The sequence below is a fragment of the Peromyscus leucopus genome, chromosome 1 (genome assembly GCF_004664715.2).
Source record: "Peromyscus leucopus breed LL Stock chromosome 1, UCI_PerLeu_2.1, whole genome shotgun sequence".
NCBI lineage: Eukaryota > Metazoa > Chordata > Mammalia > Rodentia > Cricetidae > Peromyscus > Peromyscus leucopus.
The window spans coordinates 15,141,590-15,249,773 of record NC_051063.1 but is presented as its reverse complement, the minus strand read 5'-3'; the positions used below and the strand labels follow the sequence as shown (position 1 = coordinate 15,249,773).

Here is a 108,184-nt window from a genome sequence, read left to right as displayed (position 1 = left end):
TGGATTAATTACTTTTCTTAATATTTTGACAGCTCCTTGAGGGAGTTCTTTACCAGTTTTCTTTGTATGTGTGTGTGTATGTGTGTGTAGGGGGGGATATTTATAATTTTTTATTGAAAATATTTTTCATGCAATATATTTTGATTTTGATTTCCCTTTCCTCAACCCCTCCCACCACCACACCGCCCCGCCCACCTTTGCATCTACCCGATTCCATGTCATCTTTCTTTCTCAGAATTATTTTAAAAATCAGGGTCTCACCACATAGTCCTAGCTGGCCTGGAACTCACTATGTAGACAAGTCTGAACTCACAGAGATTTGCCTGTGTCTGCCTCCTGAGTGTTGGGATTAAATTAAAAATGTGTGCACCACCATATCCAGCCATAAGAGTGTTCTCATATAAACGTCACACTAACTACCATATCACAAAGCAATTCAATGTCAGATGTATTCTTTACCAATTTTCAAGCCAGCTTTAACTTCTCATTGGAGTCCTGTGGGACAGGATGACCCACAACATCTTTATATAGGCAGGAGCTAAGCCTGATGCACATTTACGACCTACACCCCCAGCTTCTTTTCAGATTTTAATACAGGGAGTTAAAAACAAAACAAAGAAAAGTCAATGCTATCACACCTATTTAACAATGCCTCAGAGACTGACTAGGGTCTCACTTTGGTTCCTTCTTAGTGTGTCTGAAATATACCATTACCTGGCAATGAGAAATGGGGGGAAATTGCTCCAAATGTTTCCCGAGAAAACTATTCTTGCTTTCAATGGAGCAAGTCTTGAGTGAAGCAGAGAATAATGAGGTAGAGCTGGGACCTGCAGTGACTGTGTATGGCTCCCCCTGGCCAACGCAATGTGTTACGCACCTTGATCCCTCAGACCTCCAGGAAGATTGGCATCCTGCTAGTTCCAGACCAAGTCAGAACATGTTAGTGTTGAATCATATATATGAGTCATTGAGGAAAAAAAAATTATTGGAGGAGTCCTACACAGCTTACACTGTCTGTGGCAGTGTATTCTCCACATGGCATGTTATGGCCTGTCTCATATAGATGTGGTCACATTAGGGCCCCAGAGCATTCATGAGAACTCATATTGCTCCTTTATCTCACAATCCATTCTAGAGATGCCTCAAACTGCTGGGCATTTGGTTGATCAAGAGGAATGAAATGCCTCTGGAGACTCCTTCTCTGCTAGTAAAATCTGTATGATGAACCAAATATTTGTCAGAGGATTTCCTAGTAAGTAAGAAAGCCAGGCGAGGGGGCGAGGGGGGGGCATAACAGAAAGAACGGAATGTTTACAGGTGAAGGTTACACCAGACTGGGGCCAGGCCTCTCATCTGTCCACAAGAAGGGATAGGGTGAATTTTTACTCTAGAACATTTCTCCTCTGAAAATTTGCTGTTCTGTTTGACATGACTAGGTTGGATAAGCACTGAAGTACTTCCCCTGGCATCTACACACCCATCACACCACCACCACCACCGCCATACCACCACCACCACCACCACCACCACCGCCACACCACCACCACCGGACACTGAACAGACACCGAAGAGCAAACATAGCCCAGAGTCATGAAATGCCTTTACTCTCACTTAGCATTTCCAGGAGGAAGTGATCATCTTTCTGAAATATGATGCCAAGTGACTTTCCCTTATTCATTGTGAAGAAATAGAGGTGATGTTAAGGTAAGCCACAGATAACGGGAAGAAAAAGGTATGGAAGGGGAGGAGAGTTCCAAGCAGACAGGCTTTGATGTTATTTCATGATTTCATGCCTTATTTGTATGGAAAAAAAGCTTATTTATTTATTTATTTATTTATTTATTTATTTATTTATTTATTTATGAGACAGGCTCCTGCTATATAGTCCAGGCTGACCTTGAACTTGCAATCCTCCTGCCTCTGCCTCCAAGTGCTGGGATTATAAGTGTATCCCACCACAGTGGGCTCGCTGTGAAGTTTTTTTGTTTCTGTGTTTCTTACAACATAGATACTGTCAGCAAGGCTAAACGCATCTAATACTTATAACTTGGTGCAATTAAGTGAATTGCTTTTTTTAAGTGAGATCTAATACTTGATTTACTGAAGCTGATCATGAGAATGTTACACAAGAAGCCCGCACAACTGGTTAGAGACAGAGGCACACTGAGCTCGCTCTCCTAAGGTCTCCTGAGTCTCTCTGCAGGTAACTCTTCTGTCATCTTGTTGACATTTGTTGACATTTACCGAATAATAAGAAAGTGCTCTGGTTTGGAAGAGAGAGGACCAAGAGGACCTGTGTTGAGACTGAGATTTCATTAAGTACAAATGAACCCACAGTGAACCCCGAGAACAAGCCCATCGGTACAGAAAGGACCACATTGCAAATCTCCATGTCTGCAATCTTCATAGATTTGGCTGGCAGCTTCCAGGCTGGCCTCGTTTTGGTTTGCCATTTCAACCATGTTGACTTTAAACACTTGGTTTTAGCATCTTTAGTACATGAGAGAAAAACAGGATGGAAAAGAAGGCTGGGAGACTCTGGTTAACGTATACCTTTGGGAAATTAGTGATTTCATTCCATATTTATGGAGCTGCAAATGAGATATACAGCATGTCTAGCCCAGAGGACTCAGAGATGAATATGGTCTGTACTTTCAAGAACTCGTAGTCCAATAGAGGAGGCTTTAATCATGCAGTCACAGTACTGAATACTCCAGTGCATGATCCAACCATGTTTAAAGTGCAGGGATGATGTAGAAAGGGGAGTATAATCCTACTGGACTAGCAAGAAAACTTTGACAGAAAAGGTGTTTTATGAGCTAGAGGAATCAGACAGCATGAATATAAAGAAAAAAGAAAGTACAGAAGGGGCTGGAGAAACGGCTCAGTTAAAAGTGCTTGCTGCTCTTGCAGTGGACCTGAGTTTAGTTCTCAGCACCCAAAGCAGGCAGCTCGCCACAGCTCATAACTATAGCCCTGAGCCCCCCCCACCCTTGTCTCGCCCCTGAAAGCATCTGTGTGCACATGGACTTACATACACAGGCATTTTTAAAAATGAAGGAAGGGCTGGGTGGCGGTGGATCCCAGCACTTGGGAGGCAAAGCCAGGTGGATATCTGTGAGTTCACAACCAGCCTGGTGTACACAGTGAGATCCAGGACAGGCACCAAAACTACACAGAGAAACCCTGTCTCGAAAACAAACAGACAAACAAACAAACAAAAATAAAGATGTACAGGCTGTTACTACAGAGAGCCTCATCTAGACAAGCATTTTTCTAAAACCATCTCCTCCCATTGATTCCCTTCATGATATTCATGATATCCATTTATTCACCCAAAGATGTATTACCATTTATTGAGTACCTACTGTGTGCTGCTCTGAGTGGTGAAAGGTAAGTCAGAGTATATGCTTATCTGGAGGCAGTCACAGCATACTGCAGCCGCTCCCAAACGGAGTGGCAGCTCAGAATCATCTGAAGAACTAAAAGGTGACAGTGCCAGACACCAAATCACAAAACCATTCTGCCCAGGCAAGGCTGGGGCTGATAAGAGACGACTTGTATAACGAAACAAGAATATGTTAGTGGATGCTTAGGGATGGCCTTGTGTGATAGATGTCACTGAAGTGCCTTGGAAATAACAAGGCAGGAGCCAGGAGCACGAGGAAGGTTTTCGAGTGAGGTGCATTGTCTGAGTTGAGTGGAGAAGGTTAACTACAGAGTCTTAGCTAGACAGATACTACAGGGTTAGACATAGTCCAGTCTCTTATCTAAAAGAGGCCGGGCAAACGCATTTCTGATATTTCTACCTGCAATCTCCCTCACCTCCTACCCTGTCCACAAGCATCCCCTTAGTATTCACAATACCCTGACCCTTGGTGTCACCAGGCTGATCTTACTGTTCCCATCCAGTCACTTGGAGTTTATAGGTGTCTTCCCACTTGTAGAAGTGGCCTTCCTCTATCCCTGCAACAAAACATACTTGTCCTTGGAGGTTTATCTACAGTCTCATCCTTTAAGGCAAAGGTCAGAGAACTCTATGTCTGCAAGCCAATTCTGACCACCACATATTTAAAAACCAAGGCTTACTAGAACATGGCCATGCCCATTCATTTAAGCATTACCTATGGTTGCATTCAAAGCCAAGATGAGTAGTTTCAGAGATGCCGTGGCCTCCAAAGCTGTGTGTCCCCGAGATAGTGGTATTTAACCCGATGTGCCCCAGTTTTCTCAGCAGTCACATGGTAATCATTTGCAGCATGTCTTAAAATGACTGAGAAAGTCCATTGTGTTTGGAAGATGCTGTGGTGTGCTAGCCTGATTATTCTTATTTCCCCAGTTAAAAGATAATGCTTATCTGTCAGTCTTTTGCCACGTTGGGAGAGAGTGTCACTGAAGTTCATGATTTTTCCTGAGTTGTTCCACTAATGACTGAGTACCTTGGGGGTGTGTAAATATTTGGCTCCCTAGCCCTCAATACAGATCGCTTCTGAAGAGCCCTCTTCGGCATCTTGGCTCCCTATGGTTATGGCAACCCAGGCTTTCCCTGAATCTCTTCCTCACCCCTGTCTCCAACAAGAGTAAATTCCAAGAACACTCAATAATAAGAATCCTGGATACCAAGCTCCTTCTCAGGGGCAAGCCCAGTAATCCTACTTGTGACAACAGGCACCAGGCTTAATCCGTGAGTGCAGACACTGAGTGGCACCTCAGAACTAATAGGTGGACCAGGGCTAGCCCAGGCAGCTGTACAATTGTTAAGGTTGTCACCATTGTTGACCTGGAATGCATGTCCATGGAAGGAAATCAGCAGGTCAGACATTTGAGAAAAGGTTGCTATACAAATCACAAGGACAGAGCAACAGGCTAGCTGCTCTTCTGTTCCACAGATGCCCTGGGAAAAGTGTGCAGAGCTCTCTCCTCTATAACACACCAGTTTCCCAACCACCAAGTCAAGAAATGGCAGTTAAATAATAAAAATAACTCTTCCAAAAATATACTGAGACTGGTAAAAGAGGAAAAAGAATTCTATTCCCTTTTGTCCTGTTTCCAGACTAGGTAATGGGGACTATGCCTAGGGCTGGATTCCAAGGGAAGCAACCAAGGTGAGTGAAAGATAAATTTGGATAAGAGAATGCCAAAATGAGAGTACTTTCCCATGACACAGGATATAATAATGCCCTGACGGTAACTTGAAAGAGGTCTGAGCATGCTCTTATAAGCGTGGAAAGAGGTCTGAGCATGCTCTTATAAGCACGGAAAAAGGTGTGCGCACACTAAGTGAGGTGGAAATAATGGGTAGTTGACAGGTAGCACTGCAATAGACTTTTCCCATTTTGACAGTGACTGGCAAGTGTGGGATTCTTACCCTGCACTTGCTGTTGTATCACTCTGAAGATTTCTAGGCCAGTCAAGTGAAAACTGCCATAGGATCCAGAAACACAGAGAGATTCCAATCCCGCTGAGAGTGTCCTGGTGTTCTGGACCCTCAGTAGTAACAGTTCTTAGTTACCTCATCTTTCACTACCCCAACTCCAACAGCAACAATATCCCTGTACCTGACTGAAGTGTCCAGAGCTTGCCTTCACTTCTGAGGCCTGGTAATGCTGAGTGAGGTCTGCACCTGACCAGGCAACCAGGCCCATCGTCAGCAAGAACAACGGGCATGTAGCAGGACAAACACGAGGCAAATGAGCGTCTCATGCTGATCACCAACTTCAAGAGAACTATGGCTCTCTGATAACAAGAAGCAGTTTTTTGCCTAGCAAGCAATCAGTGAGCTTCCTGTTCCTGGCCCGGTCTGTATTATGTATTGATTTCTAGGTTCCAGCATTGCGACTACGCCATTGCACAAATTCCCATTCCAAAGATCAGCAGAAAGATCCTGACATGATGTGGACTTCTCTTATCTGTGTGAACTAGTGCTTGGGATTATCTGAAAATGCTTGTTCTTAAGCTGAGTGACCTCAGGCCATGGAACAATGATCCTCCAATCGTTTGCTCATTTAAACTCCAAAGTAGTCCTTCATCCCGATTTCTCCCTGGCAGAATAGATGTTCACTGTAGTTACGGCAGTAGGAGAACCAGGAAAGCACCCCCATTACATTGAATGGCTTCCTATCAATATCGTAAAGGATGCTAGAGATTCCACATTAATAAAACATGCTGTAACTGTGTGAATGGGTCCAAAGTAGTTGCTTTGTGAATGTGGGGCTGCTTTACTGCAAGGTTCAGGGTATGTGTACCAGGGTCTGCTGTGAGGACTGAGGTGACTTTACAATCCTATTCTAAGAGGATTTGTGCCCTCACAGGAGTGTGCTAACATTAGATTTCAATGTTCAGTAATCATTCATAACAGGCTAGCTACCATGGCTGACCCTGTTGGCAGTTGTTAAACCTAAATGTATAATTCTGAAGACTCTAGAGAAATGCCCTTAGCTGTTGCTAGGTTAGGGTAGGTACACACACTTATTCTAGAGCAGTGGCTCTCAACCTTCCTAATGCTGTGACTCTTTAATACAGTTCCAGATGTTGGGGTGACTCCCAACCATAAAATAATTTTTGTTACTTTTTCATAACTATAATTTTGCTACTGTTATGGATCATAATGTAAATATTTTGGAGGTTTTTTTTTTTTTTTTTTTTTTTTAGAGATTTTGGAGATTTTGCCTAAGGGGTTGAGATGAACAGGTTGAGAATTGCTGATTTAGAACATCATGGAGGAGAGACGGTATGGAGCAAAGCTGCTCACTTCATGGAAATTGAGAAGTGGGGGGGGGAGAGGGAGGAGAAGGAAAGAGAGAAAGAGAGGGAGGAAGAGAGAAAAGGAGAAAGAGAGAGATTTTCCTCAAAGATATTCCCCCAGTGACTCCCAGTCAGTTCTGAGCCCATCAGTGGACTAGCATCCCTCAATGAATACCCTCATGATCCAATGATATCTCATTAGCCTCACCAACTGGGATCAAGCCTTCAGCAAACCAGTCTTTTGGTGGTATACTTCATATCTCTTCCATGACATCTGGAACCACTCAAACTCACCTTATATTCCACAAGTCACTCATATCCAAACTGGTACAAATTGGAACACGGTTTTGAAATGCAACTTTTAGCTCAGTGTAAGATACAAAGCAAAATTAAAACTAACAAATTAAATGACCATCACCTAAAGAACAGAGTTCTCTGCCCTGGAAAGCTGATAGCAGACCATTTTCCAAGAATATGCTAAAAAGAACCACAATAGTCGAGGGATGGAGTCTAATTTAAAATCCTTTATAACTCGTTGATCATTTTCAGCTCCATCATTCTGTAAGATGGCATGGTCCTTCTCATAGCTCAAAGATCACTAAACCATTCCTAGCCGGCAACTGAGCATTATCTCCTTGACAAGGCTTTCTCAGTATTAACAAATGGACAACTACTCCTGGCAGGGCTGTCCTTCACCTCAGAGCATTCTTAGCAGCATCACCGGCCTCTGTCCACCAGATGCTAATCACAATTCCCACTTGTGACAATCAAAAGTATTTCCAGACCCTGCCAAGTGTCCTCTGGGGAGCAGATTCACTCTCAATTGGAGCCACTGCTTCAGATCTATCTCTGTCTATGCAACCACTCTCTTAAGATAAAACTTAATAAGGAATTTATTAAATATTTATATTGTAAGCATTACAAACTCATCACAGTACTTGGCGGTGGGTGGGTGGTGTCTTAAAAAACATCTATTGTGTATCTACAGCATGCCAAGTACTGCATTAAGTTCTGTGGTCAAAGGAGGAAAGGCCACACAACTGTGGTGGATGCCAAGATGAGGGTGAGGGATGGCAGAGGGGATGGGTCAAATCTCGCACACAGTTCCTCTTAGCTCCCCATGTGCCGTCCATTTTCAGCTTTGTTTTGGGAGCCTTTGAGGTGTGAAAGCTGTGACTTTTTTTAATTCCCAATGTCTAGCAGAATGGCCAGAACACAGAAAAGTGTTCGCTGATGGAATCTGTGAGAAGGTAAATGATTGAGAAACGATGGCAAGTGGGATAATATGAGGGAAAAGCTGAATCTACATAATGACATTTTCATTGCATCTTGCTCTACCTTCCTATGAATTTCACAGTATATGGCTTCTATAGGCATACTCCCTCATGCTGACACATCTAAGTATATCTAGACCTGCTGTTCTTCCATGAAGCCCTTTACCTTATGGTTATCAGGGAAAAATTCCATGATCAGAAATGATCAAAGTCAAGGATTCTGATGTGGTTCATTCAAATCAAGCATTTTGGAGTAACTACTCAGTTAAATGCAGATTTACTCGATTTTATAGGTAGTTTGAGTTTGAATATAGTGAGAAAAAGAGGTAAAGATTGATGATAAATGTAAATTGACATTTTTCTACTATATGTTTCAGGGCATTGAATATTCCTCTACAGATATATGACGCTAGGGAATAATGCTGTTCCCAGAAGACATGGGTTATAAAATCCCAGGGCTGGGCACATGTCCCTCCCTATGAGTTTTTAATCAGGGATATCCCAGAGGCACCCAAAACAATATGAACTGTTGTATTTGCCCTTGGTTGTCTGTGATAACTAGATGGTAAGACACTGTTACTGAAGACATCACACACTTTGATTGCAGGACACAGAGAAATCGATCTTGAATCTGCCAGAAAACTCTCTCCCCTCTGGCTAGCTTTCATAGTGCTGGAAGGTGCTACTCAGGCTCCTGGGGGAGAAAATACAGTAATCCAGGGATGGACCCTGCTTGCTATAAAACCAATATTGCAGGCAAGATGTGCCCACTGGCACAACAGCGGTGAATCTCAGCTGTTCGCTTGATTGGATGAGGAGAAAATTTGTGCCTGGTACTCTACACACCATCAAAACCTAAGACAGTCATGAGCCCTAGGGGAGAAACCATTGATGCTCCTTTTCTAGATGGTCATGCTGTCAAACTGCCTGAAATGTTAGTGTTTATATCTGTGAACTCATGCTGTTCCCAATCTTGGTTACAGAAGTCTCTTACTACAGAGACTCATGACTGTCCAAAGTGCTCAGAATAAACACGACTTGGAGTGATCGCCATAGATGGGTCATCTACACCACCTGTTCCCCCCAGGAACACCAGGAAAGATGGGGTGGAAAGGATGTAAAAGCCAAAGGAGGGGAGGAAGGCTATGAAATGCCATCCTCCAAACGTGACATGACTGTCCCACACATGAATTCACAGCAACTGTGCTTACCTGGAAAAAGTCAAACTAGTTAAACATTCCAGGAAAGGAAAACAAAGTTATGAGTGAGATGTGAAAGGGGATCATAGGAGCACTTGGAGGAAGGGTGTGGGGATGGCTATGATCAAGGTACATTACATACATGTATGAAATTTTCAAAGAATGAATAAAAAGAGAACAAAAACAACAGTAACAGCACAAAGCAAAATGGAGAAAAAGGAAATAATCACATTACCATTTCTGTACACAGACAGTACTCTAACTCACCAAAAGGAAGCCCATGGCAAAATGAAGGAAAAGTTCCTCACATCACAGAAATGTCAGGCCTACATCTAAGCCACTGTGTATAACCCTCTTATCCAAATCCCTGTATTCATGCCTCAGATACAAAGGCAGGAAGCGTCTAAAGGTCCTTTAGGAGTCATTACACTCAGTACTTTTGACTCTTCTCTGGGGACTCCCTCATAATCAGTTTTATGTCTTACACAAAAACGCAGCACATTGCATATACTTTCTAGACAGAAAATTCGATTTGTTGAGGGATAAAAAGCAAGTCTTGTAATTATTTTGTGTACTTCAAGTATTCTATTAGACTTTATCAACATTTATGCTCATTTGACTTGTGATTGTGTGCAGTTAAGCCAACAACTTATGTTGTTAAGGACATCTGCACTCATCATACCCTAATAAATATTTGCTGGTTTTGGCACCCAGCATCTATCTTCAGAATATAGTATCCTTGTTTGTCTGGGGTAACACTCCCTTCTTGCTTTCAGCTCCTATACTTCAGTCCCTGGCACCCCAACCACAACTGATAACTGAGACATGTAATGAGGCCACAGTATCACCATCCACATTGCCCTGCTGATAGAAGATTATTTTATTATTTTAGACTGAGTATGCAGTCCAATTGAGGCAAGTAGTGTGATGGCTAAAATAAAGATACAAGCAGAAACATACACACACACATACATACTCACATACCCATATGCACACATATACATAAACACACATGTACACATACACATGCAAGTATGCACACACACATGTACACATAAACACACACGCAGTACCTTGGAACTTTCAGAGGTCAATTGTTTCATTTATTTCCCTTTAACTTGAATTGGACAGGATATAAAGTCTGGTGCTGAGGCTGCCATTTTGAATTTATGAGGAAAACAGAGGTCTGGAAAGGGTAATGTTGTGGAGGAGAAATGGGAAGAGAGGGAGCAAGAAAAGAGAAACAAAGGAAGAGGCACATGGACAGGGAGAGGGCGACAAGGACAGAGAGACAGACAGGGACAGAGTGAAAGATGGATGCAGAGTTGCAGATATGGATTGGAGCTGCGCCAGGATGGGGTGGCCAGCATGCAGTGTGATTGTGCATGCATTGGCTATAAGCCGGCGTGGCGGGTTCCCGTCTCCAAGTGGCCTGCAGAGTTTGGGCTCATTTTCTGAGACTTTCGGTTCATATCTGCCCCCAGTCACAATGACACATTCCTACTTCCCCAGAGTATTTCCCAGGAGTATTATGTGCGCTGTGGCTATTTAAATGTTCCAGAGGGAAAATGAACCCCTGATTTGGAGTTTCAGCTGAGCTAAAATCGCGTTAATTCACCTACAATTTACTGAGCCTTTTCCCTATTATGCCTCACTCCACATTTCTGAAAACACACACTGAAATTAAAAAAGGCAACAACTAAAATTTCCTTTCAGAAATGTTTTCTTTCCATTAAAGTTAGATTATTATAATTAACAACTTTTAAGTATAATGTGAAAGAGTCATCTATAAATGACATTAAAAATCAGACCTGTAAAAATATCCCAAGAAGTCTTGAAATTCCAAGTTAGTTTGATTTAATTTTTTAGAAAGTAATAGTGTGACAATTCCTCAGATTTTTCTTTAACAAAACCGTCATGTGATTGGTTGGTCTTTACGGTTTTTTGTTGTTGTTGTTAATTTCCTACCTTCCTATGCATAGGGGGCACTGAATCACAGCTTCTATTGTGACAGCAGTGTGTCTGGCTTCCTGCTAGGATGGAGGCCAAGTTCAACGTGGTTTCTATGAATGTGAAGTTCAGGTGCATGCAGAAGCAACTCAGCATGTTGACCATCCCGGCTTGTTAGCTGGCTGAGCATCTTTCACTTCAGAATGACTGGTGTCTTGACTTGGTTGATGTATGTGCTTGAGCTGGTTAATGAAGTCTAACTGACCTCTCTCCACTGTCTCAAAACTTAGCACCAAGAAGCATTTGTGTCATCGTGAAGAGTTTAGTTGTCAATGTGACACAGTGGAAGTGGATACATTCTTCTATTTTACGGCAGGAAGATTCACAACTAGTCTCCCAAAATGTGAGAATCCATGCTAGTGTCTTCCCTAACCTACTTCAGTCTTTATGGAACTAGTGTCCAGAATGCTGAGGAGGTTTATCGCATAGATTCTATCTTATCTATTTTATATTACCTTCTTTGATAGACAACATGCTCTTGTGCTGTGGGATGTTCTGTATGTCCTGTGGGAGCCCGTTCTTGGGTTCCTCGTGGCTTTACCCAGCAGGTCCGCATAGAGGATGATTAGGACCATGGGCCTGAGTGCAGGTGTCTGAAATGGTCTGCACTTGGCTGTGCTGGGGGATGGTCTGTATGTCAAGTTGCTCTGATTGGTCAATAAATAAAACCTGATTGGCTGTGGCTAGGCAGGAAGTATAGGCGGGACTAACAGAGAGGAGAAATAAAAAAACAGAAAGGCAGGAGTCACTGCCTGGAGCCGCCACCAGGACAAGGAAGATGTAAAGTACCTGTAAGCTACAAGCCACGTGGCAAGGAATAGATTTATGGAAATGGATTAATTTAAGCTATAAGAACAGTTAGCAAGAAACCTGCCATGGCCATACAGTTTGTAAGCAATATAAGTCTCTGTGTTTACTTGGTTGGGTCTGAGCAGCTATGGGACTGGCAGGTGACAAAGATTTGTCCTGACTGTGGGCAAGGCAGGAAAACTCTAGCTACACTCTTGAAACATAATGTCTGAGCCAGAAAAAGGAGAATGAGGGTCCCAGAGATGGAAGAAGTATGTGGAGCCAGTGGCAATGTGTGACTTCCAGTCTTGTAAGTACAGACTCCACTCATCTAGCACATGGGATGACTTTCCCAAGTAGTACTGGCCAGTTGGAATGGGGATCTGAAGGTATTATTGATTGTTTGCCCCTTGTCAGTAGAAACAGCTCCTTATTGGAGCACAAACATGCACAAAGTGACCCAGAGCCATGACGTTTACCTCAAGCTTGCTGTCATACTGGGAAAGGCAAAAGCAGAGCTTTGCTGAGGGGTCTCCTGAGCCTCACCAAGAACGAGTTGGTCAGGAAAACTCTGTTTATTGAGTCCCGACAGCACTCGAGCCTGGAAAAATCCCCTCTACTTGGGGTGAAATAAGTTTGAATCACAACTCAATACTCTCATTGAGAAAATTCCTTTCCTTTGTAAAAATTCAGGCAAATGTAGCCATTTTTATAATTTCATTGCCCTTCTCCAAACTAGAGGTGGCTTTTCCTCTAGTCTACTTTCCTCTTTCATGAACTTAAACTGTGTTGTCTTATCTTTTCTGAGAAAGGGATGAGGGTGCTAACGCAGATGGGACAGCTGGGTGGTGAGACGGTGGGTGCTGTCTTTTATGCTCAACTCTTAAAAAAATACACACACTCCAATTTGACAAAAGTGACGAAGTGACTCCTCAAACATCAGACTTCTTTAAAATGGTAAAAAAGCACATGTCTACATTGTTATCAGTATGCCACTTCAGCTCTAAGTGCCTGCTATGGTCATTATGTTCACGTCATCTAGAATTTGGCATGGAGGCATTTCTGATATTACGCCATCCTCTAGTTGTGCTAGAGCAATGCTATGGTGACATGAAGAAAGTCACTCATTTTCCTTGTGGAGACGGCACAGAGAAGGAAGGCTAGTGGAAATTCCACATGGACAGGACAATATCAGGAACAAACAGGTTGTAGCCATATTACTTAGCAGCACTCAGGGGTAGGGAGGCCCCATAAAGGCTCCCTGAACAATATATTTAGGCATTTGTACCATTGTCTCGCAAAAATCAGCAAGGTGGAGATTGGACCACCCCTCTACTAGCAGTAACCAAGCACGTGAGATAGATCCTGGCACATCTACTGTCAGATACAGCAATGGGGGAGGGCTCAGGATAGGTAAACCTGCGCTCTTACTTCAAAACTGCAAAATCAAAAGCATTATGATTCGCTCCTCATCAAAGCTTCCCACTCAGAAGAATACAGTTTTAAAAGGAATCCATTTATCCCACCTCAAATTTTTTGGTGTATCTTTTTTTTTCCTCCTTTAAAACATAATGAGCTTGTCAGAGTTTCCATGGTGACCACAGGGTGCCATGGAAACTGATAGATTTAGCTACACTAAAAGAATAAATAAAATAGGCAGGCATTTACTTGACCGCGATGGCAACTCTCCTAGATAAGAGAAGAGATGCAGCTAACATTTGACCTGCTTGCTCTTCTCAATCTGCACCTCATGAAAACATGAATTCCTCTTCCTGGATGCTCCTACTGACCTGTGCTGACTGCAGTGCTGTGCTCAAGACTTAACTGTTCACACATTCGTTTCCCTTCCAGCTAGCTAGCTGTGTGTTACCAGTAACTGGTAGAAATGCAATACAGTGTGAAGCCTGGAGATGGTACAACATACCACAGTGACCAAGGGAACTTCGGCTGAACCTAATGTGCCATCCCACAGTTGACCACAGCAAGTCTGCGGGAGGAAACTGGGAGTTGTCTACGTAGGTCCATTCTGTGCTAACTGCAGAGCAACCCCCAGATTTCCCTGTAACATGTTCAAACATAACTGTCTTGATACTTCACAGGGTTGTTGTGAGACCCAAATGGGGTAGCAGAAGGCAAGCCTTTCTGAACAGTCAGGCTCTAGCTCCCAGGAGGGAGCTGCAGGGATAATCACACAGCCAGATGTCATATTCAATTACGCTTCGATCTAGCACTTTGCCTGTACAACTTAAAGGTTTAGAACACACTTAAACCAACTTTTGAAGATTTTAGGGGAACATCTGACTCCATGTAAACTAAGGAGGATTGTGATCTTGAGAAATGATGCATTTCAGTTTATGTGTTTGAAATTTTTCATTATGAAACGCTAAAAAAATGAATAAATGAAATCCAGGCGTGTCTTAAGTGGTAATGGTGATAAGTTGCTCACCATTAGCCTGAACTCATTGCTTTGCCTGTTAACATTTAGTCACCACAGCATGGGCAGCATAACCTTCTTCAGACATTCACATACTTAACCTTCTGAGCACTTCATATTGACCAGGCACCATTTAAAGGAAATCAATGGAAAGGAAAGAAGGGCAGAGATATGGTCCTTGTTTTCTGAAGATAGTGAGGAAAGAAAAGCAACATCCTAAAGGGACCACTTACCATCTGAGAGAGCAGAGGTACAGATGCCCTGGAGGAGAGGGGTCAGGTGCTTAACTCAGTGGAAGCATTTAGAAGTGGGGAGTCATGAGCCGTGATGTCAGCTGGGAAAGGGGTACAAAAAGCAGGGGAAATACGAACAGGGCAGATCCATGACCTGTGGGAGAGGGAAGAGAAATGATTCTGAAAATGTGACCAGTGGCTACTTCAGGAATGTTCCCTATCAATGCAGAGGACTTTTTTTTTTCCTGAATGGAAGTGAAATATGGGACTGTCTTAGTTAGGTTTCTATTGCTGTGATAAAACACCATGACAAAAAGCAATTTGGGGAGTAAAGGGTTTATTTCAGTTTATGGTTCCACATCACAGTCTGTTATCAAAGTCAGGGCAGGAGCCTGGAGTCAGGAACTTAAGTAGAAGTTATGGAAGGACACTGTTTACTGGCTTGCTCTTCATGGCTAGCTCAGTTTGCTTTCTTATACATTCCAAGTGTCCAGGGATGGCATCACCCATAGTGGGCTGGACCCTCCCACATCAATCTTTGATGGAAAAAAAAAAAACCAAATAGACTTTCCCACAAGCTAATCTGGTGAGGGCATTCTCTCAACTGAGGTTGCTGCTTCCCAAATGACTCTAGCCTATGTCAAATTAACATAAAAGCAGTCACCACAAGGGCTTGGACCCGGAGATACTAAGACTATGTTCTGAAGGCAAGTAGGATATGTTTGTACTCCTTTCTTCCCCCAAACCTCAGTATCCTGGAGACACCAGGATGAGATCCAAAGTCGCAGGGAGCCCCCAAGTCTGAGGGTGGAGAGTCAGAAATGAGTGGGAAGATCATGACTTCTGGGCTGGCTTTTGGGTTTCTGCATCCTGAGCCTGTGTGCCAACAACATGCCTGAGAATAGAATGGAACCATGCCCTGCTCAAGGAGCTAACACTTAACTCATCTTGTAGGATGATAACTCATGATACCTAGGGACCCATGCCATTCCTCTGTTTAAGATTCACTGTATATAAAGCCACCCAAAGTTTATTCATCCTATAAAGCACATGACAACGGCATGATGAGTATCAAAACAAAATGCTATGTTGATTCTATTATCTCAGCAGAATATTTTCCATTGTTCTGATGTTCCTCTCCAATTCTACATGCTCAGAGCCTTCCATGACTTGAATTACAGCACAGACAGCATTTTATAAACTTAGCATGGTAGTACAATTCATATGTGATTACATATTTACCTATTATGTTAACAACTGTATAATACATTGTATTTAGGCTGGTCTTGAGCTGAGGAGTTCAAAGGATCCTCCTCTCTGGGATTGCAGGCTTTTGTCCTTGTGCCCAGCTACAGTGTATATTACATGATAAGTTACAAATATAGTCTTAACTTTTGGAACTGAGGATTCTTTCACTGAAAAACTGATTAACTGTATCTGTTTTAGGGAACAAGTGCATGTGTTGGAAACATCAAACAAACCTTATTTCAAACTAAATCCAGACATTTTCTGCATCTTTCCTGCTGAGGTTTGTGTTTGCACCAGCTTAGGGTAAGGGAATGTTTCCAGTGTCCTAGATTTTGGGACCCAAGGAGGTCTGGTGGCTTTCAGAGTGAAGAGAAAGTAAGGGTGCCATAGCTGGAGTCCCCAAGAAGTAGGCATAAAAAGCGCGGCCTGGAGGGTTCTGAATTCTGAGTCTGCTGAAGTCCACCTTCAGAGGGGTTTGGTTTAGGTTCTGAAGAGGAGGTGTGGAGGCAGAGGAGGAAGAAGTGGATGGCCACATATCTGAGAGTTCAGCAGCTCTTGCTCCCAAACAGAGACACTTTTTGTTTAGCATATTTACAGCATAAGTCATTTTGGCAAGCATCATGTGTTTCATCTATGATTCCAAGAAAGGGAGGTTTCATCTAACAGAACCCCGGATCCCCTTTTCACTTCCTCATTAAATATCCAGGGTGAAAAAGTAAAGTACAGAATAGTCTTATCTGAAACATTTTCGGACAGCATCTGTCAATTCAGAAGTTACAAGTTTCTCAAAGCATAGACCTACTTTTACAGCCGGTGTTCAAATGGTTACAATGTGTTAGACAGTCTGAAACTTTTTTTTAACCTTAACCAAGTTACCTGTAGAATCATTTAATGTCTTCTAAAATGCCAGCCTTACAATATGTCTTATAATAACCATTTAACTGGCTGACTATAACATTTCTCTGTTCCTTAGTTTCACAATAGGGGCCTGCTTTTTTCAGATGCTCCCAGAAAGAAAGATCCTGGTACTGATTCCTTTTCCATCAACCCACACCATTCTTATTTCCTCTATATAGGCTCCAGTATAGGGCAATGGTGCATCCAAATCAGGAAGATGAGCAACTGAGCTTTTTCCTCTTGGAGGAACCCATACCCTGCCATCCATCTTACATGCTTCATACCCTAGGTAAAGGGGTTTTATAGTGGGAGCAGGTTCATGGGGGCCCAAGAAGCCCATGGTGACATTTCTGACCTAATTGTCCTTGTCAGCTCCACAGAGGAGGATATAGTTGTAACATCTTGTATCCAGAAATGAACAAGAAATTTCTCAGAATCTACCTGATTGGTACCACAGTCCTTGGGGCATAAGGAAGACTCTTCTGTGACTTTCCTTTTAGGCCACGACCCTGTCTTCAAGGTTTCCCCCAGGACCTGCATAAGCACAAAACTCCCCATCATGCAAGCAACTTCTCCTAAACGCGAAAGCAAAAGACTTTCACTTTTAGAGCAGTCGCAAACAAGGGCTCCTAAAAGTGAAAGCATGCAGGCGACTGAAGTTTCAGTCAAGTTTTCCCGGAATTTGTCAAGCAGCGTCCTCCGCCTCATGATTCGAGTGGTCCCTTGTGCCACGGCCTGCACCCCGAGTCATTGGCAGGTGACCAACCATCTCCATGTGCCTGGAACTGAGAGTTTTCTCAAATCTTAAGACTTCAGGGACTGAAACCAGGGAAGTTCAGTGTAAGTGGGGGTGGATTTGTAACTGTGACCTTAGTGGAGAGGAAGTGAAGGGACTGAATAAATAAATGAATAGTTTCTATGAAAGCCAGCATCATGTCATGGAAAGCTCACTTCGGTGGGAACCAGCTCAGGCACTGCAGGGAGGGCTCATCCTTTCTAAGGGAGTCAGAGTAGATACGTATCTTCACTGGTGTTCTGCTTACAGGAAGAGGAAAGTAAATCCATTCATTTAATAAATATGCAAGGAACACCAGCCATCATTCAAGCATTGGACAGTCCCTTTGTTCTGGCGTTTCTGTAATGTGCACCAGTACACACACATGTGGATGGTAGAAATGGAAATAAATTACCAGGCATGAGAAACCTCTTTTCAAGTTGTTGTTCAGGGAGTCCAGGAGACCTCATAAAAGCCAAAACAGTTTAGGCTATTGCATTGTTCCTGGCTGCCTCCCAGATCTGAAGTTAAGTGCCTGTTGCTAAAGACACTGCACTGTTTGGACACAGGAGCTGAAGGGATAAAGCTGGCTTGACCTGGAAGCCTTCTCTTTGAGGACTGCCTCTCATAGTACCAAAAGGTGCTGTGTAAGCTGTCAACTGAGAAACAGTCCTATCCAGCTGTGATGCCCACAAACTACAACAATGACCAGCATGACAAGATATACCCAAAGGTGCAAAAGTGGCACTTGTATTTTGGAGACAACCAACAGCTAGCTGTCTGATAGGACTGAAGGCCCACTCAATAGGAGGTAATTCAGGTTTGATCCTGTAAAGCTGGCCAAATATTGATTGCTGGGGAGGCCATGTACCCTAGAGGAGAAGCTACTATCACCACTTTCCTAAACCAGTAAAATTTTTAACTACGTTCTAAATACTTATCCTTATATCCACAGATACGCATAACTCTCACTTTTCATCAAAGAGGCTTCTTCTTGCAGCAGAGATCATTACAGAAATCAACAACTGACCATAATGCAGAGAATAATTGTGGAGTGTCCAGCCCCAACTAATATATCCACAACACAACTCTTGCATCAATGATTCAGGGAACATGAGGGAAAGGGGATGGAGAATTTTGTAAGAGCCAGAGGAGCGAGAGGTCTGCTTGAAGATCATGTCTTCTATATTGCAGGAAAGTTGCACCCAGGAGATTTCAGCAATATAGTAGCCTACGTCAGACCTGAACAACAACATCAGTTATTGGATGAGCAAGCTTGGATGGGGAACATATCAGAAGGCCTCTCCTCTAGATGAAGAGCTCCAGGCAATTAATGGGAGCTGAGAGGGAGAGTCAGTCTTTCCCAGGGATGAGCCTCTAATTAGTTATCTAGTACCAAGTAGTCACTCCTAAAAACATATACATATGAGCAAAACTAAATGGACTCATAAGGTGGAGGACACTGCTTTATACGTATATATACACATAGCAATAATATTAAAGAGAAAAGGGAAACAGAGAGGGCATGGGTAGATCTGGGAGGAGTTAAGAGGAAGAATGGGGTAGTGGGTAGATATGATTGAAGTACATTGCATGATATTCTCAAAGAAATAACTATATTAACATTAAAAAGAGATGGCGACAAGCAAATGAAAATAATATGAAATTCCTGAGGATGGATATGAAGATTAAAGTAGGAAAACCTTCCGGGTAGGAGGCAGCTATCTCTCTGGTAGGGACAGTCACTGCATGGAGCTATTATTTGAGGCAAAGTCATGATAAGACAGCTCCCCTTCAGGTTCACAGGAAGCCCATTGCTGTGGGGAGCAGCAGCGAGAACTTAGTATCCACACCCTCCAGGCAACCAAATATCCTGAGCCTGCAACCAAACTACAAGAGCCTGCTCCTGTCTGAGGAGGGAACCGGGACAGGCTTTCTAGTGACTTGCCCCAAGTCCTGTTTTCACGAAAGAGGAATTGAGGACCTCAGACTCACAGCCTTGCAGATGGTCTCTAGATTCCTATCCACGCACTTCAGCTCACAGCTGCTGTTTAGCCTGGGAACCTCGTTTTCTCCTCTTGTACAACTGAATAAATCAAACGAGTCATCTACCTTAGACGAGAAAAGTTAGCCTGGATATTGTATGTGGGTGGGTGCAAGGACTAAAATATTGACCCCAGTTGAAGAGAGGGACTTTGAGATCCAGATTAACTCTTGGTGGTAGGGTTCCCTGTAGGGTTCTGTAAGACAAGCTTCCAGAACCCCAGCAAAGAATGAACACATCCTGCATCCTGCAGACTCGGAAAAGGAAACTGGCCACAAGGTAGACCGCTCCAACCGACCTTGCACTTATCACCGCGTTTGTGCCAGTTCAGAACCTGGTGCTCAAGTTGAGGCTATGAATGGTCCTACGAGTGTAGAAGGCTCAGTGATGACTCTTAGGTGTGCCATGAAAGCGAGGTAGAGCAGCTTGATTTCGATAACTCAAGGAGTTAACACATCCAAAACCAACGCAGGGTGGGGAGGAAAACCACACCCCACGGGAGCGGGAGCCAACTCACAGGAGAAAAAATCCTATTGGCACCGAGGAGGCAGAGAGCCAGCCCCTGGGCGCGGCCTGCAGGGGGCAGGCGATCGCCCGGGGAAGCGGGGGCAGGACGAGGGCCCGAGCCCCAGCAGCTCCCGCTCGCTCCGCAGCTGCAGGGACCGCTCTGCGCCCGCCCGGTGCGCTCTCCTTGGCCGGTGGACTAGCGCTGCCCCGCCGCTGCCATGTGTGCGGCTCGGACGCCGCCGCTGGCGCACATCTTCAGAGGGACTTTCGTCCACTCCACCTGGACCTGCCCCATGGAGGTGCTTCGCGATCACCTCCTCGGCGTGAGCGACAGCGGCAAAGTGAGTGGACGCGGGGTTCTGCGCACCGCGGACAGGTGGAGGGACCCTGGCGCGATGCTGCGCATCCTGGGTTCTTCACTCCGGCACAGAGTGACCACCGTGGCTCTGGAGTTGAACTTGAGAGTTTGGCTCCTAGGGAATGTAGACAGCCTGGTCACTAGGTTCGTAGCCTGGCTAGGGTGGAATGACACCCCGGAAGCCAGGAGCGGTGGAGTACTCGCACCGCACTGTAGGAACCCTTAGAAAATGTGGTTGGATTTCTTGCCATAGAGCTGACAGAGTGGGGGTGGGAGGTATCATTGGATTAGTGTTGTTTACTGAATTCAGCAGGTAGAATAAGCAAAAACACCTGGTTTCATTCACAGGCTCGTTTATCAAACAATGCATTAACGCTACAGGCTACACACATTTAATGCTGGAGAGGATAGAACTGGAAAATTCTCTCTCTCTCTCTCTCTCTCTCTCTCTCTCTCTCTCTCTCTGTCTCTCTGTCTCTCTCTGTCTCTCTCTCTACACACACACACACACACACACACACACACACACACACACACATGCATCAAAACAATCGGTTTCATTTTAAAGTTCAAAATGCCTTCTATGATTATAGGTTTTATACCCTCCCAATTAGGTTTCCACAAGTGTTATATGATGTCTGATGCCTACTTCCTTGTTCATACAGATGGTAACTATGTACATTAGCAATGTCCTGGACAGTTTGGTACGTAAAGTCATTTCATTTGGGGGAAGAACGGGATATGTTTAACTGTTTCTCAAAGTATACCAGTTTGTGGTCTGCCAGGATGAAGACTGTAGGTGCCACTGAGTCACTGACAGTATTGAATTGTAACTTGTATTTGGGAATAACAAGATCTGATATTCTTAAAATTTTGTTAGCATTAATTTGTGTGTGTGTGTGTGTGTGTGTGTGTGTGTACATGTGCCAAATTGGCTGTCTCTTTCCTCCATGTGGAGTCCAGGGACTGAACTCAGGTTCTCAGGCTTGGTGGCATGCACCTTTACCTGCTAAGCCACCACACAGGCTCCCCAAACCTTGTTTTCTCATGGTACTTGATTTTGTTGTTGTTGTTACATTGAGAAGCATAATGTTGTGTTTCCAATGTGATGAAAGTCCCAGAGCTCACCTAATGGAGACTCCGATAAACCTGGGGACCTGCACATCCGCTCCACGTATAGGGCCATGACTCTCAATTTCAGTGAACTCCTACCTGGTATAAGCCTCAATAAACCAAATACAGGCTCTGGGAGACTGTGACAGGGAGGAGATGCTAGTTTGACCACAAGAGCTTTCGGTTAGCTTTCGTTTTGCAATTCACCTCCTATTTCCTCAGTTCTAATAGATGTGTAACTGATGTGATGAAGGTATGGGGACATGATGGAAATAAGGAGGAAAAGGGAGTAAGCTATCAGAAAATTAATCTTTCCTTGAGTTTATACAGAAGAATAAGTGTGTCCTGAACATGCAATTAGTGGTTGAGTCGGAGAATGTGCTTCTCTTGGAGCATGCTGAGGCTCTCAGTTTGCTCAGGGTGCCGTTCTCACATGAGACAAAATGAACTAGCAATCAGCCACAGAACAAAGCCAGTCAAGATTTCAGCTGAACCCCCCACCCCTTGCTGGTGGATTGTTAATTGTTGGTCTCTCTTCTGGGTGCAAGACAGTTACTTACCCCTTCCCTATCCTTAAAGGGCGAGGATGTGGTATATAGTTGAGCATTTGATTTCCCTCATGTTGAAGTAGGGAATGCCTCACATTTAAGGCTGCTAAGATAAACTGCTTACTTGTATACTTATTATTTAAGCATTCCAAGGTATATAAAAACTAGTATGTCCTTGAAGTGAGTAAGTTAATATTTGGGATCATCAGGCTCGGGAACCTTTGAGTTGTACTGAGCTCTAAAAGCTAATGTTAGGACACAGCTTGAGATGGATTGGGAGTCTCTAGAAGCCTTGTGAAAATACTGACTCCCAGACAGCATCCTCAGAGAACCCAAATGCATAGGCCTAGAGTCGGATTCGTACAGGCATCTCTGGAGACTTGGGTAAGGCAGTGGGTGAATCAAATTCTGAGTGATCCTGGTGGACCCACTGTGTGAAATGTCCAAAGCTCATCTTACTCCAGACCTAGGTCTGGGGCAACATCTCAGAGAAGGGACAGTTTTCCTTGTCTTCTTTTTCCTAGATCTAACCCAACAATGGTGACTGTGTTTAATTCATTCAAGTACAACACATTTAAAAAAAATGAGTTAATTTTTCAAAAAGGCAAAACAAAACAAAAAGCCCTCTGTAGCCAATATTTTGGTATTATTTAGAATTCAGGGTTAATTTTTACACTTAAGCAGCACGCAGCTTTTTAAAAATAAAAATTCCAAAATGTATAATTCATTTTCAAATGTTTCATTAATCTTGAAACACAGTGTGCTCAAATGTTATGATTACCCAGTTTTTCCCACATACGTAAGGGTCAAGTTGACTTTAAAGAATCAGCAAGATTGGAACTTTCAGTGTACACTTACAGAGAAACCAGAGTGAGGAAGTGTGCCCACATGGAGGTGGTGCCCTAGGTGTTAGAAGCAAATTCTCTGTGGAAATTAAGCCCTGGGTTCACCTGCTTTGAGACCATGAATGAGACATTAAACCTCTCCCAAGTCTCAGCTTCCTCCTTGTAGAATCAGGTTTGAATCAGATATAGAATGAGCTGATGTGTGACAATGTCTGCACTTAATTGATACTGATCTCGAACTGTGGTCATCTCGGCTCCTTCCTTTCCTCTGCCCCTAGTAAACCCTAAGCCTCTTGCTCAGAGTGGCTGTTTTGCCCCTCTCCCCGTGGTGACACTTGTGCAGCTAGGTGGTAGAGAAGAAAGCTGCAGCCTGGGGCAAGCCTTGTGGGGAGAGGCACAGTTGCTGGACCTCAGCTGTGCATTTTTGTGATTGTGTCAGCCATCATGCATCGTGACACATAAAGCTGTACCTGGGAAAGGTCCCAGGATCCTCAACTGCTAGGTCACTGGGCCATTATTGGCAACATTACTCCCACTACAGTGAAGAAGCTGATTAGAGAAATTGCACATCCGAGGATGTGATAGTTTAGCCAGATTTTGAAACACGGACCAAAGACCATGTTCTATTTCCCCCAACAGTCTGCTTCCCTAAGGAACAACCCCTGAATTTAAAGCTTACACTTTAGAGGGATGGCGCAGTGGTTACAAGCCTGGCTGCTCTTCTAGAGGGCTCAGATTTGATTCTCAACCCCACATGGCTGGTCCCAACCACCTGTTTCTCTAGTTCTAGGGGAACTGATGCCCTCTTCTGGCCTTCAAGGGCACCTACACCCATTGCACACATGCACATAAAAGCACACACAGATACACATACTATATATAATTTTAGCCAAGGTATCAAACTTGTGATAAATAAAAGTGTAATGAGTTTTGAATCAAAAGCTGACCTCATCACTGAAGATAAATGAATGAAGTATGAAAACAGCCTTAGTGAAGTCAATAATCTAGTGACATATCACACCTGCTGTGACTTGTCGGAACAGTCTGAGTATAGAGGAAGGTTTTCTCCAGTTGAACACATTGTGATATTTAAACAATGATCTGCAGGGTGAGTGGAAATCCATAGGCAGGTTGGATTTGGAGAAGATCAGAACCTTTTACATGGAGGAATGGCTGTGGAAAAAGTCCTCAGGTTAGAAAGGACGAAAGGCAAAGATAATTAGAAATCCAAAGCAGAGGAGAAGGATAACACAATGTAAGACAGGGCAGGATGGTAGAGGCCGTGTAGAGTTGGACTAGGATTCTTCAAGATAAAACATGCACTGGGGAAGGGGTGTGGCTATGCCAGGGAGTGAGGTTAGAGATAGCTACAGTGGTTTAGCAGTAGCAGAATGTTTCATGAACTCCTAAGACTGCCTCTGTTACCTACTCCTATGTGAATCTGGTCAACTCAACATTTCAACTTCTAGGTTTTCTTTCTTTCTTTCTTTCTTTCTTTCTTTCTTTCTTTCTTTCTTTCTTTCTTTCTTTCTTTTTTTTTTTGTTTTTTGAGACAGGGTTTCTCTGTGTAGCTTTGTGCCTTTCCTGGATCTCACTCTCTAGACCAGGCTGGCCTTGAACTCACAGAGATCCACCTGCTTCTGCCTCCCGAGTGCTGAGATTAAAGGCATTTGCCACCACTGCCCGGCAGGTTTTCTTATATATAAAATAATTCATGAGGTGGTGGGAAGTATTAAAATATTTTATAAGTGTAAACTATGTGGAATAATGCATGACAGAGCAGTTATCCAGGGTCAGTTTACACCAGCAGTTATCATCCAAGGAGGAGGAAGATGTGGACAGAATGAGTAGCTATTTGGGTCTAGTCAGCTGGATTGGATGATGGCTTGTGCATATAGTCTTATTTCTAACTTCTGGAGCCCAGAGTGGTGTCTATAAATGCATGTGAACCTCACATACCAGGTTACCAAGCATATGCACATGTGTATGAAAATCAGGAGGCAGCATCTACCCAGTCATGGAAGGATTGTTGAGCTGGATCTGAAAGAAAAGAGGATTTTTCTGAACATGCAGAGAAAGGGTCAGTAGCCCTGGCAAAGGTTTCTTCAGTTCCCCAGATTGGCAGGATGAGGAAATCCTACTTCATCTGAGACTGCTTTGCCATCTTGCTTTGATAGAGTTCTTGGTCTAAATAACAAATCCCTGGCTCTGAGTCATCCATTCTTCCTGCTTGGGAGGGTGAAGATCCACCTTCCTGCCAAGCTCACAAATCCAGAATATTGTCTTAGTCTTGAAGGGAGAAATTGGACTTAACTACCCCTTATGAGGCTGCTGGAATAGGAATATGGGTTTCATAAAATGATGCATTCATGCCCAAGCATCACAGGATTATCCTCTGATTTCTGTAGTCTTGAAAGCCATTTTCTTCATCTAAAATATTCACAGCAGGGCTTGTTTGCCCAAGTTCAAATCTACACCTACATAAAAATGTGGGCATGGCTGCATGTGCCTGTAACCCCAGCATTGGGGCTGGGGGTAGGGTAGAGACAGGCAGATCATAGGAGCTTGCTGACCAACCAGACTAACCCAGAGTGGACTTCCAGTTCAATGAGAGGACTTGCTTCAAACAATGCAATGGAAAGAGGTCAAGAAAGATACAACTTCTACTACAGATCACATCTAGAGCATGCTCCCACATACTTGGCCTGCAACACTTAATATAACACACATAGGTATGTACGAGTGTGCGTGCGCACACACAAACACACACACACACACACACACACACACACACACACACACATTCACACACAAAAAGTATTTGTGGCAAAAATTCAAGAGCCACGACTACTTAAGGTTTAACTAACACCTCCTGAATTTGATCAGCCTCTAATGTACTTGGCTTGTGGATACACCATGGTAGTAGCCAGCAAGGGAAAGTCTGTTAGCCTGGAATCGTGGTCCCCTTTTATGGATTCTTGGTCTCATTGATAAAAAAAAAATTTTTTAAATGGGTTCTGAAGGGAGTTCAAGGACCATTTTATTAGAGTTTGAGAGGAATGGAGTAGTCAAGCTGTAAATCCCAGCAGCTGCTGGGAGGTGAGGAAGGAGAGATAATGGTATCTTTTGAAGTAGGGTCCAAGAAAGCTGCAGACTCAGTAACGGAGATGAGCCAACAACTGTTTTGGAGGAGGGTGGGATGAGTGTCTCCAGTCAAACTGTGAGAACATCTTGTGTGTCAGGGCAAGTGTGCTTAGGATCTTGGCCTGTATCAAAAGGGATGGAAGGAGCAAGGGAAAGTTTATGCCCTTTGGTTAGAACCCAGAAAGTAGGCAAAGGGTGATCTGTGAGCAGCAGCATGGAGAAATGGGTTCTTGAAATGTGTAAGTACATTATCTGGTCAATTATTTCTCCAATTTCTTTAGTAGGTTGCTTGGCTCTTAAGGAAGTACATTATGTGCATGCCTTGGCAACTGGTTTGAGCCAATTTCCTAGATCCTATGGGCCTGTCCCACTACAGTAGGTCTTCAGGGTATGCCACCTTTTGTGAATGTCTCCTATGGAGGTCATTGTCAGATTCATTTGGGTTAATCTCTTAGAGGAGGAGATAGTCAAATGCAATGTTCTAAATTTGGGGCCAGTTTGGAATGTCAAGTCTTTACCCAGAGCTAGAGGTAGAATTCAGTTCTCCTTCTTTTGACCAATAGATAACAACTGTCTCTTAATTGGCCTTAGGAAATCCCTGGTAATTCCTCCCTCTCATATAGCATTTTAAATCTCAAGGAGGAGCCATTAGGATGCTTCTCTTAAAATTGATATTACCCAGAAAAGGGGCAATGAAGTCCAAAGCTGACTCTGGGCTAAGGGTCTATCCTTACTGGCCTCTAAGCCTGCTGATACCCATGTAGCTACCTAACAATCCTATTTCCAGTTATCAGGTCCTTATTTTCCTGGCTTTCTTGGTAGCTAAGGGCGGCTGCTGCTGATGTCCTGGTATATAGGAAGTGGACCCAGAAGTTTCCAGGATGTGGGAAGAGAAGCCCTTTCTTTCTTTAGATGCTTTCATGTGAGGAAGGATACCTGGAGATGTTGTTGCCACCATCTGGGACTATGACTGTGCTAGACTATTTCATCACTGTGACAAAATATCAGAGAAAGCCAACTAAAAGGGAAAGATATATTTGGTTCATGGCTCCAGAGGTTCAGTATATGGTTGGCTAACTTCATTGTCATTAGGTCCATGGTGAAGTATATTATGGTGGGAGGGGCATGAGTTAGGTAAGGCCAGAAGGCTAATCACCTAGTGGTTGCAGTGAAGCAGAGAGAGAGAGAGAGAGAGAGAGAGAGAGAGAGAGAGAGAGAGAGAGAGAGAGAGAGAGAGAGAGAGAGAGAGCGCTTCCCCCATGGTTAAATCTCCAGAAATCCCCCCACAGACACACTCAGAAGGCTCTGCTATCTTTGAAGAGTTAACTACTCTGAAACTCCCTACTTTCCACTTCCTTTGTGAGCTAGTGAAGTGTCTTCATTATGCGAACCTCTGGACACTTTATTCTTTACTGAGCTATACTCCTCAAAGAGTCATATTATTATCACAAGCAAAGGTCCAGACTGTCTTGGGAGGCAAGTGTTGGAAGGAAGGCAATATGAAGAAGCTAGAGGGTAGTTACTTTCTCAAGTCTCTGTTGTCCTGGGCTTAGGGACCCTAAGGTCCTTTACTGGGGTGTGGGGGAAAGGAGGTCCAACAAGGTTTGGGGAGGAACTAGTCATCTGGACTATGTGCCTTCTCCCAAACATCTTAGGTGACATCTACCTCCTGGGGTCAGCTCCCAAATCTGCTTCTCAGACAGCTAGACACAAGTTCTTTGTTTTAGAGAGTGAAACAGTGAACAATTTTTGTCAGAGAGATAAAGAAACAAAGAACTAAAGAAGGGAGGAATAATTGGCCTTTGAGATGGCTAAGTAGGTGATGGCATCTGCTGCCAAGGCTCACGACCTGAGTCCAATCCCTGGGACCCATACACTGCAAGGGAAGACTAGAATCCCCTACTTTGCTCTCTGACCTTCACATGTACAGTGTCATATGTGTGCATGGGCATACATGTGTACAGATACACACATGACAATGAACTAAAAGCATATTTTTTTAATGGAAAGGAATTTCAGGGCTCATTGGATATTCTGAAGTTTAGAGAGAGGTCATTCAGTAATTAAGATCTTAAGTCTCCAGGCATAGCCTCTCTATAGATTTAGAATAACAAGCAAGAGAGGGGAGATGTTAAAGGTTAACTTGAGGACAGAGTCTAAAGTACCCACTTCTAGAAAGTTCACATCTCTGGTATTTAGAATGCCAGTTACACTGGGGGCTGTTAAGTAATCCTGCTAAGGACACCTTCCTGAATAGGTGGCTCTGTGGCATTACTTTCAAAGGATTAACAGTTGCTTTCGCCACTGTCTTCTTCTGGCTCGCCCCAACATCAATGTCTTTTCAGGCATTCATACCCGGTCGTGACCAGCTATGTTTCCCAGGGCTGTTCATTCATATCCATTTCGACCACTGTTCTCCCAACTCTTCTTTGTCTCTTGACTAAAACATCAGAGTATCTTGTTTTTCTCCCTATTCTAGTGTTTCCTCCACATGACTGGCTGCTATTTTCTTGGATCATGGGTAGTTCTTCTGCAGCCATCTGTGGCTTACTATTTATTGATTGTAAGGTCCAAATGTCTTTGGAGGAATTCTAGACATGGAATTCTTTCTAATATTTTTCCATTGTCATCTCTCTGTAAAAGGGAATAGAATGAGTATGACTTGCTCACACCATGATGCATCCCTGAGCTGAGGATGATCAGATAAATTTCCCATGGTTCCCTAGCATACCATGTCCTTTTATGTCTCCATGTTTGGGGCATTGATCTCTCAGTCTGGAATAACCCTCCTTTTTTATATCCCATTTCCCCTCTACCTGGGTCAAATTGAAATCACATTCTTTTAAAGCTCAGCCTTGGTTTCTCCAAAGTTTCTCTGGCCATCACTTCCCAATGGATAAAAGTTTCTTCTTCAGCCCATACAATTTTGCATACACTTTAAATAGGTATTTTCTTAGTAATTAAGAGATACCTTCTAAAGCTAGACTGTGAATTCAACTCTTAGCTCTTTCATTTACCTGGAACAAATGTCCTTATATACCTAAGCCCCTACAACCAAGGGTTTATGTTTTGAAGTTTAATGCCCATTGTGAGATACTGAGAGGCAGATATTTGATGTGAAGATGAGGTTTAGAAGGTGGGGTCCTTGGTATGTGAATCAGATTAGAGTACAGGTCTCATTACAAAACTGGTGTCTTTGTAAGTAAGAGATAACATTAACACACACACACACACACACACACACACACACACACACACACAGTCTCACTCTGTGGTGCTCTGCACTACCTCAGGACTCTGTCAAGTGTGTTTTTTTAATAGCTTCCACATTCATGGTGATGCGGAACCAGCAGCAGAAATGGACTAAGCTGAAAGGTATGTCAGCTCTGCACTGAGCTGTTTGTCTCCCTTCTGCTTATGCTCAAGGTTCAACTCAAACACCATCACAAATCTTTTCATCATTTGTAAATTACTTCTTCCTCTGTTTGGTGGCCTTTATTGTCTGTTTTTCTGATAGAGAATTCATGTGAATTTGCTGTATCTGATTTGTGTACGTTCTAGTTCAAATTTTAAGTTTCTGTTCATGTTGCATCTGTAAAAAGCAGAAAGTATCTAATACTTCCTAGCAAACCCAGCCTTTTTCAAATAGTATAGGTGTTCAGTAAATATTTATTCAGTGTTCTGAAAAATTGTAGCAACCGTTACACAGTTTGTCTTCCTCTTGTACCTTAATAAGAACAACATCGGATGTAATTTAGTATGGTCTCAGAAGTGATTTTTATTGAACAAAATACAAATGTTCAGAAGCTGTGATGATGATTAAATCCATTCTGCTTTGGAAATGATGTTGTTTTTAAGAGGATTTTGTTTTATGGTGAAACATAAGAATTGAAGATTACTTTCTTTAATTCCACTACCTATAAATATATTAGACTTTCAACAGTTTCTTCTGCAGATATTGAGTGCCTGCTGTATGTATGCTACATGGTCGGGACACTAAATAACTGGGTTCTATGGCTAATGCCTCAGAAGCAGCACCTTCCAACCTCAGTGCACTACAGATTTTCCATGACAGCTCAGGCAAAAGCCTTACCCTTTCCTTTGATGAAAGTTAGACTTCAACTTCAATACCATCATTGGGGACCACGACAAGTAACATAAAGTCCAAAGAAATGCTGTGGCTTTCCCAGTGGGATACAGAAGGAAGCTGTTTGAATCCAAATCCGTTTCCTCTTCAGCATTCAGATCTCTCTGGGTCTGATTAAAAGTCCCCTGCAGGGCTGGGTTATGGCTTCACAGTTTCAGCACGTGCCTCCCAAGCCTGATGACCTGAGTTTGGATCCCCAGAACCCAGGAGAAGCATGAAGAAGTAGCACAAGCGTCTGTAATCCCAGCCAAGTCTCTGGGATTCATCTACCTAGAGATGGCAAGTCCCCACCAGGAGAATGGACATTGGGCTTGCTTCTCTACTGTAAACAGCAGAAAAACAAGAGGCCCTGTTCTCAAACAAGGCTGAAGACAAGGATACCTCAGGTCACCTGTCTTCTACAACCCCTCCCTGTATCATGACATGTGTGCACATACTCACTCATAAACATGAACACACACACACACACACACACACACTCACTCACTCACTCATAAACATGAACACACACACACACACACACACACACACACACACACACACACACTACCCTAGGTATATTTCAGCCACTGAAACATTAACCTTCTCTTTCAGCTCTGTCTCCTTGGTCCCATCCCTTTGAACTCCGGACAGAGAGATCCATCCTTTATTCTGCAGTGGTGTCTGAGACCTCTGACCTGTCATTCCCCTTCTGGTTCCTTCTCCTTGGAACTGCAATCCTTCTTTTTTAGTCTTTTCCTTCAGTATTGTTTCCTTTTGTTGTCAGTAAAGATACTCCTATTCATCAGTTCACAGACTTCATCAAATCTAAGTGACATCTGAATATATCAAAAACACGCACAGCCTTCTCATGGTCTTAGCCTCTCTAAGCCATGCAGAAATGATGGCCTTAGACCAATCTAACTGTGGCAGTCTTTATCATCAACTGTCTCTATTGAAAATCACCCAGGAGATACACCTTGAAGCATGCCCATGAGGAGGTTTCTGGAGAGGTTTAACTGAGTACAGAAGACCTATCCAGGGTGTGGGTAGCAATATCCCCCGGGCTGAGATCTTGAACTGAATAAAGGAGACAAAGACAAGAAGTATGTTCATTTCTCTCCTCTGCTTGACTGTGGGTACAGTGTGGCAGCTCCGTGCCCCTCTTGCCACTGTGAATTTCCATGTCCTCTGTTCTTCTTTCATTTCCACTGCTGTGGTGAAATACTGCGACACAAAGCAACTCAGGGAAGAAAGGGTTGTTTCGCAATTCCAGCTTATGGTCCATCACTGTGGAAAGTCAGAGCAGGGACTTGAAGCAGCCAGTCACATCCACAGTCAAGAGGAGAGAAGGATGTATACAGGCCCACACTCAGCTCACCTTCCCCGCTTTACAGTCCAGGACTCAAACCTAGGAAATGATACTGCCTCCAGTGGGCTGGGTCTTCCCATATCAGTTAGCTGTAATCCAGACAGGCTTCCACAGACATGCGCACAGGCCGACCTGACAATCTCTCACTGATACTCTTCTCAGTTGATTCTAGATTGTGTTAAGATGACAATTAAAACTAACCATCAAATCCTCAAACACATCCTTAAGTTCATTTCATCAGTTTGTTACAGCAACAAGTAAGTAACGAAAGCACTAACCACAATGCACGATTGGTTGAGAGAATGTGTATGTGTGTGTGTGTGTGTGTGTGTGTGTGTGTGTGTGTGTGTGTGTGTGTTCTTTATGGAAAAGTTGATAAGAAGTTTCTTAAATAGATGAATTGAGCTAGATTCAAAGTGGGTCAAAAGAGAGACTCAGATTCTTCTTGCTTTTAAAGCCCATTCATCTCTATTTCTCCTTTGTCCTCTGCTCCGGCCTGTGGTGATATATTGTGTTCCCCAATATATAGTGCTTCCTAATAAACTTATCTGGGGTCAGAGGACAGAACAGCCACTAGATAGACATAGAGGGCAGAAAATGGTGGCACACACACATTTAATCCTATCACTTGGAGATCCATCTGGATCTCTGTGAGTTCAAAGCCACACTGGAAACAGCCAGGCATGGTGACTCACTCCTTTAATCCCAGGAAGTGATAGCAGGAAGCAGAAAGTTATATAAGATGTGAGGACCAGGAACTAGAGCCTGGTTAAGCTTTCCAGCTGTGAGTAGCAGTTCAGCTGAGATCCATTTGAATGAAGACTCAGAGGCATCCAATCTGAGGAAACAGGATTAGCTGAGAAGTTGGCAAGGTAAGGTGGCTGTGGCTTGTTCTTCTTTTCTGATCTTTCAGCATTCACCCCAATACCTGGCCTCGGGTTTGTTTTGATTAAGACCCTTTAAGATTTGTGTTACACCTGTCTGCATAATTATTCCATTGTCCACAGGTGTGTTTTTCCTTGAAATGAATATTTTCATCAACTCTTCAAAGACTGGCATAAAATGACCATAACTTCTAGACTAATGCTGAACCCCATATAGAGCTCCTGCACCTGTGTCCTGCCCCTGGCTCGCTCTGGCCGCCATTTCACTGCTTTGATAGCTGATACTCATCATCGTTAGCTTCAGCTGTCAACTTGACAAACCTAGATCACCTGGAAAGAAAGAACTTCAACTGAAGAATTGCTCAGACTTGGCTGTAGGCACATCTTAAAGGCATTTTCTTGATTGCTGGTTGATGTGGGAGGGCCCAGGCCACTGTGGACAGTGCCATTCCTGGGCAATTCTTAGGGCTCTAAGAAAGGTAGCTAGGATAAGGGAAGCAAGCTGGTATAAGCAGGGTTCCTCCATGGCCTCTGCTTCATTTCTGCCTCCAGGTTCCTGCTTGAGTTCCTGCCCTGCCTTCTCTTGATGGACTGTGACATGTAAGCCAAATAAGCCCTTCCTTCTACTTGCCTTTGGTCATGTTATCACGGCAACAGGAAGCAAACTGGAAGTATACACTAGACGTGTACTGCTAAACCTAACTGAGTACTAATACTTCCACTTTTTAAACATCCCCCAGTGTTTAAGGGAATCAATTTGAGTTCCTATCCAATTGCAATTATTGGAAAATTAATGTCACTTGCTTTGGAACCTTGATTTCTTTTCTTTCCATGTGACAAAGATTTCTGGGGAATTTTATAATCCAATTATTCATTCATTCAGTCCTAGGAAGTGAAGGACTCTCCATGTCTAGGGTGCTGCTCTTATTTTAGGGCTGCATCTGTGAACAGGATAGAGCTGCTACTGCCAGGGAGCTTTTCTTCACTTTTGAACAAGGATCTTTCAGTCATTTGGTTCTAAATGAGGACAGCCCCTTTCTTCTAAGTCCATGGTAGTCACTGCTGCCCATGTTCCTCATGGTCATACACATTCTGTAGCCACAGCATATCCCCATACATGGTCATATTAATATCTAGCTTCCCTTCTAGAAAGTAGAGAGATATTTCATCCTTTCCTGGTATACTTAAGACATTAAAAACAAGAATGCAAGGTAAATTCTCAGTTGATGATTGACCACAATGGAAACTTTTATATTTAAGATAAGATTTAAGAAATAGATCAGTTATAATACTAGTATCGCATCTCTTATCTTGGGTAATTGTGCATTAAGTCACATGGTTAAAGACAATACATTCCATGCACACATTAGCTTCAAACATTGCATATAGTTTCTTGCTCATGACACTGGATGACAACTCACAGGTACAAACCAGACTGATGATGGTACAAATAATGTTAGCAGCAATAACATGTGCATGTTACCGAACACACATATTCTGGACTAGTGCTGAATGCTTTCCATGTGTATCTTAGGAGTCCCCATGACCACTGTCTGGGGAAGAAATGATGGTTTTCATCTTCTCTTAAAAAAGAAAAGACACAAGCTTAGAGTATTGACTTTACTTTTGTGATAACTGTCCAGTGACAGTAATTTGATTGATTTTTCTTTGTCTTGATATGGCCAAGCAATAGACTGACCTATGCTTCCTGTACTTAATTCCAACATAGATCCATCTATTCTGATATACTTTCTAAAATTGATCAATATGTATGAATACCCCTCAAAAGAGCTTTCTTCCTGTAGCTTTGACCTTATGTCCTACCTTCCAAAGACCTTTCCCCCTGTCCCCCTCTATCTCCAGTGGAAGCATTATTTAGTTACCTTAATCACATTCACTTACTAAGGTGAGAGGAGAAATTATATTAACTTTAACTTTTAATTAATATATTTTCCGAAACCCTTTTGATTGTTGAAGTCTCTGCTTGTGAAGTGTTACCTTACTCTGGAGATATAGTGCCTCATGCGTTATGATTCAGCCTCTTTCTCCATCAACACCTCCTGTGCCATCTTCTTTGTCTCCCACTGTCATCGCTGTAGAACCTGAAGCTGAGGCCACACTGCCCTTTCTCTTCTCTGCCCATTATTGGGTTTTAAAATATTTTGATAAACCTTCACCATCAAACTGTACATGGAAGCCCCAAGTATATCAATCTCAGTTTACTGGCAAGGTAATTCTAATGTAAAGTGAGTTCTTTAAAGCTTATGTATAGTGAAATATATGTTTTTAAGACTCAAAGTGCCCCAACAGCTTCCATGGAAAGAAAAAGCGTATTTGACCATACACTCATGCCACCCACCTCATTATATTTCATATATTCATATGTGTGTGTATATATGAAGTATGTGTGTGTGTGAGTGTGTGTGTGTGTGTATAAAACTTCTAGAAAGAAATATTAAAACAAAACCCAAATAACACTTTCTTTTGTAGTGTATGACTGGAAAGTTGGTCACATGGAGAGTAATTTTAAGTCTTTGTGTTGTCAAACTGTTTTATTTATTTTTGAACCCTTGTATTTTTACTTTAATCTTTGTGTTCTCTTGGTTTTTTAAATTATAGTAAAATATATGCAACATACATTTTAAAGAATGTTTAAAGTTTTGTTTTCTGTATTCAGAGCATTGGACATTTATCACTACCATCACTAGTATTTAGTTCTGTAATTGTTCACTCCCCCAGGAAAACTCATGACCTATTGAGCAGCTGCACCAAACTTACTTTCCTCATTCTCCAAGAGTCACTAATCTGCTTCCTTTATATTTGTATATGTGGGATTTTGTTAACAAATGAACATAAATAATTAATGACCTTTTGTGTACAGCTTTATTCACTTAGCATAGTTTCAAAGCTTATTGTGTCATGGCGTGTGTTAAAAACTCATTCCTTTTTATAGCTCAATACCATTTCATTGTTTGGTAATGCCACATTCAAAAAAATCTGTTCTTCAGCCAAGGGACATTTAGATTGTTTACACCCTTTGGCTACTGTTTCTATGAACATTTTATCCACACGTTCTGAAAATCAACTTGTATAATATTATTTTAAGGTGTGTTATATTTGTTTATGCTGTGGAACATTTGTTTAATGATGCAAAGATGTGTTGCATTCTTTTGTTGCATTTGTTCAATTCTGTGAAGCTGTGTTACTTTGCCTGTCTAAAACACATGATGATCTAATAAGGAGCTGAATGGCCAATAGTGAAGCAGGAGAAAGGATAGGTGGGGCTGGCAGGCAGAGAGAATAAATAGAAGGAGACATCAATCTGGGAGAAAGAAGAAAGAGGAGAGAACAAGGAGAGAAGGACATCAAGGGCCAGCTGCACAGCAAGCCATGGAGAAAGAAGTAATGAGAACTATACAGAAATAGAGGAAGATAAAAGCCCAGAGACAAAAGATAGATGGCGTAATTTAAAGTTAAGAAAAGCTGGCTAGAGACAAGCCAAGCTAAGGCTCAGCATTCATAAGTAAGAAAAGCCTCTGTGTATTTATTTGGGAGCTGGGGGGTGGGCCCCCCAAAAGAGCAAAAACAACCAACAACATTTTGGTGTTACCATCATAGGTTGTATTTCCATATAGGGCCTGAGAAAGCAGAAAAAGAAAAAGAAAAGAAAAAGGACATGGCTCCTTTAAGAGGTGCTGATGTTCAATTGGTAGCACTAAGTAAAATGGCAAGCTAAGTAAAAAAACAAAACAAAGCAAAAAACAAACAAACAAACAAAAAAAAAACAAACAAAAATGTTTGTGGCAATGCAGATACCGACTTCCATAGCTAGGAAGGTTTAATGCAGTTCTTGGTCACAAACCTCCTCCAGTTGGACCGTGAGCTTTAGGTCTGACTTTCCCAACCCCAAGAAGTATTCGGGGCCAGCTTCCAAAGCTGTGCAGAGGTCCTAGCCTCACTGCTTAGGAGATTTTTGCTCATGCAGAAAAAAAAATGCTGAAAGATATGCAATAAAAGAGGTCCAGACAGAATAACTCTGAAAAGGTTTCAGTGTTTTGCAATGTGCATAGGCTTAAGAAAGAAAAAGGGTATGGACAGTCATAGAAAGAAATAGTTCAAAAATAATAAACTCAAGCCGGGCAGTGGTGGCACATGCCTTTAATCCCAGCACTTGGGAGGAAGAACCAGGAGGATCTCTGTGAGTTCAAGGCCAGCCTGGTCTACAGAGCAAGATCCAGGACAGACACCAAAACTACACAGAGAAACCCTGTCTCAAAAAAAAAATGAAGTCTTTAAAGAGAGAAGTTAAATAATAAAAATGAATAAGCCATGTAGAGACAGGAAATATACAGGGAGTCTGAATCCTGTATGTTATTGTGTTGATTTTGAATATTTTAAAGGCTGACAAGCAAATGATAGCTGCTAAGAGACATGGGATTGTGAACTGGACTGTTAAGTTCAACCAATCTAGATATTTTAGAAATGCCTTAACTTTAAAAAAGAAGTAAAAAAAAATCTATTTATCAAATGGAAATAAAAAATGTTTTGGAGTTTTATTTCCACAGAAAACAAGAGGCTGTGGATCGTTCCAGGTTAATATGGATCAGGTTTGATCAAGGGAGACCTCCTGAACCTTGACAGGTGATATTTATCAACAAAGGTTATAGCTGGTCTTCCCAGAACTTGGCCATTATCTCAAATTTTCTCTCTGGGACTCTAAAGATGCTTCATCTGCAGACAGCAGGAAGCAATTTAGAGAAAATGATGTCCACATTCCCAAGAGTTGGGTTGTAGGAGGCTTTAGGTTATTTGATGGATCATGGATGTTTGTTATATTTAGGGGAATATAGAATAAAAAGACAACTATTAATCTCAGATATTTTGCATTGGCATGGATTTTGGAATATTGATACAAATTCAAAATTAATTTTGTTACACTGTATATATGTTTCTACTTTTGTTTGAGGTATTGTGCCTATACAGCTGATTTAAAAATGCAATGTATAAATAAGAAATGAGGTTAGTAGTTAATCTATAATAATCACACTTATAGTCACAATAGGTATGTTTTCTAAGTTCAATAGGTATATTTTAGATAAATAAATACTCTTCAAACACTTCAAAGACCACTAGATTATGGCATTTAAAATGTTTGGTTAACCTAAGGTTTTTCACGGCAATGAGACACATCTGCTCCTGGCAGCACCAATTTACTTCAGAGAAGATGATGGGCAATGAAGAAACTCCTAATGGAGTTTGCTTTCATTGTGGCAAGATTAGCCACTGGGCAAAGAAATGGCTCTTGCCTTTGACTGCTGACATTGTGCTGTGCAGACTGGATATGCATGATATACGGGAAAAAGACTGTCAAAATTTGTCAAAACAAGACAGGACAATCCTTTAAAATTCCTACTTCACTGAAGAGTCTGACAGATATTCTGCAGGACACACAGGAAAGGGACTGATGAACTTTGCCAATACTAGGCAGGACAGCCCTTCAAATTTCCTGCTTCACTGAAAAGTTTGCCAGATATTCTGGACCTGTAGGCTGAAGATGGATGCCCCAACATTGCAAAGGCTCTGGGTAACTGTCCAGGTAGCCAAATGTTTCTGTTGTTAGATAATATTACATCCTTCTTGGTCTTTGATAGAGTTGAAGACTAGATAGTTATAGTTGCAGTTTTCCTTAGATATGATAGAAAGTAAGTTAGGTATAAAATTTTGGATTCACTAAGATAAGATAAATAATGTATTATTTTCTCTGAATATGCTAACTACAAATGGACAGAATATTATAAATGTAATTCTTAAATGATAATTGTTATTGTATACAGTCTTACTATGTTAAAGTTAAAACCTTTTATTTTTGTTTAGATAAAAAGGGAAAAATGTATAATATTATTTTAAGGTGTGTTATATTGGTTTATGCTGTGGAACATTTGTTTAATGATGCAAAGATGTGTTGCATTCTTTTGCATTTATTTAACTCTGTGAAGCTGTGTTACTTTGCCTGTCTAAAACACATGATGATCTAATAAGGAGCTGAATGGCCAATAGTGAAGCAGGAGAAAGGATAGGTGGGGCTGGCAGGCAGAGAGAATAAATAGAAGGAGAAATCAATCTGGGAGAAAGAAGAAAGAGGAGAGAACAAGGAGAGAGGGACATCAAGGGCCAGCCACCCAGCTGCACAGCAAGCCATGGAGAAAGAAGTAATGAGAGCTATACAGAAATAGAGGAAGATAAAAGCCCAGAGGCAAAAGATAGATGAAATAATTTAAAGTTAAGAAAAGCTGGCTAGAAACAAGCCAAGCTAAGGCTGGGTATTTATAATTAAAATAGCCTCCTTGTGTGACTTATTTAGGAGCTGGGTGGTGGGCCCTCCAAAAGAGCAAAAACAACCAACAACATCAACTTGTTCTAGAAAACACTATGTCATGGTTCCCAGTTGCCTCACCATGGGATACATCTAGCTTTAGTAATTTCCCAGCCTTCCCTATGTTATGCCTTTGTCTCTTTGTTCATATCCCTTTACCTTCTGCCTACTGTAAAAATGCATCTTTAAGGAGTCAACTTGAGATGAGCCTAGTTATATACACCTGTAATCTCAGCAATCAGGACATGGAGGCAGGAGGATCAGGAAGAGTTCAAAACCAGCCTCAGTCTCAACTATATAGTGGATTTGAGACTAGCCTGGTCTACATAGGACCTTATTGCAAACAGCACAGCACAGCATCCACTAATGTAAGTGTCACTTCTGTAATGAAGTCCTTGCTGACAGCACTCCTGCCCTTCAGCTCACAGGCAAGCTGACCCCTGGCTTCTTGCATCTCCTCTTTCTGCTCAGAATCTTTTATGGCCTTTCTTTGACCTCAGGAATCTTCTCCATAGCCTAATCTCAAAGACAGGTCCTTAGCTTTGTCACTTTTGTGTAGACAGTACTTGAATCTGGTAGGCATTTAGATGAGTATATGTTGGATAAATGATGGTTAGAGGTTTTTTTTTTTGTTTTTTTGTTTTTTGTTTTTGCCATGGGTTAACCAGATCGGAAAAGTTGACTTTCGATATCAGTCAAATGTACAATGGCAAAAATATCTTCCAAATGACTTGAATGAGAATTCTGGGATTTTCCACTCTAGATACTCAATAATGGAATACTTAGCAAGGGGAGCTCTTGTTAGTCTCATGTCCTGTTACATAATTAAGACCCCAAGAAGAGTAGATTTTAATTAGACCCTGAAACCACACAATTCTCAGTGCTTTTGACTTGGCTTAAGTGAAAGGCACAATGTAAGTCACAAAGGCCTGCTTACTCCTTTAGTTTCACATTGTTGTGGAGGCTTTGATTCTCCATGAAAGGGCAATTTACTTGGAGTGCTGCTTGCAAATTGCTACTTAACAATTTCTGGTCCTGGAACATGGTACACCCTCTACAAATAGGAGCTCTTATTAGCCATCTCCTTTTCCTCACAGTATTTGACAGTGCTTTTGCAAAAAAAAAACAAAACCCAAAACTGGCATCCAATGAGTGCCTTGGAATGAAAGAATGGATAGAATGGACTGCAATTCTGAGTACAGAGTAGACGAGGAATAGTTACTAGTCTTAGCTGGTTGTGATCACCGTGCTGACCCTCAGGGAGTAGCATAGTTAGTGCCTTCTGCACAGCAAGGCGGGTATTTTTGTCCTGTACTATATAACCCAGTAACTGTTTTCTTTCTGCGCGTGGGGAGCAGGTGCATGTGAGGAGTGGATGCTTGAGAGCCTGGACTCCCCCCTTTTTAAAAAAAAAAACATGAAAGTTATTTTGAGTCTCTAGCTCAGTAGGTCCATTTATACTTTATGTTCCTGCAAAGCCCGTGGAGCCATTATGCTCCTACTTCTTGAAGGCTGACAACAGCTGATGAAAAGCCAGGAGGTTGGGATGATAGGAAAAAAATGACAAGCAAAAGAGACATGGTACTCTTTTTTTTCTTTTTTTCTTTTTCTCTTTCTTTCTTTCTCTCTCTCTCTCTTTCCCTCTCTCCCTCCCTCCCTCTCTCCCTCCCTCCCTCCCTTCCTTCTTTCCTTTCTTTCTTCATTTTTTTATGTACTCAGAATCAACAGTTGTGGTGGGTAGTGGTTTGAAGAAGAATGACTTCCATAGGCTATTAAATGATTAATCACCAGGGACTGGCACTCTTTAAAAAAGATTAGAAGGTATGGCCTCTTTGGAGGAGGTGTGTCACTGGAGGGTGAGCTTTGAGGGTTCAAAAGCCACACCAGGCTGAGGCTCTCTCTCTGCCCACAGATCAGGATGTAGCTCTCAGCTACTGCTCAGTGCCTGCCTGCATGCCTCCATGCTACCTACCATGGTGGTAATGTACTAAACCTCTGAAACTGTAAGCAAGCCCCCAATTAAATGCTTTCTTTTAAAACAGTTGCTGTGGTCATGGCGTCTCTTCAGAGCAATAGAACATTGACTAAGACAGTAGTCAAATGCATGTAGGCCAGTATATAACAGCTATCAAGGGAAAAGGTGCTGAATATTGTGTAGATTTAAGACCAGAGGTCTTAGCTTCTTTTGAGGCACTTCAAGGATATATTTAAGCTTTGCTTGAAGGTTATATAGATATTAATTGGAAAAAGAGAGATGGGAAAGGCCCAGGCAAAGACCCAGGGGGGAGAGGAACCAGGAACTTGTAATAAACCATAAAGAAACAGAAAGGCTAGAAATAAATGGGGCAGAAGAGATAAGGCAAGCTACATCAGTGTCCCAGTGCTTATCAAAGGACTTTGATGCAAATGTTGGTGCTGACACCATTCTGGGGTCACAGTACCTACCTTCCTGCCCTGGAGACTTCAAACACTCTGCAAATGTTTTATGGATCTTTTCATTTCAAGTGACACACATATGTTTAAACCACAGATTATAAATTTCTTTGACATAGTCCTAGTTCACACAATGTGTCCCAGTCTTCCTGTGCTGTGTAGGGAAATTTCTGTCCAAGGACACTTTAGAAATTAAGATGCTTCTTTTGGTACTAATTTGACTCCATGGAATATATGTACATATAAAATAATTTAAAAAAAAAAGAGGGCCTGAAGTTGGGAGGGAGTCCTGGTGGGGGGTCTTGGAGGGACAGTGGGTAGGGATATGATAAAAATACATCATATGCCTGCATAAAATTCTCAAAAAATAGATTAATATCTGTTTTAAAATGCTACTTTCCCCCCCATTTACAAATCTTTAACTTGAATGGATGCCACAGCATTGACAAACTTAAGTGTCAGAGTTTAGAGCTAGTTGAAGCCCTGAGTGGCTCAGCAGTTAAGAGCACTGGCTGCTCTTGCAGGGGACCAAGTTCCCAGCACCCATACGGAGCCTGATAGTGAACCACTGCCTGTAACTCCAGTTCCTGTGGCCCCACCACTGCCTTCTGCCCTCCACAGGTCCTCCGTGCATACGGTGCAAGGACATACATTCAGACAAAACACTTACAAACATCAAATTGTAAAAATCTTACTGCTGTACCTCAGAAATAGAATTCAGTATCTCTTTGTCACTCAAATGCTAGATACAGTCTGTTTGTTTCAAAAAAAAAAAAAAAAAACAAAAACCAAAAAAACAAAAAAACAGGATGCCAGTAGTGATGCTTCACTTCTTAGGGTCAAACTGGCATGCTTTTTCTACAGAATTGAGATTTTTTTCAAAGAATGAAATAAATAAAACTAAGTAAGATGATAGAATTAGATGTTTTCATTGCTCAGAATTGCAGAGCTGGGGGGATGTGGCTCAGGGCCAGAGGACTTGCCTAGCATGTGCCGAGCCCTATGTTCAGTCCTTAGCATTGAGAACAAACACCACATCAAAACAAAAACCTGTGGTTCCGGGAAGCTTTTGAAAATGAGAAGAGCCTCCCCAGCCTCTCCTCCTTCCCTCTCAAGTGATGACTGTACATGGAAAATGATTTAATCCGGTTGAGCAAAACAACATGTCAATGACTCATATTAAGGAGGAAATCACAACCTTTGGCTGCATGAATGGACGCCTCTACGATCGTTCTTACCCCCCCTCCACACACACACACCCGCCCCCATCTGTCCAAACAGTCAGTGGAAGGAGGAGGAACACAGGATTTGTGCTAGCTTTATGGCAATTGAAATCAGAATAAGGAAAAGTCTCTTGCAATCCAGACAGGATTGGGAGCTTTGGAAGGGGCATGTGGGTAGGCAGAGGGAGAGAGAGGACAAGAGGAGGAGGGACATAATGGGACATGCCAGGCAAGGTCAATGCTGTTGTACCCACTTACATTTTTTTTTCATATCTTTGAACTTCCCATATTTGGGTCCACACCCTCTGTGGACTTTCGCCAACCTGTGCGGATCTGTTTGCTGGACCTGGGATTGGAGGACCTGAAAGAATGGGGCGGGCTAATGCTGTAGACAAACGTCCTTCAGTTTTGGTGTGCTATTACACATGAATGAAACAAAGAAAGCTGCGATCCAAGGAAGGTTATTTGAGTTCAGAAAAACATGTAATTTATTTACTCCAGTAAGCACACACTAGATATGAAGAAAGCAGCCCTCTCCCAGAACCTTCTCAGGAAGTTTAAACACAATTGTCTGGCACATAGTACACTTGATATCTGGGAAAGCTTGAAAACGAGGCAGAAGGCCTTATCCAGATTCAGGGGACCGGGGACAGCACTCAGCATAGCCTTTCACCAGATTGGGTTTTAGAGCTGTGTTCTGACATCCAACAAGAATAGACATGTCTTATAAATTGAGTGTAAATGTTCAGCACGAGGCATGAAATCACATCCAAGACCAATCCAGAAAACAAAATTCACCTGAGGTAAAAGGCCATTGCCTTTTCTTCCTGGAGCCTCCCTCACAGTTCCCTGAGGCGTTGTTCACCATCGGTCATAGTTTGTTTTGACCGTGTTCTGACAACTCTCAATGTTCTCTCTCACCCCTCTCTATACTCACCTCACTCATCATCTCCCCAAAACACCCCACTGTCTTTTCTCAGAGCGTTCACATCTCACTCAGCCCAGGACGCCAATCAGAAGCACACAAAAGTGCCTCCATGCATTAGCCTCAATTTCAAATATTTATGAGAATTTCATTTCCTCAACCAGAAAGTTAACCTTCAAGATGATTTCTTGGACATTTACTTGAACTTTTAGCAATTTGATGGCCATGTGATGTAACTTAAATAATACCTGATGCCTCGATGTGCTGCTTTTCTGGGCATAGCAAAAACTGATCTAAGAGCATGCTAGTCCTCCATCTGTCCAGTCTTGGCATCTCTGCTCCCAGGCTCTCGATGTGATGATTTTGGTGTCACCCTGTCACACACAGGTGTGACTGTCCCATAGAACAACCTCACAGACAACCTACAGTTTTGTCTGACTGTGTGTGCTGGTCAATGTTCCATCCTTAGCTGTCGAGTTGAAGTGTCTTTGTGTGCCACCTCACCCTGACATATATGTGGTAACTCTCAAGAGGGTATTGAAAGGGCTGGAGAGATGACGGCTCAGTGGATCAGACCACTTGCTGCCAAACACTAGGCCGAGCTCAGGGAATCCTGCTGAGAGAAGGAGGAAGGATTGTAGGAGTCAGAGGGGTCAAGGACATCACAGGAAAACTCACAGAAGCAACTAGCCTGGCTCAGAGGAGCTCAGAGTCTGAACCAAGAACCAGGGAGCCTGCATGGGACTGACCTTGGCCCTCTAGCTATATGTGACATTTGTGTAGCTTGGCTTTCTTGCAGGACTCCTAACAATGGGAGCAGGGGCTGTCCCTAATGCTTTAGTTGGCTCTTGGGAACAGGTTCCTCCTACTGGGTATCCTTGCCCAGCCTTAATACAAGGGTGGTGCTTTAGTCTTACTGCAACTTGATATGCCATGCTTTGTTGACAGCCATGGGAGGCCTTATCCTTTCTGAATAGAAACAGAGGAGGAGTGGATGGGAAGAGGTGGAGGGCAGGGGAGGGAATAGGAGAGGAGGGAGGGGAAACTGCAGTCGGGATGAAATATAAATAAATGAATAAACATTTAAAAAATCACAACTTTATAAAAACAAAACAAAACAGGTCACAGTACCTACATCAGGCACTCACTGCTACCTGTAAACCCAGCTCTAAGGGATTAGATGCACTGCCTGGCTTCTGAGGGCGCGCGCGCGCGCGCGCGCACACACACACACACACACACACACTAAAGTTTAGAAAATGCAGTTGAAAAACCACTGAAGCTTAGCGTTTTAATGTAACATAGTATTTTTGGAGACAATTTGTGAATAAGAAATATGTACTCTTATAAAAGTAGTTTATTTTCACAGGTGTTGTTGCTGCTATGGTCTATGGATTCTGTGAGTACACATTGATCACACCATGTTTTACAGCTGGGTTGTATAATTTAGATATAGAATGTGCTCTGCAAATGTTTGTGGAATGGGTTAGAAAATGATTATTGCTAGTAATGGTAAATCATTGTGCAACCCCGTGTCCCTCAAAGACTGAATAGTACTGGATGGTAATGGAAGCTTTAGGAAAGGTCTAGTGAGTAAAAACTCAGATCATACCTTGAAGGAGATATTGTTACCCCCGTCCTTTCATCCTTTCTTCTCTTTCTCTTTGCTTCTTGGTCACTATGAAGTGAGCATGGCTTCTCTACCACACACTCAGACCCACAATGCACTGCACCTTCCTTATAAGCTGATTATCCTGGGTATTTTGTCACAGCGATAGAAGGCTGGTGAATACAGTTACTGTATGCCAGGCACGAATCCAAAATTTAATTTATTATCTTGTTGACGGGTCCTGGTATGCTAAATATTATTTATATCCATTTTTTTTAGATGAAGAAACAGTTACTGATAGCTTGAATTCCTTATTGAAGGTACTTTCAGTCTAACAGCCTGATTCTACAGGCTATTTATAGCTGTTCTGCTATGGGAAAAATTTAACATTGTACTGGTACTTACATGTTTGGAGGTGCGTGATAGTCTTAGGATATAGTCACCAGTCCTTGTACACTTTCATTGTCTTTTGGCTTAGTGTCTTGCCATGACAAACTTCCAAGGCATTATGTCAATATGTCAGTGAACTTTCTGAAGAATTATGGGACCCTTCAAAGGTCATTGATTTTCTGAAAAAAAAATCAAATTTCTAATTATTCACAATGGCACTGTTCATGTTGTTACATGTTAGAGCCATCTGCCCATCATCTATCTATTTACTTTGTCTTTGTAGTGGTGCTGAGGGACAAACCCAGGATCTCATACCTGCTAGATAACAACTCTAGTCACACCCCGAGCCCCTGTTAGAACATTAGAGTTAGTTGAGGTGGGCTTAAGATTTTGGAAGTGTAGGAGAGTCAATTAGAAGTTATATGTGGCCAGGACTTTCACATAGGGGAAGAATTTGCAAGGCCAGGATCTGGGCGTGTTCTGCATTTCGTTTCTTAGCTGCAGGAGTTGAACTAAGGAGATCATTTAATAAAGCCTACAAAGTGTGGATGTTGTGACACCCAGCACCAAGCCTAGTTTAGAACCATCATGAAGAGAACATAAGCAAGGAGACAGTATCATGTCACATGAAATATTTCTTATTGGAATATACTGGTCAGAAAAAAAAGCGATTTTAAAAAAAAAAAAAGTTTGTATTCCAGACCTGAGGACAGGTAAGAGTTCCTTGTATCTGAATTTTCAGGAGGAAATGGTCTCTGTTATTTTTTTTTTAAATATTCAGAATAAAATAAAATCTATTCTTGGGTCTGGAGAGATGCTTCAATGGGTTTAATTCCTAGCACCCACATGGCAGTTCACAGCCATCTGTAAAGCCAGTCTCAGGGCTCTGGTGCCCTCTTCTGGCCTCCTGAGACTACTACATGCACTATGATGCACAGATATACATGCAGGCAAAACACCCCTCATAAAATTTTAAAAATCTATTCTTTTATAAATGGAGTCATAATTTTACTTAATTTGGCTATTCTGAGGATGTGCTCCCCAGATAGCCAGCATCATTTCTTCTTATGTTGCTGTCGACTTCATAAGCAGGATCCATAAATCAAATTGGAATGAGTTTCCTCAAGCGACTTAGATAAAGACTGTCTGCTAACCACAGGCATAAAGCCTTTGGAGTTCTACTGAGTGGAAACAAATGGGACCACATTTAGCCTTTCTGCCATCTCTTAGCTCCTCAGATGCATTTGCCAGATAAAAGTAAGCTAATATAAAATGATTTTTCCAGAGGAACTGGGAATGGCTTTGTGATTAACGTGACCGGCACCCACAGATTCAAGGCTTGGCTGCAATTGGTGGCCCTGTTGGGAGTTGGTGGAACCTTCTGGAGGTCGGGCCTGGTGTCGAAAGCTAGGTCACTGAGGGCTGACTCTTGAAGAGGACACTGGAACTCTGCCACACAGTTGTTTCCCCAGCCAGCATTCCCAACTGTCCTAGTTAGGGTCACTCTTACTGTGAAGAAACAGCATGGCCAAAGAACTTGGGAAGGAGAGGGTTTATTCAGCTTACACTTCCACATCACGGTTCATCATTGAAGGAGTCAGGACTACAGTAGAATATTATTTTAAGCTGTGTTTCTTTTGTTTATGTTGCATTTGTTTAACTCTGTGAAGCTGTGTTACAGTGCCTGTCTAAAACACCTGATGGTTTAATAAAGAACTGATCGGCCAATAAATAGCAAGGCAGAAGGAAGGATAGGTGGGGCTGGCTGGCAGGCAGAGAGAATATATAGAAGGACAAAACTGTGAGGAGGGATCTGAGATCTAGAAGTAGCCAGAGAAGGAGGAGGACTCTATGGGCCAGCCACCCAGCTACACAGAAAGCCATGGAATAAGAGCAAGATTTACAGAAGTAAGAAAATGGGAAAAGCCCAGAGGCAAAAGGTAGATGGGATAAATTATGAAAAACTGGCTAGAAACTAAGCCAAGCTAAGGCCGGGCAATCATAAGTAAGAATAAGACCCCATGTGTGATTTATTTGGGACCTGGGTGGAGGGCCCCCCAAAAAGAGTTTTAAAAAAAAACCCAACAACACAGGACAGGAACCCAAACAGGGCAGGAACTGATGCAGAGGCTATGGAGGAGTGCTGCTCACTGGTTTACTCTTCATGGCTTGCTCAGCCTGCTTTCTGATAGGACCCAGGACCACCCATGGACTGGTCTCCCCCCATCAATCACTAATCAAGAAAATGCCCTATAGGCTTGCCTATAGCCAGATCTTATGAAGACATTTTTCTCAGTTGATGCTCCCTCCTCTCTGATGACTCTAGCCTGTGCCAAGTTGACATAAAACTAGCCAGCACACTGGCCCTGATGGAAAGCCTTTGCCATAGTCCCAAAAGTTATGGAGCTAGTGACTACAGGAACTCCACAGACAGGAAGGACCCTTGTACCAGAACTCTGGGAGGGAGTGTCCTTTGTTAGTCTGTACAGCTGTGTCCCAGTGACCAAGCAGGTTGAAAAGAGAAAAATGACAAACAGGTGGGACAATAAGACGCATTTTCATTTTAATATTGAGGAATAGACATCAAAGATCATTTTTTGGTATCTGCAAGAAAAATGTATTGGGTATGACTAGTGAATGCTGTTGTGTGTGAACATGCACGTACTAAGTGCTGAACTCCCGATTAGCTTGGAGATCTTGGGATGGGACATTTATACACAGTGACTTTGGAGGTAGAGTGCTGGTTGGCGGAGGGGACCCTCCAAGAGGATGCAGGTGGTACCTGGAGAAATAAAGATGCACATGAAAGATCAGAACAGCCAAGCTTAGTTGATGCCTTTATACCAAAACAGGTTTTCTCAATACCCGATAATGGTTTTTTTTTTTTTTCAAATTGAATATAAAGGAGAGTTTATAAGTTAAATAATACAGGAAAACCTCTCAGCTTACAAGTTGGGATAGCTGGGCGCTAGAAGGGCTTCTGTTTTTCAGAGGATTATGTGAGCATGACTTGGCAACATCTTACACGTTGGTGAAATGGGCACCAGAACAGTCATTTCAGTTGGGTCTCCGCTCATTCCTTTGTTTGAGATTTAGAAAACATTTTCTATTGAGAGAAAATCAGCAAGAGCTTCGAATCTGTAATTATGTATTGAGTGTTTGCTGTGTGCTGGACTGTGATGGGTGATAGGGTCACAAAGATAAAGACATACTGTCTCCTCTCCTGTGAGTTCCTGTGCGTTGCACATGGCTGATGGTGACACAGATTATCTGTGATAGACACTTCAATGGTGAGGTAAGACAGCATATATGAAAATTTTAATTAAAAATTATTTAAGAATGCTGTTGATTAGGGGGCTGGGGACCACACTTTTTAAACAAATTTAAAAATACTATGGAATGAGGCTATAATTAAAACCTTCACGATGCTCTCCTTAAAATTATATAGATATAATTGGGATATATTGTGTATATACAAATATATAATTTATATTATTCATACTTTATACAAAATTTGAAGACTCATGCTGATAATTTTTTTGAGTTTGGAAGAATATTTATTTTGTATTATGTTTCAACCTATAAATTATAATGATGAATATTCTTGGGTCTTATTCCTTTTTAATTTTGATCCTTAAAGCAATTTAAATATTTGTGGGTTACTGGAAATATAAAGGGCCCCAAATTATCTCATGCCTACCTGCTTATTGTCTTTAACAGACAGAGGTGGCCTATTAAGAACAAAGGAGCTACCAGGAAGTATGGAATTGAGGAAGCTAGTCCTGCCAGGCTTATTTTTAATAGAATTGCACAGATGAGGAGGCATCTGAGTTAGGACTTGCAGCCTGTCCAAAGTTAGGCAGGAAATGGCATTCTGAGGCAGGGAGAGCACCAGCAGAGAGCTGAGGCAATGCGTGGTCCATGCTTGGGAGGACAGGTGGTTAGACACAGACTGAAGAGAAGACCAGAGCCTGTGAAGCCTACAAATGGGGCCAAGCCCTGTTACTCTCTGTCTTCTCCATTAATGAAATTTCCTTCAGCCTAATCTAGTGGTTTTTCTGATTCATTAACATTGTAGATGATAATATTCATAATATTCTTGCCTCAAACTTTGAGCTTATCAGTTTTGATTCTCCAGGCATTCTACTGCTCTTTTCGTAATGTCTGACTTTGTGGAGATAGTTTGAAATCCACCTTCTAGAATTCCCTTAATGTGTAGGCTTGCTGCTCTCAGCAATTCCTTTAGAATTTGTTCAGTTAGTTTTGCTCAGGCAGGGTCTTGGTATCTAGTTCAAGCTGGCCGGGAACTCACTATGCAGCCCCAAACGGCCTTGCGTTTGTGATCCTCCTGCCTGTGTCTCCCGAGTGCTGAAGTGGCAGGTGCTTGCCTTTCTCCAACCTCAGATCTGTCACCTCCCTTAGCTTTTAAAATCAAACAGCATCTTTCTTGTGCTCTTGTCCTTGAAAAGTAGTTCTGCTGGAGACAGCATCTCAGATAGTAATTGTCCTCTGAGCATTTGGAAAGCCATTGTTGGCTGTTCCCGGGCTTCTATTATTGCTTCTGAGACGACATGCCTGTCCTTCGCCTCCCTTTCTACAGTTCATTCTGCTCGGTAGGATAAAGCATGTGCGTTCTGCTTTCTGTGGTCTTGGGTTGGATCTGTGTCTTACGTCAGTTCTGACAAACTCGGCCATTTTCTTTCCTGATCCTGCCTCCCTAATACCCTCTCTTTTTTTTGGGGGGGGGGGACTTACGTTAGATAAGGGTAGGTGCTGAGGGCCATGGCAGTATACAGCAGGTGACAACTAGTGTTTGACAAGTTGACCCACCAGATGTGTAACTCCCTAATGGGGAACCCCACCTGGCACAACTGTGGGGGTCACTGGCTATGGAAACTGGTTGTTTTCTGTCTGTAACTTTCTCGGGTGTCACCATTATACTTCCCTAATAAGAACAGCTGTGGGTACTTTCCACAGCCCTTTGGTAGTGTGTTTTCCATCTCTGGGCACACATTTAGCTGTGGATTTCTATTTAAGCTGTATGACTCTGATGAACAGAAATATTACCAGGATAGTCTTCTTTACTGACACAGGAAAATAACAGTATTCTTGGTCTCAAAAACAGCCTTTTATACATTTTGCAAAGACCTTAGAACAAATCCAAAACAGACTGAGCTGCCCCTACAGAAAATGCACAAAGACTGATTCCCAGTGTTGTTTATTGCTACATCAAGGCCAGGCTGTTTACATCAAGACACAGTCCTTGAAGTAGCTCTCTTCCTACGCTTATCCTGACCACTTACGGGTCAACCAATTGTTTAATGTCTGGGACTCCTCACCAGTTTAGAGCTATGTGCATGGGTCAATGTGACATTACTAGCCTGAGAGAAACTATGTGACTTATCTTGTGTTTTGAGAACGAGTAGGAACCTGAAAATGTAACTTATAATTGTCCAGGGTTTGGCTGAGTGAGCAGTAGTGGCGGTGTGGAGAGAGAGGGCTGTGGAGAGCTATGTGAGAACTGCTGCAGAATGCGTGCGTGTGTGTGTGTGCGCGCGTTGAGAGATGAAGCATGAGAGAAGTATGAGTGAGTGGGTGAAAGAGTAAGTAAAGGGTGAGTGAATAATGTAGAAGAAAGATGTGCAGACATGTGAAAACAGATGTAGCTATGTATAGAGATGTGTGGTGTATGTATGTAAAGAAAGACACATAGCTATATGTACAGACAATGTGGAGATATGTAGCTGTGTGGAGACAGAGTCAGAGGCCGTTCTTTTTTTTTTTTTTTTTTTTAGCCAAGAACATACTTTATTAGCTCCAGAGTACTAGCCCTCCTTATCCTGTACAGTTTTGGTTACACCTAGTTGCCCAGTCGGGCGGGCAGCAATGAGACCATTTTGTGCCTAGCAGAGGCATCTCTTTGGATAGTGGAGGGTTTACCAAGGTGCTGGGGGTTGCCACCTCCAAAGGGATGCTCCACAGGATTCATGGTCACACCCTGGACATGTGGCCAGCAGTTCCTCATGGCGTTGTACTTGTGGTAGGCATGGCCAGCCTTTAAGGTAGGTTTGTCAGTTCTGCTCCCACCATCCACAACACCAACAACAGCTCTGCTGGCCGAGGAAATGACCTTGGACCCTAAAGGCAGCTTCACTCGAGTCTTCTTGGTCTCCGGGTTGTGGGAGATGACTGTGGCATAGTTCCTGGAAGTTCCTGCCACCTTGCCCCTGTCCCCCGGCTTCTCCTCCAGACAACACACGACAGTACCCTCAGGCATGGTGCCCTCGGGCAAAACATTGCCGATGTTCAGCTGGGCCTTCTTGCTGCAGTACGCAAACTGCCCAGTGTGGATTCCCTTTGCCGCGATGAACAGCTCTGTCTGCTTCTTAAATCGGTAGGGATCACGAAAGACCACCTTCGCGAGCGGAGGGGAGCGCCGTGACCAGGGTCACAAATGATATCTTTTACGGCCCTTAATTTAGCCATGCTGCTCAGCGAAGTCCACAGCATGCAGGCATGCTGCGCCCTTAAGGTATTTCACATGTGCCCGGAACACAGAACCCGCACCTTTCCGCGGCCCTCGGATCACACGGCCTATGGCGGCGAGTGTGCCAGCAAGCATGGCCGAAAGAGGAAATCGAGACCATTCTTAAGAGCATGTAAAAGAGAAAGTTAACATCAGAAAGCACGTGTGTATCCTTATTTCACCAGTCATAGATGAAAACTTACTCCTAATTACCCTCAGATAGGAAAAGTCTAGTCCTCGCCACCTTCGTGGATTTTCTTGCATTACCCTGGAGGTGGCCTTGGAGCAGCCTCTCCATAGGCCCCTGGTAGGTAGAGCTGGTGACTTCCTGCTCTGACTGAACCTTTTTCATTTCTTTCCAGCGTCCTTCGCTCTTCTAAACTGTAAACCGGAAGTGTTATGTTATCCGTTCTCTAGATGTACCGCCTCTTGTTACAGCTCACCTCTGTACCGGTGACTCCTGCCTGCAGACCCGGCTGTTCTGAGAGCTGCAGGCTGTGTTCACACGTGCTGCAGCCTGGCTCTGCTCCACATGCCATCGTTCTGATAATTCCAAAGCCCACTTGCTTTTCCTCCCTTAGCGCTGACCGTTGGTCTTGGTTTTCATTCAAAGATTTGGGCACCTCTTTCTTCCCTCTCGGCTCTTCTTCTCCACGCTGACTCTGCACCTGACCATTCACATGATCAGCAAAGGGCTGTCCCTAAGCTTCCCACTTAACCTACCTTACAATCGTTCCTTTTCATCTGTGACTCTTGTTTGAAACTATCTAGGAAGTGTGTCCATCTTTTTGACACTGTCTATCAATACTGTCATCTACAAAGTTCAGTCTTGAGAATTGTGCAACCAAGTCACAAAAAAAAAAAAAACCTCTTTAAAAACATCTCAGAGTGTTGAAACTTTACAGTAAGTTTAAGATTTTGTGTTCAAGGTGGAAAACTGGCTCAGCAGTTAAGAGTCCTGGCTGCTCTTCCAGAGGATGAGGGTTCAATTCCCAGCACCAATATGGCAGCTCACAACTGCCTGTGACTCTAGTTCCAAAGAATCCAACACCCTCTTCTGGTCTCTGTAAGCACTGCATGTATGTGGTAAAACACTCATACACAATACAAAAATTACAAAATAAACACCTATAAAATAATTTTGTGTTAGATTATATCCATAGCTATCCTGAAATGCATGTGTCTGTAGGCAACAGGTTGGTAACGCCAAGTAGAGAATACATTCTAAGCACTTTAGTGTTACATTTCAAAATCTTCCAGATCCAAAGCTTTTCACAGTTCGTTTCTCACCTGTTGATACTGCATCAGGCCCAGGGGGTGTGACATGACTAGACATAAGCATTTCATTCTTAGGAAATGTTCCACCCAATGGTACAGACATATATGAACCAAATATTTGTGAAACTGTGAAATAATGAAATTGAATACATAAGAAAATCGGAAGTTCTGAGTTATGTGATGCCTGTCATGTATGAGCACTGTCCTAAGAACTTCATATGTGCTGTCTCATTTCATTCTCATACATTAACAAGTATTATTTCCGGTTTCTGGATAAGAAAACAGGCATTAATGGACTGGCAAGGTGACCCAGTCCATATTGCTCTACAAAATTGACTTCTTGAAGTTGAATCCCTAACACCTAGAAAGTTAGGTATGGTTGTGTATACCTGTAACTCTAACATCAGGGGAGGAGACAGGAGGATTCCCATGGTTCGCTGGCCAACTGGCCTCGCCAAAAAAGTCAGCTTCAGCTTCTAGCTCAGTGAGAGATTCTGTCCCAAGACAATAAGGCCGAAGGGGATAGAAGAACACACTCACCATGTTGCTTTGGAGTTGAGTGTACCCATGTGAATGCACCCTCACACTTGTATGCATGCACCACACACAAACAGACACTGAGAAGTGTCGGTGCTGTGAGGACCTTTAGTGAAGAGTGGGTGTGAATGAAGGTGAGGTGTGGTATCAAGTGATACTGCATGGCAGAGAGAGAGCAAAGTGTGTGAGATTAGGCAAATGTAGGCTAGAGAGGCAGGTAAGGGACAAGCCAATTCTGGCCTGTAAACCATGTCTTGGACTTTTTTTTTTTTTTTTTTTTTTTTTTGTCCTAAATGCAATGAAAAGCCACTGAAATTTTATGCTGGGAATAAGAGATGACTGCATCATAGGTCTCTGGATGGCGCCCTGAGTGGATCATGGTTTTGTTCTTTAGACCAGGAGTTCTGGAAATAGGTCAACTTTAGGAAAAAAACATGGTCCTGGCTTTAGACACACTGACTTGGGTGTCACGTGAATCACTTACCTGTGACCAATGTGCCTAACAGAAACAAGGGAGGAAAGATTTATTTTGGGTCAGGGTTTCAGAGAGTTTAGTCTATGGTTCTTGAGCAGAACATCATGGAGGCGATGTTCTAGTTTGTCTTCCTGGTAGATAAGAAGCAGAGAAGTGTCATAGAGAAAAAGGCCATGGAAAGACAGACACCTACTTCCTCCATCAAGGCCCCACATCTTACCTTTCACCAGGTCTCAACAATACCATCATATGAACTCAACAAGGGATTAAGGTCAGAGACCTCATTATCTGAGTATCTCTAGAAATAACCTCACAGATGCACAGATGTGTGCTTCATTAATCTAGTAGGTACTCCTTAATCCAATCAATTTCACAATTGAAGTTGGGCCTCACAGGAGCCTTGGGAGAAAGAAAACTACATAAGATATCAAGGCAATTGTCAAATATATGGACATGAAGTCCATGGGGGAAGGCTGGGCAGGATTTATGCATGTATGTGTGAGTGCATGCCTCATGTGTGCGGGTGCCCACAGAGGCCAGAAGAGGGTGTTGAATCTCCTTGGAACTGGAGTTACAGGTGGCTGTGAACCACCTGACAGGGATTCTGGGAACTGAACTTGGGTCTTTTGGAAGAGCAGCAAGTGCTTGCTGAGAACTGCTGAGACATTTCTTCAAATCCCTAGCCTGTAGTGGACTTCTAAGTCTGAGTTAGGTAGATGGTGCCCAACTGAACAAAATGGGACTTTAACATGGAGTGGAAAGGAGCCCAGCCCTTGTTTCAGTGACTTTTGACAATTGGAAGATAAACCTGTTGAAGGTGTCTTTGCTTCTGGAAGGAATTTTAGATCCTGTTTGTGAAGTCTGCTCTAATCTTTTGTAGAAGATTTGAACGTAGGGTGAAGTCAGAGTGGGAGGAATTAATTATAGATTCCTCTACAGAACACCACTGGATAATCATTGGTCTTTTATCAATAGAAGCTAGTTTTGGAAATCGTGGTTTGAATCTATTAAATGGAGGGGGAGGGCAGACAGAGAGACACATACAGAATAGGCACACACAGACACACACTCATTTTTATTTCAAACTGAAGTGCAAAAATGTTAAACTAGTATTAATTTGGTACACTATAACTTGAAACATTGGAAGCATAGAAAATTCAATTTTCTTTGTAGAAACAAACCACAAGTTCCACGAATAGCGTGAACAGTGCTCACTACCACCGTCTTGCTTATAGAGCAAGCATCTTTTCATTGCCTTAGCAAATTGTCATCTTGCTTTACAAATCTGGATGGCTTTCCCACATGATATCCTGTGATTTTCAGTATTTCTTGAGATATTTCTGAGATAGCTGTAAAATATCTCCCAAATAGTTATCTGGGAATTCCTTTAATGTGGTGTGGTGTGTGTGTGTGTGTGTGTGTGTGTGTGTGTGTGTGTGTGTGTGTGTGTTCATGTGTATGCATGCTTGTAGAGGCCAGAAAAGAATCATTGTACGTATTGCTCCTTAGGTACTGCCCATCTTCTTGTTTTTTTTTAGACAGGACTCCCCTCTGGCCTGTAACTGATGAAGTAGGCTATGTTGTCCGGCCAGAGTCCCACAGATCTGTCTGCCTCTGTCTCCCCAGTGATGGAGTTGCAAGTTCGTGCAACCACTCCTGGCTTTGGGGGATTGAATTCGGGTCTTGCAGACACTTTTCTAACTGAGCTGTCACTGCAGTCCCAAGGCGGAGGTCCTCACTCTTAGCAAGTTTCTTACATCATTATCCTGTACACCTGCATTTTATAAAATGTCAAAGTATGACTTTATTTACTTCTATTAAATGCCCTCTTATTAGACTTAGCTTATAGCTGTCTTAAAGGCAAGATTGTGCTATTTATGGAATAAACCACCCTTTCCCAACTGCAACTCCTTTTATATTGAAGCTAGCATCAAGAACATGGTGTGGTATATGTTCCTGGAGCCCTGCAAGAGTCTGTGACCATACTTTCCTCGCCTCATCTGATGTTCCTTTGAGCAGAAAGTGACAGTGTTTGTAGTTGAAGGTGGTAGATTATTATCACATTTTAATGAATAGTAAATGGGAAGTTTAAGGATTGCTTGTGTTAACAGAGCCAGTAAAAAAGAGAGCCTCAATTCTCATGTAAATTCAGCATGATTTTGCAGCCTCAAACTCTCAAATGAGGTCCCTACAGGGAAGTAATAAGGAATGTCCACAGTATCTATCCTTTGCTGAGTTGTTAGATTGGACTAGAATTAGAATTTACCTTCCTGTAGGGTCTGTACTAGTTTCAAGGCAGCTGTGATGAAGTACCACACATGGAGTGGCTTAAATAACAGGAAGCTGTTGTTGCCTAGGAAGTCCAAGCAAGGCGAAGGAGTCAGCGGCTGGACTTGTTCCTTCTGAGGACATGCAGAAAAGGATGTGCTTTGAGCTTCCTCCTTGCTTGGAGTATGCTGGCTTCTCTCTGTGTCCTTCACATCATCTTGCCTCCACATGTCTCTGGATCCAAAAGGACACCAGTCATATTAGAACCAAGTTCACCCCCAATGACCTTAGTTTAACTTGATTAGCATTACAAATACCTTATTGTTAAACAAGGTCACATTCCTTACTGGGGGTTTAGGACTTCCACCTAAGATCTGGAAAGAGGAAACATAATTCAACCTATAACGGAGCTGTAAGGCAAATTTCATCTCTTAAAAACATGACCATAAGAGCAGTGTAGCTAGAGTTTTCCTGCCTTGCCCACAGTCAGGACAAATCTCTGTCACCCGCCAGTCCCACAGCCGCTCAGACCCAACCAAGTAAACACAGAGACTAATATTGCATACAAACTGTATGGCTGTGGCAGGCTTCTTGCTAACTGTTCTTATAGCTTAAATTAATCCATTTTTATAAATCTATACCTTGCCACGTGGCTGGTGGCTTACCGGTGTCTTCACATGCTGCTGGTCATGGTGGCAGCTGGCAGTGTCTCTCTGCCTCAGCCTTCTGCTTCCCAGAATTCTCCTCTCTCCTTGTCCCACCTACTTCCTGCCTGGCCACTGGCCAATCAGTGTTTTATTTATTGACCAATCAGAACAATTTGATATACAGACCATCCCACAGCACTTCCCCTTTTCTTTTTTTTAAAAAGGAAGGTTTTAACTTTTACACATCTCCAAAGCCAGCTTGGTATATTTGGGAATTTGGGCGGAGCTTTAGCTTCTCTTACTACTTCCTGCTGGAGGGGGGTGCTGTATCTATGGGGACACAAAGAAAATTTTAGGATCATGGAATAGTCCATGAGGCTGTATCATCTGAGCCAGTTGCCTTGAAACGATTCTGGATGTCGGATCATCTGGGCCATGGTGTCATTGGAGACCTTTCAGGGGGTCTTGGCTTGTCAAACCTGATGTATCTTAATCTGGAACAAATCCATAGCCTCTGGCTTTCTGTGGAGACAAAAGCAGAGCCTCCTTTCCAAAGCAACATATCCTTACATCCAAATTTTGAAGTTAAGGTACCTTTAAAATATACATTTTGGCATAACTCAACAGCTTTTGCAATCAAATGTTTTTCTTCAGTTACAAATATCAAAGAGAACATAATCCAGATTCTCTGTGTGGTAGCCATCTCTATGTGGCTTATTTTTTATATTACCTTGAGACTGTTGCTTTAAACTGCAGCCTTTTAAGCCTGAAACGGCGCTGTGCCTGCTGACTCAGCCCACTTCAGCTTCCCAACATGGCGGTGGTACCTTTTCCGCCAGCTCTGGGAGCCATCCTGGGTCTATGCTTTTATCCAAGCAGTGTGTAGCCCAGAAACCTCTTTTTGTTTTGTACTAGCAAAGGTTAAATCCACCATGCAGCTTAATGTGCCACTTGCAGAGGCTCATTCCCGCCATACTGCAGGTCAAGCACACACGTCAGGAACCCGCCAGTAACTCAAACCGGCAGCTGCTGCTCATTTGAGAGAGACAATTAGGAAGCTGTTTTTAGCTCCGTTTTAGAATCTTTTCTCAGGTTTTAGGTGGAAACTCTTGCCCTCTTGTTGGGCACCATTTGTAGCTAGAGTTTTCCTGCCTTGCCCACAGTCAGGACAAATCTCTGTCACCCGCCAGTCCCACAGCCACTCAGACCCAACCAAGTAAACACAGAGACTTATATTGCTTACAAACTGTATGGCCATGGCAGGCTTCTTGCTAACTGTTCTTATAGCTTAAATTAATCCATTTCCATACATCTATACCTTGCCATGTGGCTGGTGGCTTACCGGTGTCTTCATATGCTGCTGGTCATGGCAGCAGCTGGCGGTGTCTCTCTGCCTCAGCCTTCTGCTTCCCAGAATTCTCCTCTCTCCTTGTCCCACCTACTTCCTGCCTGGCCACTGGCCAATCAGTGTTTTATTTATTGACCAATCAGAACAATTTGACATACAGACCATTCCACAGCAGAGCAGTTATGTAAGGGGAACTTTGATCCAAGGCCCAATTTTCTACTAAGATCATTGTGCTGGTGTGGTCTACTGTGTGGTCATTTCATGTCATCATTTAGTTTTCAAGTGATAGACTCAGTGCTTTTCCCAGCTCACTCTCATCTGCAACTTGCTGAATATAGTCTCTGAAGATCTTTTTTTTTTGGGGGGGGGGGAGGCAGCTGCTGGATTTACTCACTTGTTTAATGATTTCAGGATTCAAATGCATCGTTTAACTTTGTGTCTGACTTGTGTGGTGAATTTTGCTCAATGCTTGGTGCTAATTTGATACGATCTGAGCAGTTTCCTTCTTCCATAGTTGGTTAAGGCATCAAGGGATTCCAAATGCAGCAAACAAAAATTAGAGTGTAGTATTTTGTATGTCAAAGTGATTTGCAGTATGTGAAGTGCATCTGAGTGTTCAGTGGAGTTCCACCTGCTTGGAAAGCAGAGGGGCAGAACATGAGCTGACTGTAGATGGCTGGAGCCAGAACACTGTAAATGTTAGAGCTTTTCTGTCACTTGCTTCCTCATTGTGTATCCCCCTCCTGTGGTTTTCTCATATGGGTATATGGGTATTCAATAGATAGATTTATGCTCATATATTTATTTGATATTTCTTTCTTGTTTGTTTTTTCTTCTTCAAGACAAGGGTTCTCTCTATAGCCTTGGTTGTCCTGGAACTTGCTCTGTAGACTAGGCTGGCCTTGAACTCACAGAGATTCACCTGCCTCTGACTACCCAGTGCTGGGATTAAAGGCCACCACTGCTTGGCTTGTTTGAATTTTTTAAGGTGAGTATTCTTTTCAATTAATTCATTTAATAGAAGAAGGAACACTTTCTGTTAGTGTTAGGTGTAATTACTGAAGATGGAAGCAGCTTTCCATCATCTGACACACTCCCAGTGTACCCTCCTGTCTCTACTCTCCTAACCACTCATATTTTTTCTGTAATGCTGTTAGTCATGTTTATATATTCACTTTATAGATTTATGTTTCTATGTAACATATTGTTTAGTTTTAAAGTAAAAAAATCTTAAACTACTGAGAATTCATAAAAAATTGTAAGAATTGTACAAATAACTCTCATGTGTTTTCCTAGGGTTAACATTTTGCCAACTTTATATATTTCCCCTATCTCTAGACCAGTTGGTTCTCAACCTTCCTAATGCTGGGACCCTTTAATACAGTTCCTCATGTGGTGGTGACCCAAGAGCATAAAGTTATTTCCATTGCTACTTCATAACTGTAATTTTGCTACTGTTATAAATCATACTATAAATATCCACTATGTACTTCTGTGGGGTTTGTGATCCCCAGGTTGAGAACCACAACTCTAGAGAGCTGTACATACCCACATAAGCTATGTTTCTCTGAGCTAAGAGTAAGTTATAGATAGACATAGCATTTGTGATAATTAAGAGGGTCTCTGCCCATGTTGGGGGCTGGACTTCTGATGGCCTGGATAGAATCTGGTCCATCAGGGGGTTGCTGCCCAAGTTTGGGGCTGGCATTTGGAGATGTATGTGGCCTCTCATCTGGCTGGGGGTCCTCTGGGGTTCAGGATGCTGGTCTGGCTTCTGGTGGGGTAGGAGTCTTCTGCCAGAGGGGTGGGCTGTGATACAGTGATGAGGAAAGGAGAGGGGGCAGTTGGGGTTATGCTGAGTGGGTGAGTGCAGGGCAGGGGGTGAGGGATGGGGTGGTGGCTTACCTGGTTTTCAGGGAGCTGGCCTGGCTTCTGATGGGGTAGAAGGCTTCTGCAGAGGTGTGGGTTGGGATGTGATGGCAAGGAGAGGAGGGGTGGTTAGAGTTATGCTGGGCAGGTGCATGCAGGGTGGGGAGGGCCATGCAGGGTGGGGAAGGTCATGCAGGGTGGTGAGGGTCATGCAGGGTGGGGAGGGGCATGCAGGGTGGTAAGAGGCATGCAGGGTGGGCAGGTACATGCAGGGTGGGCAGGTACATGCAGGGTGGGGAGGGGCAGTCTTATTTTGGATTCAGGAAGCTAGCCTGGTATCTGGGGAAGGAGGCTTCCACCAGAGGTGTATGGGGAAAATTTCTATTCCTTCTGGTTTATATGATCAGACAAGCAAGTCAACTGCCTAGAAAAACCTCCAGGTAGATGGATTGCACAGCAAATACTCCTGTTTGCTCTGCACCTGGGATGATCACACAGCCTGATCTGTTCTCTTATTCACAAAAAGAATGTGGGATCAGAAAACTTAAGCCCTTCATGGTGTTCTTTGGTGCCTTTTTGCTAATTTTTACCCTACTCTGCCTTGGTAGGCTGACTTTTGTTTTTCACAACAATGTCATTTTTTCTTTAACCAGTTTGACATGAATTATGCTAATATACAGGGGCCTCAGAAATCTCTAAAGTGAATACTTTTTATCTGGTCTTATATCCCATCACAGCAACTGAGTAGGTTTGCATGATGAGTATAGACAGAAGCTGCCCCCTTTTGCTGTATAGCTGAGCTATTGCACAGTTGTCCAGAAGTTTACTCTACTCCATGGCAACAAGTGTTTTGCTCAAATTTTCCATCTGGTGTTTGAAGCGTGTATCTTGCAGAGACTTGTGTCATACGCTGACAGTCATTATCCATCTGCTTTTGGCTTTAGTATTTCTGACATTATCATTATTGCTCATCCTAATCGGCCCTCATTTCACGTGAGAGACACTTGGACTTACTTGCTTAGCAGAAGGAACTTTAGTTCCTCATCTGGAAAACTAAGGGTTTGGCTGAGAAAGCCCCTGCCAGCTGGAACTCTCTATGGTTTTAGGAAACCTTGTTTTTAATGATTTGTGTATGTGACTGACAGCTTGCCTAGATGGAGACCATGGCCTGTGAGGAGGAAGGCCTGAGGACCATGCCAGGCACTTGAATGAACAAGCGAGTGAATGGCATCATGAACTCAGACTGCCTAGGGGTGAGGAGGTCATTTAACCATGAAGGATGCATCAACTGTATTTTTCACCAGATTTTTAAGAGATTTCCTAAAAATAAATCTGAACATGAGTTTATAAACTCCTGATTATTTTTGGTCTGGAGTATTCCTTCCACTCTTTTCTAGTGCCTGTGCTGGGTCTCCACTGGTATGTTTGGTGTTTCTGAACATAGCAAACACATCCTGTGTTGATCTTTTGATGCTTTCAGAATATTCCAGTTGTTCACCCCAACATCCCCCCCCCAAAAAAAACAATGCTTCAATAGCATCTCTCTGAGAGACCACCACACACCACCTTTAGTCCATTCATCATTCATTTTCTATAACAACATTCCCTACCAGATGCCATACGTGTTACGTTCACTGTAAGTCAATTGCTCCCAATCTCTGTGGTGATGCTGTCTAACAAGAGGTCCACAGACAGTGCTGGATGAACAAATATGCAAATAAGAGCAAGGAAAAAAATGAAGCACTTGGATTGTGAATTCAAGTTCTTCAGCCTCGACGCAGGCCTTTCTCTGTGGTGCCTCTGGTGGCTTTTGCTTCCTCACTTTGGTTCCTGTTATGACCCCTCTCATTCCTTTTCATCTACCTGGGATATTTATCAAGTACCAATTCCTTTCTATCACTGTCGGATTCTGGCATGTCTTCGAGACCTTGTCTGCCCACACCACTGTTTCTCCCCCTGATATAGTGGGGGAAACCCTCAGCAGGCTCTTCCTCTCCATGCTCATCTTATCCATCACCTATCTGGTGTATTTTAACTCCCCAGCCACAGGCTCTGCATGTGGAGACTAGACTTTAGTAGTGGGGGTTTATATTTTATATTTTTCTATGCATTGTAAGTAGAATTAGCTTTATGGTGAGGAGAAGAAAGTGAAACCACCATCAACTTTTTTCTATCAAGAGATGACTACTATTAATACACACACAATCCCTTCAACATACATGTTCGTGTGTGCACCTATACTATACCCATTCCCATATTATTATCAAAAATGTCATTATACATGAAGTGTATCTAGTAACCTGGACTTTTAAAAAAGATACTTTAACATTACATAAAGGATACTTTTCCATTCAGTAAATCTGTCTTCATTATTTTAATCATCATTCTGTTTAGTTGTCTCCAGTCCTTTCTGACCTTGAGATTACAGTCTTTGACTATGTGTGTGCACTTTGAGGATAGATGGAGTGAGAGTTTTGGAGAGAAGGTAGATACAAAATCAGTGCTATGAATGCCTAAACTATGAGTTGCCTGGAGAAATACTCTTCATACTTAAAACAAAAAGTTCATGCCTTCCTAAAAGAATTTTGAAAACCATTATAAGTTTTCAAACCTTTAAAAGCTGGTGGTATATATGACTTGTTGAATGTAAATATGTACAGAGCCAATTATTTCTAGAAAATTTTAAATATACACTCCTTCAAATTAAACCATGATATTAATCTTTAAAATGTTCTGGATGGAGCCAGGAGCAGCATGGTAACCTGTGCCTGTAATCCCAGCACATGGAAGGCAGCGGCAGGCAAATCTCTATGAGCTCAAGGCCAGCCTAGTCAACATAGCAATTCTTGACCTGCTGGGGTGACATAGTGAGACCCAAATATGAACTTCCTCCTTTTTAAAGGTCTGAAATGCTATACAGCCCCCCTTTCCCTACTGAGCTGTGAATTCTGGTCTAATCCCTTACACAGTTTTAATCTAATGTAGTATATTTTCTTCTTGGAAGTCTTATTAAACATCTATTATTATATCATTTATGGGCATTAATTGAAACATTTAAAATTCCCCAGAAGCCAGGCATGCCTTTAATCCCAGCACTCGGGAGCCAGAGGCAGGCAGATCTCTGTGAGTTCGAGGCCAGCCTTTTCTCCAAAGTGAGTTCCAGGAAAGGCACAAAGCTACACAGAGAAACCCTGTCTCAAAAAACAAACAAACAAACAAAAATTCCCAGGAACATGAGGAAGTTTCAAAATGTTTGTTGTATGTATTGAAAGGTTATATGCAAATAAAAAGATATTTCCTATAATTACATAATGGGTTGGTAAGTATTACTGGCTGTAGGCATGAAATAGGGCAATATAATTTTTCTTATTTTTTATTTTCATAGATATCAATGTTGAAAACCATTCTCAAATAAATAAAAAGCATGGGGATAGGAACAGTTTTATTATAGTAGTATTGACCAGTTCTTTGCACTTTAAAATTATTTAGTTAAAATGTGTATTAATTGTCAGTTATATTAATGGTATATTATTAGGTGATAAGCAATTAATTCATCTGCCATGCAGTTGGTTCTGTTGACAGCAAAGGCCACAGAAAAATATCACAAGGTGTCAGGTATAGGGGTTGTGTATTATGTCATGTATTATTTCATAAGGATTTACATCTATGAAGCGTGTGTTTATCATAGAAATCCACTGTTGATCATGAGCTTCCCACAAGGGTAGTAGCAAAATGGCCTTAGTTTCTCCATTTTGTTTACATCTCTCCAGAATAAACTTTCTTCATTTTTATTTTGCTCAAAAACACTTATTCCTAATGTATTTCAAATATGTGCATAGAAGTGTTATATCATATTACTTATTTATGAAGTTTATAATAAATCGCTTTTGAAAAAATTGATAAATTCTAATTTTATGGTTTTTAAAATAATTATGTATAGGCTCTGGTGAGTGTTGATTCCTCCTTTTTAACATTTATTGATTCAAGTATATCTTTATAATCATTGAATAATTTTAATTTAGGAATCACTTCTGGTCAATACCATAATTTTTAGGTGTGTCTCAATGAACCAAGAAGCCAATGTTTTCTTTTCAGTTACACAATTATTTTTTCCCTGAGGTACATCACCTTAATTTTCACTTTACTAGGTAGACAACTTCTGTTTTCTAAAGGCTTTTCAAAATGTAATTTTTAATGAAATATTTTTTTCTCATATTGCATCTAAAACGAAAACAGGAAGCGCTTTGGGATCTGGCTCAGTGGTAGAGCACTTGCCTATCATGCCAGGCCCTATCACAGCAAAACAAAGTGAGCCGAGAAACCAGACAGACAGGGCCTGTTTCTTGCATCCTAACCTCGTGACTTCCTCTTCTCTTGTTGAGCAATCTACTTACAAAGAAAGCAGCCACAGTGTGCAAAATAGCAATAGAGACACTTGATCAATTACTGTATTCCAGGCATATGCTAATTTCATAACCAGAATTATCATATTTAGTCTCCACAGTAGCCTTGTAAAGTATGAGTTAGTATTTCCTGTAACAGGCTAACAGCAATCAATCTCTTATTAGGTTGAAGATGGGTGTTTTTGCACAACACTGTTTCCTTTAATCATATTAATGAAGCAGAAATGATACTCCTTGTTCCCATCAGTGTGAGTCTTCAGAAGAATACATGTTGAAGACTCAAGTCTACATTTTTGTGGATGAAAAGTTCTATGTACTTTACTTTTATGGATGACCAAATGCAAACTATTGCCTTTTTTTTTTTTTTTTTTTTTTTTTGCCTCCAAACTCAATCCCATTTGGTACCAAGTATCTTTTTTTTGGTTTGGTTTGGTTTTTTCAAGACAGAGTTTCTCTGTGTAGCTTTGTGCCTTTCCTGGAACTCACTCTGTAGCCCAGGCTGGCCTCGAACTCACAGAGATCCACCTGCCTCTGCCTCCCGAGTGCTGGGATTAAAGGCATGTGCCGCCGCCGCCGCAGCCACCACCAGGCCCAAATATCTTTTAAAATTCACTCAGCATCACTAAAGTCCCCTTTGAAAACATTTGTGTGTTTAGTGTCAACAAATGGCTATGATTTGGTCATATCTGATTCTTTTTCTTTTTTTCTCTTAAAGATAGTGTTTTTAGAAGAATCATCTCAGCAAGAAAAACTGGCCAAAGAATGGTGCTTCAAACCATGTGAGATCAGAGAGCTGAGCCACCAGTAAGTCTCTGCCAACATCTTCCCCTTTGCTGGGAGCCAGAACCAAGGGTCAAGTGATGAGAAATGTGCATTGAGAGAAGGAGGCTTTCTAATGAAGCACTTGGCCATCAGTGGGGAGGATGGGAAGGGGAAAGCAATCTGAAGGATGGAAACTTTGAGGACCAGAGGTTGCTATCATTACTTTGTTAAATACCTGTTGGGTATTTTGTGTGCAGTGTTAGAATCTTGACAAGTTTTTAGCCCCATAATATAAGCATGGGGGAGGGTGGGGACCAAACAGGGAAACCATCAAGGAACAGAGTCTGAGAAACAACTACTCAGATGCCATGCTTAGGGATGCGCCTGTGTCCAGAGTACATTTGAGTTGGCATGTTTATGGTCTTTACTATCTGTATAGAATGTGTTTTCTGTGGTAGGCTGTCTTCCCAGCCTGGTTGATTTCTTTTATACAAATGAGAACACTTGTCTTAAGCTCAAGTATTTTTTATCTAATTTCAGAAGGCTGTGTTTTCAAATCCAATAACAGTGGCACCACCATTTTTATTCTGAAAATACATTTAAAATTGGAAAGTGACCTTAGGGTGAAATAGTGAGAAGTTCATTTAACTAGTGATGATTTTCAAACAGAGCGGGTGACAGGGGCCTTAACCTGCACTCAACTGTTCTGATCCTGTGACTTCTTTCAGTGTTTGCCATTTCCTTAGAACATGAGCAGATGGGTGGGAAGTGCCAGCACATGCTGTAATCCCAGCACTTGGAGGTTGAGAGAGGAGAATTGCAAATTCAAGGCTGGTCTGGGTTACATATTGAGACCACACTTCAAAAAGAAAATGAGAAGCAGGGGGTGGGTCATGAAACTGTGGATGTAGATTAGTGATAAAAGACATGCTTATTATGTATGAAGTCCTTGGATTTAATTCCCAGCAGTGCGAAAATCAAATTAAATAAAAATAAAGAAATATGAAAGATGGGTGGGTGTTCTGATTACTATTTATAGGGTTGTATACTATTCTTTTTCTTGAGTTTTGTAAGGCTAAGCTACTATTCCAGGTTTAAAATGTGAAGTTGATGTTCTAAGGGAATTATACTGACTAATATGGGGTGGGAAAAGTTGAGAAGTGATCAGAAGAGAGCTATTTCACTTCCTCCTGGTGCAGCAGTAGACCACCTCTTGGTTCTGTCTGAAGTCAGCTCTTGATAGTGATCATCTAGCTCCAAGTCATTTTATGAATGGAGAACTGACTTCTAACCTTGGCCAGGGCATTGACCAGTTGCAAGTCTGTAACCAACCCTGAGCTACATCTTGCTCTCTGGAAAATGAGGTGGTGTACTTAAGGACTTCGTTCCACCTGCTTCTCTTACATTCCACACTCTGGTGTCTTTATCTCAGCAAACTCAAGGGTGAGTCTGCAGACTTCGCTAACGTCACATCCCAGTGCTTCCTGTGTTGGGTAAAGGCCACTTGGGCCACAGTGAGTCCTTCCTACCCCTTCTTTTGCTCTTGAAGGCTGCACCCTCAAACACCTCCTTTGCTCTTGTCTCTGCTCCTGATAACACACACGTTTCCCTTGCATTAAAAAAATAATGAAGTCTCATGTACTCTTCCCATCCTGACCTTTGCTGTGCTCAGTTCTCTATCACCCACATCTAGAGCGCATCACTCCTCAGCACCTTGGACAGAAGTAAAGCAGCCAGAGACTCAGGGAGTGAATTCCTTTCACATTGAATGACAGGGGTTCACTGTATTAGAAGTCCTATAGTTTCTCTGAGGCTTCATGTATCCTGCCTGGTCACTTCCCTGCCTCCTTTGTTACTCTCTCTCTCTCTGATGTCTCTGTGTCACGGGTCCCCTCTATTTTCTTTCCTTTTTTTTTTTTTTTTTGGTTTTTCAAGAGTTTTGCCAATGTCAATCATTGCCACCTTCTCTTCCTCTGTCCTTCTTAAGTGGATGCTGCTGCTCAAGATTTAGCTTTGTTTATTTCCACAGAAATTTCTGGCATTAGCAACTTGTAGAGAAGCTTCTCAACACTGAATCCCATCTTTAACTCTTGTGTGACCAGTTATCCCACATCTTCAGTAACTTCTTAGACACCTAGAGGCCACAAGCTAGAGACTAGATGTGGTTTTGAGTATGCCCTTGAAAGGCTCATATGCTGGAAGTTGGACCCAGTGCAAAGATGTTGAGAAGTGGTGGGACTTTTGAGAGGTGGGACCTGGTTGAGATGATTGATAGTGATCTTGCAAAGTGAAGGAGTTCTTCCAAGAGTGTATTGTATTAAAGCGAGTCTACCTCATACAGTTGGCTTATTCTATATACAGCTAGTTATTGTATAGTTCTCTGTGTGTTGTCATGCAGGAAAGCGTGCTCTGGCCTAGATCAGGCATATACATTTTTAGAAGTGTGAACTAAATAAACCTCTTTTAAAAGTAAAGTATCTACCCTTAGGTAGTTCGTTACAGAAACATGAAACAGTCTACTGCATCATACTTTGGTATTTGGCTTAAGCTGACATCATGAGACCCTGCACACCTGACTCTCCAACCAGGTTCTCTGTACTTTGTGTGCTCACCCTTGTATGCTCAAACTATCTCTCTGACTCATCTCATTTGCCTCTAGGGACTGATAACTTATTAAAATCTTCCTCTCATATTTGTCATTTGATTTTCTCTTCTCATTACCGTGATCTTTATTCAGAAACTTTGTGCATGTAATATTGCAGGAGTCTCCTAATTCATGTTTTCCTCCTTTGGGTGTGTTTGTATAGGGATGTGTGCATGTGCACATGCATGCATACATGTAGAAGCCAGAGTTTGCCATTCCCCACCTTCTTTATTGAGGCAGGGCCCTTATATTGAAATCCAGAGCTTATCAGTTCAGCTAGTTTACTCAGCTAGCATATCCTGGGGGCCTCTTATTATTGCCTCCCCTGTGCTGGGATTAAAGGTGAGCCACCTTGCTCTCCTGATATTTATGTGGGTGTTAGAGATTCAAACTCTGGTTCTTATGCTTGCCCAGGGAACACTTTAATCATTGAGCCATCTCTCTGGCCCTCAACATCATGTTTTGGTGGTGATTCATATTATTGTAAGAGTAGTTGCTTTTTGTTTTCCTGTTGAACAGTATTCCAAAGGGACATAGTTGGCTTATCTGTATTTTCCAATGACAGTTATTTATATTGCATCCAATTTGGGTTTATGTTATGAACAAAGCTGCTGCAAAAATTCTTGCACAATCTGTTTCTATAAACTAAAGTTTTATTTCTGAGTAGACATTTAGGGGTAAACTTATTTGCTAAGAGCCTCTGTGTGACATGATCTCTCTCTCTCTCTCTCTGTATCTCTCTCTGTCTCATCTCTGTCTCTGTCTCTCTCTCTCCATCTCTATCTCTATGTCTGTCTGTCTGTCTGTCTGTCTGTTCCTCTCTGAAACACACATGTCCCTAATATCTTGAGCTATTATGAAGGCAGGAAGATGCCTTATTTCTCTGTAGACTCCCCACAAGTCTTAGCAGAGTTTCCTAAACATGTCTGGGAAACATCATCTGACGAGCACCTAACTGCATGTGAACTCAATACTGTTTCACTTCGTGGTGGTAGAGGAAGGAAGAGCCCCAAGGACAAAGGTACCCAGAGAGGACACTGACTGCACATTTCACACTGTAGACTCCCTTAGCACTTCTTACAAACTCACAAGTTGTCACTGCTTTTTGTCTGTCACATGGAGTATAGCGAAGAAGAGTGCTGAGCCTAGAGGAGAGCTGCCAAGGTCAAGGCTCCCCTCTAAAGCACACAAGTTAATGGTTCACTTTGAGTCGAGGACATCTCCAGAGCCTACATTTATTGCTCTACAAGTGAGGACACCACTTTCCTAATCAATATGATGAGAACATCACCTTATCACCACCACTGGCATTTACTGATGCTTTCATTTGCTAGGCTCCAGACTTGTATGCAGTAACTCAGTCCCCACGATTCTGTGGTATAACACTCTCCTCATTTTTCATATAGTGAAAACGAGAAATAGAGAGACTAGATCACATGCCACATATCCCGCTGCTGCTTAATGGTGGGTCCTCATTCATGCGGTCTGGAGGTCTATCTGTAGCTGCTATAGCAAGCTGCCTACCACAAGTGATGCAATGCTCTGAGGAAACAGTGTCCAGCTCTAGGACACATACTCATCCAGCAAGTGTTAGCTGCTCTCACCTTCTTACCATTTCTAGTGCCCTTTTTAGAACAGAGCGTTTGAAAGCTGCTCATGGCTGCACCTTACATCTGGATGTATGGATGCCTAGCCTTTACTGGCTGAGAATTTCTTTCTTGTGTCAAGTGGCTGGGTTCAAGTTCCTTGGGTGATTTTCCAGTTGTTCTAGGTGAAAGCAGTGGAGTAGATATCATCTGCTAATAGATATGTGTTTGGATGAGTTGATACAATGAATACCCAAGGGAACTGAATTAGCTTTTTAGATGAGCTTTGTGTGTCTACTAGCATTTGCCTTCCTCCCTTCTGTGGATAGTGCTTCTGAAAACTTAAAAATATCTATCCAGAACTTGTTGGTATAAAAATAAATAGAAATATGGGTGGGAAGGCTCAGCTGATCAAAAGCATGAATGGTAAACTGGGCAGAGTGATGCATACCTACCATCTCAGCACTCAGAAGGTGGAATCAGGAGAAACGTAAGTTCAGTGCCAGCCTGGGCTATACATCAAAATCATGTCTCAAAAAAGGAAGAAAAAAATAATAAGAACTGAAGCAGGAATGGTGGTTACAGCATCACACTCCTCTCATTACTTCACCTTCAGACCAACAGTTTATTTCTACACTTTCCTGGCAAAGCTCAAGGATCTCAAATTAGCCAGGCATGTTTTTGATGCTATTGTTGAGAACTTGGACTTTGAACACATGGAGAAGGACAGGATTTCTTGTGGCCTCCTAAGATGAAGTGGACCACTGAACCTTAAGTCACTTTTTCACCTTTCTCTCTCTGTGATGTGTGTCCTTGTCCCTCAGCCTAGTTATTGCAGCTTGAAGAACCTATTCCCACCTCTGTCCAGTTGTAAGAACAGAGTCAGAGGATGTGGCCATGGCTTCTTCCTTTTCTGCTGCCACAGCAGTTTGGCCTCTGTGCCTTCCTTCACTCCACAGTCTCTAGAGCTGAGCTCATTGCAATTTAGGCTCTCTCTCTCTTCTAGTAGAGTTTTATTCTTATTTTCTGAACTCTCTAAAATAAGACTTTAAAAAAACTTAGAGTTGTAAATGTGTAGAATAAATGAAAACCTTGTCTAGGATGCTCTGAAATGCTTTTCTTCTCCCCTTACTTCCCAGTGAGTTCTTCATGCCAGGCCTTGTTGATGCACACATCCATGCTCCTCAGTACGCCTTTTCTGGAAGCAACGTCGACCTGCCGCTTTTGGAGTGGTTGACCAAGTACACATTCCCTACAGAACTAAAGTTCCAGAGCACTGAGCTTGCTGAAGAAGTCTACACCAGAGTTGTCGTGAGTATTGTATGAGTGGGTGCTGTGTAATGCCTGATCATCTATGTGAACATTCATTTCTAGGACCAATTTTCAGTTATCAAAATGTTAAGGTTGGGATGAAATGTGGCAACATTTTTAAGTCCTTTCATAATCCGCTGAGCATGCCATCCTCACAGTGGCAAGGAGAGAATATGTGTGTGATTACCCTAGTCTCAGTTTGGTGGGGTCTACTACAGCACACTCTTCTCCTCATCTTCTGGGTGTGCTCTCTCACTGCAGCTAATTCGTAGTGCTGTTCTGAGGAACCATATGGAATATCCATGTGACCTTTAAAAGGCTCTGTGACTCACTGTCCTCCATCTGCAAAACACAGAGTTAATGATAGAACCTACTTGATGGATTGTTATGATAATTCATGAAGTTAATATTTGGGAGGTCCTTTAAATAGTGCCTAGCACATGGTAAGAGCTGTGTTTTATTATTTTTTTTAAATGTTCAAGGAAAAATTAAATTTCAAATTGCTTTTAGAAGAATATCACATTGTTTTAGTGGGTTTGCAAGGAGGGACGGTAGGATGGCCCCACATTGTAGAACGGGTGGGAATGCGATGTGAGGACTGACAGTGTTAGTGGGAACTCTGGAGCCAAGTCAGTTCCCGATCAGTGGCTGCTGTGTACGCCCCCTGTATGTTGATGGCTGGCAAAATGGGCCGCTTCCTCCTCTTTTACAAAAACTAGCTCCAGAATAAGAACACACTCCGAAACTGGAAAACCATCTGCCGCAAAAGAGGTAGAATGCAAACGCTCTTTCCTGGCCTCTGCCTCCTGCGGAGAACTCTTCAGACTGCATTGTTCCTTGATTCTTGTAGGACTCACTGGTGGTTCTTCTATGATACTGGCTCCACATCTTCTGCACGAACTGGCCCAGCCACCCTGCCAGCTCCTTGTCTTGTGTCATTCCAGCCTTAAAGAGCAGCAGCAAGTGATTACATTCAGTCAGTGTCTTGCTTAATTATAATTGTGTGCTTACATTTTAGCCTGCATCCGCGTGACACTAGAAAAGCAGAGAAGGGCTAAAAGCTGGTTATGAATTGGCTAGCACACTGTGTTAATGAATTGTGTTAACCACACCAAATCTTTATCTTCAAAATGTATTTATACCTCACATTGTTCTAAAAAGGGTTTGAAATTGCTTAAAATTACATAGTATGAAACAAAAGAAAATGAGTCATCAAATCACAGAAAAGGAAAAAGAGGAGAATGGAGAAATAAAACCCCAAAGTCAGTGCACACTCTTGGGAGAATCTGTCACAAATTTTGCTCTGGGTGTCTAGCACATGATGTAGACAGGGAAATCAGAAATGAAATTCACACTGTGTGTGTGATTTTGAAAGCCACATCTGTCAGAATAAAAGCACATCTATTCTTTATACTGAAGTTAGAAAAATTAATTCTGACATTGCTTAATGTGGATGGATATTATGCTGTCAAACTACATTTGTAAAAATGATTAGGAGTAGGAGAGAAAGAGAGAAGGAGAGAGAGAGAGAGAGAGAGAGAGAGAGAGAGAGAGAGAGAGAGAGAGAGAGAGAGGAGAAAGGAAGAGAAAATTCCACTGTATCAGACCTTTAAACTTGAGATAGAGAATAAAAAACTATATATATCCTTCAGGCATATAAAGGATTATCTATCTATCTATCTATCTATCTATCTATCTATCTATCTATCTATCATCTATCTATATCCTTCAGGCAATGTCCATACATATTTCTTCATCAGAAATGTAGGTATATAAAGTCAGTGAGCTCAAAATGGTCTATTCCTGACAAGTATTTATTTGCCGGACATGTCCTATGGTTTTGTTGTGAGCAGGCCTACACATGCTGAGAGCCGTTAGGATGGAGTTTACCTCTGCTTAAGAGAGTTGGCTTTCCTCCCCTCCCTCCCCCTCCCTCTTCCCCCTCCCCTCCCTGTGTTCTTCTGTCTGGTCACTTGACTATACTTTGAATAGATTTCTGAATTTTCTAGTGTGTTTAGCTCATTCCAGTCAAATTTGAAACCATAGTTTCTCATCCAATTCAAGCTTTTCCTCATGAGAACCCAGGCTGGAGGGTTTTCCTCACACCACTGACATAGGGTGAACTTTGGAGTGAGGAAACAGGCCCCGGCGTCACCGTGAGAACAGACCTTCTAGCCATTCATTTTCTCCAGGAAGGAATTCTTCAGCCTCTTCAGGAACTGTGGGAATGGCATACTTACTCGGTGTTCTGGTGAAAGTGACTGAGAACACTAGACAACAGCCAGATCTCCACTTCATCCCTTTCTTCATCTTGTTTCTGTGGGATTTGTGCCCTTTCCACACCTCCCAGTCTCCACAGAGAGTGACTCCCTGCACAGGGAAGGAGAGGAGTGGTCGGGTGACTTCTACAGGGAGGAGGAAGCGGCCGCATAGCCTCCAGCCAGTTTCCTGGAAGCACACCCATGTATCCACCCTCTTCTTAGGGGTTCCAGGTTCTTCTCCGTGTTCTCTTCTGCAGTTGTCTCATCTTGTGTTTTTTAGGGCTTAATCCATTGCCCTTACTTACTGTTGTACAAGTGACAAATCTCCTAAGGACAAAAGAGACATAATGATCGCTGTTCCGCCAGGTGGAAGCAGATGTGAGGCTGAATGAATTTATTTTGTCATACAGGGAAAAATCCCATTCGTACACTCACAGATAAATAAAATTAGAATATCCCCAAACAATCCTGAGGGAAAAGGAGTTAACCAGCACCACATTTTATGACCTCTGAAACACACACCCATAAAATAGAAGTATCAATTTTTCCTTAAGCTCACACTTTTAGAATATAAATACCTTTGCCATTTACTTAGGTCTCTTCCACATCAAGATGGCATACCTTTAAATAAACACATTTTAAAATTAAAAAGCAGACTTCTATTTTCATCTATGTATGCCATGTGACTTTTCCGAGCACATGCGATTCAGGATTTTTGTGGTTTATTTTTAGAGGAGAACACTAAAGAATGGTACAACCACGGCTTGCTACTTTGGAACAATTCACACTGACTCATCCCTGCTTCTTGCGGAAATTACAGGTGAGCAGCTGAAAGCAGGATTTATGGGCACATCAAGCAAAGACAACCAGACCATGCCTGGCAATAGTTCATACTCAGTAGGAAGTCGTGCCTTTGGATCTAGAATTTGAGCATTTGCACTTAGTAATTTTTGCAAGTAACTTTGTGTCTGGGAATATCCTTGACCCCTGCGTAGTTTTTATTGTTTAAAGGATTTAATTATTTCTATATGGATTCTGGTCCCAGGATGATGTTTATAGATCTTAATTTTGTATATTGATTTGGAGCCATTTAGAGCACATTTATTAATGTAGCCATGGCAAGAGTTAATTACACTATAATTAACAGATAGGTCTTGGTGGTTAGCTAGAATCAGGGCATTGTGCTAGATGCTAGGAGCACAGTGTTAGTTTAGTAACACCTGTAATTCTATTACTAGGTACCAAACAATTTGCAAAATACTCCACTCTAAATAGCCTTCTGACATCTACTGATGCCCTCATTACACAGACAGGTTAACTAAAGCTCAAAGATGCTCACATATCCAAGACCTCAGAGCTGGGAAGCAAAATGAAGACTGGATTTAGGTCAATGATTCCACACATACCCAGTACAGTGCCTGGCATTTAGCGGGCACTTGGCAAACTGTTGGCTGATGATATATTTACCCTGCTGTTGGGTTCCATGGTAGTTCATACCAAAGGCCTAATGGCTAACATTGAAAACAAAGATGCAAGTTTTCAGAAGAGGCAAAGGCAGATGTCTGGAATGATTCCATGGAAGACAAAATGGGGAGAGACTAAAATGAGGAAATGAGATGGACAAAGGAGTTGGGGGCAGAGATGTTGATGATGGAGGCAGGAAATGGCATGGTTTAAAGGTAGGTGGGGATTCACTGCATGGTCAGGATGGAGAGGAGGATGAGCACGTTCAGACCACAGAAGGGCTTGAATATGCATCAGAAACTCCAAGGAAGTTTTCAGGTCAGGTGAGTTATACGATGAGAATGACATGTTAAGGAATTAATCTGATGACTAGATGTTAAAGTAACTTCCAGGGCGAGAGTGGAAGAAAGCCCTTTGAAAGACTTATGACAGCAAGGAGACATTGGAAAATAGCCCCCCCTGCTTAGCTCAACTGATGTAAGAGTTCCTCCAGCACATGTGATAAAGGTCCTTCGTTGCCAGCAGCTGCTAGGCATTCAGTCAATAATAGCAATATCTATGCTGCTATAGTCAGGAAGAGTAGTAACACATCATCTGAGAACCATGAGCCTTGGGCATCATTCTTGGTGTATTTCTTACAATCCTGCACAGAGCAGAGGACTTTGGGACACTGGAGTCTAGATCTCAGATGATAGCTACCATCTTGGAATAATCACAGGGGCAAGGAATTAAATCCAAGACTATCACCCAGTATCTGTGTTCTTAACATTTCATATGCTGTCCTTTATCCAGAAAAGGGACATGACATGCATGGGGAGGAACTTGGTCCAGTGATGGCAGGAGAGTAGCAGATGGGAGAGAAATGAATGGGGGAAAAAGAGAAAAATTGGTATATCAAGAATATTAATGTATTTTCTAGGATCTGAGGTTATCCCCTCTTATACCATGAGAGAAGATGAGTGTCAAGATAGTTATGACATTGGTAGAAATATAAACAAAGTATATAAGCAAAAGGAAAAGGTAAATAAGAGGTATAAGATACCCAGTTATTTTCTGGCAGGCTGGGAGTGGGCTGGGGGCTGAGTGGAAGCCATTTACTAGTCATTGAATTTAGTGGCTTTGCTATTGTCACAGTGTAAGACAGAGAGGTGATTCTTAACATTCTCATGTATTTTTTTTAGGATAATTTTAATTTAAAAGCATTTTTAGACTCCTCAGAAAAAAGTTAAGTGTTGAAAAAGAAACACATCTTCAGATTCTTTCTCTGTGTGCTTCACAGATAAATTTGGACAGCGAGCATTTGTGGGCAAAGTATGCATGGACATGAATGACACTGTTCCAGAATACAAGGAGACCACTGAGGAATCAGTCAAGGAGACAGAGAGGTAGTGTGCCTGGGGCTTTTCATCCGTATTTTTGATGAGTCATCTGCTACGCTGATGGAGTTTGAAACAGAGAAGAAAGTGTATACCATCAGGACCCAGTTGGGATCTGAACGTGGTGACAGCCTAGTCCAATTGTTGTATTACCTAGTTAGCCCACAGAACTCAAATATATGGCATTGGTCAGTGGGTGACTCGCAGAGCTTTCCTCTGTAGACCATTCTTGACCTTCATAGAAAGCTCCACAAGATGTCTTTTTTTTATGTTAAGAAAACTGAGCCTGACATAACCTGGGTGACTTGCCCACAGCCATTGGAGTAGTCCACTTACCATAACTCTGACATAAAATCAGAGATAATCATCTTATAGAGAGACGGGATTATTCTTTGAGGTTATTGTTCTAGAGGTTCCAGTACATGATCTAGTGGCCACATGCCCTTGATGAGGCAGGAGTGAGTATAGGATACACTGCTCACCTCATGAGTCAGGAAAGACAATTAGAAAGAGAAAACTGGCCAGAATTCCAAATACCTCTTGGGGGCACATGCCCACTGACTTAAAGATCCAGCAGGCCCCACTTCGTAAGATACCCCACTTGCTAATAGCATCAACCTGGGAACCAAACTTTGGCACATGGACCTTTGTAGGACACTCATCCAAACCATTTTATTAGTGTAGATTGAAGCATCAGAGCCAGGATTTAGTAGAGTGAAAAATCTCAATGACTTAAAAATGTAGAGTTCCTTATAGCTTGACATGGATCTCATTCATTGACATGAGCTTAGTGTGAAAAGAAGAGGCAGGAGGTATACACCAGCATTCATTATTCATGTACATGCTCAAGAATAATAGTGGGAGGAGTCACTTACAGAAAACATATGAGAGGCTATGGGAAAATGTTCCATTTATAGATGAGTGAAAGACATTTCAGTAAAGATAACTCAGTCAGGCACAGTGGTGCACAGCTGCAATCCAAATATGTGGGAGACTGAGAAGGAAGCATCATGAGTTCTAAGCCAGCCTTAGCCACATAATAAGACACTCTCTTAAAAAACAAAACAAAGGTATTTTTTAGTAACCAAAAATGTGCTTCTCTGGCATAAAGCATAAAGAAGTACACAGGTGCAAAGCAGAGACATTGTCACTGTGAGATTTTACCCTATATCCTTTAAAACACTTTTTATTGATGCTTTGTGGTTTTTACGTTATGTACACAGATCTCACTCATCTCCCCGTCCCATCATCTCCACCCTCTTCCCTTATAACATTCCCCCCAAACAAAACAAAATTTAGAAGTATACCCTAAAAACAAAACCAAAGAGAGAGAGAGAGAGAGAGAGAGAGAGAGAGAGAGAGAGAGAGAGAGATAGATAGATAGATAGATAGATTTTGGCATGGAAGCTGCAGTGTATGGCCCAGTGAGTCACACAGTATACTTCTTAGTCCATACATCTTTACTTGTAAGTGTTCTTTACAATGGATCAATGTATTATAACCACCTAGCACAACCCTTTTATCTTGCCTTAAGATAAGGGAAAAAATCTGTATGCATTCTGGAATGACCACAACATATGCAAACATGGAACTAGAATATCTCCTCCTCAGAACTTTTATATGAGGAGGTGAAATGCAGACACACAGCAGGAAGGCTGTATTCCTTATACGACTTTATTCCACATCTGTGGACTTGTGGGAAATAGACCTTTTACAACAAAAAGTCTAGACACATTCAACAATGACACACGGGCAAGAGAACACTGAACAGTAGAGACCAAGGCCTATTCTAGAGCCATTAGGCATAGAGTGAGTTCACCAGGGGATGTGAACAGCCTGTTTTAGGGTGATCTGTACCTTAAAGGATAGAGCACCATGTGCAGACAGAAATGTCAAAACATGGTGTGGACAGAGACTATGCAACAGGTCTACATGAAGACTCTAATGTGACTGGTCCTCAAGCCACCACTCACAGATGCCGAATATGAAGCAGGTGTCCTGGATACTCCAGTGTCAGTCTCAGGACAGGACTCCAAGAAATCTGCTTGCAAGAGTGCAGGGATAATCAATGCTGTCCTCCAAGTTCAGCACAGCAGGACTATCAGTGACTCACAGGTAGGCAGCAGGGGAGGATAGAAGCCTAGGACTCCAGGCAAGCTAGTTTGCAAGGCTTAGCAGAGCTGCCCAGGATGAGTGGAGTCTCATCTACATGCCCCAAATTGCACCACAGTGGGGAACCCTGAAAATGCACTCCAGCTGAGGTTTTATTCCAGGTGGACACTTGGCTCACTGAATTGAAGAATTGTAGGACAGGGCTAGAGAGATGGTTCAGCAATGCAAGGTTTGGCTTTGGTTCCCAGCACATACATGGCTGCTTACACACCTTGACTCCAGTCCCAGGAAATCCAGTGCCCTTTGATCTCCACAGGCACCACATACAGATGGTATACTCATGTATGCAGGCAAATACACACATATAACAAAAGAACCACAAGGTCTGTTCTGGGAGGAACCAGGATGAGCCCGGGCTATGTGTCCAGTCCCTCTGATCTCCAGATGTCAGATTTACAGCCCTTCTTCAGTTACTCCGGGAGTCACAAGAAAGAAAGAGCCAGAGGGCCGTGTCACCGAGGCTTTCAGAGGACTTGTCCCACATCTAACATGTCTACCAAATGGTGTGAGGATGCAGGAAATGTGCTATACAATAAAATTGATCAGCTAGGAGAAAAAAAACAAAGTTCTGACAACATGATGAACTTTAAAATTACTACTCTAAGAAAAGCAAATCAAACACAAAAGGGAACACATTATAAACTTTCATTTATATTGACTATATAGAAACTGTAAGTTCATGAGACAGAAAATGGAGAAGTTTGCTGGCGCTGGAGGCAGGGGGAGGGGAGATGATACTGCCCGTCTCCTGCCTATATACCCAGGGGATCTCACTCTGGTGATGAGAATTCAAAGACTCTACAACCCAGTAAATTCACTACAGTTATTGAATAGAGCACTTAAATGGGTGAACTTTATGATATGTAAATTATACTTCACCAGAATCTGTTTTGAAAAAATGGAAATATGGTCCAGTGCACAATCTTTTTAAGAGTTGAGTAGGAAAGGTTAGATTTTTAAGTGCCTATTTTTTGAAGGGTTGCTTTTAAATTCACAAGAAAGTGATTCTTGACAAAGACATTAAGAGAACAGAGCAGAGCATATTCCAGATTCCTGAACCATGTGACTCTCCTATGTACTACGTTGCTTCTCTTCTCTTCTAGCACACATCCTCTCATTTTTGCCCCCACGCAACTGAAGCAATCTCTTTTTAAAGTCCAAGAATCTTCAGATGTATTGGCATACTCTAGAGTCTTCTTAGGATGTAGAATTAGAGTTAAAAAACAAATTAAGTCCCTCTTCTAATATGCCACTGTCACTAAGTGGATTTAGCCCATTTCATAAAATTGGTATGCTCCTTTAAAAAATGTATATTTGTGCATGTTTGCACATGTGTGTGTGTACAGGTGCATGTACTAGTGCACACACCCGTGAAGGCCAGAAAAGGATGTTGGGTGTCCTGCTCTGCCACTCCCCACCTTACTCCCTTGAGTCAGGGTCTCTCACTGAACTGCAAGTTTTCAGCTGGGCTGGAACTCCCAGCATCCACCTGGCTCCGACCCAACACCGGGGTTACAGGCATGCAGAGCTTTTTATGTCTTTTCTTTTTTTACATTGGTTCCAGGAATTCAAATTCAGATCTTCATGCTTGCATAGCAAGTGTTCCTACCCATTGCACCATCTCCTCTGCCCCACAAATGAAGAATCTTTTATTTTAAAATATTACCCACTGAGTATCCTGTATTAGGCTAGGGCTTCTCCAGGAGACCTGATTTGTTAAGTATGGTGCCTGCTCATTAAATCACATTTAAAACATTAACTGCACAGAGTAGTAGCTTTCACTGTGACATTTCTATATGTGTATCTGAAATACTGAGATCATATCTACAACTCCCTCAATAACTTTTGATTATGGTTATTCCATGAATTTTCATTATGTTCAATTTCATATAACATTGAGGGAACTTATTGATCATTTAAGTACTTTTCTTACAATTATCTTTGATGGCTTTTTCATGGTATCTTGAATATTTAACAAGGAATTTCATGGTATTGTATTCCACATCAAGAGATACACAGAAGAAATTTCTTTAGATTTATTCTTTTTGGGTGTATGTTTAGATTTCAGCTTTGCTTCTATTTTCTGGGATTCTCCCACTTCAAGTGTGTTTCCTCTGAAATGCCAAGGTGAGAGCATCCTGCATGGTCATGGGAAGAGGAGTGTACCTCTGACCTTCAGCACTGGCCATACAATCACCTCCTGCACAATCTACTGTTGTAGTCACTTTACCTTAATTCACAATTTGTTTCCCTGGGGCTAAAGATGGAGCCCAGGGCTTTGTACCTTTATGCCTGGCAAGTGTCTATCACAGAGCTACATCTCCAGGCTCTCAATTCACAATTGAAGTCTGAAATAGTCTTTTCTGGCCAGGGCAGAAATAACCATGACATGGGACAGCTGTCACTGTTCAAGTAGGCAGAAGTTCACCACTTGTCCCATTCCACGCACACTTCAGAGATACCTCTGTCATAGTCTTCCACCTTCCTCCAATATCTGCCTCCTGCCAGGCCCTGTCCTCGGAGATTGATGATGATACTGTGTGCATACGAAGCTTCCACATAAGAGGAGATTAGAAGAGTAGTGTCTCAGGCCCCAAGTGCTTGTGTGTGCCCAAGAGTCCATGGCCCTGTCATCCATGGAACACACTGGAACCACTAGCACAGCCTGGGGGCTGTGTGGATGCTCGTAATGGCCCACAAGATGCCATAGGACCATATTCCCCGTGATTTTCCTCTCCCTCATTTGCTATTAAAGAAAAAGCTGAGCAATTATTGCTTGCTAATCTCCAATTAGTGGTGGTGAAACCCACACAGTTAGAAACGTTTGCGTGGAAATCAGGACATGTAAGGGTCACGTTTTCACCCCATCTGAAACGTTTATTTAAAAAGATTCACTTTCCTAACTTTACATCTGTCACTTCTTTTCAGATTTGTGTCAGAGATGCTTCAGAGGAACGTAAGTGGATTTGTCCAGGTTTCACCAGAGTGCTGCTGTGTTAGCGGTGGCATCTGCGAAGTTGTTTGATAGATTAGTCTGTGTGCCTATGGCTTAGTCTGTACATGAGAGGTATTCTCCTGGAACCTTGACTGTTGACACGGGGTACCCAGTGGCTCAGCTCAGAGAGGTCAGATATTTTAAAACTGAAAACATCTGACAGAGACTGTGAGTACCGAGGTGTGGAGTGTGATGGCTTGTCGCACATATGCAGTGTCAGATGGTGATCACAGTGAGATCCATTCACACGTGTCAAAAGAAATAAAATGGGTATCTTGGAGAGATACCTGCACCCTGTGTTTACTGCAGCTTGATTCAGCATAGCCTCAAATATGGAAACAACCTAGGAGTCTATGGGTGAATAGATAAAGAAAACTAATTTTATTCATTTGTACATTTTATATAATATACATTTATAAAAGAAAACTATACATACATGTCTGCATATACATATATGTACACATGTGGGATGTGTATACAATCTAAATATGTCTCCCATATCCCATGAGTATGTATGTATGTATACACATGTACATGTGTAATGAGATACTATTCACTCATAAAAAAAGATCTTGCTATTTGAGACAGCATAGATGAATCTGGACTATATTATTTTAAATTAAATAAATCCAATTTAGAAGAGAAATACTGCATGTTTTCATTTGTATGTGCAATTCAAAAAAGTCGAATTCATAGAAACTTCTGGTTTTTGCTTTCCGGTGAAGGCTTACAGGACACTGTATTTGGACCTCTCTTGTTATGTTTTGTTTTAGCACAGTTTGGTAGTCAGGAACAATTATCTAATTATTCACTATTAAAACATGCTGCACACTTTATGTTTACTGAACTTGTTTACAGCTTCAGAGATATTGTGTGTACCTTTTTTTTTTTTTTTTTTTTTTTTGTTCCTATACCCTTTGTCTATATGCAGCATGGAACCCAAGTTTAGTCAGGTATGTGAATTCTATCCCAAGTTCTCTAAGCTTTTAGTTAGTCTAAGGTGTGTTGGTCAGCTGTCTGTCACAGTAACAAAATACCTGAGGTTAGCAGTTTATAAGAAAGGAAGGTCTGCTTTGACTCACAGTTTCAGACAGTTGTAGTCCATGATCATTTGGCCTGGTGGCTTTTCGGCCTATGGTTAGGCAGACCATGATGGCAGAAATTCCAGTCAGAGGGAAACTGTCTACCTCAGGGCTGCCAGGACACCACAGTCAACTTCTTTCTAACTGGTTCTACCATCCAAAGGTTCTGTCACCTCCCAATAGCTGAGAACCTTCACCCATCATGAGTTGGGGGGGGCATTTAAAATACAAACCATCATTTAAGGTGTGACAGTCAGGTCACTGTCCTCAAGAGTCGCACTCTCACCCCAGCCTTCCCATTCTCACTGTGTTTCCTCTTCAGGTCTGGGGCTTTTAATTTTATAACATTGGTCTCTGTAGAGGCGGTGCTCCATGATCCGAGGAGATGGGGGACATGTGCACATTGAGGACCTGTTTGGTGCCTCCTCTTTCATTGGTTCTGTCCACTGCTGGTCTCCAGTGTGGACTGAGAAACAGGCTAAGTTCAGACTCAGTGCCCTGGTGTAGATGTAACCAACCGTCTTATTAAATAAGAAACACAGAACCAATGTAAAAGAGAAAGCCGAGAGGTCAGAGCTCAGAGCTAAAACCTTACCCTTCCTGCGGTGCTCCTACCTCCCCGAAAGAGGAGGTGGCCACAGGGTGCCTTGCTCTGTAAACGTGTGGCACACAAGGTCCATACATAGTCAGCCAGGCATCTGCTTTGCTCTGGCATTGTGAGGCCCATGAAAACCATGCTATCTCTTGCCTCCAAGCACAGTGTGAACCTGGTTTATGGCTCCAGAGGTCAATTAAAACTATTAGGTCAATAAGCATAGCCCTTCCTCCCCATATGATTCTTCACTGTCACACTGGAAGCCATAGGAATGTTCAGAATTTCTTGCAATTTAACCCTGGGTGAGTTATGGGTAATGCTTATAGACCCTCTTCCTTACTCCCTGTAGGAGTGATTTTATCCTGCCAGCCAGTCACTGACATGTTACTAAAGGGTTCTGAGTGAGGATGTAGCAGCACACCTCCTCAAGACATAGGCAGGGAAACAAGCCACCACCTCACATGTGGTGTCCCCACCCCAGGTCTCAGCTGAGATCACGAGAAGGGAACAACTACCAACCGAAATAGAACTTTCTTCTGTGAACTTGATCTTGAAGAAAGTGCTGTTCTCAGTCATGAATTGTTTTTTGGAACCTAGAGCATCCGTCTATTTGAAATTGGAGATTTTCCCTCCATATTGAAACTGTATAGTCACAAATGTGCTGTGTTCCTAACTTTCATGTTTTCCTCATGAGTTTCTTTTATTATTTCCAGTACTCAAGAGTGAAACCCATAGTGACCCCACGCTTTTCCCTTTCTTGCACGGAGACCCTGATGAGTAAACTTGGCAACATTGCCCAGACCCATGATCTGCACATCCAGGTAGGCGTTTTTCTTTGGTTTGTGCCTCTGTCTACACCTGCAAGATCTCTCAGTGCCCTCAGGTCATCTCTAATAATCTGTAATTTGTCTGCTGAGATCTCCTAGAGTCAAAGAATTTCAGAGCAGGAGGTGCCCTGACTGATGTCACCAGGAGGCGCCCTACCTTAAGTCACCTAATTCAGTTGGTCAGTTTTGCAGGTCAGGAGCCTGAAGTTGTTTTCATCCTCCGTATTCTCTGATCCGTCTTAGACAGGCCAAGGCAGCTTTGTATAGGGTAGCAAAGTCAACATCAGACTACCCATTCTTGGTAAATGCGTTTAATGCATTTCCTTCTTACTTTTATTTGATACTTTCCTGGTGTTCTAGACCTTCATTTGCAGAGGAACCAATTATTATTTGAAAAGTAAAAAAGAACTTAATTTCCACCTTACAAAAGTGCACTTAAAATTCTTTTGTTCTGAGTTTCTTAATTTAAAACCAGGAACAAAAAGAGTATCTTCCTTTATCATTAAGTTGTTGCAATTTAGCAATAAAATGCTTTTAAAATCTCACAGCTGGGTTAAAATTAGGCGCTCCCCTCCCCCACTCAAGCTCAATTACACACTGCACTAAAATTTCCCCCTTTTCAGAGCTGATAGTCTTAGAGGGAAGAGAAAGTTGGGGTGAAGGCAACATATTGATTTCTTACTTTTATTTATTTAATTTTAAAATGCATGTTCATAGGCCCCATTAGTGTGTCTCCCTCATGATTATTGTTTGTGGTTTTTGATATTTGGACTTTGAATCCAGTCCCCCACAATTATGCTCTGGTGATAAAATCCAAATTTGGATAATATTTCCACTTTGGAAACAGTATGTTTTATTCTTAAAAAAAAAGAAATGGAAAAGAAAAATGTAAATAATATTAAAAACTACATGAAAATACAATGAAAAAGATGTAAAAAGTCTATCTTTGGGCGGGAGATGCAGTGCAGTGGACAGAGTGCTTGCCTGGCATGCACAAAACCCTGAGGTCGATTGCCAGCATAACCTGGGCCTGGGGGCATAGCACTCAGAAGGTAGACGCAGAAGAATCAGAAGTGCAAGGTGATCCTTGGCTAGAAATCTAGTTCATGGCCATTTTGGGAAACAGGAGACCAGTTCTGCTTAGAGGGATGGAAGATAATCATTTGTTTGTATTATCCAATGCATTCATCCCTTGGTCTGAAATGTTTATTTTTTCTAGAGACTTGGGTAGCTACTCTAGTGTAAGACACTGTGTCCCCTCAGATTTCAGGTGCCCCCATGAAAGGTTGGTGTGGCTACCTCCGACTCACTCAGCTTGTGTGTGAATTCCCATGAGCTCCTTCCTGATGAAGGCAGGATTGCTCAGCTGTGTCATTGCACATTCTTTTCTGCAAAAACCATCATCAGAAGGCTAAGAAGAGAGGCAGTAGAGGACAGGCCCTGAGCCCAGTCTTCCTTCTGCCCCTGATGCTCTAGGTTCTGTAAAATCTCACACCTGAAATATGACTAACACATGTGCATAAGAGATAGAAAATGACCTAACTAGCCCAACACTTTTATTGAGCAATGAGAAATGGAAGCTTAAAGAAGAGAACTGACTTGCCCTAAGATATCTAACTAGGCTCAGAATTCAGTTTGTTCACATTTTAGTTATTTTCTGAGTGAACGGTAGGTTCATCTTCTGATGGCCATTGAATTCTTACAAGCAAGGCACTGGATGTTCTTTAAAGAGTACTTAATGTTTGTTCTTGCTATATATTAGAGTTTCAGAACACGAGAGAAAGATCTCTGTGTGTGTGTGTGTCTAAGAGAGAGAGAGAGAGAGAGAGAGAGAGAGAGAGAGAGAGAGAGAGATGCTCAGGATATTCAGTTTCTTTGTCATGTATATTGTCATAGAAGATGCATATAAGCATTTGAAATTAAACTCAAATGCAGACTTTAATGTTTTCATCCATAGTCTCCTACATCAGCAAGTTCAGGAAGTAGAAACTAGCAACAGCATGTTGCGACAGGAGATATAATGTCAAATGTTTTACAGAAAGAAAAATGAAAACATTATTTCTTTGTTTGCAGAGCCATATAAGTGAAAATCGTGAAGAAGTTGAAGTTGTGAAAAACTTGTACCCTGGTTACAAAAACTATACAGATGTCTATGATAAAAACAATCTTCTCACAAGCAAGGTAAGTTCAGTATCATGATATAATCTATGTAAAGCAGGCTGCACCCTTTAAATTTCAAAATCTCAGAAGTGATCACTGTTCTTCAGCTCACATGCATTTTCCAAACTAAAGTAAACCCAGTGTGTGTGTGTGTGTGTGTCTATGTGTGTGTACACAGTATATGTGTGTATATGTGTGTGTATTTGTGTTTGTGTGTGCATGTGTGTGTAGATATATGTATGTGTAGATATGTATGTGTCTATATATGTGTGTGTTTATGTTTGTGTGTATGCAGTATGTATGTAGATATGTGTGTGTCTCTATGTGTGTGTGTGTTTATATGCATGCGTGTGTATATGTGTGTGTGTAGATATATGTGTGTGACTATATATGTGTGTGCATGGTATGTGTGTATCCCTCATCTGTGTGTGTGTGTGTGTGTGTGTGTGTGTGTGTGTGTGTGTGTGTGTATTATATGTGTGTGCTAATATAGACCTGATGTTTTATCACCATCCTTAAATCTAAGTCTTTGATTGGATGGTAAGAATGATCTTTTCCCAGTGATGCTTTCAGTTAGTACATCAGTGGGTTTTTCTTCAAGTCAGCAGAACCATTCCCAAGGATAACTGTTTAATGAGTATAAAAAGAAGTGTGCTGATAACACAGGAAAGTTTGAAAATAACCATCCACAAGGAATTGGTTCAGTCATAGAATTTACATCATTAGAATTCCATCCAGCATTCACAAAGAGCAAAATATGCATGCTTCCACAGAAGAACATTCAATATAGTCAGATATGCATGTGCATATGTGTTGGTGTGTTTTCACACTTTAAAAAGGTCCAGGGATACACAGAGGATGTTAAAAGCTATTTTTTAACTCTGGAGTTTAGAAAAATGAGTATGTATTACTTCTGTAATTAAATAAAATTAACGTGAGTGGCAAGAGACCTCATTAAAGCAGTATGCCCTTTGGCCTCAGACTTCCTTGAAATGAACACACTGCCTTGAGAGTGTACTGCAGCAAGTCCCTTCTTAGTGACTATACAAAAGGAGATATGAATACAAGTGATTTGAAAGGTTAATACTTTGCATAAGTAATGTAAATTTTAAATAGGAAGTTTCATCATCCTCTCTATATATTACCATACGATTAATAAATTAACCTTAAATTTTCATGTTAATTTTATTTGCATGGAGATTGAGAAATTTTTTATTTTAATGATGATTTTTGCTCATTGGACTATGCCTCCCAAAGGAGAAAGCAATTGGATGTAGGTTTTATATTAAAGTAACAAAAATTAGAGAATTATATGTTACTTGAAAACCCACAAATCTTACCAAGACAAGAGTTTAGAGAGGTTTCAAACTTGTGGGACCTACTTTTTTAAATAAATTTAACCTCCTTAACTAAAAGCTACTATGATATGCCATATCTTTATTTTATGTCCATGTCAAGAACCATGGTGTCTATATTGAAATTAGTAACAGAGATGAAGAACAATTCTCTCAGATATGGTGGCTTATGCCCCATATCCCAGTATTCCAAAGGCTGAGGCAGGGAAATTATGAGTATGAGGCTAGCTTGGGCTCTATAGTGAGTTCAAGACCAGCCTTAGCTACATAGAGAGATCCCAGCTCCAAAACAAACCATCTACAAAAATTAACCCATTGATTGGAATAAAGGCTAGTATCAGCCTACTGGAAGCACATCATATAGATTTAGAAAAGAAAGCAACTTGTAAATTTTCTATAGTAGAGATGATAAAACCATAATGTGTTCAATCTGGCTCGATTTCCTATGCTGTGGATGAGCTGGTTGACCCTGTATTGCATTGTAAATCAGCCAAAAGAATTAAAATCAAGAGCCAGGGCTAGGATGATGTTCAGTGGTAGAGTACTGGGCTTGATTACCAGTACTACAACAAACAACAAACAAACAAAAAAACCAAATAAATAGTTAAAACATACAAATTTGTTGAGACTTTTTAAATATATATTTGGATGCAGGGATTTTTTTTTTCCTTTCAAATAATAGCAACTATATTTGCAAAGACCACTGTAGCCAAGCTGTTGCTTCTGTATCTTCTTCTAATACATTGTCATGAATATTAGTACAAACATTTTTATTTATTTTTTTTTTTTCTTTTTTTTGGTTTTTCGAGACAGGGTTTCTCTGTGTAGCTTTGCGCCTTTCCTGGAACTCGCTTTGGAGACCAGGCTGGCCTCGAACTCACAAAGATCCACCTGCCTCTGCCTCCCGAGTGCTGGGATTAAAGGCGTGCGCCACCACCGCCCGGCTTAGTACAAACATTTTTAGTAGTAAACTTCATGCTGGCTATTCTTTTCTCTAGACAGTCATGGCACATGGCTGCTACCTTTCTGAAGAAGAGCTTAACATCTTCAGTGAAAGAGGAGCATCCATTGCACATTGTCCCAACTCTAATTTATCGTAAGTAGACAATAATTGCTTGGTGGTATTGATATATAGTGTGGATAGGCATTTTCTGTTTTCTCACATGGTCCTTTTTCTAGGGTCTGTTTCCATAATTGATTTGAGTGGGGAAGGAACCAGGTAGATGGGTGCTCACCTGTGCTTAGGTAAAGAAAGAAGGCATTTGAAAGATGGCATTGCTGCAGAATGTACATTTAAGGAGTTCCACATCTTTGCAAGTCTCTACGTTTACACAGACATGCAGCAAGGGGAAGTAGAACAGAGTTTAAAATCAATAGCATTCAAGTTTTACAGTTGAGAACAGACTGAAAGAATGCATGTCCTGGGGAGACAGTCTGCTCCAGAGTTTAGAAGGGAGTTATGGCTCTATAGCACTTGGTCATGCTGCTGAATGTGTTGAGATGCAACTCATATAGGAGAATCCAGGATGGATTCATCTTATTTAATTCCCAAAATATGAAACATGTCCTTAATCTTTTTTTTTTTTTTTTTTTTTTTTTTTTTTTTTGAGACAGGGTTTCTCTGTGTAACAGTTCTGGCTGTCTTGGAACTCCTTGTAGACCAGGCTGACCTTGAACTCACAGTGCCATCACCTGGTGTTCTTAACCTTCTTAAAGGCTATGAATTCATAAATGAGTCCGTTGAAAGTTATGGCTTGTATCTCCAGCAAGACAAAAAGGCCCATAGACATAAAAATGTTGTGTCTAAGTTAAGGAAACTTGTGGATAACGTGATCTAGACTGTAGATGCTGAGTTAGGAACTTAGGGTTGTACAAGTAGTGTATTTGCGTGGGAGCTGATCTTAGAGAGTGCTTTTGGAGAGTTCAAATACAGGGAAGAAGTCAATAACATCAAACCACTTACCACAGTGGGATCCTGGAGTCTAATTCTTCTAGACTCAAACAACTGTCAGTTGTCCCTCTCACGAAGTGATGGCACAGGGACAGGAACAAACACTCCACAGTGGCAGAAAGGCTGGAGTGACTGGAGGAGCACCCCTTCTGACCTTCTCCCAACAAGGACAGAGCAGCCTCCAGATGTGGGCCGAGCACTTCAGAAAAGAGCTGGAGGTATTAGTAAGCTTCGGGACTTTGTAAATGACACAGATGTGCATCCATGGTAGCGTAAGAAAGGCTCCTAGAGACATGGGACATTTTTCCAGTTGTTTGAAAGGTCTCAGAAGACCCTGAGTTTTCCAACACATGACTTGGTGACCTTAATTCCAGCCTAAGAACAAGAATTTAACATTAAAGTGAACAGTAAAATAGCCTCTAAATTAAAACATGATCCACCTTTTCAAGTAAATGCCCATCTTCAAGAGTTTCAGGTTTTCCTCGTGCACATTGGGGCTTTGGAAATTATCGTTTAGTGCATCCTTAAGCAGAGCAATTTAGCCACTGTATCTTCTTGAACTTCTGATTACAGGCTTCAGCTTTCCTCTGTCTTTTCCTTGATCAAATGGAATGAAGATGATGAGGCTCAAAATTCAGGCCAGGCTCCTACTTACTACCCTAGGAAGCAGCATTTGAACTACCAGACCCCCATTTCAGTGGCTTCCTTCCTTTTTGGTTGTATCATCTTTGACCCTGTAAGCACAGGAGAAGAAAAACGTGAGGGAGGATTACCTCTCCTTTTCTGTCATAAGGTCATCACCAGCCTTCTAAAATAAGATACATCGATGAGGGAAAAGCCCAGCAAACATGTGTACTCAGAGTTTTATGTGCACATGACCATTAGATGAAGACCATGGGCACAGAGAGATCTCCCTATTTGCTTCGATATGATGGAGCATGGCAACCGCACAGACGTGCAATTAGACAAAGAGGCTTTGATCTCATGCCAAGCTATGAAGATGGGATCCTGGGGAAGGCATCTCCAGATCTTCTTGGTCCTTGTGCCATACTGTTTTCCTTCTGTGAACAGAGCAGGACCTCTTCCAAAATAGAATCACGTGACAGTCTATCGAACAAAGTATGTCTGAGAACTCCTTCCTGGCCAGCATAAGACATAAGGATGGAGGATTAGAACAATTTCATTAGGGTTTGTGGCTTGCATAGGGAAAAAGGATAGAAATTTTAGTTGGTCTATTGTTGTTGTTGGGGATGAACTAGGGCCCTATGTATGCTAAACAAACACTCTACCACTGAGTTAGACCACAGCCCTGAGAAATCCTGGCCTGTATGATTTGAAGACTTGGGGGAGAAGGTCTGATTTTTGGGGCTGCTTCTAAGGCCCAAAGCATCATACAGTGGGCTATTATTTTGTGCCTTAATACAAAGCTTCTCCTTTGGGTAATAGGTAAATTGTTCTGGATATAGAGGAATGTGATGCTTTATAATTTATACTTTCTGGTCATAGAAGGAGGAGTTGAGTAGAAAGCCTATTAGATTTACAGACTAACTACAAGACTTAATTCTTCAGTATTTTCCATGGAATGACCCCTTCCCCACCCCCAATTCCTTGCTGCTTTGCACCCTCCCAAGAGTGACCTCATACCAGGAAGCAGGAAGTAGTTTTTTATGGGCGTCTCTACTCCACCACTCTTCTGGCCTGGTCTAACTGACTGTTGGCCTTAGGGCTGATAATCACAGCTTTCAGTGATATCGCCATCTTTGACAGTGTTCCTGTGCTGTTACACCACCTGGATCTCCTTGTTCTGCATCTTCTCTCTCTCCAGGCTGAGCAGCGGCTTACTGAATGTGCTTGACGTCCTGAAGTACAAAGTGAAGATAGGGCTGGGGACAGGTAAGCTGCCTCCATCTGGAGCTGAATTGATGAAGAATCGTTCTGATGGAGCCGAGTTGTAGGTATTGGATCTGTGCTTAGGGCACATGAGCTTTATTGGTTGCTAGGACGGATGTCTTAATAATAAACATCAACAAAATAGGGAGAAGTTTTGAAGTCATTACCCCCACCCTCCAAAGCCATTTTCCCTGTTCTTTGTTGAGAATCTGGGCACCCATGTCTAAGAGCTCACTACTGCCTGCTCCAGCTGCAGGGGGCCTAACATCCTCTTCTGGCCTCCACAAGCACTCGCACTCACATGTACAAACTCACACAGAGACATATAATTTAAAAAACAAATTCTTCAGAAAGGGATTAAATTACTCTTGCTGAAAATTTCATCCGCAATGCAGAGAACAAAGCCAAGGGAGAGAGCACTTGAGTGTTCAGGATGGGGTGGAGGGCAGAAATTGAGCAAAGAGTATGAGAAAGGGCTGAGAGCATAGGCCTGAGACAGATGTTCCTGGCTCATGAGGAACTGAGATAGATACAGTAGGTCACAGTCAGAGCTGGAGAAAGAACAGTGTTGAGAGAGCTTTCACCCCTGTATGCTAAATCATAACCGAACACACTGTGGCAAACTATTTTAATTTTAAGAAAAACAAAAATGCTCATAAAGCATTGACTCTGGGAATAAAAAGTTACCAACAAAACAATTAAGAGCTAGTTTTCTTTCAGATGATTATTTTATTGGTGGTGGTGCAAATAATACCAAAGGAAAAGTAATTATGAATCTAAAATACTATTTATATATCTGGCCGTCTCCATGTGTAAAAGCAACAAACTTCTCAGCTGAATAAAATCTTGGAAAATATTCTGTTTGTGATCCCTTTGAAAAGAATTACTTGAAGGTCTCTACCATTGGTGATGAGTCAAAATGAAGGGTCATTACATAGGAATGTGGGTACAACTGAGAAGTTAAGGGAAGCTGTCCCCAGCTAGGCACCGAGTTACAGGAAGCAAGGTCACATGTCTTCCCACATGTGGAAACCAACAGATGAACAAACAAAACCAGCGCTGACCTGAGGGTAGAAAACAGACTATCTGGGTCTGGGAGAGGGGTCACGAGGATAGGGAGGACGGGAGAAGAAGGGAAGAGGGACATGACCGAAGATTGAGAAGATATATGCATGTGTAGAATTGCCACAGCAAAATCCATTCAGTTGTGCAGTTAATATGTGTCAATGATACTAACAGCAACAACAGAAGAGTGACCAGAGCAAGTGACACCCTCCTGCTCAAGTTGATAGCAGTGACAGTGTCCCGAGCATTCAGAGAAGCAGATTTGTATTCAGAGTACTATTAAAGTTTCTTGAATAAATTATTTTAGGAGTTGTAAAGAGAAAATACTAACACTGTTAAAAGTGTACCTATTTTTTTTTTTAAGTAAGCCATGATAATCAAAAAGATTTTCCTTTGGTGGAAACACATAGTATTGTTTTTGAAACTGAGCATTAGAATCTTGAGTTTTGGTTCTGTATTCCTTGCATTATTTGTATATTTTTAACATGTCATAAAACTTTTAAGTGATGTGTGCTATGTAATAAAGAGATATTTAGGGTAATGGACATAAGTCTTCCCCTAGAATTAATTTATGTTTCATGTAGCTCATACACATAGACTGGGGTAATTTTATCATGTATTTTAAGCACACCTGTGTCACATGACATCAGATATGGAATTTTCTAGTGTGTTGTCACCTGCATTTGAGATTTCAGAATTTTGGATCTAGAGTGATTACACTGTATAAAGAAAACTACCTGAAGAATTGTGAAAATGGGACCTCTCCCCTCTAAAATATGGGGGAAAAGGCAAAATAAACAGTGAATAAGCCTGAATGGAAAGTTTCATAGAACAAATACACATGGCATGGTGTACAAACTCATTAAATAATCTACATGGAGTCACTCTCCCGCTTCCCGGGACTGTTCTCCACCCTAACCTGATGGTGCTGTCACTCCCTCGGCTTGGTTAGCTTTTTTTAATTGGGCACAAGCTATAGTAACCTAAGGCAAGGGAACTTCAGCTGAGAAATTGCATCCATGACACTGACTTGTAGAAAAGTCTCTGGGGCGTTTTCTTGATTATTGATTCACATAGGGTTCCAGCCACTGTGGGCAGTACCACCCTGGGCAGATGGTCTAGGGTTGTATAAGAAAGAAAACTGAGCAAGCCGTGTGGAGTAAGCCAGAAAGCAACCTTCCTCCATTGTTCTGTGTTAGCTCCTGTCTCCAGGTTCCTGCCCTGAGGTCCTGCCCTGGCTTCCCTTGATTATGAACTATGACCTGTGAGCCAAATAAACCCTCTCCTCCGCAAGGTGATCTTGCCATGATCTTGATCACAGCAATAGACACCTAACTAAAACAGTCCCTGAGCCACAGCCTCCGATCTTCTTGTAGATTTCAGTCTAGTAATGCCTTGTTTTCTCAGTCCTTCCTGCCTTCCTGATGCAGCCCTCTTGGATGCCAGCAGATATCATAACATCCCTTCTTCCCTTTCACATGTCCTCATTTTCTATGTGTTCACTTTGCAAAAGCCCAGCTCTAGATGACCCCAACAGTTCCCTTTTCTATGCCTACAGCTGGGTGTTTAGGAGTTACTGGAGAGAACATTTGGTTTCAATGTTAAGTTTTGTGCTCAAATTCCAAGCAGCTCTCAACATTGGCAACAGAGATAATTATATTTCTCTAATAAGTATCTGTCTCCTTAATCCAAGACAGGCTTTTATCTCTCTTGTTTTTCCTAAAACTTTCTATTTGTAACTCAAGCTCTCCTCATTCTCAACTCATAGTCTCTTCTGATAGGTCATTACAAGGATAGAAAAATCAGAAATCTTTGTTTCAGTTCCCCATCACCAAATTTGCATACATTCTTGCCCATCATTAGGTGCTGTCTACTGGACTATTGCTACCAATACACAAGCATCTAAAATATCTCCTGACCCTTTTAGGTCATGATATGTAACTGTTATCTTACCCAGACACCCCCATCTGCTTCCTGTCCCATGTTGCTGCCTTTCTTCACAGCAAAACAAGTGTGAGCATCCATACAGCTCCTGCTCCCCCAACCCAGTCCTGATCCTTGACCAGCCAGCAAGGCAGCAATCTTGTTTTTCTTGCTGTGACTCTGAACCATGATCTCTTTGCTGTCTGAAAAGATGCCATTCTCTTGTGACTCTGGAAGTCTCTGTGGTCTGTTGTGGTTGTTGACATTTCTCCTGGTCCCAATAGCTTACATGGGAGTCAGCAAAATTGCATTGAAAAAAATTTTTCTTCTTCCTCTGTTGCTGACCATTCTTTCTTCTCTGAAGGTTTGCTCTCTTTTTTTCTGGCTATTCTGAAAAGCTGTTTTCAAAGCTCAATAAGTCAATCTCTTTTTTATACTTCACTTCTTTCCTCCTTAGGGGTTTTTATCCTCAACTATGGCCTCACATGCTTCTCAGTTTTTATGTGCATCCCAACTTCTCTAACAAAAGTCCCCAAGAAAAATTTGAGAAAATTTCACATTTAAGAGCCTCTGCTGTTAGCAGCTGTAAGCATTATCACATTACCACTAGCTGGTGTGGCATGGTACCTTGGTTGAATAGTAAGCTACCTTGTCCATGGACCTCGATATTCTTTTCTCTAAGTGGAGTTGATAATAGCAGATACCCTACATATTTATGTTGAGGGTTGGTTAAGTCAATGTCATGTTGTTCTTGTAATGATTCTTGGTATGCTATGGCACTGGTTTGTGACAATTAGCTATTCAGCATTGCTTTTTAATTTTATAATTAATTCACTTCTTTTTAATTAACATCAAAATTATACACAAAAAGTCTAAATGGGTGCTTGTTTTTGCTTATGGTGTGTATGTGTGTGTGTGTGTGTGTGTGTGTGTGTGTGTGTGTGTGTTAATGTTAGTGTACATGCATGTGTTTACATATACATATAGGGACCAGATGTCAACCTCAAGTATCATTCCTTAGGCGCTGTGATAGGGTCTTTGAATGGCACCTGGGACTTGCCAGTTAGGCTGCATGAGTGTCCAGAAAGCCCTGGGGATCTGTGTGTCTCTGTCTTCCCAGCATGCCAACACACCCAGTTTTTTACATAGGTCTTGGGGATCAAACTCAGACCCTAATGCTTGCATGACAAGCACCTTACTGACTGAGCTACCTCCCCAGCCCTAATTATTTCCTAATCATACAGACTAACAACTTAAGCAGCTGAAATAAAACCTTTCAGGGAACTAGATGATCCTCTAGCAAGACTGTTCTAGCTGAAGAAAAGCACTCTATTAAAAAAAAAAAAAACCTCTGCACAAGTTTACCTAAGGACATACAAGACAGTTGAACATAAAACTCAGCTGCAATCCAGAATTGCTACTAAATAACCAATTACTTTTGATAATTGCAATATTTATAGGCACTAATAATCATATAGCCTTCCCAGAAATGACAGGAACATTTAAAACTACAATGGATATTTGATTAGCTAAAAAAATGTATTCTCCAATAAAACATGCTATCTCATTTGATATTGCAGCAGCTAATTTCATAACACATATTTGTTCCTGCCGAAGGCAGCGTTTCAATGCATTATGACTAGGGGCTTAATCTGAGTCACTAAAACTCTCAGTTCTCATTCATTGATGCCAACCAGTATGGAAAGCTGTCCCTATCAGCTTTGCTTATTTATTGAACTAAGTTTCCAAAACTTGTGTTCATTCTAAAGCTTTCTGAAGAATTATTGTTTTTTTTAAAAAAATAGCTTTTTAATTTTCTAAAGTTTTCATCTATATTGGAATAACACTCAGACACTTTCTTAAATGTATGCAATTGTGAGTTTATGTTAAATCACATCATAAACTTTTCACAGCCATATTTAAAGTAATTTCTGTGAGTGTTCAAGAAATAGATATATAGCTCCTTATTAGCCATGTGGATGTTATAGTGGGTTGAATTGTGGTCCCCAAAAGAAGTCTTGAGTTGTGGTTCCCAAAAGAAGTCTACTAGAACCTGTAACTGTGGCCATATTAGGACTAAAGGTTTCTGTAGAAAGAACCAAGGTCAGGCTGGCAAGATGAACTCGTTCTGAAATGGGGTGGTTCCTCAGCTCAATGATCAATGCTTAGAAGAGACAGAAAGGGAAAGCCACAAAGACCCAAGAGAGGAAGGCAATGAGAACATGGCTCAGAGAATGGAATTACTGTCACAAGCCAAGATCTCCAGGAGGTGTGAGAAGCAGGAAGGAGCAAGTCAGGATTCTTCCTGGAGTGTCTGAAGGGTTGGGGTTATGGCCTACACTTTCAGTGGTGCTAGAGTCTGAAGCCCTGGCCTTGTATGATCTTAGCACACACTCTGCCCCTGAGCTCCACACCCCAGCTAGCCCTGCCAACACTTGGATTTTACACTTCTGTCCTCTAAAACTGTGAGAGTAGGCATTTCAATTGTGTTAAGTTACAAGTCTTCAATGTTTTGAGCAATCCCAGAAGCTAATTCTGGAATATATTTGATTTTAATGAAAGATGGTTTTTTAAAATTGGCATGCAAAGAAATGGGTTTGGTTCGAGCCTTTATATCAAAAGGCATTGTGTGTTGTCATTTACCGTGTTTCATTTGTGCCCCTTCTCATGCTTCCTTCCCATTTGTCCCTTTCCTTCCCCTAAATAGTGGCCCCTTTTGCTTTTATGCGAATGACATATTTTGAGTTTGTTTGAATGTTGGCTTATAGTTATATGTTTACAGATGAGAACTTTTTAGAAATTTAAAAGCAGAATGTGTCATTAAAACCAGAGGAAGAAAACAACATAGATACCTGTTATTCCATCCATCTTCATAAAACTACTGTTTGGGCTTTGTCTCTCCTACCATAGATGTGGCTGGTGGTTACTCCTATTCCATGCTTGATGCTATCAGAAGGGCAGTGATGGTTTCCAACATCCTCCTAATTAATAAGGTGAATGAGAAAAGCCTCACCCTCAAAGAAGTCTTCAGACTAGCCACTCTTGGAGGAAGCCAAGGTAATGACTAGTTTTTTCCTCTCTCACACCAAGTACAGTCATGCCTATCTATGTCTTTGGCTATAGTGTAAAGGTGCACCCTAGTGAACTAAGGTAAATCCTGTATTAATGACTGATATATGTTATATAACAACATACCTATACCATGTGGTGGCACAGCCATTCTTTCAATGAATTCACTCTTTGGTGGGTAACTATTTAATGCACTATTGCCATATTGAATATTTTAATGAATATTCACACTAGGCATATGCATATGAGTCAAGATAATTCACCCTTCCTTTTTTTTTTTGAATGATAATGCTGTCAATAAAAGTTATTGCCAAGACAGCTGAAGTCTCTCCATGGAGCAGTGTGGTGAATGCCCTGCATGTGTGCTGTTGTTCAGTCCTCACAACCACTGTTGTTAATTTCATTTTACAGAAAAGGAACCTGAGTGGCACATGGCTGCCAAGGTGAAGTATGCCATGTTTTGAATTTGGAAAACATAAATCCAGAGTGCAGAGTCTAACCTCCATTATGCTATCTTCCTGTATAAACTCCTGCCTAGTCCATGCACTGACAACTTAAACCTCTTTAAATGAAGAAAGATACAACAGTGTAGTTGATGGATAGAAAACTATTGCTCATCATCTTTTCTTAAGTTTTCATGTGTGACTGCAATATAAATAATCACTTTGATTTGTTTTGCAAATATGGTATAATGAAAATAGCTTCATACCACTGGTATTAAATTAAAATACACATGCACATATCTATGTAGATTTATGATAGACACCCAAAATTATAAATGGAAGGCCAGGAATATTTTCTTTGAATGTTCCAAAATATGATGAACACCAAAAGAACATTTCCAGAAAGAGGAAATCACAGTTACATCCTTTGTGCTTTCCTAGGCCATCTATTTCATTTCTGAAATTCTTAAGTGTGGCCCCTCCCCCACAGCACCGTTATATATGTTATATATTAGCTCCATGGTCTGCTACCCACCCCCTGATAAAAACAACTTGAGCCGAAGTGATGTGTTTTTGTTTGTTTTTTATCCGAGGCTCTGTGTGTTGTTCCACTACGTTGTTTCTGATTAAACTGCTGTGGGAACTTGGCCAATCATTCTACCTGGGAGAAAAGCTTTTAAATCAATGCTGTTGGGCCATGAGTTACTGTTATGGAGCTTATGTCTGTAGTATAGCCTAAGTGAAATGGGTTGAAGAAATCCCTGTTGAAAGTGTGACACTCCAAAGCTCTGCCATACTTTACACTCACTCCCCATCAGTCATCTTCACACAGGCAGCATTCCAAAAGTAGCAAGTGCATTTCCTGAAGCCATTGGAGTTTCTGACCAATCTGGATAGGTCCATAGAAAGATTTACACCCATTTGAATGTTCACTGAAAGGCCTCATCTGTTTCTTGGTTGGCTCATTTTTGAACTCTCCATGTTCTGAAGAATAGTTTAGATATGCAAGATTCAGACCCTCTGGGGCCCTCTCGACTGGGGCCTTCTCTGGCCTACTAAGCACACACAATTTCATGTTTAATACGGTCATTAAAAGCTCATGGTATGGTGCTCCATTAGAAATGACAAGAAATAGCGTGTAACCAGTACAGGAGAAAAGTACCAGTGTTTTAGTTCGCGCCAAGCTCCCGCCCCGCCTCCCCCATGAAGTCATATAGCTGCTTTGAACAGTTAATATTTCCACACCACCCTCAGGCTGAGACTTCCTTAGGTTAAAAAAACCTTTTCTTTTCTGAGAGTGAAAAAGAGTCACTATTTAAGTAATGTATTAAGAGTGAGTATGATTTCTAATTTGGTGTTCTGATAATTACCAAGTTATCAGAATGCCTGTGCATAGAAATGTCACGGATCAGATATTGTGATACACCAGAAAAGAAAAGAAAAGTCTATTCAATATCTCCACACCATCAAAATACCCTGGCAATGACAGGATGCACCAGGCACAAGTAGATCTTGGAATAGACAGTACAGCAGTGACCTCAATGCAATGACCTCAATGTCATTCTCAGAACACGGGCTTTAAGGAGATGCCAATCAAACAGCACCATTGGCAACAAAACCTGACACCTGCACATTCTTTAATACATTATAAAAATGAGACATGTTCTCCCTTGGCATCCATTTACCATGGACATGAGTTACAGCTGTAAGATGGCCTATGCTCTATTTCAGGAAACCATTCTTGGGCAACCAGAAAACCTTGGAAGTTACAGAGTGACTTCCTTTCAAAATCACTGGCACTCTTGAGTTACAGGATATGTGTATATATATATATATACACTCCAATGATTTAACTAAAGAATTCATGATGGGTATGACTGTATTAGAAAGTTTGCAAATATTTTTTTAATTTGAGTTTCAGTTCACTGCAATGAAAATAAATACCACCAACTATTTCACAGAAAAAAAAAAGAGAAAGCTAGGAGTGTTGGGGAAGGGGGAAGAGGATGAGTAGATAGATTTGTGTCAAATGTTCAGTGGAGTACACTGGCAGGGCTGAAAATGAGACCTCGTCAGAATTATGACAGAGCTATTTGCTTTTCCATGTGACCTGTTGGGATGAGAGTACTTCTCTGCTTAACTATTAAGATACTACTTGGGGGGAGGGGTTTAGTTACATGTTGGCAGGACATCAGAATAATTCAATGGTAATTCTGACTGCTATTCACTTCCATTTGTAGCCCTTGGGCTAGATAGTGAGATTGGAAACTTTGAAGTTGGCAAGGAATTTGATGCCCTCTTGATCAACCCCAAAGCATCAGACTCTCCCATTGATCTGTTCTATGGGGATTTTGTTGGTGATATTTCCGAGGTAAGAAAAGAAAGTTAAATAAAATGTCATTTTGTTGTTTTTTTTTGTGGGGGGACTATTTTTAAAACAATCATTATTATGGTAAGATGTATTCATTTAGTTTATTTATAAGAAATGTCCTAATGTTTTGTAAATTATTTTGTTTTTCTATTATTAGAGTAAGTTTCTGAGAAATAGGCTTCATCTCATTTATTTAGTCATTTTCTTCTGTAATACACCTTTTGAAGTATTTGGATCATTTTTATATAGATTTCTTTGATTTATGCAATACTTTAATCTGACAATTTCAAGGTTGTTTGTCAAGAATATTCCAGTAGTAGTCAGGGAATGGTGGTACACATCTTTAATCCCAGCACTTGGGAGGCAGAGGCAGGTGAATCTCTGTGAGTTTGAGGCCAGCCTGGTCTACAGAGCAAGTTCCAGGATAGAGAAACCCTGTCTTGAAAAAAAAAAAGGAGGAGGAGGGGGGGAGGAGGAGGAGAAGGAGAAGGAGAAGGAGAAGAAGGAGGAGGAGGAGGAGGAGGAGGAGGAGGAGGAGCAAGAAGAAGAAGAAGAAGAAGAAGAAGAAGAAGAAGAAGAAGAAGAAGAAGAAGAAGAAGAAGAAGAAGAAGAAGAAGAAGAAGAAGAAGAAGAAGAAGAAGAAGAAGCAGCAGCAGCAGCAGCAGCAGCAGCAGCAAGGGCAGGAATATGTCCTGGAGTTTGAGGCCAGCCTGGTCTAAATAGTAAGTTCCAGGACTATGTAGAGAGATCCTGTCTCAAAAATGAGTAAATAATATTCTAATGAGGACAAACATTTGTTAATAGCTACTAGACTGTGATTTTTGTTTGTTTGCTTGCTTTGGGCTTAGGTTTTCATTTATTCCTTTGTTTTTGGAAAGACCGTTTTTTTATTAAAGTGTAAATTTTGGCATTAAGAAGTAAATTTCAATTTCTGGACTTTGCCAATGGCGTTTCCCTGTCAATTTCATTTCTAAATGTACAAAGGACTATTTCTCATCACCTTTATTTTCCATTTTAGGCCGTTATCCAGAAGTTCCTCTACCTAGGTAGGTAGATATGTTTCTGGGATATAAATACTATCTTTTTCTTGGTCGGGACTCTCTGGCCTTGGAACATTACATTAAGCTCTATGAAGGTTAGATTGTGTTAATTCATTTTTTAAACAGTTCTCAGCACTGAGCTTGCTCTATGGCACAATGCCTAACAATTCCCCAAGAACGTACTTAAGTTCTGAGCTGGGGCATAAAGGGAAAGAGAGCTTCATGCCAAGATCTCTTATGCCCCTCTGTGCCCACAACCTTCCTGTTCTGGGATAGAACTGAACTCACAGAGTTCTATTCCCTGGAATATAATTGGGTCAGGAATGTCTAGAGTAGACTCCCTTCTCATTGTGTGAGTTCAGTGCTGGGTGAAGTTGAGCTTTGAGAGGGCACATTCTGCAGACTGCTCATCTCAATGAGTTGAGTATGATTCTGGGAGTAAATATAGGCATGCCTTTACACCCGGGACAGGAAATGCCAGCCAGCCCCTTCAGCAGAAAGTTCAGAGAAAAGGGTTTATTGAATATTGATTGATTTCCACCTCAGATACAGAATGGAGACCCCAATCTACAATGAGCTATGATGCTGTTTCTTGATCAAGTCATTCCAAGGAGATTATAAATGATTTAGGGGAAATAAAGGTTCTACCTGTTTTGCTTGTGTGTGTGTGTGTTTTTTTTTTTTTTTTTTTTTTTTTTTTTTTTTTTTTTTTTGCTTAAAATCTCTTTTAAAGGAAATTAAGGCAATCATAGACCCAAAAGCACAGTACAACTGATTCTTTGGTTTTTCTTTCAGGAGATGACCGGAATATTGAGGAGGTTTATGTGGGTGGAAAGCAGGTGGTACCATTCTCCAGCTCAGTGTAAGACCCTTGGGCATCCATGATGTTCTCCTGGGATGACATGGTTCTGCATCTTCCTTGTGCCCAGGTGCTGGTTAGAAAGTGTATTTTTTAAAAAAAAGTACTGCGTTCTTTGGATGGCTTCTGTTTCTTTGTCTACTTCCAGTGCTCACTTGGCAAATTGCGCAAAGGAAGTGCACTGCTTCTCAACTCCGTTGGGAGCATTCATAATTTCATGACAGTGCCTCCTTCAGGGCTGCTTAAATTTGTGTTAAGCTCATGCAGAAGGCAGTGTTAACAGCTGGCGCTATGCTTCTAATATTGAAGTAAAACCTTTCTGTATAGGGAAATACGGTGCAAAGAAATATCCCTATGTTAGACATTCTGAGCTAAGTGAAAAGTAGGAAACACTGGGTGTGCCATGGAGTAGATTTTTATGAGAAGGCACATGCTAGACTGTGAACAGATGTTGGAAAAACCAATGACTGTGCTTGGAAATTAAATCCTGAGAATACTCATGTAAAAAGAGAACTCACTGGATTTTAAAATGTGCTTCTAGGTTGACCTTATCTATGGAAATTCGCACTTCATGGAATTTGCATTTCAGAGATGTGTTATTGTTATAATTTGCCTTCTTTAGGGATGAATGTCAGAACCCGAATGCCACATGCTTTTCAAATATAGTTCTGTGCTTCAAAGTGTTTGACAGAAGTTGAGTATTAAAGATTTAAAGTCTCTTAGGGATAGTATTCATATAGCCACATGGCATAAATAGTTATGTTTTTGTGTACTTCAAAGTCACCTTGATTTCTGGCTGTGTGGTGTTACAATTGCTTCTATTTTATTAGATGAGAAACAAGACCCATGTACCGCTGCTGTGTAGACTGGGGTCTGCATTCCTCAGAGCTGTTAACAGTAACAAGACAAGGTTCTTTGCAATGCTGAATCTACTCAACATAATGTGTATAATGTGTCAATGTTGCTGTAAAGTTCACCCTCCTATCAATGTGCTAGAACTTAAAAGCTAAGTGCAAGTCCTTTAAAGAACTATGGATAAGACTCTGTAAGGCCGCTAGATTGAAAGTACTCTTTTTTTCTAATTTATCAAATTGTCGCTTGAATTCCTTAAGATTTTTCTGGCATTAAAAATCTTAGGATAATGAAAAGGTTGTAGAAATCCCATTTAGTGTTTATATTAGTAGGACTTACTGTACTAGACATGAAGGAATATTAAACAAAAGAGGGGATTTTAGCTTTCCTAACTAACATAATGTCCCTTCTTATAACAATTAAAACCAGATTATAACCACATGGCAGATTCTTAGGAAGCAGTGATGTGAGTTCTACTTGAAATACAACATTTGTCTTCATTTATTCCATGCCCTATAAACAATGAAAAACAGGGAAAAGGTTTTGTTAACATATACTTTCATTTCCAGTGTTTAGGTGAGTTTTCATATTATCTTACAACAGAAAAACCTTAGGCAATAGAGTTAATTCTGTGTTTTCAAGTCTGAGAGCACACAGTTCCTCTACTGCCCTGTAAACCTCAGTTTCCCATGCTAACTTGGCAGTAATTTCTCCAGATCTATTTTCTTGGTAGAAGCACTTTTCGATTTGGTTGTGTATACATTGCATCTAAAGATTACAAGGCCAAGTATACAAATATTTGGCCTTACTTAGTTTTATTTTTAAAAAAGACAGTTTGTTTTGTGGGATAGAAGTGAATGCATCCAACTTTTGGTCTTAGTCTGAATGTCCAGTGTATCTAGCACATCAGCCACATCAAAATGATCTGCTAAATCCCCTGCTCCATTTCTCTCTGAGGTTGGCAAGTGTTTTCTGCTGTAACTTTTGACTCTTGCCAAAGGAACTTAGTTACAGGGCATCCAACCTGAATGATGAGGGTTGAGTAGCTTAAGCATGTGTTGAGTAAGAGCTCTGCCAGCCAGCAGCTGCTTCCAGCCTTCGCAGATCCCACACTCATCTTCCTTAAGGGTGTGCATTTTGATATTGAGCATTGGCTTTTATTTAAACTTAAGATTCACACACAGTAATATAAATAAGTGTAATTCTGGAAGCAGGAATAACAGTCATTCAACACCATCCTGTCAAGCATCCAGATTAGTCCTGATAGTATGCTAGAAGCTGAGTAACTTCTAATAAAAACAATGTGTTGAAGTGTTTACATGTACCTTGATCTCCCTGCATCCCTTATAACTTATGTGTTCTATTTTCCCAAGTGAAGTGTTCCTGAGTGTTATGTATGCTGTTTTAGTGCCCCACATATGGGGCCAGATGTCTTGCACTTTGAAATGTTGCCTCTGCCTAATGTAGGTTGACTTTCTGAATTACAGACAGGCACTATTTCTAGCCTATCCCAGTTGTCACTTTTTGTTGGAATGGTTTACTCTCTTTAGAAGAAAGGGAGAAAAAAAGAGAGAGGAAAAAGGAAGGAAGTGAGGGAGGAAAGAAAGAAGTGAAAGGAAGGAAGGAAAGAAGGAAGGAAGGAAGGAAGGAAGGAAGGAAGGAAGGAAGGTAGGTTGAAGAAGTATCCTTCTCTCCTACTCCATTCCGCTTATCTCATTTCTCTAGAATTTTTGATGGACTTCATTGTAGAAGGTTAAAAAGCATTAAAAATTATCATGTGTATTATATTTTTAAAATTTCTTGCAACCAAAACACAAAAGTAGGTTAATCAAGTTGAATTTGATTTGGTGGGGAGCATTGAAAATAAGAGATTAGGACCTGAAATGTTGTTCTAATCTTCTCCTGAGTCAAAGAGACTGGACTCCTCTGTTGTGTTATCTTAGCTGGTTCTTTACTTGCACCGTCAAAGACTTTAGAATCCAAAAGGATATCTACCTTCATGCCAGGAGGGGCCCTCTCTAAATTAATTCTGTGAACACTGAATCTCTTTTCTTCTTCAGTGAAAAATTTCCAACTTCAAGGAAAGGAAATGGTAGGAAACCCCTTCTTCACTGTTTAACTGATTTTGAAGTGTGCCCTTGAATATCCCTGTTGGCAAATGCTCTGAAATTTTATAGAGGAAACATAATGGCTGTGAGATCTAGCAATGTGTGGTGATTCTTCACTCCCTACCAGATTATTCCTATTTTTAAGCTTTTTCACTTTAGAAGCAGACATATGGAAAGCCTTCAAGGCATGCTGGAAAGCACATTGTATCAGTTCCACCTTATGTATACATATGTGGAAGATACCCAGAACTGGATGCTTCTGGAGCTTGATGGGCATCTTTTAAAGTTGTTGCTGCTGCTAGAATATTCAAATATTTCAAGAGAGTTACCTTAGCTATTTATAGATAGAATGAGAAGCATATCAAGGGCAATGCTTGAAATAATTTTTAAATCACAGGGACTCTATATGACTTTTTTTAAGACCAAAAGGAGATGTTTGCAATTTCTAATCTACTAGCCACTGCAGGTATGATGTCGCACATTACACTTTATAATGTCTCCAGAGAAGGTATGAAAAATTTTCTAAAGACCTGGGAAGAAGCAGACAGGTGAAAAGTCACTGTGGACAAAAAAAATTAAAAAACAAACAAAAAACAAAAACAAAAACAAAACTTGGCACTCATTGACATTCATGTCTCCAAGGCTATCCCAACCTTCCTGCCCATTTCCAGCACTGAGTGTGAGAGATGGAGAGTTGAAGGGTTAGTTTGTAGATCTAGTACAAATTTAGCGACATGCAAAAGCCAACCAATGATGAAATGGAATGTAAATCTTGAGCAGGCTTTCCCAGGTTACTTGAGTAACTGATATCATTATTAACCTTTGCTACTTGGCAGTGATTTATCTGTCTGCTTCTTACCCCAAAAGCCTATCAGAAAGCATTCCTGACATTATTGTTAACCTCTTGATGGCTGTTCTTAAGAATATATACATATATGTGAATGTAGTCAAGGGGACACCCTTCCCCCTAGTATTTGTATGATTTGCTTATTGTTACTGTACTGAGTGAACTCCTTTGTGCATCAGGAAAAAAATAAATGAGATCTTGTGTTTACATCAGTGTTTGTTGTGTTTGCTGTTTGTTTTTGTTGCAAATTCTATCAGTATGATGAAGAGAGGATGAATCTGATAGTACCTTTTTCTTTACCTTATAATTGATTAAAAACAGACTAGAATATTTAGCTGTGGGTTAACATACATCTTCCATCATATCACTATACCTGGCTTTTTGAATTAAGCTCGTGTGATGGTTCTAGACTGGCTGCATGTTTGGATTGATTAGGGGATTAGTAAAAACATATTCTAGTTGTGTCTGTGAGGAAGTACAAGAGATGAATAGATCATGATGGCTGTGACCTAAATGAATATTCTAATCCACTAATGGATTTGAAATTCAACTAGAGTTTTGGGAGGTGAGGCCTGGTTGGAGGAAGTAGATCACTACAGACATGTTATTTCTATTACTGTTCCACTCAGCTTCCTGTCTGCCATGATGTAAGTCATTCTACCATGTCCTCCTTGCCATGATGATTTGAAACCTCTGGCGTGATGAGGAAAATAAACGAATCCTTGATTAAATTGTTTATATCAACTAACACTGCTATCATTCTCATCCCTTTAGAATCAGATCACTCTTATGATTTTAGCATAGGTAATTTTTCTTATTATTTAAAATGTATTTGTTTTTAATCTGTGTGTGTAAGTGCCTGCTATGTGTACCATATGTGTGCAGGTGCTTGTAAAGGCCAGAAGAAAATGTCATATCTCCTGGAACAGGACCTACAGGTGGTTGTGAAGCTCCTGGTGTGGGTGCTAGGAACTGAACTCACATCCTCTGCAAGAGCAGCAAGGGTTTTTTAACTGTTGATCCATCTCTCCAGCTCTATTTGTCATGTTTTTAAAGCTATAACCCAGAGTAAGAACTATACCTCGCATCAATAATCAGTTCATTGGAATGTAGGAAAGGCAGATCTAAGAGGAAGCTATGAGTACCTACATTTTAAAACCAGGGAGCTTTCAACATTACATCTTTGAGATGTAATGATACATCTCAAAGCCTTAGAAAATCAAGAATAAAATAAATCTAAGACCATAGAAGGAAAAAAATAGTAAAAATGATAGTTGAAGCTAATGAGCTAACAACTAAAAAAATCAATAAAGAGTATCAATTAAAGAGTTGATTTTTTTGAAAAAAAAAAAGAAAAGAAAAAGGACGAACCCTTCACCAACTAAAAGAAAAAGACATAAATTAATAAACTATGTTGAAATTGAGATATTTCAGCAGATACCACTGAAAACAAGATGATCATTAGGGATTATCTTGAAATTTTACATTCTCACAAACTGGAAAAATCTAGAAGAATTTTCTAAACACATATGCTTACTGCTTGAGCAAAGAATATATACTCAGTCTAAACAAACAGTTGCCAAAAATGAAATTGAACAAAAAGTCTCCCATCAGAGGAAAGCCCAGGACCAGACACATTCACAGGTGAATTTTACCAGGCATTTAAAGAACTATCAATAGTGCTCTTCAAACTATTCAGTAAAATAGAAATAGGAAAAACAAATACTCATTTTGTGAAGGAAAATGCACTGATACAAAGGCCAGGTCACAATAAAAATCAATTTATTTGATTACAAAGATGCAAAAATAATCAACAAAATGCTGCAAATTTAGTTCAATAACACATTACAACTATATCTAAGTTGGTCTCATTCTAGGGAAGAAAGAATGGTCCAATATCCATTAATCAATAAACATGTTAGAGTCCATAGATAGAATCAAGAAGAAAATTTGTATGATCATCTCAATAGATACAGAAAAAGATTTAGATGATTTTCAACACTGCTTCAGGGTAATGACTCTAAAGAAATTAGAAATGGAAAAATCATAATAAAGGCCACATGTAATTTCTCAATACTATTCCGTGTTCATGTTTCTAGCTTTCAGCGTGAAACCTAAAGTCAGTCATAGATTTGGTCTATAAATTTATCCCTAGCCCCAGTGCCTGAGCAGCTCTCAGGACAATTCTGCATGACTTCTCCCTCTTCCTCAGAACAGCTGTAGGGGGCTGGAAGGGCAGCATAGATGAGTATTGAGGAACTGCCTGGTTTCCTAAGACATCAAGTTGCTTGGATAGAAAGCCTGAGGACCTTCAGCTGAGGTACATGT

At 41.5% G+C, this 108,184-nt stretch overlaps 1 protein-coding gene and 1 pseudogene across 2 annotated transcripts; one reads left to right on the top strand and one right to left on the bottom strand.

Moving 5' to 3' along the window:
• The first annotated feature begins 20,213 nt into the window (after positions 1-20,213).
• Positions 20,214-106,068, top strand: Gda (guanine deaminase). Of its 2 annotated transcripts, none has more exons than XM_028893841.2 (14): positions 20,214-20,495; positions 65,564-65,652; positions 70,980-71,151; positions 74,145-74,232; positions 76,156-76,261; positions 81,353-81,380; positions 83,810-83,917; positions 85,997-86,104; positions 88,437-88,534; positions 91,215-91,282; positions 97,178-97,324; positions 100,020-100,150; positions 101,169-101,196; positions 101,986-106,068. In XM_028893841.2, exons 1-14 carry the CDS (start codon positions 20,373-20,375, stop codon positions 102,054-102,056), a joined length of 1,365 nt encoding a protein of 454 aa, XP_028749674.1. In that variant the 5' UTR covers positions 20,214-20,372; the 3' UTR covers positions 102,057-106,068. The 2 variants fall into 2 exon arrangements, with proteins under 2 accessions (XP_028749674.1, XP_028749682.1); XM_028893849.2 differs by having other exon boundaries at positions 20,477-20,495; positions 65,568-65,652.
• Positions 51,295-53,349, bottom strand: LOC114710519 (annotated as a pseudogene).
• Positions 106,069-108,184: the final 2,116 nt, after the last annotated feature.

Coding starts and splice junctions, on each gene's coding strand:
- Gda (XM_028893841.2), top strand. CDS start 20,373: ATGTGTGCGGCTCGGACGCCGCCGCTGGCGCACATCTTCAGAGGGACT. Junction 88,535..91,214: donor TGTCCCAACTCTAATTTATC/GTAAGTAGACAA, acceptor CTCTCTCTCCAG/GCTGAGCAGCGGCTTACTGA. Junction 101,197..101,985: donor CCAGAAGTTCCTCTACCTAG/GTAGGTAGATAT, acceptor TTTTTCTTTCAG/GAGATGACCGGAATATTGAG.